Here is a 144179-nt window from a genome sequence, read left to right as displayed (position 1 = left end):
ATCGTTACTTTGATGTAGAATCTCAACTGTTATAGCTATAAATAATTCCTCCTATTATAGTTATTTAGTGCATTATCCTCTTAATGATACTTTCATAGTTAAGAAGGAATGCAATAGTCTTTATTTAAAAATACTTCTGGTAGGTTCATTGAACTACATGCTCGTTTCCATCATAAGCTGGACCTCATGAATTAGATCAGATAAAATAACAAAGGTAGATTTAGGGTGCTTGACGTGCTGATAGTATTGATTAGGAAGAGGAAACTTGAATTGGTGCAATGGATGGTAGAAGGCAGAGGCTGAGGACAAGAACAACTGTTGGGATTATATTGAAATAGTCCAGTCAAAACTGAGTTAAAAGGTATTCGGTGCCATATTGTCCTGATACCCGAGACCCTCCTACAAGAAGAGAAGATCAGAACAAACTGAGAGACAGAGAGAGACAGAGAAAAAGATGTGTGGGGCGGTGGTGGGGTGTGGGGTGCGGAGGCCAGAAAGGGAAGGGGGGGAGGGAAGGGCGGGGAAATAAGAGAAAAATAAGAAGAAATTGAGAAGTGTTAAAAAAAGAAAAAATTTTCAGATTCCCGAAAGAAGAAACTACTATGCAAGTCATAAAACTCAGAGTAACTCAAGGGTTATCTGATCTCTGGTCTAATAAGGACTTTAACCATGAGGGCTGCGTTCTTCAGGTCCTAAACAGTAAAGTAGGCATGGACCAAGACCTGAGACCCATGCAAAAAGCCAGCGTATGCTGGACTGAGTGCAGCCTCCTTGAACAAAGGACAAGAAAAAAAGAACTGCCAGCCCATAAAAGCAGGCTATTCATACTCATGGTTGCATGTAGAGAAAAATTCTTCTGTGGAACATAAAATCAAAGCTTTACATAGAAGTCATCTAAAATTATAGTATTGCTTGATGTCGCATCTGACACTGAATAAATAAACATCAAGAGTCGTTTTAAAGAGGTCATCCTGACCTACTTAGTAAGAAAAAGAAAAACATGCAGAGTGGCTCTGTAAGGACGCTTGAACCATACAGAGCAACCATGATGGTCGGAGACAAGGGGAAGCCCTTTGAAGGGGTATCGCTGTAAAAACTTTTGAACCACAGAAAGACACCATAAAGTAGATTCCACAAACATGGTACCCAAATAAGCACTCCAAGAATTTGAGCTAGTAGGACAATATAAAAGATATTTCTATAATTTATGACTATAGCTTTAAAAGAGATGCAAATGCACAAAATAAAACACAACATATCTAGATCAGGGCATCAAACTCGTGTTCACCGGGGGCCACATCAGCTCCATGGTCGCCTTCAAAGGGCCAAAGTAATTTTTGGTCTATATAAATGTGACCACTCCTTAACTGTGAAGGGGTTGAAATCACATTCGGCTCTTTGAAAGCGACCGCAAGGCTGATGTGGCCCCCGGTGAAAAAGTGTTCGACACCCACGGGCTAGATCGATCCAGAATAGGTTAAAGAAGGAAAACGTTAAAAGAAGAAATGATGAACAAAGGGTAAATGAATGAATGAATAAAATGTGAGAATAAGAAAATTTGTTCTTGAATGTGACTATGATTCTGAATACCTTAAATCGCTGACTAAAAAGAAGCAATGAAGTTAGAAGCTACCATTAAAGTAACTGTAGCAAAGCACTGTTGATCCACAGCACCTTACGTCCGTAGGTCCTGCAGGGCTGACAATGATTATAACTGAACAGAAAGACAAATGGGCCTTTTGCGCTGACTCTGATATTTACTTACTCAATATGTACAGTTCAAGAAATACACTTAACCTATATGAACCTCTGTTTCTAAAACACAAATATGAGATAACAAGAGCGCCTTCCCCTAGGGTTTAGAATAACGCTCAGACAAGTGAGAACTTTATGGCCTTCCACGTGGCTTCTGTGGCCTTATCTCCACCACTTTCCTTCCCTTTGGCCCCAAAAAACGTGTGCCTTTGCTCCCACAGCCTCGTCACTGTCCAACCAACGCATGTGGGCTTGGGGACTCCAGGGTCCCTCCAAGCCCCTGCTGAGGACGGGGAGCCTGGGGCAGCCTGTGAGGAGCGAGGCTGAGTGTTTTTCCAGATGGAGGTACCTAGGTCTGGAAATCTGGGGAATGTCTTCAACAGGGAACTCTGCCTATGCGGAAGATGGCAACATGCTGAGCTGTGCACGCACTTTCTCTGGGGTCTGAGTACAAAATGTTAAGAGAGGCGCACATGTTAGCAGAAATAGATAATGAGAAACAGAGATAAAGAAAAGGGAACGAACAGGTTCATAAAAGTAGAACGAGGAAAGAGTTTATTTTCTTTCACTTAACTAAAAGGGAAAAGTTGAGAGTTAATTGTACTCTCTTGCATCCTATTGGGAACAGATGTTTTAGAACTCTTGTTTGAAAAAAAGATGTTAGTGTAGATAGTATAAAAATATAATGAATGTAGTTGCCAGGCTAAATTGCTGTTCTTTGCCTTTTGAATTAATTTTCTTAAGGAGAAAATATGTGTAATTGGAAATTTTCTCAAGGTAGAGAAATTATTGAGAAATACTATTTATCTAAAAGCAAAACAACTGAAAAACTTTTTCACATTTACCAGTTAGATTCTCTTGTGTGTTATTACCAAAGTTTTGAGAATGTATTAATTTTCTAAACTGAGGTTTAACCACACTAATTTAATTTTTTCTTTGGTTTTTGCCTCAAACTCGATTCTCTCATTTCCCAGTAGAATAATGGAAACCTGGTTCTTCATACATATGACTTATAAATGAGAATTTGGGGAGGGGGGATGAAAACAATGGATGACAAGAAACACAAGTTGGTATTAAAAGCAAAATAAAAAACATTCTTTATTTAAGAGCAGGACCATGTATTTTGTTCCTAAGAGGAAATTAGACCTTCACATGAATCAAGTTATTCTTTGGGATTAGCAGCTGACACAAACAAAAACAAAACAAAGAATACCCACCCAAAAGCACCATATCAAGGTTAACTTAGCTAATATTTTATGATGTCTTTCACTTTGTTCATTATGCTAGAGCTTCTCTGAGTCAATGGTAGCGGCGGGTGGGGATACTGGGATGATGGTGCGAGCAGATTCCATTCCCATGGATATGAAAATAGAAAGCAAAGGAGGCAGGAAGCAGCACTGAAGGCATTAGTTAAAACACAGCTTGCCGTGGAGGGGAGAGGGGCCTGGGGGCGGGCGAGAAAGGATGGGTCGTGTAAACCATGAGCCAGGAAGTGAACTCTTTAAAGTGATGCTTTCCAGAAGCAAAATTCTTAGAAATGTGGGGTTTTTTCCCCCCTCCTTCCTACTGGAATGAGAAATACTTGGGGACCGGATGAGAAAAGGTCAGAAGTCACTGAACTGTAGTTTTATAAAGAATATAATGGCTCTACTTCAGTTTTAACGTTAAATGCTATAAGCCAAGGAAAGACAATTCTTCTTCTCATGAATCACTGTTTCCAACATTTCTAAAAGATTTATATCGTACGGGAAAGGAATCCATCCTCATGCTTTGGTTTTTATTTTTTAAATCTGCTATTAGTTTGGAGTTGCTGGGAGAGGTGGAGTGGGGGCAGGGCTGTGGAGTGGGGGGCAGAAGGAGGTTGCTGGTCAGGCACGCCTGCTGCTTGGTCTCAGCTAAAGGAACTGAGATGACTTTAGCTGAAGTCACTTCAGCTAAATGATCTGAAGAAGGTGGTCTGGTTTTTATCTCAGCGTCTAGGAGAAAAATAATTTTGGGCCAGCAGGCATAAAAATATCTCAATTATTAAAACCTAACCTATGCTAATCCAGAGTTAAAGTTAGCTTCAATGCATTATAGGCAAGATTTGAAAAGTTTATGTTTCTGCCATTGTGTATTGTATATATACACAAACAGATTATTGAATTATTTTCAGTAATGAAAATCACATGTCAGGAATATGGTTGCAACAGACAGGCTTCAGTGATAAGAATCAATGAGTGAAATGGACACTTTATTTCTAGCAGTATTTTTTTGCTACAGCCATCAGCCAGAAAATCACCAGCATGCAAGCCTAGACAGCTACCACCACTGACTGAGCTGCTTGAATTAGAATGATATGAGAAATATTTAAAACTGTGGAATCTTTTAAAACAAAAGGTGGAGGGTGAGGAGGAAAAATACCCTTTTTCTATTTTTCTCAATGATGCCTCACTGCATGCATTGTGGGTAGGAGAGAAGATGCAAGATTTCCAAAGTGGCACAGACTTTTAATGTGACTTCTATCGTACCTTCACTTTTAAATCCCTTTAGTGGGACTGAGTATACCCATTAGGTAAAACATGGTAAAATCTTAGGCGCTGGACAAACAACTCCTGTCAAATGTGTAGTGAACAAATGCCATTCTGTGAGTTTGAGAGGAGAAACACCTGCTCAAGGGATTATTGACACCCTCTTAAAAGAAAACGTTTGTTCTTTCCTTTGGAATTAAGGTTCTTAAAAACTCCTCTACAGAGATAGATAATAAAAGGGCATGAATGCTAGATAAGTAAAATTATTCAAGCTCCCAAAGGGCAGTTTGCTCTTTGCATGGTGTAGATGGGAAAAAGGGGGGCTGCACACTAACGGCGACACACTCAGGGGCGGCCTGCATGGTGGGCCCTACAGACTCAGAGACGGAAAGTCACCACACAGGGTGGTCTGGACATAAACATTCCAACAGGAAGTGAGTCATGGAGAGTTGTCACATCCCTAGGCCAGTACCTTCCTCAACAAAGGCCAATCTTCACTTTCAATGCTTGTGAGCTGTCTTTTTGCAACTAAGATGATGTGCCCTTGGAATGTCAGTCAGCCCCTTCTCCAGACCTCCAAGGTACACCCACCACACCAAAGCAAAGCCTTCAGAGTCCCCCATTGTTTCTTGTGCCCTGCATACCGTTCGCACATGCCGTGATGTACACTGCCAACCGTCCTGTACCCGTCTGTGTAAGAGAAGTATTCGTGCCTCCGTTTTACCTTTTATCCAGTCCCAGAGATTTTCTTGCTTTGCTTTCTCCCTCCTCCCTAATCCATCCCTAATGAAGTTCAGGTAACCCTCCTCAGGCCTCCTTCTTTGATTCTAACTGATGAATAAGCCACAAAGCTGCCATTCCCTGGAGCATTTTCTCAGTCCATTGAGATTTTGCTTCCTGGCAATTGTCATCAGTTTGGCTCAGATAAACTCATTCGACTTCTCTCCAGGTTTGGACATTTCTTTCATGGATGGTGGTTAGCGAAGGAGTCTATACTTTCCCATTCAGTGGGAAGACCTTTAAAGCAAAGGTCTCTCTCTGTTGCAAACACTAAATTGCTCAAGAATTTTAGGGGCTATTTTGAGTCATCCAAGACTCCAAGCTATGACACTTAATAAATTGCATTCCACCTGGGCTTTGGCTCAGACTGTCCAGAGAGATTCTAGAAATGAGGATACCCAAACAAAGTAAAGGAAAGATCTCCGGTAAAAGTATTTTCTTTTAAAAATAACTTTACTCAGTATCTTCAAAATATTGGCCACTAATTTATAATTTCAAAATGAACTTTATTAAAAGAACAATACATGGTCTTGAATTTCTTCAACTATAGAGTTCTACAGAAACAATGTTTACTCTGTATTTACTAACAGCATGTTCTCTCAATGTGACATCATGAGAAAAGAAAAAACTTTTTTCTTTCTTATCCTTCTAGGTTCTTGGCTGAGTTTTTGTAACAAAAGACAGATTAACCAGGAAAAAACAACATATTTTTAAATACAAGTTTTATGTGACACAGGAGCTTTCACAAGGGAATAAAGACCTGAACAAGTGGTTAGACCTGAACATCTTTATGCCAGGTTTTGATGACAAGTAGAAAGTTGGGGGAAATTGTGATATAAAACTATAAAGGTCAGAGCTCACTGTAGTAAACAGGGGTCACTTAGAATGGCTGGTTGGTTCAGACTCTTACTGGTGCCCCTCCATCTTTGGAGAAAAGGACACTTTTTTTCAGCTGGGTACAGTGGGGGTACTTCTCACATAAAGGTCTCATGACCTGCTTCAGGGAATAAGGTCGGGAGTCCTCCCAGCACCTGCCTTTTCCCAGTTTCCTTCAGCTTAAAATATTTTAGGTGCCACAGTGCTGTATTTTGGTGTAGAGTGTCCTGGACCCCATCAATGTTCCAGTGGAAACTCCCCGTTTGTGAATTCCAGAAAATAAAGGTTAACGAGACAACTAGTAACGTTGACCTCGTTAAAATATCTGGGTATTTGTCAGAGAAAGCGATACCTCAGTGAATTCATGAGAACACAAAACAGAGACAGCATCGCCTTGATTGGACCCAAGAACCGTGAAGGGCAAAGTTCAGTGCGTGGCCTCTGAGAAATCTGGAGGTTGGAAGAAAGGATTAGGCTTGGGCACTCTACCAAAAAGTCTAAAAGTTGTGAAAATTGGAAACAGGAATTATGCTATTAGAATATGTTAGTGAACATAACATAATACCCATGTGAGCGTATTTCCCCAGTATTCTCCGGGGTGTCTGTCTCACCCGAACCTCCCTCCAGCTGGTTTAAAAATAGTCTGTCGACGGTTGAAGCAAACTGAGGAATATCAGCCCCGACTTCTCTGGCTCGTTTTCCAAATTACCTCTGGGCACCGGGGAATGACGTTTGCTCTTAACTCAGCGGCTGTACGACAAACGTATTCCTCATGGAAAACATGTGCTGGGCTCATATTTCCTCACCTCAGCATGTGTCAGTCCTCTTGGAAAAACAGAAATAAATGAAAGCAATTATTTCACCTCAGTTAATTTGTGAGTATCCCCAATAAGGCTTGAATTTCAAATTATATTTGTGGAAAGAATAACTATACCAACATGTTGAAGGTTTGAGCCTGAAAAAGAGCAAGAGAGAGAGAGAGAGGAAACTCAGTCTACAGTATGGGAATCCTCATCTCTCAGTAAACAGCACAAATGGTCCCATGTTCGGTTTCAGGTAAATTTTAAAAACATATGATGAGCCATTTGAGAAAATAGCCTGCTTTGGGGAGCTGAACACATATTGGCCAGTTGAAAAAACTCTTACTGACTGAGAAGTTCATACTTAAGGTGCACTGCACCTGAAGCAAAGCCCTGCCCAGAATGTGAGATGTTCAGAGCTAGCTACTGAAGATATCCTACCGTGCTCTCATCTCTTTCCTAATCATCTGTGCTTCTATTTTTCTTTCTATGTTGTTTCACTTACTGAGTGACTACTACATGACAAACACCATGCTAAGCCTTATTTGATAAAGAATGCTAACATGGAGACCTTTGTCTAAAGAATGTACTCTGGGAAAATAAACACACTTGAAGGAAAAAACGAGTACTTACTGAGCACTCATTATATTTCAGTCGCATGTGCATACAAACTGTACAACTCGTGCATCATAAAAAGTCCTTTGATGTGCATGTTTGAGCACAAGGACAATAAAGTTCAAAGAAGCCCAAAGTCCTACTACTGATGAATGCCAGTCCGTGGATTTGAGCTAGAGGATTCTCTCTCCAAGCCACGGTTCTTTGTTGTATAACAAGCCCCTGACCTCTGCTACAATTTTCTCCACCTAATTTTTTTGCTACACTTCTCATTTATTTCTTCCCTTATAATGGATGGACTCAAGAATAGCAGAAGGATGCTTGTGATGTCCCCGGTGAGCACACAGGATAAGAGAGGCAGGTTTTCATACAAGCCCCAAAACAGACAGAAACAGGGTCCCTGGGGGTCAAGGTGAAGTTCAGAGGGCACTTCTCTCAAATAAATTGTAAAACCCACACAGGCAAAGCCCTTCTTCACTTTTAAGAGTTAGCTCAAGTAACCTTCCTTTGGATTATAATTACAGACAGGTGAAATGAGAGGTGGCCAAATACTCAAATTCTTAATGTGATGTATCAGTTTATTGCATGTTTATTTGGACAGCATAGTATGTAAGAATGTACTGACTGAAATGAATATTCAGTCAGCCACGAAGACCTTCCACATGACTGAGGCATCTTCTTGGATCGTTATAAAATTTTTATCATCTATGGTCTCTATTGGATATTAGGCTCACTGTAGTGGAATTCTTTGAACTTGAAGTCACAGGATGTCTGTTTACTTCTGGCTCTCCTTTTATCATAGGTGTGTGATTTTGGACAACATATTTTAATCACTGTAAATCTCCGTTTCAGTGAGTGGGATGGCAATATAAATCTTTCAAAGCTAACACAAATATTCAATCAGGGAAGGTCCATCAAAATGCCTCGTTGAGTCCCTTGTCCACAGAGTTAGTGTCAGGTGTTAGTGTTAGTGTAGAGTTAGTGTCTTTCAAAGCTAACACAAATATTCAATCAGGGAAGGTCCATCAAAATGCCTCGTTGAGTCCCTTGTCCACAGAGTTAGTGCCTGGTAGCTGTCTGCCCAATCTGAAGGCCTGGGGATTCATTCAGTCTGTCTGCCATCCTCACTACCACCGTTGGCAGAGGTTAGTCTGTGACCACTCAGTTTGATGTAGAGTGAGCTAAGTGAAATCAGCCAGAAGAAGGGAGACAGGGAGGAAGATGTATGAGCTGGCAATGTACTGCTTCAGATGACGTGGTGAGTGGTGACAAACAGCAGGAGCACAGGATGGTCCAGAGCAGATAAAAAAAGTATGTGGATAAGGCAAAGTCTGGATGATAACTACAAGCACATAGAGCAGACACGCAAAGGAAGGAACCGTCTGAGGATGGAGTCCGCACTTGGAGATCAGTTTCACTCTCCTTCTCAGTGATAATTCCCATCAGTTCATTCATTTATTTCAGTGCCTGTGCTGCTTGGCAACGTGCAGAGAACTGAGTGGTTCTGTCCTTCCCATTCATCTGTCGAAGCTCTGACCCACACAGTGATAGGTTATCCTCATTTTTAAAAAATTAAAGAAATGAAGTTTTGGCTATTAGACAAGCTTCAGGCTGAGATCTACTTTATATGCCATCAAGTAGGGGTTCTGTATATTTTGAGGTTTATTTGAGAAGAAACGTTTTCTTGGTGATCAAGGTGCCAGGTGTTCCCATTACTAATCAGCATTTCTCACGTCTTTTTTTACTGCTGTAGCTAAAACCATGCGAGCAAATTATGTGAAATTTAAACTATCATGCACTTCTCCATTTTAAATGTTGAAAGGTTACGAAAAGTGATTTCCATGACTCTACTTGTTATGCACCATTCAATATTTTATTACATCAATACTGATAATAAGGGTACTTTTTATATTTTCTATGTGGCAGCACACGTCTTAGAGGCAGTGATTATCACCAGCACTATGATGGTTTGAGGTGGACATTGTTCTCCCGTCACAGATGAGGAAACAGAGGCTGAGAGGCACTAAGTGTCTTGACTGAGCTATTGAGGCAACTAAACATGGAAGCCAGGGTGCTAACCAATGCCACTGCTTCCAGGACTCAGCCCTTCCAAGCAAAAGTGACTTCTAACGATTGTGTTTGCTTGTGTTGGTTCCAAAGGGTCCTCTTTTCCTGCTTGGGGTACTTTTCGGATATAGAACTTATTCTCAGAGAATTCCTAAAATCCATGGTGGCCACAGAAGAAAGAAAGTGAGGACAAGAGATAGGTGAGGTGCTAACATAGGAATACGATTATCTTACCATTTACAGAACATACCAAGTGTTTTGGTTATAAGAGTGACTTTTTCTTTCTACATTTGTCATTTAATTTGTCTGTGCTGAGGGGTAATATTTAAGCTAATATAGGTTGATACTTTCATTTTTGAAATATCAGTTACTTTCCTCTCCATGGAATATTACTTTGAACTTCTCTTTTGTTCATAGAGTTCCTTTTAAAGTGAGTTCAGTTAGATGTCTGGAAGTAGGTCCTGGCATCCCACACCCATCGGTTCTTTATTTTTTGGAAATGGGTGAGAAAATAGTAGAGTGACAAGTGTAAAATATATTTGGGGGAAACGTGTATACTTAAAAAGAAAATAAAAGCAATATTTCTATCTAGATCTATTTCTGGTAGTAACCAGACATGGTAACTGCAATCCAGACTCCATGAGAAGACATATCTTATATATTTGCAGTGACTCCAGTGCCTCATGCTGTTCCTCTCACAGGACAGAAGTTTGGGGGGGAAATTATACAAAGAAAAGTACTATGGAAAAAATGTAACACAAAAGGCTGTTAGACTTTTTTGGCTGGTATGGCTCAGTGGATTGAATACTGGCCTGCGAACCAAAGGGTTGCTGGTTGGATTTCCAGTCAGGGCACGTGCCTGGCTTGTGGGCCAGGTCCCCAGTTTGCAAGTGGGGGGGGGGGGCACATGAGAGGCAACCACACATTTTCCCTCTCTCCAAAAATAAATAAATAAAATCTTCTTTAAAAAGGGCAAAGAAAGAAGGATGGCATGCGCTTAGAAGAGCATTTGCATTTTGGCTAGAGAGTCAGGNGCGAACCAAAGGGTTGCTGGTTGGATTTCCAGTCAGGGCACGTGCCTGTCTTGTGGGCCAGGTCCCCAGTTTGCAAGTGGGGGGGGGGGGGCGGCACATGAGAGGCAACCACACATTTTCCCTCTCTCCAAAAATAAATAAATAAAATCTTCTTTAAAAAGGGCAAAGAAAGAAGGATGGCATGCGCTTAGAAGAGCATTTGCATTTTGGCTAGAGAGTCAGGGGAGCTGACTGCCAAAGATGGCATTGTCATCGAAAACTGAAGGAAGGGGGTAAGGAACATTCTAGACAGACAGGACAGCTGGCACAAAGGCAGGAGTGTGGTCAGTTCATTGGCAGAATAGAAAGGAAGTCGGTATGGTTAAGACAAAGTTAAAGGGGTCGTGGGTGGCCAGACTATTTACAGGTTTGTATACACAGAAGGACACAATATAACTGGACAAGGACTATGAGGGTTTCCCTGGCTGCTCTTTGAGAATATGGCATAAGGGCAGGAGCGGGACCAGGAATACATGATAAGGAGGTTACTGCAACAACTCATCAGAGAGACACCGGTGGCTTTGACCACCATGGTAGCAACGGAATTGGGGAGACTGGATTCTGGATGTAATCTGAAGGTCAAACCAACACGGATCGCTGAGGGACTGGACACGTGCCGTGAGAGAAAGGGAAGTGAACAATGATTTCGAGAATTTGCGCCCATGGCTCCGCAAGGACAGAGGTGCCTTTCGATGAAATTAGGAAGCCGTAAGAGAAGCCGGGTGAGTGGGTACAGATCAGGACTTTTGTCTGGGACACAGTGCATTCGAGAAGCCTGCCCGACAAACACAAGTACAGGCTGAGATGGCAGCTAACGATGCGCAGGGAGAGTCTGGGAGATGCGAATGTGAGCGTCGGCATTGAACGGAGGGCATTTGAATCCGTGGGATCTAGACGAGCTCTCCAAGGGAGACGGTGTAGATAGAGAAGAAAAGAAACTCAGAGACGGGGCTCCGGCACATTTCAACGTGAAGAGAGAAGGAGATTGGGAAAGTCAGTGGAGTATTCTGGGAAGTACCTGTCCACGTGTAGGAATAAAACCAGTAGAATGCGGTTTACTGGACTTCAGTGGAAAGCAATTTCAGGCTGCGTTCTTCATAACAGGCGAATAATGAATCATCCTGTAATGTGTGGATATTTAACTATGCCTTGTAGTCTGTGAAATAATATTTTCAGGTGACGTTACTTTCATCACCGGAGATTACCAGGCCAGAATTCAACATGAAATACTGGGAAGTGGCATCATTGGCTGAACTACTTATTGAAGAAACAGACAAAATCATGGGGCTATTCACGTGGCAAAAGCGCTGTAACTTCTTCGTCTTCTGACTTAGGAAGCAAGAGAAATATAGCAGTGCATTGTAGCATATAGAAAATGAATGGAGGGAAAATCCAATGTTTCACCATAATTAGCACAGACTTTTCTGAAAGTACCAGAATGTATTAGTGTGATGTATTCAAGCCACCTTGACTTTCAAATCTAAAAATCTTTATACACAAATCTAGAAACTAGGAATATTGACGTATTTTAATAAAAGGGTGCGTGTTGCGTCATGACAGGATTTGCCATAAACTCCTGAAAAGGATCCTCAAATGACCTGAAAGTGGCCCACAGGGACCTACTGGGGAGTCCGCCTGCCAAGGATGGGACCAAAACAAGGGCACATTACAATTTTCTTAGGAGAAGCGTGGCTCCCCAAAATACAACGCTCCCCGCAGTGCAGAAACGGGAGGCTGTGTCTAAAGCCCAGTCGGTGCGGTTTTGCTGACTCCATCACCAGGACACAAACAATGTCAGCCCTGGACGTCAGGAACCACAGCGATCTCTTAAAGATTGATCACAAAGATCACTAACTGCAGTGGGCCGCTTCCCTTTTCAGCACCGTATTTGGAGAACAAGCAGAGGCCTCCGTCTCTCCCGGGAAAGAGCCTGCCTGCCTGTCTGCCCGAAGTCCCCTCTCCCGGGAGCAGCGGTCCCTGCGCCCCTGCGCCCCTGCGCCCCTGCGCCGTCTCCCTCCAGTCCGCTGTGCGCCCTGCCCTAACGCAGGCTGTACTCGGGCTTGTGGCAGCCCAGCCTCCTGACTTCCTTTCTTCTCTCGCCCTCCAGGCCTTCGCCCTCCCGGCTTGTCTTTGTGAGTTGGTCCCTGCCGCACCATATGGCCCTGGAGAGAGGCAGCGATGACCAGGCTCTGAACAAAAGGGGCTGTGGTGGCCCAGCGCCCGTGCACGCGGGGGACGTGGCCCCATGCAGGGAGGACGGCAACCTCCGGAGGCAGGGGAGAACCCCAGAGCAGGCCTGTGGCGCCCCCAGAGAAGAGGGGGCTCCAGGACTCAGCCTGCAACCCTCTCTCTCTCCCCAGGCCCTCCCCCCTCTTCCCTTCCCCCCATGTTGTCTTTTCTTTCCTTTTCATTGTTTCCAGTTCGGCGCCCAGATCATATTAGCTTCTTCACGACGAAGCCAGAGTGTGTGGCAGAACGAGAAATGAGAGCAAGCTCTCTTATTTACACACTTTAAATATCTCTCAAGGGCACAGAAGGAGGTACACCAGTGCAGGATGGAACCGTGGGGAAACCAGATCCGTTTCAGCAGGGCCACTTCCCCTCCCCCTCTCTCCCCAAGAAGAATTCTGCACCCTCCCAGGAGTGAGGCAACTCGTGGAAGGAAAACATCTGGGTTCTGTAAGAGGATCCAGACTCTGTCAAGGGAATTCTCTCCGACTATACCGAGGTGACTGCAGTTTCTAAGAGGGCGCCTTTTATGGCATTATTATGTAAAATGCCATCTGAGAAAAGGGGCAAAGGCTCAACCTTTGCTTCTTCCCTGGTCCTTGCCCTCCTTCCTGTTGGAACCCCTCTCTCCCACGCCCGATTTTGCACGATGGCGTCAGTGGAGAAGTTCTGCACTGCGGACACAACTTTTTCATTAGCGAAGTTAACACCATGCTAGAGGAATTGTAAATTCAAGCTGTAAATCCACCAGCTTTCAGGAGACTCGTTTATTCTCCTCCATACGAAATAAAAATCTGCTGGAGGGGAAGAGCTGAATATGACCATATACATTTATGAAGGAACATTTTATGCTGTATTGCTGTAGGGTACTACTGGCTTTAGAAGCTGGTGTTGATTTTATTTGACTCAAAATAAGAGTATAATAAAAGCCCCCCCCCCCCAACACACACCTCTCTCAACCACTGCCCACCTACTCGCCACCCACTGAGATGTCCTGAATCACAAAATGCCAGGTCCCTGGGGTTATTTAAAGGAACCTGGGCAGGCTTCCAAAATCTGGTTTCTGACCTTATACAAGCAGGCAACAATAACAGTTCCTCGTGGAATAAGTCAATGGACATGTGTAGAGAACTTCAACAATGGCATGTATTTTTCCACCAGAATCTTTAAGAATAGAGTGAAGGTTATGTTGCTCATTTCAATGCATTGTTTACATTCATAACAGGGCCTCTTTGCAGAAATATTTTTACTGCAAACATAGTTTCCTTCTTGCTTTTAGCTACAGTGTCATTTAATACCTGTCAGTAAGAAAGACAACTTTTTAAAACTCATAGAGTGCTTTTTCTTTGGTCCCTGCAGTCGGAGACTGATGGTTATCTGTAGGTTGAAAAAAAAAGGAAAGGAAAGAAAAATTACAGCCTTTCATCAATTCTCTTTCATAATTACCATAAATGTTTGGTCTGACATGAAACCTTCATGAAAATAAACATCCATTAGGATACAGGGAGCGGAGAGCTGCGGCTGCCTGTCTGGCTCAGCACAGACCAGGTCTGTGTGCTTTCTATACCCATGAAGAGGTATGCACTGCATTATCTGCTAGCAGGACTTGTACAGAGAGGGCCCTCTGTGGTACAAACAGAAAGCCAGCCACAAAGCAGCTATTCAACCTTTTCTATTCACTCACTCACATCTGTTTACATGGCCTCTGCTCCATCTTGAAGGGTTTTGTCTTCCCACCTCCATTTCATTTCACGCAGCTCAGAGCGGCTGGTGGCTTGGAAAGGGCTTTCTTTTCCTTCCCCTCCCCCCCCCTTAAGAGCTAAAGATTCAAATCTGTTTTGTGAAACAGAAATCTGAAAAACAGGCTTACAGAGAGCAGTTGGTCCTTTTTTGTCTAACCAGTTGTTCTAATGAAGACTCACTATAAACTCCAGCTCTCTCATTAATTTTTAAAGTAAATTTAACATACAAGATAAGTTTCTTAAGGGGCTTGAAGACTCAATTAGTCCCCCAGTTCTGCTCATTACTAAATGTTGATTTGCCTTCTTTTGTTTCACACAAAAATTGTATTTAAAAAAATATAGAATTTTCTGGAAGTGAGATTATAAGAAATAAACCTGCGATCTGCAAGTAAAATACTATAGAAATCTTACTATGTGAATATTTTATACTAGCAGGTTACATTTTTAGGACATTGTACAAAGAGGTTTATCCCCCCCCCAAAAAAAAATAAGAAAGGCAAGCAGATAAGATTATGACTATTTTACAAAAGAAAAACCAGCGGTCACAGAAAGAACAGCTAATTCCCTCTATACCACAGACCCTATTTTGTAACCCTATTGACATAAAAGCCAAATTGCCTTCTATTGCATTGGATGCATTCAATGTCTTATGCACAATTTTATAAGAATGAGTAATAATCATCATAATCGCCAATCTTGCTTAGAGCCCTAAAATTCTATGGTTTAGAATCTGACCTCTGGTGAATGGGGTACAAAGGGGTCATATTGACAATGATTATGCTCATATAAGTGTTGTGAAAATGGAAATCTGAAGGATTTACATTTTAAATATACTTATAAAGGTAGACTGCAACAATATTTTTCCCCACCTTTCTGAGTTTTGACAGACGGTCTCAATGCAGTACAGAGTTGCAGAGACAGAGAAGCTCATGAGTAGATACCTAAATAAAATACTCAAAAATCAGATGTACTTGGTTCAATCCTGACTCTACCACTTTCCAGCTGGGAAATACTTGCCTGTGGGTATCAATGTGTCTGGACGTATGGACTCAGCTTTGACCAGGGGAAAGAATAATGCAAACAACGGTACACAGATTTAGTTACTGGCTATCTCTGGTGAGCAATTGGTAAGCGGCACAGCACTAGAGCCACGTTAGTGACTGCCGTGGGCTCCGTTGTCTCTGAATTGTTCAACTGTTGATTTCAAACATGCAAACAAGGGGGCGGGGATGGAGACAACTGTACTTGAACTACAACACAAAGATGTGATGAACAAGAAATGATTGGAAAATTAAATACTGAAGTCCTGTGGTAGTAGTTCGTAACGGGAGAAGTGTAGCTTGCAGAAGAGATTCTAATAGTCTGCCACTTGCCACCTGTTGGTTTGTGTAAAAGAGAGTAAATGAGGGAAGGGAAAAGTCCCTCATTGTGCAAAACACTACCACACACCATGGAAAGACTGTATAAAGATGCTCTATCACCATATTCCTCGTTCTATATTTTAGTCAATACATATTTTCTGATTAAATGAAGAGCTATGGTCCAGAACAAAATTGCCAAAAGTACAGGTAGGTCAGTCCCGTGGAAGTTTAGAAACATTAGCTAGGAAATTTTATCAAGACGGAGGATCGTACAGCGATCTTCCAAAGAAGAGCCGCAATTTGATATATTCTTTAAATCTAGCTATTTTCATTATTTATTAGAACTGCCATGTAAATAACTTATGGTACATTGATATTCAAGAAATAGCACATTGTATCTCATAAAAACAACTTGCAAAATTAAAAATGATGATCAGTCTCCAGCAGCCATCAAACTCATTTTAACAGAGAAGATATTTTCAGTCCTACTTAGAATAGGCTGGATTATATGAAGAAAAATACACAACTAAACTGAACTAAAATATCACTTTTTCATGCAGAAAAGGAGTCTTTGAGGAAACACCAAACATAACACTAAAAAAGGATAAAAGGCACAAAAAAAGTGGCATTGATGGGAATTGCTTGTAGTTGCCAAAATGGAATGCAAATCCATGTCTACATTTTTAGGAGTTAAAAGAAAAAAACAACAACAAAGATCATTGCTATTTCCTGAGCTTAAGGACCAGACTTAGCAAGACATATGGTTTCATTTTGGGGTCTCTCATTTCTTATGAAAATATTGCTGTTTCTGTAGGCACCTTCATTTAAGGGAATGGGAACAACAACGAATTAAAACCAGGGTTAGCTTTGCTGATTTAAATTTTATCTTTTAGTGTCCTCATGTTTAACTTAAAAATAATAAATCTTTTTTGGTACAAAGTTCTATTAAGTAGGGGAAAATAAAACATTTAGAAATCGTACTAACATACATCTCAAATACTGATAGTATGTGTTAAAAAGCTGTAAATCTCCTTCAATCTATCCCATTTGCTGCTGAGAAGTTTCATCCACTTTCTATTTTACACATTTTGTGTGGAGTAGAATGTGCTATTACCTGGCTAACAATTTACCACCAGTTATTTACATGTCAATTCTAATAAATAATAAAAATAATTGTCAAAGATTTATGGCATTATATAATCACTTCAGTGTTTGTTAGTGGCATCCAAACCACTAAGCAAAGTAAAACTTCAAAATTTTCAGGGAAGTTGTGTTTGGGGAGTAGTTTTTTAATTTTCTTTTGATTTGAAGTCTATGCCCAACCTTAATATGATTGTTTTTCATCAAGAGCCATCTCATCTCTTTTTTAAAGATTTTATTTACTTTATTATTTAGAGTGGGGAAAGAGAGGGAGAAAAACATCAATGTGTTGTTGCCTCTCATATGCCCCCCATTAGAGAACTGGTGGGCAACCCAGGCATGTGCCCTAGACTGGGAATCGAACCAACAACCTTTTGTTTCACAGGCCAGTACTCAGTCCACTGAGCCACACCAGCCAGGGCACATCTCATCTCTTAAATATCTAGACAGCATAAGTCATTATGCCAGACTCAATACACAACGTGTGTCTGGCACCACATCTTTTTATAACAATGGTCCGTTTAGTGTGATAGTTATATAAAATACACATTAACAATACTTAAACACATTGTATTTAATGCTAAGTAACAGAAGTACAAACAAGAGGAAATTAACTATGCCTTCTCAGTTCACAGCTTCAAAGGGTTAAACCATAGTTAGAGAGCAAATCAGAAGAGCTGTTTTGATCTCATTCAAGACTAATATGCTATATTGATTGCTTTTTACCACTATACATATGCTTTATACCTATACATAATATAGATATTTATATATAGTATCTCTGTTGACCCAGAAACTACCCGGTCAATGCCCATTTAATCTAAATGAATTGGCCTTGCTGGTAGAGTCAGAGTTGACTCTGCTTCTGCTTGCAAAGTCGAAGGGGGCCCTACACTCCCCCCTTTTACTTCCCAACCTAATTTACTAAGATTTACATTCTCCCAAATAACAAACTCTTTGCTATTACACACCCTGAGATTAATACTATAAAAAATTTATGAGTTTGTTACACATTCCTCTCCCAAAGATATTCTGGTTCCAAACTTGTTTCAGTTGGACATTGAACAAAAACTGCTTTTCCATTAACACCAGGATATTCCCATTATAGACAAGTACAGAAAGAGAAAACTCTTTGTACTTGAGAAAGTATATTAGAGAAAACTCTAATGAAATATACTCCAAGATGAGACTGACTAAAAGAGGAAATGACAAAATTCTTTGTAGTGGCTTCCATTACCCCAAGATTCTCTTTTTTTCTAAGACTCAGTAAATAAGGTCAAATTCATGGAATAGGCTGTTTGTTCAAATGAGGCCACACTGGAAAAAGCTGGGATAGTAATAACTGGGATAAAGCTGTTTAATTCAATTTGTTTCTTAAAATACATGCTTATCTTCTACAGAATAAAATTGATTTTAAAATGTTCTCTGTATTAAAGAGGAAAGAACAAAATCTACCCAAATATTTACAAAAGATTAAAGGCTAGGGCAGCCTCAAGCAGATGAACCATGGACTTCACTGACTGGAAGAAAGCTTGCTCATCTGATATCTTACAGTGCAATAACAAGGAAGCATTTTCCAAAAAAAAAGGACATATTTTTGGATATTCAAATGTATGAGTAGTTTTGTTTGAAATTTTTGATAAAGTTTTCAAAAACACAACTCTGCCTTGCTGCCAGTGTGCCGTTTCCTTATTTTTCTACTTGTAAAGTACTCCGCAGTCATCTAGCCTTGTAGAGAAGGACAAAATGCAGAACCCCTCCCACCAACATAATGCTCTCCAGCTGACTTAAAAGCAAACTTTGTGTTAATGTACCTTTTCTTTTTGCTTCTGTCTCATTCAGACATCTTTAATTGGGCACAATTGGTCTCCACCTAAAAAGTTTAAGTCAATATCTGCTGTGGCTACACGGAGTTTTATTTACCTTTGCAGCATTTGCTCCTTTGATCCTGAGATCCTCAGAAAAAGAAAAGAGCGTTCTGAAATCTGGCAGTGGAATGACATTTGCTTTTTTAGGTTGGCAGCCAGGACTAAGTCCAGCTTTGCTTCCTCTAGGCTATTTCTTACTAATTAGCTTTCCTTTGTCAGGTTTCTCTTCTACATAAAGCACTCACTACTCTTTGAAAAGCAAAGCACACACGTACAAATAGTTGTGAATTCAACATGCATCCAACTTGCCCATCAAGCCTATAAAAGCTTAAAAAATAACAGAGCTATTTGGATGAACCCTAAAGCCTTTATAAATAATAACCATCTCCTATGTTATAAAATATAAAAATGGATTTGCAATAATAAATCTGCAGGCCCATTAAACTGCTGCAAGGGATGAAACCACTAATAAAGAGAAAAGGGGCCAGGGTTTCAAAGAAAGGGGAGGGCTGTGGTATGTGGATTTCATGAAAAGCAGCTCTGGTCTGAAAACAAAGGGAAATAACAGGGGTCCAACGAGAAAGGATGGCCCACGGTCAGTGGGGGAAATCGAATTAATAGAGACATGATGAGAATACTATCATCTTAGGAATCATCACCTTCCCTGTGAATCCCTCCCTGAACTCCCATGAAAGCCTGATGCCTCTTCCTTCCTGATCCCACAGAATGCTCAAATCTGATAGAAACTTCTACTGTGACACATACCATAGTGTTTTGCCTCTTGGTTTTACTTTTTCATTCCTGTCAGGAGAACAGCATAGAACGTGAGCATAGCCCTGGCTGGTGTAGCTCAGTGGATTGAGCACAGCCTGTGAACCAAAGGGTCACCAGTTCAATTCCCAGTCAGGGCACGTGCCTGGGTTGTGGACCAGGTCCCAGTACAGGGCACTTGAAAAGCAACCATACATTGATGTTTCTCTCCTTTTCTTTCTCCCTCCCTTTCCCTCTTGCTAAAACTAAATAAATAAAATCTTAAAAAAAAAAAAAACCATGAGCATAGTCGGTCCTGAAAAATATCCTTAAGATAGGAAAATCAAGTTCATCTCTTTCGTTTGCTATAGTCACCAACCTACATGTGAGTTTTAGTCCTTAAATACCATCTCTCATAGAAAATTTATTGGAAGATAAATATTGAAAGCCAATTATGATTTAAAAAATGAGAATGCAAACCACAGGCTGGAAGAAAAGACTTGCACAAGACACATCTGATCGAGGCTGTTATCCAAAATACACAAAGCACTCAGAAAACTCAACAGTAAGAAAACAAACAACCTGATAAAAATGAGACAAAGCCTTTAAGAGACACCTCAACAAAGAGGATATTGTAAGGTGGAATGATTTGGGGTACTCAACGTGATCTATGCGATGTTACACGTAAGGTGACCTTCAGTTCACCCCCGGGCGGGGCGGGGGGGGGCCCCACATCCCATGAAAGCAACATCCTTGCACAGGGAAGTGCGCCTTCCAAGTTGTTTGTGGACTGGGACTATGGAGATCTAAACAAGCGTGTGCCCCATGGTCACAAGCCTTCCATGTTAGCACACGTCACTCGGTCGTAGATGGCAAGCCTGATCTCTTTTTGGTGTGAGGTTTTCCCTCTGGCCACTGCTTCTGTCCCTAAGTCCCCTTAATAAGCTGCTGGCGTAAGTCTGGAGTTCTCAGCCTCTCGTTCCTCTCTGGGGCACACCCTCCTTTGGAAATCGGTTTCAGCACACCTTGAGAAACGTTCCTAACAGATATGCAGATGTCTGCACATTTTTACAGATATAGAAAGATGTCCTTGACATTGCATGTCATCAGATAAATGTGACTTAAAGCCACAGTGAAATGCCACTGTATACCTTTGGAGTGGCCAACATCTAGAACACTGACCATACCCAATGCTAGTGACAATGTGGGGGAACATTCACTCACTGCTGACAGGAATCTAACACGGCACAACCATTCTGGGAGACAGCTTGGCGATTCCTTAGAAAACTAAATATATTCTTACTATATAATCCAGCAATTGCCCTCCTTGTTTTTCCCTCAAAGGAGGTCAAAACCTATCCACGCAAAAACCTGCACACTGTGTTTATAGCAATTGTGCTTGCTCGTAGTTGCCAAAACTTGGAGGCAACCAGCATGTTCCCCGGTAGTCGAATGGATAAACCATGGTACAACAGACAATTATTCAACGTTAGAAAGAAATGAGTCACCAAGGTATGAAAAGACATGGAGGAACCTTAAATGCATTATATTAAGTGAACTGAGCAGAGCCAATCTGAGAACACTACACAGTGTATGTGTTCACTATACGACATTCTGGAAAAGGCAAAACTATGGAGAGGGTGAAAGGTCAGCGGCTGCCGGAGGTTGAGCAAAGGAAAAGATGAACAGGTGGAGCACAGTGCACTGTTAGGGCAGTGAGAACACTCTGTATGATGCTCTAATGATGTGTGCACATCATTATACCTACGTCCAAGCCCACAGAATATGCAACATCCAGAATGAACAGCAATGTCAGCTGTGGACTTCGGGTGATTATGATGTGTCAATGCAGGTTCATAGATGGTAAAATGCACCACCTTGGTGGGGAATACTGATCATGGGGAGGCTGTATACATGCGGGAGCAGAGGCTATATGGCAAATCTCTGTATCTTCCCCTAAATTTCAATGTGAACCTAAATTGCTCAAAAAATCATCTTAACAAAAAATAAATTAAAAACTCAAATCTTTGTATAAATAACTGAGAGACATGGGGAGAAGTAAAGGACGTGACTTGAAGACTAGACTCTGTATGCTTCCCTTACGACAGAGCCAGAGGATACTAATAGCTGTGATGCTCAAGAAGCTTGTTGCTTGGGCCACATGAAAAATAGGTTAGAATTTTACACTGGGAACTAAGAGATTGAGCCGGGCCACAGGGTGTGTTGCCAAAAATTCTCTGAATCGATTCCTTCTGTTGATGGTTCACAGTTGGGAAAGCTTATTGAATAGAGACTAAGAGGACGAGATGTAACTGTGCCACCTGTACCGCTAGATGTCCTTGACACACACACAGGTGGGACAGGGAACCTGGTGGGTAGGTTTTGCAAACACATAATCAAAAAAAGTAGTATATCTAGCCCTCTACTACTCAGCATGGCTTTCGGGTTAACTTAATGGGGCTGACAAATTTTATTCAACAGCATACATGAATCCTACTCATGTGCACAACCAATAAAAATTGTTAGGGCTGTTTTCTAAGATGAAAGTAGGAGCTAAATAGAAGTAATTACAGGTCTACGAATAAGGAAAAGTGTATGTGTGCTGTAGTTGAACTGACATGGTGGTTTGGGTCAGCGGCATGTAGGCGCACAATAGAAATTTTGGCTTGGCACGTGCTCTTACAACAACAGTGTCCTTTTACGTGACGTTCTTGCTGTCGCCAGTGCTGAAGTTGCTGCCCTGGGGTGAACTGCGGGTCGGGTCCAAAAGTCGTCATCAAAAGCTCTGAAACTAACCTAACTGGTATCTTCATTGGCAGTATTTGCCTTTCAAGTGCCAAACTCCATAACATGTTCCATATAAAATAAACATGGAAAATTGTTTGTGAAACACAAAAATATTCAGAAAAAAATCTAGATCACTCCAGAATTTTAGTCCTCTCATTTTGGCTTCTTGCCCCATCACTTTTCATATCCTACAAGGTCCAAGAGAGCAACCATCAGCCTATGAGCCCTTCTTCCCTGTAGCCAACATTAGAAGTCAAGATCAGGAAGCACACTTTTGTTAGATTTGCTATAAAGTTTTAATTTAGAACACATCAATTCTCTCATTTAGAATATAGGCAGCTTGACCTTTAACTTGCCAGGAAAAAAATTACTATAACTACTTACCATCTGGGTCTAATGAACAATTTATATGTATTTTTTTAATATTTAAAGTCATTTTCAAGCAATCTGTAAAAGTTTTGAGTGAAAATTTTAACTTCTATTAAAAATTTATTCATAATATAGGCATAGCAAACTATTATTAACAATAGTATGAATGCTATTAACTAAATAGTAACTAAAGTATTAACAATAGCATGAATACACTATTGTTTCTAGTTAGTAAATTTGGACATGAAACATCACAACATATAAAATACATAGTCATACATCCTTTTAGCAGAATGGGATGGTCTAGGTTTTCGTCTGGTATTTCATCGTTACCAAACAGTTTAATTCTTTAGCTATAAAAACATTCTTCAAACTCACATATTTAAAGAGAGATAATTTAATCGCATATTAGGTTTGTTTGCTTATTTATATATTCCTGTATTTGTGTATTTATTTATTTACTCATTCCAGATTATATGTTCTGAAAAAGAATTCAAGATTTATGCTTTGAGGAAATGGGTGTTTCATTGGCTGATAAGGAGAAATGTGTCCTTCCTTTTGAAGGTCAGAGCAATGTCGTCTGGAGGGTTCTGTCTCCAGAGGGCTGCATGAGAGCAGTGAGGGCCCCGATCCCAGAGAGAGTCGATGCTTGGGAAAGGAGTACTAAACACAGAGGAATGCAATGTCACCAGCATAGACAAAAGGAACACTCATTCTTTAATGCTTCTTTGTTTTTTTCCTACCTTCAAGAATAAGGAGGAGGAGAAAGAGGAGGAAAGGGAGGTGGGAGAAAGAGAAGGAGAAATAGGAAGAAGAAGGAAAAGAGGAAGAGGAAGTGAAGAAGGAAAGAGAAGAGAAAGGTGGGAAGGAAGGAAAAAAGAATCATTTAAAAATATTCCAAACACGTCTGAAGAACTTCAAAGGGAAAATATAGATGTCATTCTGCACTGTCAGTCAGACCTGCGAAGCGATGTGCTTGCCAGTATCTTCTGACGTGTGGAGGGGTCAGTTGACAGACTGGGGACAAAGCCAGCAGCGAACCATGGACTTGGGTTTCCTTTACATAATATATTCATCTCGAGCAGTAGGGGGTAATTTTTCTAAATAGGTCACTAGGGATACTCACAAATCCCATTAGCTGGTAATAGGATTTGTGTGCATAAATTCTCTCGCCCCGAAAATTTCAATTTTGGAGTTTGCTTTTCCATATGACCTGCATATCCATTAGTGTAAATGAGAAGGGGCTTCTCTGGGAAACTTTATATAGCTGGGGTGTTTCTCCCCTTTGTTTATTCTTTTCTAAAAAGACAACTATTTCCAAAGGTTAATCTTTGAAAAATTCCCAAGTGTCTGAAAGCATCTGAGGAAGGATTATGTAGCAGAGACAATCTTGAAATGCAGCTATGCATGGTATTTTTCTAGCTTACTGGGAAAGGCTCCGAGGCAAAAAAAAAAAAAAAAGTAACCCATTTCTTTTACTATATTTTTAAGCAATTAGAACAAGCAACATTGTGGTCATATATTTTTAAAACACTCTAACATTTATTAATTTCCATACAAGTAACATAATTTTTACTTGCACAATGTGAATGTCCAAGGTAATCCCACCAGTTTGGAATTTTGTGCGGAGATGAGTCTGTGTTTGGGTCTGAAAGCTGATTGAGAACCATGAACTTCTCAAGGTAAGATGGTCAGGGAGTGCCACATTAACTTCTCAGCCATTCCTTGTAAACTTAAGAGAGAAATAAGGAGATAAAGCCCTAACTAGAAAAAAAAACCAAACTGGACAAGCTTCTTTGAGCATTGTTTTGAGTTTTCATGTTTGCTTGAAGCCAAAATCAGAGTAGAAACACCAGGTGGTTATCCTTTGAGGACGGATGTGTAGAACAGGGGCAAAAACCTGTCTGTTTCCTGGGCTCCTATGGCGAAGTTTCACACCGATCCTCATTACTTAGGATGCATTGGCTGAATGTATTACCACTTGTTCAAACAAATATAAGGAGGGTGGGTAAGAGTCCTATGGGACATATATCACTGTCCAGTTAGAAAGATGAAAAGGAGGCTATCTATAACTTGTGCCTGAAATCTGTTTTTCTCCTTTAGCCCTCGTAATAAACTTAGAAAATAGATACTATCTACCTTTTGGCCAAGGAAAAGATGCACGGAGAGCTTACTTGGCTTGCAGCGTACACGCTTGCTGCCTAGTTTCAGTAGCCTGGTTCCACCTAGTTCCAGATACTTCCATGCTCAGCCAAGAGTATGATTTAGTCACTCGTCACCCATCCTGCATCGTATCATCTCAAGAGGTGTGGCTGCTAATTCAGTGGCAAGTTTCAAGTCTGTTTTGTTCTGTTTTTTGTTTGAGTGGCTATATTTGGATAATTGTACACACTGCATATAAGCCTCATAGTCCAGGTGTCAAGGGACTGTGCAGCAGACTTGAATATTCCCACACATGGGTTTTCCATTCTTTATCTTAAAAATGACCTGGTATTTTTTTCCCCACTATTGTTTTTAAGTGAATTTCTTCATACCATGACTGAGAAAACGGACTCCGCAGATTGAGTANATCCTTTGAGGACGGATGTGTAGAACAGGGGCAAAAACCTGTCTGTTCCCTGGGCTCCTATGGCGAAGTTTCACACCGATCCTCGTTACTTAGGATGCATTGGCTGAATGTATTACCACTTGTTCAAACAAATATAAGGAGGGTGGGTAAGAGTCCTATGGGACATATATCACTGTCCAGTTAGAAAAATGAAAAGGAGGCTATCTATAACTCGTGCCTGAAATCTGTTTTTCTCCTTTAGCCCTCGTAATAAACTTAGAAAAATAGATACTATCTACCTTTTGGCCAAGGAAAAGATGCACGGAGAGCTTACTTGGCTTGCAGCATACACGCTTGCTGCCTAGTTTCAGTAGCCTGGTTCCACCTAGTTCCAGATACCTCCATGCTCAGCCAAGAGTATGATTTAGTCACTCGTCACCCATCCTGCATCGTATCATCTCAAGAGGTGTGGCTGCTAATTCAGTGGCAAGTTTCAAGTCTGTTTTGTTCTGTTTTTTGTTTGAGTGGCTATATTTGGATAATTGTACACACTGCATATAAGCCTCATAGTCCAGGTGTCAAGGGACTGTGCAGCAGACTTGAATATTCCCACACATGGGTTTTCCATTCTTTATCTTAAAAATGACCTGGTATTTTTTTCCCCACTATTGTTTTTAAGTGAATTTCTTCATACCATGACTGAGAAAACGGACTCCGCAGATTGAGTAGGGCAGCGGCTGTGATGCTGCAGGGTGGAGAGCGTAGAAGGCCCCAGGGGAAGGAGGCCTGGAGGGTTTGGTGCTGACCTCACCCCCATGGTGCCAGAAGTGATTAATTTTGGAAGGTCAGTGTGTCGGTTAACTCTCGTTCCACCAATCCTGCTTGACACACGGCCACATGAGAATTGAGTTAGCTCCTGTGGCTGTGGGACATCTTGGAGATGGTTAACCTAGATCGGGCTCACCCGGGGCAGCCCTTCTCCATGTCTGTCTTCTCCCTTGGATGAGCTGACTAATCCAAGGCAATTTTTTTTTCTCCTGGAAAGTGCAGAGGATTAGGAAAGCAACTTGAAACTTGCAAGGCCTCTTGAGGCATGAACGCAGACTTGGCGGTCATCACATCTGCTATAATCTATTTACCAAAACAAGTCACATGGCCAAGCCCAGAGTCAGAGGAAACAAAATGTACTCTATAAGAGGAACTACAATGTCGTGGGGCCAAGGGCAGACACACCAGAACAGGTGAAGCATTAGGCTTATGAATGTAATTTATTATATAGCCGGAATAATCTCTGGCTGGGGAGAAAAGACAGGAATTGTCTCACTCCTCAGTCCAGAAAGTTGAAAGATGTATTAGCTGGGTCTTAAACTCAACTTCCAGAGATCTGAGACATCTTCCGGCAACTGCAGCAGAGTTTGCAAGACTTGAAGGGGCGCCGAGGTGGAGGTGGTGCTGTTTAAAAACATCTACAGGTCTGTGGTATCTTGGGCAACTCGACACCCACACCTCGGACACTGCCCTCTCCTTTTTCCTCCTGGTGAATGAGGAAAGAAGTTTACAATGACTGAACTGTAGAATAATTAATATCCTATTAACTTAAACCTCTTCGGTGTCCCCAGTCCTTTCATTTAGTAAAGTAGCTATAATAACTTACAACTAAACCTTCATATTCAGCTGTGCTTGAATTTTTATGCAACGGTCTCATCTACTATGTCAGTTCATTCCAAATAATCCCATTCTGTGAGAAAACCTCAGATTAATCACACCAAATTACACTTAAACCGGCTTAATTAAGGTCACTTTGCCAGTTCTAGAATTGCTCAGGACCTTCCTCATTTGCCTCTTGACTGTCCTAATTTTTTCACACCTCTCCGTGACCCTGCATAATTGGATCACAGTGTTTCCGAGGGTTACTGCGCGCGGCCTGGTTATCTTCCTACTTGCACGTTCCTGTACAAGCACCTGGTGCTTCATTGTGCTTCACAGGTGGTGTGATTTTTTACAAACTAAAGGCAAGACCCTCCATCAGCAAAAAGACTGACTCACTTTTTTTGCCACAGTGGCTTTATGATGACGGTCTGGAGTGGAACCTGCAAGATCGTGGAGGTATGCCCTATTTGGGAGGGAGGGAGCAAGCAGGGGCTACAGTCAGAACAAGTGGGGATACTGAATGTACACAAGCGTGCTTTCATCGGGGCCAGGCTTTGCACCCCCTGGGCTGCTTTGACCACCAGCCTTATAGAAGAATTTAGCCAGGCCCTGGGTAAATTCTGACTCAAAGTTTTTCCTGGAGTAGCAAGAAAAAGTATGTGTGTGTGTTAGCAGTAGAATTATGGCTGTTTTTTTTTCTAAAAATAGGATATATAGAATAAAGGTGGGTGTCCCTGTTTGACTGATTTTTCTGCATCTTATATGTCAGACTGGTGTATCTGCTGCCTGGCCACCTTTACTCCCTAGTCCTAGGCAGTGTCTGCCTCACAGAATCGGCCAAAAAGAGGCTGTCTGGGTCTCTGTTTAGTAGCAAATACTCATATGACCTTTTAAAAACCCACCAGTGGCCAGGAAATTTCTGGTCCCTTGTTTGTATAGCTTTAGGGAATGTGGATATACGCTCTTAGAAATTATTGCTGATGTTGTTAGAGTTGTGTCTAAGATATGTGCATCGTTCTGTGTTGGAAGCAGCCATGGATCTAGCCTGTCAGAATTGGGGATCGTACCAATTATTTGCATGTGTCAGTCAGAGAGATCTGATAACTCAGGTCACCTGGAGACGTAGGGCGGAGCTACTGTAGGAGGAGTTTGCAGAGGCATCTGTGGGCAGCCTATGAGGGGATTGGCTGAGAAGCTGATCGCCTCCAGAGTCAATGGAAATAAAAAGAGGGATGGCTCTCTAGCTGTGAGCTAGCTCTCTCTCTGGGCTCTAGCTCCTGGGTTCTCAGGCTCTTAGACTCCTAGGTTCTTAGGGTCTTAGAGTCTTCTTCCTCAAGGTTGCCTGGATGGTCATGCTGCAGCTGCCTTCATGGTTATTCTGCAGCTGCCTGGTTATTCTTCTTTGAGTGTTCTAGAGGGGACAAGCGCTAAGGCAGAAGCCTGCCATTCTTCTAAAGTTGCGTAGCTTTTGTATATTATATTGTTTTTAGTTTGTAAACTAACCCTATAGAAACAATATAACTAAAAACTAACAGGGAAAAGATAAGAGAACTCAGTTGTTTGACGTAGCCTTAATTGATAGGCTTAAGTGACTAAAGGTGTGACTTGATAAGCCTTTAACTGCTTTTGAATGAAGACTCCTTTCCTTTATGGCGATTCCAGAAGCCTTTGCCTCTGGAATTTCTGCCTGGAGGGTGGTGCGGGCAACAGGACCCCAAAGGCTGTTCTATAACAGTGTCAGAACTCCTCAGAAAAGGTCTGCTTATTTTTTCGCATTTGTCAGAGAACAGAGAGAATAGTGTCTTATGTATCACAATCTTTGCAGGTGTTCTCCTGTGCTTAAAGAATTCTATTGCATTTCTGAGGGCTACAGTGTGAGCTCGCTTGAGAAATTACCAGAAAGAATTGCTCCCTTATCTTCCCCATCCATTAGTTGTATGAAAGGCCCTTAAATATCTGTCCATGCATATCTGGGACAAATGCCGAAAAGGTCACTCTGCATAATGTCATTAAATAGTTTGTCTCGTGCACATTTTTTTAAAGTATTGGTTATTATGAGGAATTCATAGAAAAAATGTCAGCAGATATTATAGGAATAGATTTGCTAGAGTTAAAGTATTTTTATTACTGGGGAATTCTACATTTTCTTTGATGTGCATTTTTGTGTGACCTTTAAAAAATGTACAACTTTACCATAATGCATGTATTTATTAAAGGTATAGATTGTTATCTTAATTTTCTAACTGTAGAAAGAAAGTACTTTTCTAATATCCTCTAATAACAATAGTGACAATGATTTAACCAACAGTTATGTGACGGGCACACTACTAACTCACAATTTCATAATTTTCATTATTTCCTTAACTCTTCAAAACATGCTAAAATGTAGACACTTTTATATTTGTTTCTACTTTACAAATGCATAAACTCCTATTTGGAAAGTTTGAGTCACTTTTCAAAAGTCTCCCGGTAGGAAGAAGAACCAGTTCCCCAAACCAGGGTCAGCCAATGACGTAGCCCGTTTTAAAAACCACTGTGGTGTATCAATCCCCAGAACTGGGTGTGGCACCTTGGAGCAATAGGAGGGTGGCTAGCGCATTTAAATGTTTTCTTTTCCCACCCTAGCATAAAAAACATAAAAGTGGGTTGATCCTGAGAGAGTTGTTTTCACAGAGCACAAAACAAATAAAACACTATCTTAAGTAAAAATGTGGGGGTGGGGGGAGTTTTTGTATTCCAACTACGTGAACAGGCTCCCATGTGTTCTCCACTTCTGTTAATACAGAGAGGCGGCATCAACTCTCGGACAAAAACTCTGTTGAGAGAATAATGTTATCCCCTCACTGTCATGGAAATCCATTACTCATCAAGTAGCGGTGCCCAGGAAGAAAGGCCACTCCGAGAGCAAGCTGTCTGATTGGCTGGGGGATTATAATAGCTTCTAATGTGACTAAGGACAATGCCTAAAAACAAAACAAAACCAAAAACATCACCCCACAGCCAAGGCTGGGCTGTCAGCTCCCGGAGATGGAGCCCACACTGGGGTTACTCATTCAGCAGTGCACGTGACGCATTTCAGCTCAAACCACAGGGGGCACATTGGAAAATGAGGCCTCCTGATCCTATTGTTTAGTCATGGGATTTGCGGGCCTCAAGTCTCGTGCATGGAAATCTCCATTTAAGTGACCAGTTTTCCATGGGACAGAGCACGTTGTTGAATTAAGAAACTGAGCAAAATAGTGAAAATGTTTTGGCAACTTTCATAGTTTCCCTTCTCGTGTATGATAAGAGATTTCTCAAAAGTGATACATTCACTGATTGGTAAACTTACGTTGTAGAGGATAAAATGATGGTAGGATACAAAGTGGATGTAAAACGTGCCAAATCACCTAGGTTTGGTGGGATTATGAAAGGAGCCAGCACAGCCCCTGGAGTGCAGGAAAGATTCCTCAAATGTGTCTTGAATCTTACGGGGAAAATTCCTTTAAAAAAAAACAAAAACAAAACCCTGGTTTTAATTATTAACCTGCTGCTGTCACACAGATGCTCTCTGGGTAGAACTGTATAATTTTGCTTCCCTGTTGTGATGCTGGAACCGGGGTATAACACATGTATGTTTTATTTCATTATTTTTGCCTGGGAATGGCTGGCTCATGCCTTGTTCATTTCATAACCAGGGGCTTCTTCATTTCCTTCCCTCTCTTTTGGAATGTGGAGCAAGGTTTTCCTTCGGAGGCATGCATTCCGAGAGGCCATTTGCTCACATTCAGTTGACTTTTTGCCAGGTGTCGTGCTAGACGCGCAGTCCCTGCTGGGGATTCTGTGGGCGTTGCTGAGAATGACCGGGAAGGAAAAACAGTATGTTGGCTCAGAAAAGGATACGAAGCTGGCAGTGCAGGGGCGGGGGAGAGCGCTTTGCCACATGCGGCTGGGTCTGGGATTCTTTCTGCCTCGTTTCCAACCAAAACACCCCTGCTCGGAGCTTTGTCACTTAAAGTAACAACATTGAGGCCAAGACTTCTTAAGTCAGAATCTTCGTTTAGACATCTTTAAAAAGTTGCTCCTACCTAATCCAGTAAGTTTTAACACTGTTTAGAGACTCTTCTAAAAAAATGTGACAAATCGATGGAGCAACGATCGAGGAAGATAAAATCTTGGTAAGAAAATTTTAAAATAATGAAAAGAACTTCAGCCAATAATGAAAACAGAAGCTCCTCTTCCTGTTTTCTCTACCAGTTTCTTTCTCTCCCCACCCCCACCACTTAGTATATGTCCTGCGTCTCTCAACTGGACATAAAGGGACCATCTGTTCTTTAGTTGTTCCTTCACATCAGTGATTTTAAAATCCTTTCTTTTAGTCCCTCTCTCCCACCCTCAGGTCTGGGTTCTTAATCCAACCAACCGAACAGAATCTGCCACTTGGACTGTATAACTACAACTCATTTTATTTTTAATAAATTTTATAAATGTATAAATATATATGCACCTAATACACTTTTATAAATTTATAATTGTTAAAGTTTCAAAGACGAGTACATAATATATGCCTTTTATAATGAAAAGTGCGGTGACCAACCATTCTTATCAGTCTGAAGTTGCCCGATTTTAGTACGGAAAGCCCGGCACCATAAAGAAACCCAAGAATCCCAGGCAACCCAGGTCAACTGGTCACCCTTAGAAGATAACAATAGCTCTAAACACACTGGTAGCCAAGGCAAAGATGAAGAGTTGTATTTATCATAGAACATTATCATGAGGAACAAAATATGTCAGTTCTCCTGTGGAAGCTGGTGTGTGTGTGTGCCTCCTAACTACTAAATTTAAAGAAAAGGTAGTTAAGCGTTATTTAGAAGACACTGAGTAATGTGCAGGGTTCTACGTCAGTTGCTCAAAAAAAAAATACAGAAATAGAATCTGAAGGACTCGAATGCACATTGATTTTTAGAAAAGGAAAGATCGAACCCTGTACTGTGTTAATTCAAAGTAGTTTTCTGTCTGTCGAAAGAGCTGATGCAACTTTCTGGGTGACTGTCATATATATATTACATGTATCTATGAAATAATAAAGGAGTGAGTAGCTAATATGATTCCTTAAGAACTTATCCTAAAAAAATTCCTCTTCACCCATCATTAACTGGCACATGGACAGCAGAATTGAAGGATACTGGTTTGATCAAGGGCCTGCTTGCTGTGGTGTTCCAACCTGCCCACCAGGCCCCATTAGAGAATGTGACAGTTTTAGTAATCTGAAGTAGCCGGTCTAAAGTCCTAGACCGCCCCGGCTTTGCCACCACCGAAGCTGTTCCAGTGTTTTAATGGCACAAATTCCATGCTTTTCCCAAGCACATGTACATATTTTCCACACATTCTCTGAGCCTTGTTGCTTCCCAGGATGAGTGTGACCTCTTACAATGAAATATTCATTCATTCTTTCTTTAATTTTTTCATTCCTCACATACTTGCTGAGCACTCGGTCTGTGCCAATCACGGTTCTGGGTACCAAAGATGTAACAGTGGACCCAACAGACACCATTCCCTGCCGTCTGCAGCCTGTATGTATGTAGTCCACGGGGAAATAGAGACAATAAACAAACAACAATAGCAAAATAATTACTGATCCAGTCCTTGGAGAAAGGGAGATCAGAAGAATTAAGAGAGTGTTTTCTTTTTAAATAATAAAGTGACATTGGGTCAAGGCCTCGAAGAGACAAGAGAGCACACCCTGGAGATAAAAGGAGAAGACGATCTGTTAACTGGTACATCTCTCTGGTTTTTTATAGTGCTTTTCTTTGTATTGCTTTGCTCTAAATATGCATTGCTTGGTGTAATATAAATGGAATATTCACAAAGCCTCGTTTGGAAATTAGTACAATTAAAACAATAAATTAGGCACATGATTGGAAATGTACATCTTTCTTATACTGAATTCGGAAAACAGTTTTCATGGTAATAAATTTATTCATAATAACCTCACGGCAAAAACAGGTCACCTTATAAAAAACACTACTAAATTAGGGATCCAGCAGCCTAGGCTCTGATTCCGGCGGCACTTTTAATTAGCTATGACGGTGTACATCCCACGGTCTGATTCTGTATTTTTTAACTTTTTATTTTATTTTTATTTTCTAATGAGAGGAAATGTCCAGACTCAACCTATAGCAACTTCTAGTTCTGGGATGATAGAGTCTAAGAGTCTGAATTAAATTGTGTCCATTCAAATCATCACTCTGTGGTAGAGAACATGATCCCCTCACTTCCAGCTTCAGGGATCTACTCTCCCGATAAACCACTGTGATGGGGGGGCGGGTGAGAACCAGCTGGAAAGGCTGTGCCCAGCTACCACCTACGAGGCAGGCAGTTCCCAGTAAAGCAGGATCTGTTTCTCCACAATTACAACAGGCAGGATTCTAGGAGAATACCCCGATGGCACATGGGCTTATGCAACCTCTCCTTGCGTGTGGGCAGGGCCTGTGAACAAAATGGGCTCTTACTCCCAAGACTATGTTACTTCATTTGGAGAGATTAAAGGATGAAATTAAGGATTCTCATGAGCAAAGTTTCAGTTAATAAAAAGATCGATTATCCTGGGTGGGTCTGACCTAATCAGGTAAACTGCTTAAAAGCAGAATTAGATTTTTCCTGAATTTCCAGAAGCCTTGAAGAAGCATTACCCGAAAAGCCCCCATTACTTTTACATCTGCAAGAAAATGAATTATGTCAACAGTCTGCTGAGCTGGCAAGCAAATCCTTCCCTAGTCAAGCCTCCAGATGAGATCCCAACCCTGGCTGAACCCTGGACGGTGGCCTTATGAGACCCCGAGCAGAGGACCCAATTAGGCTGTGCCCAAGATTCCCAACTCAGGAAAACTCTAAGATAATAAGTGGCTTGTTTTCAAAGCCATTAAGTTTGCGGTAGCTTGCTCTGTGGTAATAGGAAACTAATACATCAGAAGAAATGGAGTTGCTAGTAATGATGCCATCCCATTAAGAAAAGTAACGTACCTTGCAAACCAAAAGTCTCATTTACTCTCACAACATAGATGAGACACTGTTAACAGTTCAGTGAATTTTCTTCTAGTATATTTTTAAGCATAGTTGGTTTTTGAAATACCAAGCACCAACATGCCAACCATACTGCCCCCTAATGGCATTTGTCACAGCTGCAGAGGGAGGGGCAGCTGGGGAATTTCCTTGGCAGTCGGACTACGCCTCCCTGTCAATACTCGCACTTAGGTCAATGGTCAGGCTCTGCCCTCTTTCCTACAGCATCTTAACTTAGGTAAATGCAACAAATTTCTGACTCTCAGAACCAAAACTGAGGCAGCAAAACTGAAACCTAATGACAACGCACCTACATCCCAATTTTCACCCTCTTAGGCCTTTCAGGGAATTTTTCTAAGCTTCCAAATCCTTGTTTTAAATCTCTGCTTAAATTACCTAGGGTACGAAGTAAGCCAGGTGTTAAAAGACAAATACCGTATGATCTCACCTATAAGTGGAGCCTAATTAACAAAACAAGCAAGCAAGCAAAGCAGAACCAGAGACGCTGAAATGAAGAACAAGCTGACAGTAACCAGAGGGGAGGGAGGGGGGAAATAACATAGGAAAGAAGGGGAAGGGCCATACACGGACACGAATGAGGGACCCATGGACAAGGCCAAATGGGGGTGGGATTGAAAGGTGGGGGTGGGGAGGGCAGGGGAAAATGGAGACAACTGTATTTGGATATTAATGAGAAAATAACAAAAACAAACCAAAAAATTTACCTAAGGTAACTTCTGTTTTCCTNCCTATAAGTGGAGCCTAATTAACAAAACAAGCAAGCAAGCAAAGCAGAACCAGAGATGCTGAAATGAAGAACAAGCTGACAGTAACCAGAGGGGAGGGAGGGGGGAAATAATATAGGAAAGAAGGGGAAGGGCCATACACGGACACGAATGAGGAACCCATGGACAAGGCCAAATGGGGGTGGGATTGAAAGGTGGGAGGTGGGGGTGGGGAGGGCAGGGGAAAATGGAGACAACTGTATTTGGATATTAATGAGAAAATAACAAAAACAAACCAAAAAATTTACCTAAGGTAACTTCTGTTTTCCTTAATGATACTGAGTGACACATAATAATACATACTCACTGATACATAACAATGATCTAATTAATACCATGTTAATTAGCTTGATAATTAATTACTGTTATTTTATTGTAATTGATAGTCATAAGTAAGAGCCTGCAGTGAAAAATTGTTAATAAGTTCTTAACCTGTATTAATGACTCCGTGGCTGTGCAGTAGACTGAAGTCTCAAAGGCTGCTGTGTCTTCTGTGCTCCTTTCTAAATGGCAGAAATCGTCGGTGAGGGATAAGGGGATTTACTAGATCCTGGGATGTGTTTAAATAGAGTTAGAGTAGCTCCATTTGGAAGTTTTGTCTCAACTTCTCACTTCCCATATTACCCATCACTTCTGATATTTGGTCTAGATACTATTGCCGTGACCATAAAGCTAGTTTAGTGCTGATGATATATTATTCTGTTATCATTATTTTTTTCTGAATGGGTTGTCCCGTTTTACAAATAAAGCATGACTAAACATGAAATATAAGACATATACAAGTGAATAAAGTGCTTTTATCGTGGGATAAAGAGATTCAGAAATGTATCTTTTCCTCAACCCCTAAAATCCTATTACGCAAGTACCTGACTTCTATCCTGCCAGACTTTCACGTCTAACAGAGCTTTTATGTAACTAGTGCCATGACAATAATTCAAACATTTGCCCTCAAAACAGTAACAAGTAGTCAACACACTCTTCCAATTGGCACTTCTACCTGGACTGAAAGGTGTTGGTGTGTGTATTAATAAACTTAGGCCCTGACTGGAGTGGCTCAGTTTGTTGGGCATTGTCCTACAAACTGAAAGGTCACTGGTTCAATTCTTGCTCAAGGCATATGCCTGGGTTGCACGTTTGGTCCCTGGTAGAGGTACAGGAGGCAACAATTGATGTTTCTTTCTCTCTCTTTCTCCTTCCCTTTCCTTCTCTCTAAAAACAAATATGTAAAAGAAGTCTTCAAAAAAATAATCTTAGAATGGCTGTGGCCTAGGGACAGGCCTGTGAGAGCAAAGGATTGTGGGATAGGCCTTGCACCAACAGCCCCAGCCTCGGCCCCAGTGGCTCCGAAGCCGGTGGCCTGAGACCCTTCACGAGGAGGGACGGGGGAAGAGGTGGGGGATGAGTGGCCTGATGGCAGCAGCTACTGAGCCAGCTTTATGCACGTGGCTGCACATTCTATGACGTGGGGATCCCTCTCACGCACTCTAAAAGGTCACAATAGTCACCAGGAGCAACCAGACGGCAGTTGAGCTGAGGCTGGCACAGTAGCTGGATCCCCTGATACCTCTGGACAGTCCCTGCGATGAGCAGGGAGGTGTGTAGGGAGGGGAGCTGGGGGGCAGGGTAGGGGAATGGTAAGGGACACTGGCTTAAGTACCCCTTCCATAGCGAGACCCCCCCAGGCTGTAAAGCTCCCGCATGGCCTGTCGCCCTTGCCTGGGGAGGCAGGGGAGGGGTGGCCCATTGGCGGCAGTTGCTGCGCCAGAGCATCAGCTGGTAGCTCCAGTGGCTCGCGTGGCTCCGGCTCACGCATTTAAAAGTGACAATTTTCACCAGGAGCGCAGAAGAGGTTAAGCTGAGGTCGGCTTAAGAGCTGGATCCCCGGATCCCTCTGGGCCACTCTGGTGATGCGCAAGGTGTGCTCCAGGGGCAGTACAGCCGCGGCGGAGGAGGGGGGGGCGTCACTGGCCTAAGCACCCCTGTCGCAGCAAGAGAGCCTTGGGTTCCAAAGGTCCTGGCCTGTGGCCCTGCTGGGGAGGGGAGGGGGCCGCGGTGGCAGAAGAGGCAGTTGCTATATTAACGTCATCTAGGCATGACTTGGGCACGACTTGGGCACCAGTGGCTCCAGGCTGGGTGGCCTGTGGTCCTTCACCTGAGGGCAGGGGAGGGGTGGCCTGTTGGTGGCAGTCGATGAGCCAGCTTAATGGTCTGCTGCTCCACACTGTATGACGTGGGGACCCCTCTCGTCCATTCTAAAAGGACGCAGTGGTTACCAGGAGCCACCAGAAGGCAGTCAAGCTGAGGCTGCAAGGGAGCCGGCTCTCCTGATCACTCCAGGCCTCCTGAAGCTGGGTCCCCGCCCCTCCACGAGGATTTCCCGTGATGCTCAATGAGGTGTGTGCCTGGGGTGGTGCGGGGCTGGGGGATGGGCGGTCACTGGCGTAAGTACCTCCCGCAGTAGCAGGAAACCTTCAGGCTCGAGGTGCGGCCTCCACTGACTGGCCTTTGTCTTTGGACCAACCCCACTCCCCTCATTGGAAGGAGACCATTGGCCACCATGCGGTGAGAGACAGGAACAGCGTCCTAGGCTGCTGCCCATAGCTCTGAAGAGCCCCCCACCCCTTCCCCTACAGTATGCCCATGCTTCAGGATCAGTCAGGGGAGAAGACTGGAGTAGAAACCGAAAGAAGAGAATACTTAAAATGTGGACGTCTGTAAATAGTCTCGTCCGTGATACTGTTGGGGCAGAGTTTGATTTCAGTAGGTAAGACCTGAGTTTTTAGAATACTGCGCCAAGCTCTGTGCTTCCAGAGGATGGGGAACAGTGTGGGGAGGGTGGCCCCCAATCTAGGGGGCCTGTTATGTTATATTTTTCCGTTTCAATAACATTATCTGTAGACCCTGAGAAAGAAAAGACTCTTCAAGTTAGCAAGTGTCGCCGATACGGGCACCAGTGGCTCCAAAGCTCAGGCGGTGGTCCTTGCCTCTGGGGTGGGGGAGGGGTGGCCTGTTTGGGGCAGTTGCTGAGCCAGCTCCTCATTCTATGACGTGGGGACGCATGCGGCTCACACACTCAAAGGAGACAGTCTTCCCCAGGAGCCCAAAAGAGGTGAAGTGGAGGCCAGCATAAGAGCTGGATCTAATCCCACGATCTCTCTGGGCATGGTGAAGCTGGATCCCCTCCCCCATGCACGTGGATTTCCCCGTGATGCTCAACGAGGTACTGCCTGGGCTCCAGGGGAGGGGCCGGCAAAGGGAAAGAGGGGAGGTAGGGGGTGGGGAAAGGTCACTGGCATAAGCACCCCTGATGCAGCAAAAACCCCTCAGGCCCCAGAGCTCTTGGCCTGCGCACTTGCCTGGGGGTGGGGAGACGGGTGACCTGTTGGCAACGGGCAGTTGCTTGAGCCAGATTCAGCCTGTGGCTGCCGTGCTAGCTCACAAGTTCAAGAGACAATTTCTACCAGGAGCCCAGAAGAGGTCAAGCTGAGGACAGGATAAGAGCGTGATGCCCGGATCCCTCCACACCACTCCTTGTGATGTGCAATGAGGTGCGCACCTGGGGCTGGCAGGGTAGGGGGTGGGGTCACTGACACAAGCACCCCAAGAGACCCTCAGGTCCAAAGCTCGGGCCTGTGGTTCCTGCCTGGACTGGGGAGAGGCCTCTTTGGGGTGGTAGGTTGTTGCTGAGCCAACTTCATGGGCTGTGGCCACTAAGGTTCTAGGAAGTAGGGACCAGGCTCATGCATGCCGAGAGAAAATAATCTCACCGAGGACCAGCAGAAGTGGTCAAGCTGAGGCAGGTGCGCAAGGGCCGGATTTCTCAGGGCAAAGCATAACTACTTAGCTATTTCTTTTTAGCTTCGTTTGGCCCCACAAAATACTGTTGTTTCCCTGGCTGGTGTGGCTCAGTGTATTGAATGCCAGCTTGTGAACCAAAGGGGTGGTTGATTCAATTCCCAGTCAGGACACATGCCTGGGTTGCAGGCTAAGTCCCGAGTAGGGGGTCTGCGAGAGGCAACCACACATTGATGTTTCTCTTGCTCTTTCTACCTCCTTTCCCCTCTCTCTAAAAATAAATAAATAAAGTCTCTTTAAAAAGATTATTCTTTAGCCTTAGAGTTCCATTCACATTAATATAAAATGGATCTACCTAAAGCTTGCTTAAATACATACAACACAGAAACATGAAGTTTGTATCACTGTAGGAGTATACTGAAATGGTCAAACAATATATGTCTGGCAAAAACGATCACATTTCATAGAGATATCTTATTTGTCACGTCTCTAAAGTGTAATTCAGAAGAAAATTGAAAACTTTACATTAACACTTCTGGAGAAAAAATAATAAGGTTTGCAATAACAGATGAAGAAAAATTTTATGTTTATGTGTCTTCACATTTAATTAAATATAACCCTTGTTGAAAAGGACACTTAAAAATATACAGTTGAATTTTACCACTTAATTCAAATTATTTTTAAGGATTATTATTAAGGATTATTAAAGATGCATCACATTTTAGTATTTCTTAGCCAATATTTTGTTCTCGAAAAACTAGTGCAGTGAAAGAAAGCGTTGTGATGAACAGTTCACATTTTACTGCCTCGTACAGAGAAGTCTTAGCCCCCACTCAAGACATAGAAACTTGGCTCTTCTTTAAAAAAAAAAAAAACCTGTTAAAAGATAGAATTAAGGTTGGGGACACTGGTAGATATTGAGCAGATATTATGATGTAGCTCTGATTGGTTTTCCTAAAGAAAATATGAGCCACAAAATCTCTTAGGAAGACCAGTTGGGAAGCTGATAGGGCTGGGCCATTCTGTTTCCTGTGCTCTCTAGTTCGGTTTCTAGTTCTGGTTCTGTGTCTCTAAATATCCATGTGGTTATAATTTACTGATGGCAGTAATAGAATACTTGGTTTTTTAACCTATATGGAAATGTAAAAGTAATTCAGTTCATTTTACTTTTTTTGTAATATCAACATAATTCAGCAATGATAAAAAATGCAAAGACATATATATATATACATAAATATTAAATACATGCACACAAAGAGAGAGAATTCTTGAGCATCCTATAGTTGAAATCAGCACCCGAGGACCAAAAGGCATATTTGCTAATTATCAGAAAGGCAAAAATTGGAGCCAGGCCTACTGATTGCTATATTATTAATGCTATATTTATATATCAGTTTAGATGCAAAATTTTGCTCAATGTGACAAAAGTTAATAAAAATTAACTATTTCTCTAAAGAACAGAGATTTATACTGCAAGGAAACTACATTTAAAAAGCCTAATTTCAACTTTTTGCAGATGTGCATAGATTCCACTAAGTTATTACAGGACACAACCATTACTGTTTTCCAGTACATGGTTTGAAAACCATTAGTGGGTTGTGAGATCAATAAAGTAAATTATGAGGAGGATTTTTTATGAAATGTAATAGGCTAGACAAAAAATAACAGTATATTACTCATGGTAAGGACAAGTAAGTTTAATAAGACAATTGTTTAACTATAAGTTATGAACAACTTTATTTTATCTAAATATAACAATGTGTATGTGGTTACAATGTAAAACATATTCTTTAGTCACAGTAAAAAAAAGGTTTTCATGGCCTTGGTTATGGAAATTACCTAAGAAATTCATGTGGTCAACCACGATCTGAAAATATGAAATGAAAATTCTCAAAAATAAGCTATTCATCCTTTTTAATTTTATTTTTTAAATTGCATTTTCCCCATTATCATTTCTCTCTCTTATACCTGCTTCCACCCCACCCCTGGCCCCACAATCACCACACTGTTGTCTGTGCCCATGAGCTCTTTTTCTTCTTCTTCTTCTTTTTTTCTTTTTTGCTTGATCATAAGTTTTGAGTTGGAGCAGCAGGATGAGGTCTCGCACCGTCCTATTCCTTCTCAGGACACGGGTCACCCCTCACCCAGCATCTCCACGCTGCACACTCTCCCTGCCCATGAGTCACTCAGTAGCCGGCTGGGTGATCACAGTGCTTGTATTGTGTCTGGTGACACAGTGCCTGTGTTCAAGTCACCCTTGTTTTACTTAGTAATGACCCTAACGTGCAAGATACTGGCAATTCAGATGCGCCAAAAACCCCCAAAAGCTGTAAAGTGCTTCCTTTAAGTGGAAAGGTAGGTTTAGTCCAATGAGATATTTTCAGAGGCAGAGAGAGTGATAGGCCTTATCCACATAACTTTTACTACAGCCCATTTTAATTGATCTATGTTATTATTGTTTTTCATCTCTTTCTTTCAATTACAAAGTAAACTTCATCATAGATGTGTATATATGGGAAAAACATAATTGGTACAGGGTTCGGTACTATCCACAGTTTCAGGCATCCACTGAGGGTCTTCAGCTGTATCCCTTACAGATAAGGGCAGGTACTACTACTGTGTCAAAATGAGAGAAGGGTTTGGGCATTTCCTCGTGCTGGTGTTCAAGAGAGAAGTTGCGTGTCATGCAGTTCGCAGTACCAAGCCCTGCACCACACACTCGTGAACAGCTCCTTCATATGCACCACAGGTGAAATGCACCTACACTGAAATCCAGATAGGTACTGGCTGCATTCCTTGTTGCAAATGCAAGGCTTTCCTCAGCCTCCTGATAATTCTCTTTTCCTTCTGCACACCAGGGACTGTGGGATTAAAGGTAAATGCACGCACCAATGCAGCCACTCCACAAAGGGGTAGCTGATGATGATGTGAGTCTGAATGATCACAATGATGGTTAACTCTTCAGGTAGCCACTAGCATACAAAGGGTTAAAAACATCAAAATATGGGCACAAAAGTTTTAATAATAACATAGGAACAGCAGAACTAACGCAAAGTAATATTGTATGCACGGATGATGAAGTAAAATTTATCCATACAAAAAGTATGGCCTTCCACGAGGTCTGATTAAGTTGTTTTCAGCTAAGTCATGCTTAAGTCTGAGCAGAATTTGAGGCAGTCCACCTCTTTCAGTCAATCCCAGATTCATTTAGGTGTTAAGGTTGCAAACTGTAAATCCTAACCACTACTTCTCGGAACAAACATCTAAATTTAAATTTCAAGTTCTGAGCTAGTGTACGTTCTCTTCTGAATGAGAAAAGCAGTATTGGTCAAGAGACCTTCCAGATTTAGTCTCCCAGTTCTAGCCACTGAATACATTTTGACTTGGGGACAGGAGAAATTATAACATGAGTATTGCTTTGGATTTTGACCACATAAAAAATGAGTTAATTTCAGAGACATACTTTTAGTGCATAAGACATAGGAAATGAAACCTCTTTCTGAAAATAGCCTCAAGATTTATCTGTGGTCACTTTTCTGAGTGCCATTTCTGTATTGAAATTCAACTTCCTAATTTTCTTCTCTGTAGGGGAAAAATGGTGTGTCAAGTTTTATGGTGCCATTAACAGACTTTTTGATTGCTGGAGTTGCAACAACATAAATTGCCATGTCTGCAACGATCAAGACTGACCCTTGGAGATTTTATATTTCTAAGTGTGGCATTACCTACACATACGGAATGAAAATAGAATTGAGACATGCAATGCGATATATCAGTCTAAAGAACATGTTCACTAATTAAACCAAAGGAATGTGTTTCAATTTTGAAATTTCTCATTTTATTTTTAACTGGAGCCTCTGTGTATTAGTCCCAAACATGGCTTCTTTAATGTGGTATTTTTCCTTAAAGCTCAACAGGAAGTATCTAGGGTCTGACAATCATTCAATAACTTAATCATTGCCACTCATTGCAGCAATTTCTGTGAATCAAAAAGTGGTTGCTATAATCTACAGAAACGTGGTGATCTAAATAACACCTGAAGGATCACAAGGAGGAACGATAATACTGATGCACAAAACAACAAGAGTAGTTTGTTAAAAGAGTTCATTTACTTATTTTTCAGGAGGGGGGAAGGGAAAAAGAGAGGGAGAGAAACATCAGTTGCCTCTTCTAGAGGGACCGAACTTGACCCTCAGCCCAGGCCTGTGCCCTGACTAGAAACCAAACCTGTGCCTTTTCTCTGTGGGATGATGCCCAGCTAACTTGAGCCACTCCAGCCAAGGCAACGAGGGTAGATTTTAAAGCCTTCTACTCAGTGAAGAAAGCCAAACTTAAAAGAGTATCTAAGGCATGGTTGCCTTTATTCATGAAATCCTAAAAGACAGCTATAGTGACAGGAAGCAGATCCAAATTGGCCAGGATCTGGGCTCCGGGGAGGGGTGATTACAGGTGTCATGAGGGACTGCTTCAAGGTGATGCAGGTGTCCTAAACCTGCTGCCGTGGAGGGTACACTACTGCGTGTGTTTGTCGAGGGTCATCCCCAAAATTACTTTCGATGTTACTGAATGAAAAGTCTATCCGAACAGAGTGGATGTTTGAAAATTTAAAAAATAATAATCACCTGTGGTAATGTCATACACCTTTGGATTTTTTACAGGAAGAACTGAGGTTGTGGTGAGTGACCAGCATAAGGACTCTCGGTGACCAGGGCATTTCCCCGTGTGGCCCCCAGGGTGGGAAGTCTGCATGACCAGGTAGGAACTTGCACGGTACCCCCGTTACATCACTGGTGTCTGTTGCTGCATCTTCTACAGACGAGGTAAGATGCACAATATGTATTGGCAATACGTTTAAACACCAGCATCTGGAAGGCCAAGTTCTGCCCACCACAAAGTGGTCTGCACTTGGGATCTCCATTTCATTAGGAGACTCTCACCTGGAAACCAGAACTTCATGGAATGGTGAAGATGGATGTAAATATATTAAATCTCTCTACACTACTAAGCTATGAGGTATAAACTTTCATTTTCAAATCAGAAGTCATTTTATCCTGGGCAATTAGAAGCTTGAATAATTCTTGTTGGTGCTGAAACTTTAGTGTTCCTATATGCATAGAATTCCTTTCCTTTCTTGATGCAATCCTGGGTAACAATGATGGCAATTGCTATAGGTGTGTATTTCTTTAAGAGGTTATCTTTGGGTGTTTCCTGTCCAAAGTCCCATCCAATGGGTTTCACCTGGGATTTTCCGCCCCCCGAGAGTCGAACAGATAATCATTGCTTCTCCACGAGCTCTAGCCTTGGTATGTCTAGTCACCGCTCTGTTCGCGAATGGCCTTGCATCCACCACAACTCTCTGAGCATGCACAGTTTTTGATATTTTCGATCTGATGATTCACAGACCACAGTCTCTCCTTGCATCCGAAGCACCCATGTTTATCAGAATCTCTTACAAACAATCCAAGTGGGGTAATCAAAACACACTGCACTTGCCTAAACTTCCTCTGCCACGTGGGGGATAATCACCTCTGAGGAAAGAAACAAGAGAAGAAAGAAAGAAACAAGAAAGAGAAACAAGCTGGAGGTCTCCCTGCCTCTGTGGCTCTCCTCCCCTCCCCCACTTCCCTGTCCCCAGTCCCCTTCCCTCTTCCCTTTCCCTCCCTCCTTTCCTTTCCTCATCTCCCTCCATCCCTCTCTTCTCTTTCTTCTTTTCTCTCCCTCTGTTCTGATGTGTCCTCTCTTCTTTTTCATCTCCCTCTCCTCCCCTCTCTCCACTCTTCTCTCTCTCTATGTCTCTCCTCTGTTCTCTCCCTTTCCTCTGGCCTATCTCTCTCTTCTCTGTCTTTCTCTTTCCTGTCTTCTCTCTTTCTCTGTATCTCTGTCTCTCTCTGTCTCTGTCTCCGTCTCCCTTCAACTCTCCTTCTCTCCCCTTCCTGATTACCCTTCCAGCCCTGTCCTTCCTTCTGGCCCTTTCCCCTACCCTTCCCACTTTCTACCCTTCCCTCCTGCACTTCATTCACCACACACCCCTCATCCTTTACCCTCAGCCTTTCGGCAGATGTCCTACCCCCAGCCTTCTCTCCTCCTCCCTCTTCACTTCTTTGCATCCCCCCTCCCTGTCCACGCCCTTCTTCTCATCTCCCCCTCCCCCTTCCCCTCTCTCCTCTCCCTTCCCCTGCTTCCCCTGCTTCCCCTCAACCACACTCTTTCCCTTCTTCTTCCTTGTCACCCGCTCCTCTCTGTCCCCTTCCCCTCTTCACACTCCCAGTCTCCCATTACTCTTCTCTCTCTCCCTTTCTCCCCATCACCCTCTTTCCCTCCTCCTTCCCCTTCCTTCCTCTTTTTCCCTTCTTCCTCCCTTTTACCCTTTCTTCTCCTCTCTGTCCTTCTTGAACCCTTACCCCCACCCCTCTCCATTCCCACACTCCCATCCCTTGTTCTCTACCCCTACTTTTTTCCCTCTTTCCCGACACTTCCCCCACCCTACTTTCCATCCCCCTCTAATCCCCTTCCCCCAGCCCCCCCTTTCCCCATACCCACATTCCTCCAGATCCCTCTCCTAGACCCACCCCTCCCTACCCCACTTATCATCCCTTATCATCTGTCTTCCCCTATCATCTCCCTCTTCACAGAACTGCAAAACAGCCCAAACTCTTCGCTCCCTTACTAGGTAAACTCCACACATTGGAAAATAAGGGCCACTTCAGACGGAACTTTCTCTCTAGCATTCCTTGTTTTAGCCTCAGTAACTAAAATGTGGTAAATGTATAAAAATATATGTGCAATGAACAAATGACTTGACACCCCATGGCAGAAGAACCTGGCCTTAGTGTCCTAAGAGTCAGGACCAGAGACAATTTTAGTGAAATCATCTCATTTACATCATCCTTCCCCTCTGATCCCAGACTGTGCTGTCTCCTTCCTTCCTCTCTGTGATCTGGAGGTACAAAGCACCCAAGGGCATTTGCTCCAGAAGCTAGCGGGATGTTCTGGCCCTTGCCCCACTACTTGTCATGTATTCCCCAACCCAATAAGCAACTGTAGGAGACACAGAACAATGGTCCCCATTCTAAAATGCTTACTACTACACAGGTACATACAAAAATGAGAACCCCTCATCGACAGGCCACAGTAACTGTTCTCCCAACTACATAACAGGTACTTAATAAAGATGCTTAAATATGTTTTCCTTTCTGTTGGAGCCAAAATGCAGCCCCAAAGGGGGAAATCTCCAAAGGTCGTTCCATCTGAGGGGTCCCTACGCTGATGAGGTGATGATGACGTCATTGAGCAGAGTCGTTACCCACTCAGTAGACATAGGCATGCGGGGACAGGTCGGGAACAGAGGAGCGTCCAACGCATCGGTCCTCAGTAACATGACGAGTACCAACAGAAAATGCCTCGCACACAGTAGCCGAATAAACCTTCATGGTATAAATGAATAATCTCACTCCCTTTTCTCTTGGGATACAGTTGAAAGCCTGGAGCTTACTGCATATAGAGGCTGGAAGCTCATAATGATTTTTCTCACAAGATCCAAAGTCCTGTTTTAATTTTATATCATTTTCTACTTAATCAACATCTTCCTCCCCCAACTTTCTCTTCATTTGCTACTCTGACATCGCAGCAGTCTGGGTCCTTTTCCCGTCTTTGGGTTTCTCTGTGTGATTCCTACTGTCCGCCCACCGGCCCGCACGCCCAGGTTCCTAGGTGACTGTGTTACCGATGGCCCTTTCAGTTTTACTGCCTCAGAGACTTCACACATCTTCATGGCTCCACGTGTCCCCTCCACGCTGATGGCTCGAACAGCATTTTTCAGTTCTCACTGTTCAGTGGAGCTCCAAGTCCCAGATTTAGAAATTTTGCTGTCAGACTTTTTGGAATCAGAAATTTGTTTTCAAGGTTTCACAGTGATTCTGCTCTGCCCCCAAAGCCACATTTAGGGAATGGCACTTACAAGTCCATTTAGGGATCGGCACCACGGCCACCGGATGGGCCGTGACTTCTGCCTTCTCCACACCCCCATCTATGTCCTCACACAGCTGTTCTCTCTGTTTAGAGTGTCTCTCACTTTTCGTTAAATATCCGTATCCAGTAAAACGTAATCCAAGGAATAATTTCGTGGTCCAGTCAGGGACAAAGAAAAGATGAAAATCATCAAAATATGGGACATAGAAAATGAGGGTTGGACTTGCTTCTAACTGGGTGACCCCAGGAAAGAATGTCTGCCTCGGCCTCACGTTCAGTGATATGGGTTGCTTGGGTGGGACTCTTAACTCTGCCTTAACTCTGCAATCCTGTAATGTTTCATCAGCTTTTTCATCTGAATATAAATAGTTGCTTAAAATAATTTGCAATTTTCTCCAAAAATCTCCACAGACAGTGTTCTTATTTTCCAAGCCTAGCCAGTCCAGTGTCAGACACAGCTTTTGCTAGTGGAGATGGAAATACAGTAACAGTACACTTAGGGCATTCTTCCATGTGAAAGCTTACCTTCAACAAATTAAAAAAGAAAATTTATATGTTGCCAAAAGGAAAAAAAATAGGCACTGTTGAAACCGGACATTTTATATTCATCCTATGGAAAAAACTAAAATGGGTTATTTAATAATTATAGGAACAATATAACTTAAAGCATAATAGAAGTGAGTATTTTCTTTTAGAAACAGTCTTAAAAATGTCAAAATGGTATGTATTATTTCACCTTGTAATCCAAGTCGAGCGTTTGAGGAAAGTTCGGCCTACGTGTCCCTAGCCACCCGCCACTTTGGTCGTCTCCGGAGGACTTCTAGAGACATCGACTGATCGGGGTGTGACCACCCTTCCACTGCCAGACTCCATTCCTGAATTTAACCAGTCAGTGTATAGCGTCTTAAAGATTTTGGTTGTTTACGGAAGTGTCTAAGGTTGGACTGATACACGGTTTTATGAAACTGGGTCCACATAGAGCAACTCCCCTTCTCAGTGAGAACACAGTGACTGCCAGTCTGCTGGGGAAGGTACATTTTCCCAGAAGCCACCTCAGGCCTACTGTGTGCGGGGGACTCTTGCTGTGTGTATTACCCGACCCGAGGCACAGTCAGGACCCTGTCGCTATGGAGCAGAGCTGCGATTGCAACTTCGCGCCTGTGTGAGATGAGAGGGAGAGAGAGAGAGACAGACTTCGTGCGCAGGCGCCCTGGCGCACCGTGCAGATGCACATGGAAATAGAAATAAATGTGTGGGTGGTAGTCTTTGTAGAGTGTGAGGTCATGACTGCCAAGGAGCTCGAGAGCTTTGACAATCTTGAATGTAGCAGTGAGAAAGGTGGTGCGTTTATGTGTAAAAGACAATATCCATAGTTTTCCCCCACTTCAGAAAATATCCAGATAGAAATGCATTACCACTATTGAACAGGGAAGTCACTGATTTCAACGTCAATAACAGAAAACACAAAAATGAGATTCCATAATAAGAGTCTAAATCACTCATTTCAAACTTGACCTGTCATGAATTCTAGGGTTCCTTAGTCATCTTGGGAACCCTAGATGACTAAGTTGTAAATAGAAAAGTGTTTCATTGTTTACAGCAACTGCCCCTGTCTACACAACATTGGAATTCCTGGTACTAGCCATATTTCTTAATAATTCTTTGGCGCAATCATATTATTTTTAGCTATTTTGCATTTTTCAGTCTTTTCTTGGTCTATATGACTCATCTTTCTTCCTTGTAAGACTTTATTTGATATATAAATCATACTTTCCTCCATTTAGGCAGGAGCTAAAGTTGTCCTGGCTATCAGATGGGGTGGGGTTGATGGGGCTCTTGTAGCCCCTCCCATTTCCTTTTCTCATTGCCAGAGCCTCAGGTTTTGGACAGAAGAGGCAGAGGCAAGAAACCAAGGCCCGTTCTTCCCTACCTGACAGCCACACATTCCCCCCTCCCTTCCCAGCCTGTGCCCACTCTCCTGGCCTCCTTGTCCAAAGGCTCAGTGGGATAAGATGGGGGCTCCCTTCTCAGCTGTGCCTGTAAGGCCCTGGCCATCCCTTGAGAGCTGACCTGTGCGCTCAAGCAGCAGTCCTCTTTACAGCAGTCTGGACAAAACTGCAGACCGCAGCTGCATCTCTCTGAGGGTTTCCATGGGCACCTACAGGGCCCGTCTCCCATCCTGCTTGGGCAGTGGGCGCTCCTGGAGGCCGAGTGTGGTTGGCCTGGGCCCTGGCCCCTGTGCTAGGCCTTCTTCAGCATGCTGTCCACAGTTTGCTTCCCTGTTCTCGGAACGCAAAGCATGGCGACCCCAGATTTCCAAGAATGCAATACCAGTTTTACCTTCCTGTGACTTCCCATAATTGCTCAGCTTGGGGAAAAGAAAGCAGCCCTCAGTTTCCGGAAGAATAATGGCATTATATCTTTGTATTGACAGCATTGCAGGAATTGAGAAATTTTTCCTTTCACTCAGACAGACATTGTAAGACTGACTAAAATGTCTTTTTTTCTTCTTTATTTTATTCTATGAAGTTCCCGTGACTTTATATAAGACAATTTGTAGCCTTCTGCATCTTAGCATTTTTACAGCCAAGAAAGGCTGAGCTATGCACTCTGGCAAGAAGATGACTTGAAGCTCAGCAGGCACGTGATTTTATAATAATGGCCGAGGACCCGACAACTCTAACTTTTAACCCTTCCTGATTGGAGTGATGATCCCGGGCGGTGGTACTATTTGATGTTTCAATGACTCTTTTACAAGTTCAGTCTTGAGGTTGGATTCCGAAGGGAGAAAAAATACTGCGTGTGTCTTGAAGCAGGATGGCATCAGAATTCTTCCTTCCTTCTCCTTGTCTGGTTTAGCTGTTGACACTCCGAGCTGCTGGGAACTGCCCCGGCCGTACTGGGAGGCGCGCTCTTGGGTTTCATCCCCAGCTTCACGTGAAGCATCTGCAAATAATCGCAGAAAGACAGAGTGGCAGCAGCCCCTGGGCTCTGATTTCACTGCACCTTCCCGTGAGCCACAGTTCTTTGTTTGCATACATTCCTGCTCTGAAGGCCAACTTCCTGCCATAGAGCGGCATACCAAATCTGAGTATTTAGAAAACTGTGGTTCTGACTCTGGAAACAGACTTCCAGTAATTAGGATTTTTCAAGGCTCTGTCATAAAATACAGCACTTCACCCTAACTTTCATGATTCGGATTCTTTTCCTGTAATTACACACACGCTCACACCCAGAGACACATTCACACACACACACACACACACAGAAAGGGAAATTAGTGCTATTGTTCGCCAAAGATATCTGTCAGTGTAGACCTTGTTTGGAGACTCCAAAGTGACATCGCGCAGTGAAAAAGAAAGCAACTTATTTTCAAAAAGTGACAAATCCTGGGAGAAGACCCAGGGTGACCAATCCTATATGGCACGAATTGGAACAAGTATCTCAGATGATTCAGGTGTCCTGTCCCTTTGGCTCCTTCAGTCATTTTCTACTATTTATATCTACATGTTTCTTCTTTTTTGAACTGTTACTTAATAGACCTTTTTCTCCTCTGTCTTGGTATTTTGTTCTCCCTCCCAACAAAGATTAGTTGGCTTTCCCAGGTGAACCTGTTTTTAGCAAACACTCAGGACGCACAGTTAACAGACCTCATTTTCTATCCTACTACTATCCACATTATAAATCATGGCATTCAGTTTCAAGCATACACTATATCTAATTAAGACTTAAGTAAGTCAGGCATCTACCACCCGGAAATCATTCTTTCCATGCTCACCAACGACTTCCTTATTAGTAAATCGAAAAGCAATGGACGTTTTTTTAAAAAAGCAATGGCTAGGGCCAGCTTTCATTGTGCATTTATTATCCTTTCCCTAGAATTTCCTTCTCTTGACGGCACCGTCCTTGAAACTTCATCCTCCCTTGGTTTTTGTGACACTATGGGTTCTGTGTTAATCACCATTTTAGGCCGCCTTCATCCCCGCATAAAGCCATGGGTGTTTCTAGGGTACCACTTTTCGATGTAGTGTTTTCTAATCCATGTGTGCTGTCCATCGCTCTTTCGTGACATCAGATGATTCCCAAACCAATGTACCGGCCTGTGATTCTCCCTCACTTACTGCATCCTTTCCGTGAGCAATCCCTAGCAATCCTGCCTACGGATCTCACTTGAATCTACACTATATCTCCATCCTCAGTCTTAAAAATGCTATGATGTAGAGGGCTACAGACTCAGACACCCTGCGCATGAATCCTGACCCTGCCTCTCTCTAGCAGTCTGTCTTCGGGCAAGTTATCAAAGCCCCCTCTACCGCAGCTTCCACAGCAGGGTCTCCTGATGTCATTCCTACCAACGTTATAGTCCGATTCATCATCATTCTTTAAAATGTCAGTAGCTGTAATCATCACCTAACAAGTTTCCCTCCGTTTTGGCTCTCTCAAAATTAATCCTCCAAACACGCTGCTTTTTCTAAAGCATTTGCACCTTTACAGTGCATACTTTTCCAGGATGGCTTTCTTTCCTTTCCACTGTAATTCTGACGAGCCTCACGCTGAATGACGTGATTCCTTTCAACTTTTCATGCCAGACCCATTGGCACACCGAGTGGAGCTAGGTGCCACGTAGCCAGCCTCTCAGGGACAAAACTGTTTTCCTTTTGGCAAAAGTTTCTACTTGTGTATTTCTTAAGCAGTATTCTAACAAACAGAAACAGGCCAGTTGGGAACGCGGTTCCATCATTCCTGTGGGTACAGGCAAGTCATAGACTCAGGCAGCAAATCCACAATACAAACATCATTACACAACTTCTGTGTGTGGCCGCCTACCATTTATGTTCTATGTTTGTCTAACCCTGTGATTCCCAACTGGTGTGCCACAAGAATGTCCAAAACATGCAGTACCTGACTATTTACTTAGGGTCACTGACCTCTTTTCCCTTAGATTGTCAAATTAAAAAAAAAAGTAATGACAACAGTCCACACAGCAATAGTCATCTGGTGCGAAGAAATCAAAATTACACCTTTTTGTTTTGGTCAGATCAGCAGAAGATCTATTTTTTGGTGTGCCACGAAAGGTTAGTCATTAGTTTGAGTGTCCTGTGAGATAAAGAAGGTTGAAAATGGCTGCTCCGACCTCCTTTACATTTTTTTGCTAGCATTTCTTTTCTGTCACACTTCGCAGTCCCGAAAGCAGTATCCACTGACGTATAAATAAATTGATCGTGTTCGAGAGAGACAGCGTAGATGGTGGAAGTAATTAAGTACAGAAGTAAATCTTTCTACAAAACCAAAATTGACTTCTTTTCTGTGCTCCTGAAACTGAAGCACTCCCCTCTGAAAAATGATACTTGGATAACAACAATCACGAAAGGAACAGCCCAGGATGCATCACACTAGTGTGACTTCTAAAAATTGGGCAGTGAGGGCAATTACGGATTAACGCCCTGCGAGTCATTGGCAGAGTGGGGGGAAATTAATCAAATTACAACAGTCTTGGGGGATGTTGCAAGATGCACGTGTACCATACCACACAGTTTCAGAATATTTTAGAGGACACGGAAATAACATTTTTCCCTGCTCATTCTGGATAACTTTTACAGTGTATTTTTTTACTTAAAGTAACATGATTGAAGTTCAAAATAGGGTTGTCTATTCTCATCACTTTATATGTAATAAATACAGAAAGGCACCATTACCTGAAGGGGTAAAACACACCAAAACCAACTCCTACATTCCTTTGTTTTAAATGACTGATTTCATCCTTGTTAGTGGAATTGACATGAAATGCTTGGGGCAGTTTTACCAACTAAAATAATATTTAAGGGATCATTCTAGAATTCCCAGTCCAATTTTTAAGATTAATTAGAATAAAAAGAGTCTGGCGAGTATCAGTATTTTTAGGTATTGAAAAATACATAAAAGATTTACTGCATCGTTAATTATTTGTTATTAGTTCACTTTTAAATGTTACTTAAAGTGCCTTCTCAGTGAATCACGATTTCTGAGGTGATAGTATCACGCATTTATTTTCTAGGACGAGTATGAACCCAGTAGTAACAAATTTGTACAGTACTGTGTTTTGAGATTTGGGGGAACTATTTCATTTAAACTTTCTCAAATTATTTAAATACTATTACATTAATAAATAATATTTTGTATATGTATTACATATGAACACCCAGACATATGTGAGAGGCCACTCACCAAAGAGATAAACTGGAAAAAAGGAGACCCCCAACCTTCTTCCTTTGTTCACAAGTGCTCTTAGAGCAGAGGTACTCTATCTTCTCGCATTTGAGAGTGTCCATTCAGCCTCACGGCAGGGGACAGGAGCCTCAAAGCGCCAGCAGTTTGCTGGACATGGTACCGCTGCGCTAGCCCCTCAGACTCAAAGCTGGGAACTGTCAGCAGAATTGCTCTTGAACTTGCCTTGTGGAAGGCAGATAAGTGGTCCCTCAGGTAAGGAGGACTCAGACGATAAAGCTTCACAGATCACAAGGAACACCTTAATTGCATCTGCATGGGAACAGGAGTGGATGCCATCCTCTGCGGCAAAGCGAAGCGCAGGTTCCTAAGTACGCATGTGCCTTTTCTTCTGTCCCCTTAGAACACTCAGAATAGAGGCCAACATCATATTAATATTTGATCATCTTTAATATTTCAAAAGGCTTAATTTGAAACAATCAACATGCATGTGGCGTATACTATCTTCCTAAGTATTTGTTATAGTTTTAGGCTACAACTAGGTTTTTGCTTACCCAGATTTAATGAAAAATACATTGTACATAAGGGGAATGGCTCCATATTAGAATATTTTTCTCACTTTATCACCTACCACCCAAGTCCATCCTTTGCTGAATATTCCGCTGGTTTACAGGATGGCACTCACTAGTCAGTAAGATTTACTTTTGTTTAAAGATCTTTCTTACCAATTAGACTGTAAGCTCTTTGAAGTCAGGGTCTGTGCCTGCCTGGGTTTATTACTAAATAATCAGAAACCAGTTCAGTCTCTGGAATTATAGGTGCCTGACAACTACCAGCAGAGTAAATTAATGCTCTTTTAATGTTGTTTGCAAAGGCACGGAGGAGAAGAAATGCCTTTTGATTAAATCCGAGAGCATGCCATACTGTGATGAAATGTACCAAATGCATATTTACTTTTAATATACAAATAATATTAAACCAAGGATTCCGTTATAAAACCTCTCACATTCTTATAATGAAGAACAACAAAAACCAAAGCTATGTTGTACCACATACATTGGTAGGAAAAAGGTAACATTAAACTATTTATAGTTAGAATTTCAAATACCACCAATATTTTTCCAGAATCTGTCCTCATATCCTTGGTAAACAGAAATGGTAAACACTTGGTAAACACTTCCCTGGTCTCTGTTGTAACAAATAGCGTGGGCTTGTTAAATGACTAGCTGGGGAAAGGGACACAATTCGTGTGTGTAGAGTGTAGGAAAATTAGCCAACGTCCACAGGCATTAAATGCACGGCTTCACTGTGTAGCTCGAGGCTTATCCAAAGGAGCAGAGCAGCTGGGGTCTGGGGCCTGTCTCCTTCCTCTCACAACATCCTTTACGGCTCATCACAGGGCTCTGCCTTTTCCTAGCATCGCAGCTTGGAATCCCCACAGCTTTCTGGCTGTACAGCTCATGTAAACTCCAAATCAAAATCAACTCCTTACTATAAGCATATGCTGGAAACCATTTTCTAATACGGAAAGATTGGCTTTCTCTTTTGATTACATCTGCAACTCGGTTATTTTCCTTTGGTCCACTCTGGCACTTCATTTTAATGTAAAGAGCTCTCAACTGTTCGTAGAGGAATATAAATGAAAAGCAATTCTTTCTTCATTGATAAATCGGTTGCTGCTCTTACTCCTGCCTCTTCTGCCTTCACTTCTAATTCTTCTTTGGCTGAAACCAATACGCTTGATTTCGGAGTGTTCCTTTTTCATATGTGTGTGCGTGTGTGTGTATATATATTCTTGCAAGTGTTTCATTAAAGAGCAATTTACTCAACTCATCCACATGCTTTTTTGGTAACATTCAGCATCTAAAATAATACTTCCATGTAGTCGTTGCCTAATAATTATTCTGTAACTATCTGTTGAAAAAATCATAAAAGTTCAATTCACTTTATGAAAAAGTACATTTATATTTACATACAGATGTAAATATAAATACTCATGCATATAAGTATGTGTGTAATTATATATATGTGCATATGTATTACTATAAAATATGATATGTCACTGTGTCATTCAAAATCACCATAGCAGATGTGCTGTGGAAGGGTATGCATGTGACAGTTTGTTTAGAGATGGTACCTTTGAGAGTAAAGCTATCTCCTACTTCAGAGAAGTCCTACTGAATCTAGAAGATATAAATGAAATGTACTGAATTGATATTAAATAATATTGCAAAAATAATGTATGTCATGAGCCAGGAATTGCCACAATGTATTTGGAAAATGGTCAAAAGATAACATTAAGCTTCAACTTCAGTGCAAGAAAACTCCCGGGTTATTGACAGCCACTCACTCCATACTGTGACACAAACCATTAGGAGATCGTCACTGAAAGTGATCTTAACCACACACTTTGGTGCCACGCGCATACGCTGACCTCATACTTAGTTGTCAGAGTAAAGCATAGAGAAAGGGAACAGAGAATAGGATACTAATATTTACTTTGAAAAACAAAATATTTCAAATGTTTTAAAAACAAAAATTATAGACTGCCCCCTCAAAAGGAAAATAAAGTCTGAGCTTTTAGTACAACACAAATCTCTGACTCTTCCTCCCCATAAAATACCTATTTATTCTCAGGGAGGAAAACACTCCCTCTTTTATTTCCTATCATAAATTTAAATAACTTTCGGATATCAGAATTTTATTTCGATGAGGTAAGAGGACATGAGACTCTTTTCAAATTGCTGGTTGTGTTGTAAGTTAGGATATGTCTTAGCTCTAAATATCAAGGGCCCAAGAAAGTCTAACTTTATAAGAGAAAGTCAATAATTATGTGTCTGTTTACAAAGCTCTACCGGTCTCCTTCAGATCAGCATCAGCCTCATGACATATCAGGACTCTCAGTTTGTGACGGCAATTTCTCATCCTCAGACTCTCACACATCTTGCTTTCGCTGGTAACTGCTTCTCTGAGATGCCACACTAAAAATGGCTGAAGATGGACTTCGAGCTGTGCTGGAGGAGGCTGCTCTTCCTAATGCTCTTGTCCGTTGTGTGAATGGTTGTTGTTTTAATTTGCTCGGCTCCAATAAAAGCTACTATCCTGCCCAGTTTCTTTGTATTCCTTTACTCTTTGAGAAATTGAAGAAAATTCATGATGCTTTATGAAATCGAGGAAACCCCCCACCTTAAGTTTGGGGTGAGCTTGCTTCTGTCCATCTTCCAAGGGCCTGTGATTTCCTCTCCCCGATTCTCTCCGAAGCCATTTCACGTCGCAGAGCGAAATGCTAGCCCTGTTATACCACAGACCCTGCAGTGACCGCACCCCTCCATTTCTTCCCAGTACTTAAGACCGTTACTAAGTCCTGGCAGTTTAATCCATTTTCTTGCTACACGCATTATGTTTCTCAGTCAACGGCAACAAACAATGGCTTTGCTCTGGGAAGGCAGAACCATGGGATCTACTTTTCTGTCCCAGGCTGGCAATGGCTACAGAAGGCACCATTTAACCTGAATTAGCTTTTTTTTTTAGGGTTTGTTCTCCATGATACAAGGCAAGATGTCTCCATGTGAGTACGTTGTGCCTCCTTTCTATAAAATGTTGATAGGTGATGCTGTGTAGAAAAGGAAATATTTTAATTAAAAATGTTTTTTGGAAGAATGGGTTAAAATAATTAAACAAGTGTCTTCAGTGCTGATCTTGAAGTCTTTAATATGTTAATGTTGTGCAGTCAGTTTACTAAATGTATTGAACTTGATGGGAAGTTCAAGGTTCACTCAAGCTCCTTGAGCTACGAGCCAGATTTGAAGACAACTGTCTGCACCCTAAAGGAGAGCTGTACGGATTCAACCCCATTATCTACGAGTAACATTTTCAAAGAAAAAGAGTGCACATGGCCAGAATCCTTATTCTCTCTTTTCCTCTTCCTGGAGTCTTTAAGGGCTCCTACCAAGTGCTTACCTTTGCACAGTAAATCTGAATCTTGCCTGTTTCCAACCTGAAAGGGCACAGGCTCGGCAGCTCCAAAAACCGGAACCAGAAAAGGGCTTTCCTCTCTGTCTCTAGGCTGAGCAAGGATCAACCCTCGTGCTTGGTTCTAGACTCCAGGTGGCCCAAAGTAGCTTAATTTTTCAACAGGGTTTCAGAAAAACCCAAACTGTTCTTCTGGCTCCCTCCTGCAAGTATTCCTCTTACAGACCCTGTAAGTGAAGTCGTTTAGGCTGAGGATGGAATCGAAGTGCTGTGGGTGCTACTAGCCAAAATCACCTTAACATTATTTGAAATCACACCTTAAATATATCTTCTCTGCGATATTTCTTTAATGCATAACTAGCCAAAATCACCTTAACATTATTTGAAATCACACCTTAAATATATCTTCTCTGCGATATTTCTTTAATGCATAATGTTTCTAAATGTATGTAATGAGATAGTCTTTGATTTTTAATTTGAACCTATGGAATAGTTGCAAATGTAGTAGAGTTTAAAGGTAGACTCCACCACTTACTAATGAGATGGTCTCCATTTAGTTTCTTAATTGCTTTGAGCCCCAGTGTCCTAGCATACAAATGGAATTATTAATACCCACCTCATAATGTTGCACATAATAACTTAATGATATATGTGTAGTCATTAGACATAGTACATGGCATGCCATAAGCACCAGATAAACTTTTATAGCTACAAATATGTCCTCTTGTAATTTCCTCACTGTGCAGAACCAGAGCCAATCACCTTTGGAATAGATTCCAAACTTCCTTAATAGGGGGGGGTCATGCAGTCACCCCATCCTGCCTAACAGACCCCCTTTCTTTTATTTATTACTTTTTATATTCCTATGGTCCCACCAATCTTTTATCTATCCCTTTAATATACTAAGAATGCTCTACTTATTTGTATTTTCTCTGTTTAGTTTCTAGAATTCTCATCTGTAAAATTTTTATTTGGTTGCCTTTTCCCTGCCACTTAGGTTCTTAATCCAAATGTCACCATTTCTGCACATATACAGTAGACTATTGTTTTATTTTTAATGATATTTCCCTCTGGTTGAAATTCTCTGACATGGTTCTTTGTTTGCTTTTACTTATCTTCACCATTAGAATGGTATAGGAACCTTTTCTGTTCTGTTTACCTATATTCAAAGTGCTTTGATAGTACAGGAAACAGGTCAATGCTCAATCAATTTGTGTTTGATGAAAATGGAGCAGACTATGGCCATTGTAAGTGATTCTGTTGTGGGTTTGGCTAGCACCAGAAATTGTGGATATTCTTGCATCTGGCAACACAGGGAGGTGCCTGGGGGGAAGCTGGGAGAGCTGGGTATTTAATCAGCAAGCAATCTTAGTCCTTCATTCTAATCATTCTTGCTTTCATAATCCATGTGATAGTTCAGAAAAGAAAGAGGACAACATTGGGACATTATATATTTGATGCATCAATATATATTCATAACTGGCACTGTCAAGGAATCATAAAGCCACCATTATCCCTTGTGTACTTATATCCTATATTTTGCTCAGAGGTGGAAACATCCATCAGGGGGACAATTTTTGTACTTAATCAAAGATATATGCGGGAGAATAGTCCCAAGAGATTTTCTCTATGGGATAGACTTAGATACCAACATTACCCAGGGCACCCAGCACTCAGCTCTTGGTTTCTGGCATCATTGTTTAATAAAAGAAACTAGGTCACATCTGGGAACAGTGACTGAGTTGAGGGCTAGGCCAGGGAAGATACACAATGACCTCTTAGAGCACCTCCCAGTGCCCGGAAGTAAAGTCCTCCAAAACAACTCACAATGATGGGGATGTAGCAAAGGTATACAGGTGCCACCCAGAAGAGTTCTCACCTGCCAAAGAAGAGTTTGATCAAAGAAAGGAGTGAAGTAATATTGCATTATAGCCCAAAGTATAAAATGAATGTCCATGAGTCTATACTAAGATAAAGAAATAATTCAATAAATTAGTGAATGAGGGAAAGGACACAAACCTCCCTTGCAGAAGAATTCCAAGGAAATTACGTGGATCCTCTGCAGTCAGGCATGCAGTGTTAACCACCACCTCTTCCTCCATATATAGAGAGAATGGAAAGGAGAAAATAACGGGGAGAATACTGACAAATACTTTAGTCAGGTGATCAAGATTAATAGCAATACTAATAAATCACTGTATTTAGCCTTGATAAGATGCAGTGAAAATGGCATTTGGCTCTGTGATCTTCCTTCACCAAAGCCATCAGCTCAGTGTCATCAGAAGAAACATCAGGCAAATCCCAACTGGTGAACATTCTACGCCACCTGACTGATACTCCTCAGAAATATCAAGGGACTCAAAAACCAAGAGAAGTCTGAGAAACTGTCCAAATCAAGCGGACCCTGAAGAAACATGGTCCCTAAAGGTATACTGGTACCCAGGATGGGATGCTGGGACAGAGAAAGGACAGTGGGTAAAACTAAATAAATGGAAACAAAGTGTGGACTTTAGCTAATAGTTTATCAATATGGGTTTATTCGTTGTTATAAATGTACCACACTAACATAACTTGTTAACAGTAGGGGAAACAGGGGAGTCAGTCTATAGGAAGTCGATGCATTACCTTTGAAATCTCTCTCTAAATCTAAAAGTATTCTAAAGTAAATTTAAAAAAAAAATTCAGGGTAACTACCTATGCTTCACTTTATGGAAGCCAGTGATGAGCACGCTGAGAGAACCAGGGCAAATGTACTTCAAAAGCATATTGAATACTCTACAGTTGTTAATAAATCAACTTGCATTTATGTTTTACATGTAGAAAAATGTTTTCTGTACAAATGAATTAATGAAATAAGCAATATTTTTATTTTTGCTAATTTTTCTACAAAAAATTACATATTTTATGATTTTGAGAGAAAAATAAACAAATAAAAAGTTAGGCTTATCAAGTTTAAATCAAGCAGAGGAAGAAATCCTTAGGTAATTATTTTAGTTGAATTTAAAACAAAATAATAGCATACTTTTATTTATTTTTTTCCATCATACCAATCAAAAGCCTTTTAGGGACATTATCTCATTTCTTCCAACATCATTGTGCAGGTTATAGGTATTTTTAAAAAGCACATTTTTAATATTAAAAATAGTTCTTTAAAAATTCAGACTGTGACAAACATTGTTCAATTTAGTAATTTTTAAGCCTGAATCTACCAACTTTCATTGGAGTGCATCACTGTTTCTAGTCTAGGGAAGATAGTTACATAAAATTCCTTAAGGAAAGTTAGCTGCTCTTGGCTGTGTTCTAAGAATCCTGATTAAAAAAAAAAAAAACACAAAAACCAAATCAAAGAGCAGGAACTTATTGCATATAGAGCTTATCATATTTAAACAAAGACACTATTTTTTAAATTGGCAAAGCTTCAAAAAATGACAGTGGTATATTGGTTTCCTCCTATAAAACTGATGATAACAATGATTGATTTCTTTTTTGGAAAACAATGAGAAAGTCTCTCTAATTTCACTTCACAAGTTATCTCATAGCTTAAAATGCATCATAATGAAGAAAGACAAAATATTCAAAGACAGTAAAAAAAAAAACCTCCTCAATGCCAGAAAATGAGATTTAATATAGTCTGCATTTTGCAATTAAAAAAATGAAACAATTTAAAATGCACAAGAATAAGGACCTGGATAAGAAAATATTAAATTATTGGAGAGATTAATGTGGTCATTAGAACACTTGCAAAAAATGTGATACAATTTAATGCCTTTATAAAAGGCCAGTATAAATAATGGATACTCTTAAAAACATTAGCTTAATACCAATTACTCTAAAGTTTCCATAAAGCTTTTGACAACTATTTTTCAAAGTTCAATTGATCCCTATCTTATGTAAAGCAGATCATTGGTTTTACTTACAGACTTCATATTGTAACCAATTCAATTTGGTGGGAGCATGGAAAGAAATGTTACCCAAACTGACTATTCCCGAAAACCATGTTAAGGCTTTTCTGGGTTGTAGTGGTTACCTAATAACGTGACATCAGAATTTTCCCAGGCCAAAACCCGGAAACCGTCATGCACCACTGAGTAAAATCTGAGCAACTCTAGTGACTTTCATATGTCAAATTGGATGAAAAAAATTTTCAAAATTCTTGATAAAGGAACTCCGCCTCTGCTTTTAGTTATTCTCTTAGTTCCAGACTTGTGGAGGAGAGCAGATGAAGCTGCTTGGTTTTTCATGAAGGTTTACAAACTCATTTACCCATCTGGTTCCCAAAGCATCTGTTCTACCACTAGACTGACAATACATGGTTAGAGTGGCAGGCAGGACTTTGGTCCCTGTGATCCTCACACCCAGCTGTTGTACCTCTGAGTGTGTTATCTTTGATGACAAAGGGGATTTGCAGGTAGAATTACTCACCCTGGGCTATCAGTGGGACCCGCGTAATCACATGTGCTTTTATAATGGAAGGATGCTCACATAGATTTTTTTTTCTCTTGTGCCAGTCATTTAAAGGGGGTAAGACTGTGTGCTAGATACCTCCCATTTGTTCCTTCATACTTGCTTTCCACCCTTCTCCAGGTTGAAAAAAAATGGTGGGAGAGGAAGGGAGCTGAGACAATGAGAGTGATGTAGCAGAAAAAGAGGCAGGAGAGTGGAGGCAGAAGAAAGACCACTGATGTCTGAAGATGGGGCTATGAACAAAGGAATGTGTGGCAACCTCTAGAAGCTGAGAACAGGCCACACGGACAGGCACAGAGCTGGATTCCAATAACCGGGCAGAAGCTGAAGACAGATTCTCACCTAGAGCCACAGAAGGGGATATGGCCCTGCTGACACCTGGACTGTGGCCTTGTAAGACTAAGCGGAGGAATTAGCTCAGCCCACCTCCCTTCTGCTATCAGCCAAGGAATGTTTGGGGTCATAAGAAGTCAGAAAAATATACTGATTATATAATCCCCCATATCCTCTTCTCCATTCATATCCAAGAAGCAGCAGCAGCTTCTGTAGTGCAGGAAGAGGAAGAAGGGGAATTAAGGGGGGAGAATGAGAAGAAATAGGAATATACAAAAAAGGGAAGGCCAAGGAGCTCATACTTAGTTTTAAGCCATAGCTTCATTTCCAAGTCAGGAGTTTTGACTTGAGCTACTGAGTCCCTGTGAAAGGAACGATCCCTTTTCTGTTTACACAATTATTGAAGAGCTCTAAAGCACAGAGAGTAAACGGCTTGCGTCTGCACTTTACCGTCTTAACACTGTTTCAGTACAAGGAACAGAAAAGACCACTCCTTTCAGTTAGCAGGAGAAGAACTGTATCTGCGATTCACGTCACTCCCTTTGCATTTAAAGGACTGGAACACGGATTCGTCTATGGAGAAAAACACTGGTATGAAGTTTGCTATGGCTTAAACTAGCCTTTAATTCTGCTCTTAGACTTAATTAGAAGCATAATTATCCCATCTCCTCCTCTTTTCCTCAGAAGTATCTTCATTATTAAGATAACACCAGACCTGCAGGGCCACCCTTAATGCAGACCCTGCCAACCTCGAAAATCCTGGGTTGAGTTAAAGAGCAGTTTCATGTTAAAAAGTAACAATCCATCCTGGCACTGGCTCAGGGGCAAGTTAATTCCTGCTAATTATTTTTTTATTCTAGAGAAAAGGCCCTGTAAAAGCTTCCCTGCTGTGGCTTTTTTTTTTTTCCAAGTTGAGTTGGCCTGAAGAAATTTCCTAGAGTAAGAAGTTTTTTGCACTAGGGAAATGTTCAAACATAGCCATTGATTCTGCTTCAGAATTCTTAATTGAGATCAAAGCTGCAAAAAAAAAAAAAGTACCTCTTCTAGGAGATTAAAAATACCACATTCAATTTTTGTATACTGGGGGTTATTAATACCAAATATGAGTCTGAGCGTCTGTGCCCACGTCTGCCCTCTCTCCTTCCAGACCTCCACATTTCCTCCCATGCACGTGATTGTTTTAGGTGTACTGAAGGGGCCTTATTCCTGCAGTAAGTAGTCTGAGGAGAACAGGGTGGGTTCCTGATGTGGAAAGGAAGCCAGAGCTGCGAATGCAGCACAGGCAAGATGCAAATGCACAGCCTCAGAGAAAGACTAGAAAAATAATCCCGGTGGAAGTTCTCTCACACACGGAGCTGTCAAAGCTCTTACCAGCTTCAAAGAAGGCTCTTCTACCCTCTGGAACTCTGAGAATCTTACAGTGAAGCTTGGCTAGCTAAGTTTCTACCACCCAAACCCACTAGCCTGGAATAGAGAATATTTTGACCTGAATGTCCCATTCACAGTGTACACCCAAAACAGACTTGTGGTGACTTGGGTGAAACTGCAATTTTAACAAAGTAGATGGATACCATTAACATGCATGTGCAGTGTGAGAGAGGAAGTACGAAATGTTTCATTTGCTTTCTGAATTTCTACTTCCCGCTGTTCTTTATGGTTCATTTTTAAATCCTTCTCAGACACACACATACAGAGAGAGGAAGAGAGAAAAATCCCTGCTCTGTGAGTTTTCTGTAAAATGTTAAAGTATTTTATAATAACACCACCTCTGCTATACCACTGCGGACACTTTATCTTGTACAAATAACTATTTGATTTGGCCAGTGGGAGCATGATGAGTTAGTCAGGAGGAGGGGACGGAGATCCCAAACCACATGCAGTGGACAGACAGTGCCCTAACTCTCATGTAGGAAGTCTCTTACCAAAGAAAGAAATACCTCTCACCAAAGGAAGTAATTGTTTTTCAGAATATAAATGTAAATATCCTCTGCGTTGTAGTAAAATGCAGTAACAGCACAGAGCTGTTGGGAGGCTGGGGCATGGCATCCTCACCCTGAATGAGTAGGACTTTGCCCTCCTGCTTGGGACAAGGGACAACATGCAGCCAACTTTGTCCCCTGCTCCCTGCCCCTGCCCCTGCCCTCTAGATACACAACTGCAGCTCTTCCAAAAGTTGTGTGTGGGTTGTTTGGTTTTTACCCCTTTAGGATATAAGTAGAGGAAGGCTCAGTTTGAGATATGTTAGGAATAGGAAAGAGAAAACTTTGTGACAAGGAATGTAGATGAGACTAGTGATGAGGAAAAAGAGAAAAACGATATCTTTCCTGACAATCTTGGCTACCCTATTAAGATGCGTATTGATCACATTGAGAGACTTCTAAGCATGAGCAGATTTGAAAATAGCAATAACAAATGTGTAAGGCCCCCCATCTATCAAGGCTTGACATCTGTATAATAAGCCATTCATTTATATTTGACAGTTATTTATGATTTCAAGTGAAGCACAGTTGTTTGTTTGGATTTTGATTTATAATTTCAAATAATCTTCCCAGAAGAATATTAAATACTGTGCTTGACACATGAGTTGAAGTGGAGTCATCATCTATTACTGAAATACACCAATATGAAATATTAGATGCTTTTCTATCAACCTGAAATATTTCGGAGAGTGAATTTTAAATAGGTCGTTAGTGCTCCCACTCCTTCAGCGTGATTCTGTCGGTGACTGAGGAGCCTGCGCAGCTCCCAGGGCTGCACTGAGCTTTGTGGGTCACAGAGTCATAGAGCTGGAGGAATCCCAGCTGCTCTTCGGGGTTAGGACAGCTGAGAGTTCCAAGAGGTGAAGTGATCGCTAATAACCTACAATGTAAAACTTGTATTCAGTGATATCCCCTTTTAGTTACGAAGACTAAACAAAAATTCAGTATGTTAGTGAAATGTGCAGAGAACATTTCCAGCCTTGTGAATGGCACTGTGCCTGATCCTTCTTAACAAATTAGCACTCTAGATATCGAAGACGTTGGAGACGTACGTGCCATCAGAATGCGGAATATCGCGCAGCTAGGTTGTTGAAACCCCTTTAAATAGACTTTGCAGAAACAGGTTAGTGTCGCTGAGACAACTAATCTTCTGTTCTGTTAATAATGAAAAGGTCAGTGAAATATTCTAATAAAATTGAGGTAGTAAGACTTCGATCAATATTCTTCATCCAGTTTAGCAAAGTTTTATACCAAAAGTAAGCATACTAATATGTTCTATGGGGCTGGTTGAAGCTGTGCAAATGAACAAAGCCCTAACCACACACGTGGGGATCTACTTGTCTTACAGCAGTTCATTTCCACTTCCTGGCCTCCAAATTAATAGCAACTAAAAAAATTCTGGAAAGACGGCCTGATTATTACATTTCTCCCTTTCCAGACTGTGCAAACTAATAAATCATAATTAACATTAGGGACACTTTAAATAGTATCTATCCAGCACTATTTCTATAAAATATAATTGCAGCTACAAATTTAGGCCCTTTGAATACCTACTTAAACACTTGTTTAAAGAGTAAATACTTGTGAGACAGGGGGATTGTGGGGCTTCTAGGTAAACATACTCTCTGTTCTTACTTGCAATGGTTTGTTTTTAAATTTGGTAGACATTCCCCTTTCAGTGCAGCACAGTATTTGTCCTTTACTTATCCATTATGTCATTTAGTGAATCAGAAGATGCATCTTATTGCTATTTTTCCACTAACTTAAAGAGTTGATGCTTATTTATAAACTGAATAAATTGCTACATCCCCTCTTAAAAAATTGAGGTACACTCCGTTGAGATATCTATTAGATACTGAATCTCAGTGGTAGTGAATACCTCCTTAATCATGCTAGCTCTATTACTGCAGATCATACGAATGGACCTTGAGCCTACTGGCTCAGAAAAAAAGACTTTAGAATTCAAATTAACCGAGGCAGCTGTAGTACTAAAAGCCTACTTTTAACTTCAAGTCAAAAAATGTGGGAAAAGCATGACTTTCAACTTCAGATTGCTATTAAAACGGTCGATTCTGCATGTGTACTTGTTCTCTCGAGTTCCCATGGTGTGTTTTGGAGACAACCTGGGATTTGGTACAGGTCACTGCAGTCAGGAACGCCCAGTCACATTAGTCTCACTCCTCTGGCATGAGAGTTAGCGGCCCGGGCTTGCTGGATTCAGTTTCTAAATGATTATCTTAAGAATCAATGTTTCTCAAAAATCTCTATCCAAACAAAACGAATTTTAAGAAACTTTCGTTTTATTGTAATGTAAATTTTTAAAACATTTCTGTTCTACCAGCTTCGACTCTTGGTCTTGTTTGAACTGCTTTACCCATATATTTAACCGTAAGTAGAAGGTTTAAGTTAGCGGAAACAAATGTATGCAAGGACTATAGTATTTCTCAATATTTTATACAAATTCACTTTTTAAAAAATTCATGGACTTAAACAAAAAAGCTGCACACTTGTGCATATGGCCACACCGTAGGAAGGGCAATTGGAACCAGCTGTTACACTTTGTAGTTTCTGGGAGCCGGCATCCTGCCTTCTAGCTGCATGGTCTTTGTGCAGGCCTTAATCAAGGAAATTAAAGAACGTGCGAGCCGGAATGACTTCCACATCCGTCTTCAGAGGAGCTTTAATTCAGACCAGACACCAGAGGCAGAGCGTTCCACTGCTGCTTGTCTGTAACCTATAGGAAGACGAAATGATGATTTTTTACCGTCAGGAGCTAGTGATTTGCAAACTTTAACCATTCTTCTTGCTTCGTTTATCTGTGCCTATTTATTGTAAAGGATCATGCCATGGTATATAGTCAAGGATTTGTAAACACACACATGCACCAGTACCAGTGATTTCTAGCATCTCACACCTCTTATCTTTGCTTAAAATATTTTCTGGTGTAATATATGATAGAATAAAGTAGCATACTTTAATCCATATCAACCTTTTTATATAAGAGAAGCGTGATAGAACTGTGATATTCCAGACTCTCTTCTTCCAACATTTCCATCTAGCATTGGTGTTCGTTTATGGTGAGAAAACTATAACAGTTCAGGAGAAGATTTTGGGAACAATGGTGGCAACATCTTTTTTCCCCCAAATATTTTATTTATTTATCTTTAGAGGGGAATGGGAGGAGAGAAGGAGAGAAATATCAGTGTATGGTTGCCTCTCATGAGTCCCCTGCTGGGAACTGGCCTGCAACCCAGGCATGTGCCCTGACTGGGAAACGAACCGCAATTGTGTGGGTCGCAGGCCTGCGTTCAATCCACTGAGCTACACCAGCCAGGGCGCAACATCTTTTTTTTTTAAATCTTGCTGGATATGCCCCTTGTCATATAAAGAATAGGAGTGGCTCTCAAAGACATCTGTGTCCTAATCCCCAGAATCTGTGAATAGGCTATTGTATGTGTCAAAAAGGATCTTGCAGGTGTTTAAATGGCAGATTCTGCAATGGGAGATCATCCCGGATTGCCCAGTGGGCCCAGTGTAATCATAAGGGAGAGGGACAGGAACATCAGTGCCAGGCATACGAAGGTGCCACAATGACTGTTTTGAAGATGGAGAGAGAGAGGCCCGAGCCCAGGAATGAGGGCAGCCCCTGGCAGTTGGCAAAGGAGAGGACCTGAATTCTCCCCTAGGACTCCCAGGAGGAACACAGCCCTGCCGTCAGCACAGCCAGCTGGACCTCGGACCTCCAGACATCGAAGGGAACAAATTTGTGTCATTCAAAGCCACCAAGTTTGTTGAAATTTGTCACAGTAGCAATAGGAAATGAATACACCTATACAAAGGAGGCGCAAACCACACAGCAAAATCAAAATCACGTGGGCAACGTTTACAACAAAATTAAGTGGTGAGGTATTCTGATGAGCACCGTAATCTTAGATGCATGCAGACAAAAACCTACATAATTGGCATGTCTGTTTAAGAAAAAAGGGAAGCAACAGGGTAGTGTCTGATGCGCCTGAAAGCACGAGGACATCAGCTCAGTGGGAAGCAGGGCTACAACTAGCATGGGGTCAGGGGGGCCCTTGAACAGCAAGTAAGTGCCAGGGGCTGGTGGTAAGAAGGACTGAAGAGCCTAGAAGAGTTGGGTCTTCACAAGCCTTAAAAATGAACCTATTGGGATTCCTTTCAAAGGGCGTAGGCAGTGAGTGAAATAAAAAACTGATCAAGGCACTAATATCTCAAATGAAAGAAAAGAAAGTTTTACTGAAGCATTGGAATAGAGCCAGGAAATCATAGAAGACAAGCTACCATATATTTTTGTATCACTACCCAAAAAGGGTGTGTGGGCGTGGAGGGGAGAGAAAATAGGAGCTCTGTGAAGTTCAAGTGCCACCTACTTTTAAACATCCAGGAAAACAAATTTCATATAAATATAAGTAATAGAAAATATGGGTCATATCTTGTATAAAATTACAGTAAGATGAAAGAGAATAATAACTTCTCTAAAGATAAAAAACATATTCTAAAGATGCACTCAAAAACAGAACCAAAGATATTAAGAAAATAATGAAAGCTGGCCAACCTAAGGACAGAGGCAGTCCCCTCCTGGAACACTAAATCAGCCCAATCACAAAAACCATAACTCAAGCAAACGTCCCTGAAATAAAAGATTTTAATTTACATGCTGATGAAGCATGCTGTGTGCCAACATCAAGACATTCTAATATATGCATTGGTCTTTCAGAAAAATTAAAAAACAAATATGAAAATCCTTCTTTGGACATGAAAAAACTCCATAATTTTTCATTAGACCTTTGGACAGTAAACATGTTTTGCCAGAAGGATGTCAGGAAGACCAAGGAAGGAAATGTGAGCCAAGGATTTTACATCCCAAAACACTGACTTTCAAGCATAGAGAACACAAAAAGACCATGAGTGTGCAGGGTGGAGAACACTGTACCTTGAATACGTCCTCAAATGTAGACTAGGAAGCATGCTGTCTAGATCACCAGAAGGACCAGAGAGATATCAGTGCAGGGACTAGTGCTGAGCTCAAGAGAAAACTAACTGGAGTTTAGGAAATGAGCATAGTATGTGGTGGTTACGTGCTCTGATGACACAGGTATAGTACTACCACTTAGAAAAGGAGGGGAGAGCCAGGAGGGTATATGCAAAAAAAAATTAAAGTTTCATGATGACATTCAGGGTAGTATGATTGCTATCATCGCGTCACTCCTGTGTGTGATTTGGGGATCGAACAAGTGAGCATTTGTGTGTGCTCTTGAGAACGAGGATTCTTGGTTTAGAAGGAAAGACACAAATGTCATTAAGAAGCAGAACAAAGCCTCCCTAGTTTTCTAATTAAATTTATTGGGGTGGCATTTGTTAATAAGATCATATAGGTTCCAAGTGTACATTTCTATGACACATGATCTGTGTCCTGCACTGTGTGCCCACCACCCACAGTCTCACCATCTTCCATCAGCACATATATGGCCCCCTTTACCAATTGCAAACCTGCCACCCCCTTCCCTCTGGTAACCACCATACTGGTGTCTGTGAGTTTTTGATTGTTTGTTTATTACTTTCAGTTTTATATCCCACATATGAGTAAAATCATATGGTTCTAAACCTTTTTGACTGACTTTTTTTGCTTAGCATGATATTCCCAAGGTCCATCCATGTTGTTGCAAATGGCAGTGTTTCAGCTCTTCTTAAGGCTGAGGAGTTTTCCATTGTGCGTATATACCGTATCTTCTGTATCAAGTCATCTACTGAAAGACACTTTGGTGATTTCCATATTTTGGCCACGGTGAATAATGTTACAATGAACATAGGGTTGCATTTCTCTTTGTGAAGAAATGTTTTCAAAATATTAGGGTAGATACTCAGAAGAGGAGTTGCTGGCTCCTGTGGTAACTCTATTCTTAATATTTTGAGGAACCTCCACACGGTTTACCGCATAGTGGCTGGACCAGTTCCTATTCTCAACAGCGGTGAATGAGGGTTCCTTTTTCTCCACAACCTCCCCAACACTTGTTATCACTTGTCTTGTTAATAATAACCATTTAGGTCTTTGACCCATTTTGAATTAATTTTTGTACATGGGGACAAACTATAATCTAGTTTCTTTCTTTTGCATGCAGTTTTCCAGTTTTCCCAGCACCATTTGTTGAAGATGCTTTCTTTTTTCCACCGTGTGCTTTTGGCTCCTCCATCAAAAATTACTTGTGTATACACGTGTGGATTTTTTTTTCTGGGCTCTCAGTTCTGTTCCATTGGTTTGTATGTCTGGTTTTTTGGGTTTTGCCAACACTATGCTGTTTTGATTATTGTTGCTTTGCAGTATAATTGGAAGTCAGATTGGGTGATACCTTCATCTTTGCCCCTTTCCTTAGTTTTGATTTTCGAATTGGAAATATAAAAGTAATTTATCTTTGCATGTATATGTATATGTATATGTATATGTATATGTATGTATGTCTATGTTTCCTTGCTTGGCCCACTGACAAGACCTAGACACAAGGACCAATGCAGTAACAACAAATGGCCCTAGCACCTAGTTCAGATATCTTAAAATAGCATTTCTCACTAAAATAACAGTTTCCTGGAAAAATGCCTAATTTCAGGTCTAGGCAGGACACATTCTATATGAGCCACATCTTAACACACCAGCTAGCAAAATCTTACTAGAGTTTGCCCAGAGGGACTTAGGACTCAACTTGGAAAAGCTTCCATTGGCTAACAATGAGACAATTGAGCTTCAATGATGATAATAATTGCAAAGGACTTAAACTCATGAAATATGTGTAAATCCATAGGCTTGTCATTTTAGCTAAAAAAGAACATCTTTAGAGGATGATGGGAACCTATTCATAAAACTTAAAAAAAAACCAACCATTTATACTACTTTTCCCACATGCACTGTGCCATGGGGGTCACTAAATGACGACACATGTCTCTCTATGATGGCACCCCAGTAAGAAATAGACATAGAAGTGCTGGAGTGAGAACACCATCATTTTTCAACCCTCACTGAATTAACAGATGGGGGCATTAGCATCCCTGGGTACTAACATCACAGAACAGGCGACTGCCAGATACTATACGCTTTCCATCGCTCTTGCCAAATGTCAGGAATAATCACACCAAAGGTATCCAAATCTCTGGGTCTAGTTCAGAGATTCAGGTCTAGTATGGTGGTTACCAGAGGGAAGGGGGTGGCAGGTTTGCAATTGGTAAAGGGGGCCATATATGTGCTGATGGAAGATGGTGAGACTGTGGGTGGTGGGCACACAGTGCAGGACACAGATCATTTTCAGGGAGTACGGAGAAAAGGGCCACACTGAACTAGACCATGAGCATGAGATCGACAAGTCCAGCTTCTGCAACAGATAAACCATAAGCGAAGGGAAAGGCTGGAGTATTACTTACTACCTAAGAGATATTGGTTAGAATCTTACAGACTAAGAAGCATTGTTAAATTGAAGTACTACAAAGTTCATTCCTATTACATAGTTGATGCTGTGCTAAACATTTATAGTATTTTTCTCTTTAATCTTCACAACAATCCTACGAGTTAGGCATTTAAAATATGTTTCCCAGTTTATAGAGAAGAAAATTGACATTTGTTAAGTTTAAACATTTGTTCCAGTTAAAAATCCTACAAGTTATGATTCTAAGATTCGAATCTAGGCCAACTGGAATAAAAGCCTACAATTTCAATACTAGAGTATATTTAGTACTGTATTATATATTATAGAATTATAGTGAATTATTTTCTTTAAGGAACTGGAAACATTGGATAGGTAAAGGTTTTAAAAAAGAATACCATATAATAAAAAGTTCTTACACTCAGAGTAAAGCGCCTTGTATCCCATAAACATGTCAGAGTTAAGGCCTGGAATCACTTTTGCAAAAGCAGCAGAGACGGCACTAATGAGACCATTTGATTCACAGATGAGATGAGTAACATAAAACTTCAAGAACGACGAGGAATTCATTAGATGGCTGGGTGCGGGTGGAAGTAAGGGAGTTCCAGGCAGCACACACAGCGTGTACCAGGCACAGAAGCACAGTTTGCTCTGGAAACACATTCATTTGGAAGAATAAGAACAAAGGGTGTTTCAGCAAGGGAGCTATATTGTATAAGAATGAAGTCATATCGTATAGAACCTTGTACTTCAGGAAAGTGGTTAATGCTTTTGAGTCAGAGAATGGCATACTCCAAATTATAATGTGGGAAATGAACTCTGGTTACTATCTGCAGGAAAGGAATTCTTAATTGGCTCTCAGATACTAAGAAGACTCACAGGCAGACCTTGGAGGTTCTGAAAACTTGTGAAATTGTGAGACTTTGAGTTGAATGTTTGTGCATCTTTCCTGGGAGAAGTTCTATAGCATTTGACTGATCATCAGAGCATTCTGTATAGAACCATGGTGTTAGAAATAAGTTATGGATGCCACTTAGGACATTTACTGGGTTCCTACGGATGCTCTAAGTACCACAAACGGAGTGTCTTCAAAGAAGAGAAATGTATTCTCTCACATTTCTAGAGGCTAGAAGTCTGAAATCGAGGTGTCAGCAGGACTATGAAGTGTCCTTCCTGCCTCTTCCAGCTTCTGGTGGCCCCTGGGCTTCCTCGGCTTACCCAGGGTAACACTGAACTTTGCCTCTGTCTTCGTATGATTCTTCTCTGTGGGTTGCTCTGTGCTCTCTTCTCTTCCAAGATGAACACCAGTCATTGATTTGCGGGCCCACCCTAAGTTCAGGATGAGTTCATCATGAGATCCTTAGCTAATGACATCTGCAGACTCTATTTCTAAATAAAGTCACATTCTGAGGTTCCAGGTGGACATGAATTTGGGAGGGTAACTATTCAACCCACTACAAGAAGCTGTTGTTTTAATCCAGGAGAGTTATGATTCAATGGAGGGAGAGGAAAATAAAAGGAAGAGGGGTTAGAACACCAAATTTTTGTGTATGGCCGGGTTTAACAATTAGGAGAAAGAGAGAATTGAAGATGAATCCCAGGTCTCTAGTGTGGGAGATGGAGAGATTGTTTCCCTGTTGGCTGAGATAAGAAAGAAAAGATGTGGGTTTGAGAGTGGACCTGTATGGTACGTTTGGTTTGGACATCCTGAATTAGATATGCTGTCTAGAAAGAAATGTCTCAGAAACAATGGGGAATGGAAATGTCAACCTGAGTCGAAAGAGGAGTTTTGATAGAGGGGCAGACTTGAAGAAGTAAAGAGGAAATTCAGAAAGTGGCAGTTCTCTGTGAGTATCTTTGAAAAGGAAGCAGCTCTGTGTGCTGAGCTGTTTTGCTGAAGATTTCAGGGGAAAATTCAGACTGCAGGGCAATCAAAATCCAATGGGAGAAAGGAAGGCACTGCAGAAAATGTTGACGAACTTTCCAGAACCATAAGCAGAAAGAGAGCAGAGGAGATGACAAGACCAAGGGAAGAGCTTGCTTCTGTGAACAGGTGCGGAACTATAGGAAGAAAAGCCATGAAAAGTAAAGTGATGAAGACCATTGCAATAGAAAGGCAGTAATTTGATCGGCAAGTTATAAGAGAATAGAAATGAATGGACTCTTTAGGACACGGGGAAGTTTTAGCCACCGTTGAAACCTCTCTGGTATGCATGCAAGGTCCTAAATTGGCTGTATGTAAAAATGTCGAGAGACAACGGCAAGAAGTGAAATGAGGTCACCCTGAGTATTGTTAAAAGTAGGTGTCCCTTGTCGGGGGTGAGGTCACTAAGGGCTTCGGAAGTGTGCTGACAATGCAGAGAAGCCTGCAGAGCAGGCACCACCAGCGGAACCAAGGGGTGAGGCTGAGCCCTTCCGTACACTGTGGTCCAGATACTGGGCACCTCCCGGAAAGTTGACATTTCTTACTGTAATTCTGGAATGGTGCTGAAAGACTCAGAAATTATTTACCACCAAGCTGATGGAAGNAAATGAGGTCACCCTGAGTATTGTTAAAAGTAGGTGTCCCTTGTCGGGGGTGAGGTCACTAAGGGCTTCGGAAGTGTGCTGACAATGCGGAGAAGCCTGCAGAGCAGGCACCACCAGCGGAACCAAGGGGTGCGGCTGAGCCCTTCCGTACACTGTGGTCCAGATACTGGGCACCTCCCGGAAAGTTGACATTTCTTACTGTAATTCTGGAATGGTGCTGAAAGACTCAGAAATTATTTACCACCAAGCTGATGGAAGGTGTGGCCTACAAACCAATGAGGAGTGAAGCATGTAGTTCATTATTTTCTAAAAGGATGTTGGGAATGTATTCAGCACATTGGCTTCCACAGATTGTATTTACGTCCTGCTGACATCGAGCAATTTATGAAACTGAATTGGAAGATCAGTCTTGGGAACAGGGTCATAATATTTCCCTGTGGCTCTCACCTAAGTAGAGTGAAATGAATTCACTCATTATGAAGAAGCTTCATACATTGAAGCTTTATTCTTTATTCACAATCTTTATTCTTTCTCATCACACACCAGGCCTGGAAGTGAACTCAGAAAACTCACTAACTACTTCTGAGATTCAAGCAATCTCCTGGAAGAGCAGAGGGCTCTAAATTGAATCTGTAACAAAAGAAGTGAGTGGCATTTCATTCATCAAGGCACCATTCAGAATAAACTATTCCACCAGAGAACTCCACCAGGAGCCCGGGCTGGACTTCACTCTTTCTGACTTCTGTGACCTTATGTCACTTTCTTGACCTCTCTGGACCTCAGTTCTGACCTATGTAAAGTGAAGGTAGGAAGAGAAACAAGCTCACAACTTAGTATAAAAATTAAATAAGTTAATATTTATAAACATATAGGTAGTACCTAGAAGATAATGTTATAACTTTAAAGCATCCCATTAACTGTAAAGTTTTAAAGATCATTGAGATTCCACAGAATAAGTTTACCCACATGCACACGTGTATATACACTCACACAGAGACACATATACATACACACACTCACACACTCTGTTGTTTTTCTTATTGTTGGACACTTGGGGATAAAAAATATCTTTTTAAAACCATAGCTTAATCCTGTTATAAAATAACATGAATCAGGTTAGCAAGTTATTTTTTTGGTGAATAGGTAGGACCATATGGACATCAAACGAAGATGTTTCAGCACAGGGCGTCAAAATGACAGGTGGCTGGGAGGTACCACACCGTGGCACTTCATCAGAGTCCTCCAGAAATTTAGCAACACCCTTGGGACAATGGAGCTCCAGGGTGCCTGAGGTTGAATTCCTCACCATAGTGGGAGCTCAAGTAAGAAACTCAGGAAAGGAACTTCTATCGGTTTTTTGTACCGAGTTGGTAGTATGAGATTTATAGCTGCTGCTGTTTATAACACTAGTAAGGAGGGACAAGGCTGTCCAACCCACAGCCCACAGGCCACATACCACCCAGGATGGCTATGAATGCGGCCCCACACAAAATTGTAAATTTACTTGAAATCTTTATTCTGCTCATCAGCTTTCATTAGCATTTGTATATTTAATGTGTGGCCCAGAGACACCAGGTTGGACACCCCTGGAGGGTTAATAGATGTAATAAAAGTCTGGAAGACAGGGCGCTGAGAAAAGAAAGGAATACTAAAGTCTATCTAAGACAAGAAGTAGAGAGAGGATAAGAGGTTATTCGGGAAAGAGCACCAGGCTTGGGCCAATCAGGGGATGATGGCAGCCTGATGGAAACCCATGTGAACAGAGGCGGAGCAGGCGGCAGAGACTGAAGGGTGTTTAGAAGGTATAATCGATGGAATTAGGTTTCTCCTTGAACCCCAAGGAGAGGGTGTGCATGCTGGAGGTATTGAGGTGAGCGCCTAGAAAGAATGTATGAAGAGAAGCTGAGGTCATAGGAGAGACATTTGCTAGTCTCCTTAGGACAAACTAAAATTTCCAAACGCTTTGGAAGAATCTGTTCAGGTGAGGGTCGTCTGTCTCAGAGCCAAGTTTGTGAACTGATGGCCGTGAGGCCAAAGGCCACCCTCAGCCCGAGTTGCTCACATCGTTGGGTCAGCAGTGCTTTTAAGAACATCAAAATTCTTTACAAGGGAAAATAATAGTATGTCAACATTTTAAAAATCATACAATGTCTTTATAATAAACCAGAAGTCTGAGTTCTCAGGTTGTCACACCCACCCAGCAGCAACAAAAACCTGAGCTGGGACTGAGTAGTAGAAGCTTCCTTTAGAAGAAGCACATGGTCTCCAGTTCCCCACGATTGCACCCTGAGACTGTCCCCTCTGAGTCCCATCACTATAGAAGACAGACTCTCAGCGATATCATAGAACAACAGGTGCCTCCAAAACAGAGAATGAAGGGTGTGCAGTATGGAAATGGAAGTTCGCCGGAAGCCCTTGCTTTGCATGCCATTCCATGCAAGCAGTGTTTCATGAAAACAGCAAGACTAGCTGCGCAAGATTCATAAGAAAGTAAAAAGAAACGTGAAATCAGAAAATATGCACTCAGAAGGGAAGCGATAAGCTAAATACTATAATTGAGACAAAGAGTCAAGTAGGCTTCCTACATCTGGTAGAATTTTCAATTCTTTCTTTCTTTCTCAATATAGCGTGGTCTGAAGTATTGTTTTTTGTTAAATTTATTGGGATGATGCTAGTTAATCAGATCACTGAAGTTTCCAGGGTACCTTTCTGTGATACAGTGATCTGTATATTACACTGTGTGCCCACCCCCCAAAGTCAGGTCATCTCCCATCGCCATGTGTTTGGCTTCCTTTACCCTTACCTACCCCTCACCCCCTTCCTCCTGGTAACCACTGTACTGTTGTCGGTGTCTATGAGTGTTAGTTCTCTATCCCCCATATGACTGAATTCACATGGTTCTTAGCTTTTTCTGTCTGACTTTTTTTGCTTAGCACGATATTCTCCAGGTCCATCCATGTTGTTGCCAATGGCAGCGTTTCATCCTTCCTCGTGGCTGGGTAGGATTCCGTCGGCTGTGTGCACCACATCTTCTTTATCCGGTCATCATCTACGGAAAGATTCTTTCCAGTTCCCATGAAGCAGGCTTCCTAATTCTGGCCCCAGCATATGAACTTTAAAATAATTGTTCATTGCTGTTATCAGTTAGGCCCGGCTCTCTCCAAGAAAACTTCTCCAACGTCATCTCCAAATCATCATATGACGTTCACCCCCTGGGAAGCTTTTCCATCTCTACCTGCCATCTTTGCCCCAACTTTGCTTATGTAAAAGCTCTTCTCTTGTGCTGATTTCCCCCCGGACTAGGAACAAAAGTGCTGAAGAACAAGTCCATTTTATCACAGAAAGTTCACTGCGGCTCCGAAAATGCTAAACCATTTTGGCCCCAGCCTGACCCCTCTGCTGCGGCTCCTCTGCTCGCGCCCCCTAATTTGTTTGCATTTGGCTTATGTGCCTCACTCTCTGGAGTGCTGATAGTCATACCTGTCTGGAAGGCTTAGAGGCTATAAAAAATCTGGGCCTCCTCACATTTCAGCACAAGTAGACAGGACTCCGGCTCCAACTTGGAACTGCCCAGACAGAAACGGGGCATGTGAGCCCAAAGTCATCAAGAGCAGTCTGCCGTTTGAACACTCCTCTCCAAAGCCACTCACCGTATGTTTGGCTACAAATTGTGGGCCAAAGAGGCCAAGATGTTACACAGGATTCCAATGGGCCTCTGTTAACATATGTGGTCGGCATGGGGCAGGTGTAGTGTTGATAGTTAGAATCTCATAATCCCAGTGTCAATGTAACTGGGATATTTCTCTCCTCTTGGAAACACCTTAACAATCTAATTTTAAAAAAACAACAACATAAAATGATCACAGAGTGCTTTCAATAGAAAGAAAAGTGAGAAAAATAAAATTTTACAATGAAGTTTGTTTCTAGGAGATGTAAGTAAGTAACAGTGTTAGATATGTTTAAATGATTGTGATCATATTAGCTGGCAAAATTATTTAAGGTAATAGAAATACTCAAATATATCAGGAAAATTAAAACTTACCACTTACAACAGCTAATAATAAATTTAGTACTGGGGTTGACTACATGGAGTGATTTAAAACCAAGCTCTCCCTAGATTGAAAATATAAATTAAAAACCTAAAATGTAATCTAAGTTTATGTTAAAATATTTACAAGTTTAAGCTGCCAACCCATGGGATTAGGGACTTGGGAATCTGTTATAAAACATTTAAACTTGTTTTTTTCTGTTCCACACCATCAACAAGGCACCAAAGAAGTCCCTAGAAGTGGCTTCATTATCAACATTAAAGTTATTTCTGTTCAGTTTTGGGGGAACTAGTCATATTGGTAACAGATACTTACCTTAAATGGTCATCCTTGATTAAAGATAAAAGCTTTAAAAAAATCACCAAGAATTTGAGACGTTAGAAAATTTTTCTAAATGGAGACTTCTCATTACCTCTTTGAATTTGTGATGAACTGACTAAATAATTAGCAGATTATTTCTCCCTATTTGCCAGCCCCCTACTGTGAATGAAACTGCTACCTTGTATTTCAGAAATGTCAACTGTTTAAAGAGCTATCACATTTAATGTTTTAAAGTGGTGGTTTTTTTCTAAAAATAATTCACCTAAGAGTTGTTAATTATCATTAAACTGAATACAGACATTTTTAGAGTGTTTCTCAAAATCAATTCATGATTCCCAGGAAAAGGGGGAGTTAAAGCTACGTCAAGCATGAAACATGGATTTTGAAAAGTGACTTGAATCACAGGACGACGACTTCACAGGGGAGTTTAAAGGGCTTTTGATTTAGTCTTAGCACTTAATGAGATAAAGTCCATGGGTTTGAAATGTGGCTTCCGTGGAAAATCGCGTTGGGAGACTGTGTAGGAATTCATACAAACAAACACACACTGCAGAGAGCTTTGCAGCATGGCTGAAATGGACAGAAATCCAGATGTTCTCTTTTTATATTCTTGGACCGCAACCAAGAGCCAAAATAGCATCAAGCCGTGCTGACCCCTATCACTTGAAGAGGAAGTACTAGCCCGGAGACAGCAGGAATTATTTAACATTCTTCCACAGGGGACGGGAGGTCCTCGCAACTTGAATCCACCATTTGCACATCTAAGTCCTTGTTATATTTTCTGTAGTGGAAACATTCAGTTCGCTGTATGCCATCTATGATCTACACATACTCCAATCAGCCAATTTACAAATTTTATTTGAGCTTCAGCTTTTAAAACAGACACCAAAGAGATAAAAGCTCTGACTTTTCTAAACCAAAAAACAAAACAAAACCAGAATATAAGATAAGCTCACTTGAAAAGCCAAATGTTCACCGATCAAGAGTATGGCGATCTGCCAGTGTGAAAGTTTGAACACAATTTCTAATCTTTCCATTCATGGCTTTTTCTGTGGGTACTTTCTGACAAGAGTCCCATCCTATGGGGTTGTGATTTCTATTTTCCTATTATTTTTTTATAAGTAGAATTAAATGAAGCCCTAATTAAAAGGAAAAAATGTATTAGTAATGGTTGAGACCGACTTAAACAAGAAAAATGTGTTTTACTCATTGAGTGAGTGTGTATGTGTGTGTATGCCCGCTTCTGTGTGAGTGTGTTAGCCATACATAATTTTCTGGGGTCTTTCAGAGCAAACACAGAACAAGTCTGAACTGTGCTGGGAGTTGGGGAGCAGAAATGGAAGATTACAAAAATACAAAGTGTGGGAAGAAAATAAACAGAGTCTCAAAGCTATGGGAAATGAGCTACCTCTTTCTATACAGAGTAATGAAGTGTCTAGGGGAAGATAAAGAGCAAAAAACTAAAGAGATTTCCAGTCAGGATGGCAGCACAGGCAGACACGGCTTGCCTCTTTGCACAACGACATCAAAATTACAACTAAAATATAGAACAACTATTGCTTAGAATAATCAGAAATGGAGTTGAATGGAATTCTCACAACTACAGGATTAAAGAAACCAAAGGCCTCCAGCCTGGTAGGAGGGGCTTAGGTGCTGAATGGGCTGGTCCCTTACCCTCATGTGGCCAATGAAAATTCAGGAGGGATGTCTGAGGAGTGAGAAGTCCCAGACTCCCCTCCACCCCCCACCCCCCGGGGTCAGGGTTCCAGTGCAGCAGGAAGAAAAGTCCCCACAACTTATGGCTGCAAAAACCAGCAGAGGTTGAGTTGGTGGAGGGGGCTGCTAGAGTCCCATAGGTTCCTCTTAAAGAACCCACACATGGTCTCACCTACTCAGATTCATTGTCTCTGAACCCCAGCACTGGGGGTAGCAGCTTGAAAGGCACCACTGGTATACAGCGAGAGAATGAGGTGTCTGGCATCAAGGTGACCAGAGGCTATTGTCCCTTTTCTAAACCCTCCCCTCACAGAGCCAGCAAGTTGGTGCCATATCTGAGACTCCACTACCCTGGCTAACACTGTATGACCCACCTTGACGCTCCGCAGAGACTCCGCCCCACCTAACTTTCAGGCCCACCCAAGCTCCTTCTCCATATAAATGGCTAGTCTTGGTTCATGCTTCACCACTTCCCAAATCCTCTCAAACAAGCAACAGTCTTACCATCTCTATCAACAGTTGAATCTGAAAAACAAACCAAGCGAACAGGAAGAACAGAGACAGCATCGTGGATAAGGAGAGTGTTCTTTTGGTTGCCAGAGGGGAGCGGGCTGTGGGGAAGGACTGAAGGGGTGAGGGGATTAAGAAGTGCAAACAGGTGGTTATAGAACAGCCGTGGGGATGTCAACTGCGGTCTAGGAAATAGAGTGGCCCCCAAAATCATATGCACAGCCCTTGGACACACACATTGGTGGGGGGACTGCCTGAAGGAATGGGGGGTACTGGGTGGAGGGGGAGCAAAGGGGTAAAATCAGGACAACTATAATAGCATAATCAATAAAATCTAATTTTAAAAAACCTAAACTATTCCCAGAGTAAAAATAAAATGGAAATTAAAGGGAGCAGTAAAATTTAAGTCAGTGACAAGGCAAATCTTTGAGAATCGTGAATACAAGTGACCAAAAAAATTCAAACTTAAATGAAAAGGACATCTTCCTTATGCTATATTTTACATCAAAGTGTAAAAATATTTATGAAGCATAAAGTTCCATAATAAAATTTAGATTTTTAATTTTATCCACATATTCCAAAAGGTATGATAAGATCAAAAGCAAGATTTTGCCATTTTTCGTGATACTCCTTTCATTTAAAATGCATATTCACTATATATATATATTATTTTTTAAAGTCATATATATAAAGAAATGAAAGCATATTTAGAAAATAGAATACTGCTGGTTTTGTTTAAGACAATTTGTTATGTAGATATTTATTTTAACAAGGAATATCATTGTCTCAATAGCTTATTATTTCTTAGTTTTCCTAAAAATCACTCCACTTCTGCACTATGTAGAGACTGCTATGGGCTAATGTCATGTGATTTTCTTTTTTTAACTTTGAAATAATAAACTAAGTTGACAACTCTAGGAAAATAAGTGACAGTTTTTGAATACATTTAAAAAGTAATCTCATTTCTGGATGTATCACTAATACAGTTTGAATACAAAAGGAATGAATCAAATGGAATGCAATTCATCATAATCCATAAAGAGAATTTTTAATAGGAGGCAGTCCCTTTCGAGTTAATGACTTGTCTGACTCTCAGGAAGGTGACTTCCATCTGCACCTGCCTTTGGGAGGTTGAGAGGCAGGCATTTAGCCAGGTCTCTAAAACTTGATTCTGTCACCTAATGACAAAAACAACTCGATGGTAGGCAATTATCTCAATCAATCAACAAGGATTTTGAGTACACATCATTTTCTTATCACTGCACTAGATGCAAGGGAAATGTGTAAAAGATAAAGCAATTGTAAAACATAGACCCAAACTTAAGAAGTATGCAAATCTGCCCGAAGAGGTAAAAACAAGGCACATGAAATAATTAGCAAAGTTAACAGCAAATCCTTAAAGGGCAATTTATTTTAAAGGGCCAAAAACACTCTTAGATGTCAGAAATGCTAAGGTAAATAAATATCGGGGTAATCAGAGGCAATTTCAATGGAACAAAATTTGGAAGGGAGTCAGAGTTAGATAAATAAAAGGGAAGGAATGCTTTTCCCCTAACTGAACGACCGGCATAGCATAAACGTGGGGGACAAAGGGAGTAAGTCCAAATTTGAGCTGAGAATGTTAGATGAAGGACTTGATTGATGCAAGTGGATGTGCTGGAGAGCAAAACCAGATACAGACTGACAGCATGTGGGATGGACATAGGGCGCCTTGAAATCCAGGCAGGATGTGGGTTTGCTGTGATGAGAAACTAAGAGTTAGTAGTAATTTTAATGCATGGCGGATCAGATGCAAAGGTAAACCCAACAGAATGTAGAGGAAATGTAGAGAAGAGGAAAGGCAATTAAAGTGAAGACAGAATGTAAATTAGTGTTATTCAAAAACTTCTAAGTAAACCTGGTTTTCAGCAATCAACCCCACCACAGTGTAAGAATAAGAAGTCCGTTAACTGCACACTTCTCAGAGACCAGTTGTGTGCTCGTTTGCAGTGTTATTAGGTGGTGTCCTCAGGGCTCTGAAGATAGTGATAAAAAGTCAGTCCAAAAAACCACTGATATGGGGAAAAACTAGCAATATGAGGCCACACCCTTACTCAGACCGCAGATAATTTCACTTCTGCCTTGAAGTAAGTTCTTTTATATATTGTTTGCTTTTGTTTTGTAAACTGTCTTCCAATGCCAAAGGCAAGAGAATAGTTAGTTTTCTCCATCTGCCCAATATATTCTTCCACGTTTAGGTAAACGTGGTTCTATAAAAATACAGCAAAGTTTTTTAAATTATTTAAATAAAGATAGGTTTGTAATTATTTCAATCAATTGTATTAGATTTTTTACCAGGGCCCATATGAATTAAGGTATGACACTATTTAAAAAACTTACTTGGTAGAATATTCAGGTTTGTTGTGGCTTTGACTACTTCGGCCCTTCCCTCCCTTTCAAGGTCCCTGCCCAGTGAAGACACTAAGAAATGGCCACTGAGGAGAAATTCTCTGTGCACAGAATTCCGTCTGTGTCCACTGATACCAAAGGGTCAAATGAAAATAAATGTTTGTGAGTGTAACTGATTGTTCTTTTATAGTGCCCACATTTATGACCGCCTTGAGAACCAATTTCACTGCATCATATGTTCATAAAATCTTAAAAGCTTTCAGAAGGCCAAAATGACAGTAATCTGATGAAAGTCCATTAGCCACGTTTTACAGCTTGTCATGTAAACTTAATGAGAAAAGAATGATCAGTTTGACTCTTTTTCCCCCAATAGATGAAATGGGAAATTAGACATCCAAATGATCAACTCTTATGAAAACTTATTAATATAAATTAATAGTAATTATTTTCATGGTATATGTTATAATTATATGTTAATATAGGCTTATTTATTCTGCCCAAACAAAGATGAATATTTGAGGCAGGAGACAATAAACAAACAGACTTTATATCAAACTTAAAATCCTTTTAAATAATCAAGAAAAAGTAGTCAAGTTTCTTATAGATATGGGATCCCAAATAACTTGAATAAAAGAAGACTTAAATAGAAAGGGTCTTACCTATTAATGTAGAAAGATTATGTGAAAAGATTATACAATGTTTTGCCAATAAGTTCTTTATTCTTAGATATAATTTAGAATCACCAAAAGTAAGAATATATATACAGCACCTACTGTAGAATATATACTAGGAAAGTATAATTTACCAATCTTATTAAGAGAGTTTATTCCATATAAAACCCTTAAATTATATAAAGTAAATGCAACACAAGTAAAGGTAAAACCAATTAACTTTCCTAAACCCTTCAAAGCTATGTAAACTATGCAAAGAAATAAGAGAGAAAATACAAGAACTTTTGAGGGAAGATATAGAAAAAGGGAGATCTCATCATTGTAATAGCCCATAGGACCCGTCCTTAAACCAAAGGCCCAATACAGATTGACTACAGATTACAGGAACCTTAACATATTCTCACCAAAAATGGGTGAAATCTTGCCAGATACTGAGGCAGTTATTAACAGACAAACATCCAGGAACTCAAAATACTTCATTAGTACTGACATGTCAGATATGTTCTTTGCTATTCCCATAACACCACGGTCTAGAGAACATACTACATTCAGTGGGGAAGGCCCACGGTACTAATCAAAAGTCTGCCGTCAGGACACCACAGTGGTCCAGTCAGAGCTCACACACTGCTGACCTCCCCAGTACATAGGACAAAGTCTGGGTCATTAACCACATCCTATATAGATGGTATCATCATGATGCATGGTGACCCAGCACTCCTTAAAGAGGGAAAGTGATGTTAATTGAGAAACTTAGGGCCAAGGGATGAACTATTAACAAGGAAAACAACCCATGGCCATCAGCAGCATCAGCAACATTTGGGGAACAAAATGGTCATCTGAAGAAAGAACAGGTCCAGACTCAGCAATAGATAAAATACAGGCATTAAAGGAACCTACTAACAAGAGTGAAGCACTGCATTTAATTGGACTTTTTGGCTATTGGAGACAACACAGTCATTTTAGGGGTCACATACTCAGACTAATGTATGGTGTCACCAGGAAAGCCTTTGACTTTGAATGGAGTGAACCCCAATGCAGGTTTTCATGTCACTAAAGGGATAGATATAGATATAGATATAGATATAGATATAGATATAGATATAGATATAGATGTAGATGTAGATTTACACACACACATTCCAACAAAAGCTATCCTAGAAAAAGTAACCAAGTTACATTGGACCTGACATATTCTGGTGATTATGGCACTTGGGCCTTAGGGACCAAGTGTAGCTGCAATAAATTATATAAACCAGCTGGTTTCTGGACCAGACATTTTCCATGTGCCTCAAGCAACTATCCCAATTTGGAAACACTGCCATGGCTTCTTTCCGAAGCCCTGAAAGCAGCCGAGCCTCTCACTGGTAATGCTCACCGGTAACCACCAGATCTCAGACCCCAGCGCTGGCCTGGGCAGACTCAGTCCTGAAGAAGTGGCAGGAGTGACGCTGAGCCAGAAGGTCCTGCACGGAAGCGCTGCATCCAGAGTAGGGGTGTGACCGCTCAAGGACAACCAAGTTTCCTCAAAGAGGAAATTCTCCAAGCAGAGAAAGGCTTGCCGGACATGTGTCCGAGGGAGGAGCCAATCCATGCCCCCGAAGGGGAAATGGGGCCCCTCCTGGTCTGACTCTCTGTCTGATTCCTGGCTTACAGACGGCTCCGTGACCACTGAAAGTGGACGCACCAAGTGGGCAGCTGCAGCTTCCAAGCCCCAGGACGACGAAACTCTGAGACTAATTGGTGAGTCTGCGTCAGCACACCATGCTGAACGCACAGCAGTAGTGTTGGCAGTGAGACACTCGTTAAAAGAAAGCAAGAAGAACTATTTATATCTTTACAGATTCATGGGCAGTTAAGACACTGGTATAACTATGTGGTCTCAAAAATGGGCCAAAACAAATTTCAAAATTCATGGAAAGGATGTCTGCTCCAGGGACTACTGGGAAGAATTATATGAATCCAGTAAGAAAATGTGTATGTAACACATCTCTGTTCATCAAAAAAGATGACCCAGAAGAGACAGTCTTCAATAATACAGCAGGTAAACTAATAAGGGGAGAACTACTTGAAAAGGCACTTCCCCAAAGACAGACAAAATTACCTGGTAAATTTAAAGAATATGAAATTTATCCAGCCAAAGCACCGCCCATTATTATAACGAAAAAGAAGGGCAAACATTCTGTTAAAACAGAGATGACCTGTGGAGAGATGCTGCCAGGAGTAAGCCTGGATCTGCACAAGGCATTAGGACACTCAGGAATGCAGGCATGACACAGCCCAGATGAGAAAGGGGATCTGAAGGTTCCTTGGCAGAAAATGAGAAAAGCCTTACAAAATTGGGAGGAGTGCAAACCATTTAGTGAGCAATAGAGAAAGAAATTGCCATCAGATACACATAGACCTGATGCCTTTAACTTTATACACCAAATCAGCCTCACTGCAAGAGGACTGCAAGTATGCCTGCATCACAGTAGGTGTACACGCAGATGCCTGCACCACAGTAGGTATACACACAGATGCCTGCACCACAGTAGGTGTACACGCAGATGCCTGCACCACAGTAGGTGTACATGCAGATGCCTGCACCACAGTACGTGTACATGCGGGCACAGGTGGGCCTGTGCTAACCCAGGTGCCAAGGCGACAGTCTGAACCTTAGCCAAGGGTACTGCCATTACGACGCACCTAGAATCATAGAACGTGATCCAGGAACACATTTTACAGCCAGTGGGCTCCAAAAATTAGTACAAAACCTAGATATACAGTGGAATTTTCATCTGGCTCATAACCCCTCGGCAACAGGAAACAGAGATTCCATGGGTTGATAAAGAGAGAATTAAAAACAATAGATAAAAGGACCATGCTTCAGGCAACCTTACATTGGACAGCATTTAATTTGATCTGGGAGAAAGGCCAGGCAGACGACACTGCATGAAGTCCTGATAGAACCCCTTACTCAAATTTACGTAGAAAAAAACGGGAGGGGAGAACAGAGTCCCATCTAAGGTCACTTTAAGACATTCACAGGGGAAATGATCTCGACAGGAAATAATTGCTGATAGAGAAGGAAATGTGACTGGACCACTGGAGGGTGAGGAAAACTCCAGCTTCAGGAGACAACCAAATCTCACCCCGACGGAGAGTTTTCTTGGCTGGGAAATATATACTCTTGTCAGCACGCCTGTTCTCATAGCTGTAGCTTGCTTGCTTCCAGGAATGCTAGACATACCAGTGCAGATCCAACTCATCGCAGCATCGGTGGCAGCCATAGCTGGTCTGGTGGGAGCAGCTACAGGATGTGTACTGTCAGCCAAACCTGACAGTGGAAAAAGACCCAAATCCATTTGTGTCTTTGTGGTTCGCACCTGGGAAGGTCCTCCATCACATGATGGGGACAACATGGTCTAAGGTAATACTAAAACTAGGTCCTAGGCGTTGTGGCCACAAATGTTGTGCTTCCGCTGATGTAAATGACTTTTATAGGTTGAAATACGTACCACACCCCTACTTTTCACTTGAATGTATTCCAGGACTCTGCTCTATGAAGCAAACTGTTATAAGGTACACTGCGCATTCCTCTCACAGAAACAGGATTAAAATTAGGAGCTGATGCCAAAGAGTTGGTATGAAGTAAATTATCACTATAAAAATGTAGGTACTGAAAGAAAAAAACAGATGCCTATAAACTGAAGGTGATGAAATTACGTCCTAGGTCCCAGATCACTGGCATCAGTGTGTCCCTTTGTAAGGAAGTTCAGCTTCCAGGAAGGAGAGGGAATACAAGGGTATGCTAGAGGCTCCAGGGGGCTGTGTTGTCCAGAGAGCAACACCCATGCAACAGACACGGTGTGGCTTTGGGGCGGAAAGAGTAGACTCTTTCCTCAATGATGAGTACTCTCCCTAAAGGTCTGTAGTGTTTTAAACATAGAAAAAAAAATCTTGTAAAGAAACTACATAGCCAAGGGTAAAATTATTTTTCCAGAATCTAGAACAATAATCAGAATGATTACTTTTACCTTGCCATTGGCCTTAAAAAATCAGAACCTTACCAGGGAAGCCCATTTTAAATGCCCTGCCCTAGTATACAAAATATGTTTGTTTAACATTAAAAAAAAATTATTTCCAGTTGGCTGCTGCAGGCTATTTGGAGCATCTTATGCAAACTAAGGCTCCAACCAAGAAAAACTGTGAAAGCTAGATTTTTTTTTTAAAGAGGTGTGTGAAAAACAACCAGGTATCCAGAAAAGGAAGGCGAGAGGGACCGGGATCCCCTAGAAAAAGGATTCAGGGAGAAGCTAGTGTAGCGTTCTGCCTACTGGTTTCCCCGTGGGCTTGGACAGAGGTTGGGTTTGTGGGAGACAGGGCGGGACAGCGAACAGGAAGCACTTACTAAGAGGCTAAAAAAATCGAAACTCTGTTTTTCAAAATCTTCTCCTGGGGACACAACACCTAGAATTCAGGGCTCAAAGTCAAGCAGGGGTCCTTGTGAGCGTCACCAGGTCTCAGTTCTCACAGTTGGAATGTCTGTGGCTCAGGCAGAGACCTTTTGGGAAGAGGCCTGTTGAAAATACTTCCTATGTTTCGTTTCCTACGTCTGTGTGGCCGTGGATCCCTGGACCACTAGCAGCCCTCTGCAGGTGACACTTAATGTCATGCCTAGCACGCAGGCACTCAGCAAATACAGGATAATACTTCCTGGAAGTATGAGTGTTTGAGTCACTGAACTAGAATAATGAATAGAATGGTAACTTCATCTTATCTTTCAAATATAATATATTCTGAAAATGTCAATCTATCAATGGAGACAATGTTCAGTTCTTTTTAATGCAGATAGTTTTATTTTTTAAAAAAGGTAGTGGTTATTCCTAGAACCACAAAGACCAGATCCATGCTAAAATGAGTTCTTCCTCAGGGGATATAAACCTTTTTAATTCCAGGACTAGACTCTAGTAGACATAAAGCAATTTTGAGCTTATTGTCCACTTGCACAAATGCTTATTAAATATAACGCACCAAGAATATGGTTGGCATTATGGGTATAAAAAATATATAAATAATAGCGACCTTCTTCCAGAATCATTGAGTCCTATAAAAGTAGTTTCCAAATGATCTCAGAGAGTTTTAAAGGCTATGATAAAACAGTCACAACAAGAAGCTATTTCAAAAATGAAAACTTTTATTGAGTATTATTTCTTATTAAAAGCTAGGCATTATACTATGTTGTTTAACTTTAATTCAAACAATTATAAGATAGATATCTTCCAATTTAAAAACAGATGCCAATTTAAAAAAGTGTGGAACCTGCGACATTATATGTAAGTAATTTTTGAAAAGTTCACAGAGCCATTTGGCTGGGACATTCCTAGCCATTACACTGGAACTTGAAAAATAAAAGTGGTGAAACAAAATCATGATTTTATAAGGCCAGATATTTCTACTGGCTGCCTGCATATCTAACATATGCTAGATCATTCCAACCTCCACCTCCACAATCAACCACATTCAGTCAACTCAGGTTACAAAAATCTTAGAATAGATCTGATCATCTTGATAAAGCACAAACCATCCAGGCTGTCCCTCCGGCTGCCACCAGGTACTTGGATGTACTGAGAAATGTACTTGTTAAATCAAAGAAAGAAAAAAACCCTCCCTCTGAATAAGAATAATCCAGTAACATGTGAGATTCTATTGTAATTCACGGCAAACACATACCCCATTGTGAAATCAAGTTCACAATCAAGTTGAACTTGAAACTCCAAGTTCACATGTTTAATCAGAGATTTTTTTAATCCCGTGACCCAACAAAAACCATGTAAAATAAGCTTCACTGCATTATTATACCAAGTCACAATGCAGAGTCGTAATGTAGTATTGTATGAGAACATCCTTTCTTTTAAAATTCTTAAGCCCTAAAGCTCCCTCCTTAAGAATGAGAAGCCGAGTGTTCATGACTAAGCTACATAACACAATCATAGCTTAGTATTGTACTGTTTTGTACTGTTGTATTGTACTGTTTATTGACATAAGTAAAAACATTGATTCATTGGGTGATGACTCCAATCTAAAAATGTTCTCTAAACTATAGAGAGAAAGCCAAAAACAAGTCGGTTATATTGCTTTTTACATCTCTTGTTAGACTCCTCAAGTAAGGTTTTCAAACTGTTTAGTAGTGATTTTTTCCATTGCTGTCTCCATCTGAAAAAAACCCTCCAATTGTTATTGAACATATAAAAGTGGTAGACATGTATGAAATGAAATGAGATACTTCAAATGAAGAATTGGGAACCAGATGAATTTTTTCAGGCCCCTGACTAAACAGGTCTTGACAGATAGGAAGTTCACAATACTTGACATTCAAACAAACAGTCAATATTTAAAGAGAAGAGTCTCCTTCTCCTTGTTTTTGAAACATTGATTTGGGGAGAAAATAAGTTGTTAGGAGGAACCCCAGCTACTTGATGTTCAAGTCTGTGCGCATTTCAAGGCTATCTCAACACAGCTATCAATCACCCCTGCACATGTAAAAGGCATGAATGCATTAGAAATGAGAAGTTATCTTGAACCTGAAGTCCAATATAAACATGGAAAAACTTCATTGATACAGATTACTCTCAGAAGGTGACTAATGCCAGTGTTCTTATGGTTGTAGAAATATCTAGCTGTGAGCAAAAAAAAAAAGCCCAAAGCATTGATTTTTTTCCTCATTAATAAATTAAACATTACCTTTCGTGCATTCTTCAATACTTATGTATAAATATATATTATGTATAGATGTTTTTCTCAGTTAAAAATATATTTTTGTCCAGAATACATAAACAACAACATTGTCTAATTTGTGCTTCAATATTCAGGCTCAAAATTCATATGATGCTCAAGACATAGCCAAAAGACTCAGTAAGAATAATTCAAAGAAGAAATATTTTTTTCTCAACTTCTCGAGTAAATTTCTCCTGAGCTTCTACACTATTCCAAATGATTAAAGTAATGACAACCTAATCTCTGAGAATTCTGTGCACTTTTAAAATCACACATATTTCACAGTGTGGTTGCTACACCTGCAAGCAATCAGAAGTTTTTCTGTTTCCTTTTTAGACGTTCTTTTCACCTTTCCTCAAATATGCAAGTTCACCAGGTGTTAGGGATGTTACTTTGGTAGCAGAGTTATGAAATCTTAATGGAGCCCCCCCACCCCATCACTTTGAACTAACTTCTTCATCTGCACTGTAACAGACGTGTGGAGCACACATTTGTTATGTTTGCAGTAAACTAAAATACCTTCCATTTATTTCAAACCTTTCTGTCTTGTCTTTGAGGGAAAAAACATGACAAGAAATAATTGTCCTTCAGCCAGATGGCTTTAATTTTCCTTTTCTTTAAAACTGTAGTCTGTTTTGTTGCATTTTTTTTTCAATCCCACCTTTGGCTTCCCCTGATTTTCCTCTATAAAATTCAACAGGGGGTTATAAAAAGTATTTTAAGAAGCAACAGAGAAAAACTTGTTGAGAAATTTATCAAGTCTATAATCCAAATTTGGAATACAATTTTGAAAGTGGTCCTGAAAAGGAAAGTAGAGTCATCTATGAGAAATGGCCTGTTAAAAAGATACCAACCTTCCCTATGTCTCTTAACCAACCAGCTAGAAATTTCAATTAAAGATGATGAACTAAGCAATAATAAAGAACCTAATCTACACATATCTGATCCAGTAATAGGAAAGAGAGAGAGGACACAAAAGGTGACTCAGTGATACCTAAACATTCATCTGATTAAAATATAAAAACATCTGTGGCCAAGTTAAAAGTAACAGAATTCAGTAAGAGCATGAGACCACTTGTTCCATGCTAGGTTGTCTCTATTTAATGCGTAGCTTTGAATATTTATATTTTTCTTTTATAAACCTATATTATAAATAATGCCGAGTATAAACTGTAATTGAGAAGCAAAATTTTAAGTGCTTATTAAAATAAATAGATATACATTAAAGAGAACACACAGATGGCCAATATAGACATGTGAAAAGATGCTCAGCGTCACTAATCATCAGAGAAATGCAACACAGTGTGATGTCATCTCACACGTGTCAGAATGGCTACAATAAATCAACAAACAACAGGTGCTGGTGAGGACGCGGAGCAGCGGTGTCAAACTCCCTTTCACCGGGGGACACCTCAGTCTCACAGTTGCCTTCAAAGGGCCGAATGGAATTTAGGACTGTGTACATGTGACTACTCCTGAACAGTTAAGCAAGAGCTCAGTGCTGCCGCCGGGTAGAAACAAGGTGCTGGGCCGGATAAAACAAGAAGAAGGGCCAGATTCAGCCCATGGGCCTTGTGTTTGCCACCTATTCTATAGAGAAAGGGGCAACCTTTTGCACTGTTGGTGGGAAGGCACACTGGTGCAGCCACCGTGGAAAGCAGTATGGAGATACCTCAAAAAAATTTAAAATGCATCTGCCTTTTCATCCAGCAATCCTACTTCTGGGACTATATCTGAAGGAACCCAAAACACTAACTCAAAAGAACATAAGCACCCCTATGTTCATTGCTGGGTTATTTACTACTGCCAAGATATGGAAGCAGCCCAAGTGACCATCAGTACATGAGTGGATAAAACAACTATGGGATATTTACACAATGGAATTCCACTTGGTTGTAAAAAAGAAGAAAATGTTACCCTTTGCAACAGTATGGATGGACCTGGAAAACATTATGCTAAATGAAATAAGCCAGTCAAAGACAAATACCATACAATATTACTCATATGTGGAATCTAACGAACAAAATGAACTAACAAACAAAACAGTCAGACTCATAGATGGAGAACAGATGACAAATAGTGGTGGGGGGGATTAGGGAGAAAAGGAATTGAGCAAAAAAAGAAAAAAGAATCATGGACTCAGACAACAGGGTGGTAATTGCAGGAGGGGAGAGGAGTATCAGGGGACCAAATGATAATGAAAAAAAGATAAAATAAAGATTATACATTAAAAAATTGAGTTACACAGTGAAGTAAGTTGCCCAGGTACAATAGGGAGATTGTATTCTTTTTTTTTTTTTAAGATTTTACTTATTTATCTTTAGAGGGGAAGGGGAGGAGAGAAATATCAATGTATGGTTGCCTCTCGTGAGTTCCCTGCTGGGAACTGGCCTACAAACCAGGCATGTGCCCTGACTGGGAATCGAACTGCGATCGTATGGTTCGCAGGCCCGTGCTCAATCCACTGAGCTACACTAGCCAGGGCGGGAGATTATATTCTTTTAAGTTATGTATAATTAAAAGAATAAAGATAGAGGCTGTATGGACATACAGGGAAGGGTGAAGACCTGGAATAGCCAGGTGGCTGTGTTCATACCTTGGGTAGCAATGTTGCTAGTCCTAGAAGAGACAGAAACTGTAGAAACCAGGTCTGAATTGTGCCACTGGGACTCCATTCACCCTTTGATCAAGGTTTGTCCTGGGGACATGGGGAGCTTGAAAATCTAGAGAAGAAGCATCTGCTTCACGTGGGAAGCTTTGAGGGTGGTTCGGGTTGTCCACAGCCCAGATTAATTCTCTCAACCCAAGGATTAGGGTGGATTCTCAGCCACACCTGATCCAGCACCACCTCACAAAAACACTCTCCCAAGAGGCCTCAATGCACATACTCTGTCCGACAGCATCCTGTCTTTCAGAACAGAGAAATAAAGCACAAATTTACAGACTATAAACTCACAAAAACAAGCTCTGAAGCCACAATTGGCTTTGGACACACAAAATCACAGGATGTTCCAGAAAATTACTATCTTGAAAAGCCCCAGAACTTGAAAGTACTTCCGCCTGGCCTATTTCATCCAAATCCTACCTACTCCTGCCCCAACTCTCCAGGACTCATGCCCCAAATCACTCACATTGCAGCCTCAGCCTAATTTATCTCTATGAGAAACAACAACAAAACACAAGGCAAAACAAAACTTTTGTAGTTTCCTATATCACATGTTGTTTGGAAATCTGTCCCTAACAGTGGTTTTCTTGGCCAGGCAGCAATATAAATGAATCTGGGCTTGTCCAGGCTTTTCTGCTATTGGGTGAGGAGTGAATGGGACCATTTCCTGTGTACGCACTCTCTCTCTCTTCAGAGATACATTCTATTGCTTAAATTTACATCTTTCACATATGACTAATACTTTATGCCCCTTGTATTTTTATAACTTGATGTCTCTTTATGCTCTTTGTTTACTTGCCAGTTGGATTCATAATGATTTTTTATTCCATTGTTCAAATTCTTTCATTTCCTCTGATGTATTTGTCTCAAGCACACTCTTAGTTTATTGTTTACTTTTAAACCTTTTCCTTATTATCTAAAATCAGAAATGATTTATTTAATTTACTTTTGTTCCATCCACCAATGTTCATCTTTGTGGCTTTGTTATTCTCTAAATTTTTTTCTAAAATTTAGAAAGCTTTCTTTTCTTAGTTTTGACACACACATATATAGTTTACTATAGGTCTTACAATTCTACCAGTTTCTAATCAAACTTTTATTTTTGATTTAGAAAAACTGTATAATACCTAAATGCATTCTTAGATCAGACAATAGATGAGTAGAGATCATTATCTTGAATTTCCCAGGATCATTATCTTGAATGTTTCTCATGCACTACCATTTGCAGGGTCTACCACAACCAAAAGTTTGCTCTTTCTTCTTTTCTAACATGAAATAAAATACATAGTGATTTTTTTAAAGTTTGTTTTATTTAGCATAAATGAACATATTTCTTATACACATACACTGTTCTTTTGCTTTCTTTCCAATATACTTTGGAGTGCATTCCAAGTCGGTCCATGGAGATCAGCCATACCCTATTACTGTATGGGTGCACTGTCATTTATGGAAGCACGTACTGAAAATGAATATACAGTTCCTATACAATTATTTTCACATGTGTCCAGAATTAGGATTTTGCTATATAAATTTTTATATAGAAAACAGAAATATTATGGGACACTTAGTAATGAAATTGCTAAGTTAGTGTATTTGAACATGTTAAACTTACTAGATATTTCCAAAATTTTCACTAAAATAGCTATTCCAAATATAATATTTATTAACAAGGTAGTGGTGTATTTACATCCTGAAATTGATATTTTAATATCTCAGGGGGAAAAATCGGCATTTCAGTGTTTCTTTATTTAAATTTCCCTTAATAATTGTGTTCTGTTATACTTTTATAAATGTGTCGAACTGTGTTATATTTTATTCTGAGAGTCAGCTCTCTATCTTTTTGTAATTTTTTTATTAATTTGTAGAAGGCTTTTGAAGATTGAATATAATAGCACTTACAATAGAGAATTATTTATGTATCCATATTAATGATCTTTTCTGTGATTTCTGGGTTTAGTGTTTATTTATAAAGCCTTCACCACAAAATATTTTTATAAATTATATTCCTCTGCACAAATATGTTTGTTTACATGCTCTTAATATTTATATATTTATGTATATTAAACCACACAACAATTCTAAGTGAATTGAAATTTAGGCTTTAATCCATCTAGACTTTTCTAGATGGTTTGAATAACTAGAAGAACATTTACTGAATAATGGTTTTCCTTCTGGTTTGTAATCTTACCTTCACTTTAGGCAAATTTTCAATATAGACAAGTCAATTTGTAGAATTCTTTTCTAGCCTCCCTTGTTTGTTTAATGTAATTACTCTTTTAATTCCTGTCATTTCACAGTAAACTTGGATCCTTGGAAAATACACCTACTTCACTGTTTAATTTTTTACAAAACTATTTAGGATATATATGTTTCTTCTTCAGATACAATTATTTTCATACAAATTCCTGTTGCCATATTGTTCAGAAGCACACTATAATATGGATCTATTTGGGTAAATCAGCATCTTTAGAATTTTTAGGTTTTTTTGTCCAGGGTTTTGGCATGTTTTTTTCATCTGAAATGCTATTTTCATTTGAACTTACAAATATGTAAAGTAATAAATCAAATTTTTCTGCTATCAGCATATATATTGCTAGAATAAATATTAATATTATTTTAAATATTGAAACATAAGGAAAAAATGCCCTATGGGTATCCCTGAATTAGGAAGTGGTTATCCATCTGTTAAGATAGCTTTTAAGCTGCCATTTCATTTACCAATTTTTGTATAGAAGTCACATTTGATTAAGTAATTTTGGGTTGACACTATTTACACTGTGTAGAAAAGTAGCATATTCTTTTTTTTTTTAATTTTAGAGAGAGAGGAAGGGAAGGAGAAAGAGAGAGAGAAACATCAATGTGTGGTTGCCTCTCACACGGCCCCCACTGGGGACCTGGCCTGCAACCCAGGCATGTGCCCCGACCGGATATCAAACCGGGGACCCTTTGGTTCTCAGCTCACACTCCATCCACTGAGTTACATCAGCCAAGGCAAAAAGTAGCATATTCTTGAAAAGAGAATATTGAAGAGCACACTGTACTCAATGGCACAATTTTTAGTGCTGTCACCAAGCAAAATTTTGTCGATAATTCTACCCAAGGAAAAATCAATAGTCACCTTTACCTAGAAATGTATTAAAGAGAGAAATGTATGTAGGAAGGCACTAAATAGGGATTAAACAAATACGGGAAATTGGCAGGTCAAGTTACCGAATTCTTCTGAAGTTGAGACCATGATATTACAGATGCCATAAGCTGTCCCATGGTTTATCATCAGATCCCTAGACTCGCAAAAAAACTATCAGTCTTATCTTCCTATCAGAGAGAAAGCAAATATTACATTTGGCACCAACATCTTAAAAAGCAATATCTGTCTTTTGGATATTTATAATTCAGCACAAGGGTGCAGTACAATGTCTGACAATGGTGTTGCTCTGTTTTCATATTTATACGATCCCTGACTTGGGAGCACGTTTATTATGCTTGTCTGAGAAATGTGCTTCATCTCTGCCATGTCTCACATCTAGATGTTCTTCCTATCTCCAAATCAATAAACCTTAAAAGTGGCTTGTAATAGTTACAGTATGTTTCTCCAGGGAGAAATTGTTGTGTTGGGGTTTTGATGGGTTTTGACACTATACCAATTTCATTTGACAACGAATTGGAAGTTGAACAGTGCACTGAGCCGTGCTGGTGATTTAATACTACCCTTGGCATCTTGTCCTTCGATCTCAGACTGGAAGGCGTTATTTGTGAAAAATGGCCTAAGTTCATTCTCATAGCATTCACATCATCAGTTCATTTCCTTCTTGAGAGAGAAATTAAGAAGGAATAACTTACTGTAAACACGTTAGGGTCTTATTATGGTTAACATGATCATTTTTTGAGACTGAATTTCTAAGACAACAAAGTAGATAATAATTCTTCATTAACAACCTTTGCAATACTTCTACCTCTCCCACAATTCCTTCAATTTTCTGATATTAAAAATAGCCAGGAAACAGTCTCAAACCTCAGTTCTTCCCCTTCTGTTGGGAGGGCCATAATAGTTAATAGTTCACTTCAGTGATCTGCTGATCTGCAACGTAGTCCCTTCAACTGCAAGATGAAATAATGGCAAAACTATTTTTCTCTCGAACTTACATTGCTACACAAATGCCATTGCCTTGATTTTGTTGCCCAGTCTGTAAAAACCCTGTACTGTAGTGTCTCCCAAGGACAAAATTCTTGCTGGAGTATTTGCTGACCTTTCAAGTTTCCATTTCTAATAGACAACATCTCTGTAGCAGGCCATTCTATATAGTAAACCCATAACAAGACAAGTTTGAAGTCAATATAATGCTTTCCTAAGATCCTCTAATTGGAAGAGATGATGAAAAATATCTAACTCCTAAAATTAAATCTGTCACAATATTATGGAAATAAGAAGAACTAGTATGAAAAGCCAGGGATGCCAGGAACCCTTCCAGAACTGAGCAATACTCTAGGGAGCATGAAAATGTAAACTGGCAGGAGTAGAAAAAACAACCTACAGGGACTCCTTTCTCAGGAGCTCTGCTGACGAGGCAAGAATGCAGGAAACTTAATGCATCTCTGAGGATGCTTTACACTTGAGAATGCTCTTCCTGCACAATTCACCGCTGAGAACTCATCTGTCTATAAAGATATGAGATGTCAAAACTAAGTAAAATTTAAAACTGTCATAGTGGATATGTACTGTATACTAGGGGTGATTTAGGAAAATAATAGTTTGGATAGAACTCCCACCACCAATGTTATGTTATGTTGGGAGATTCCCCCAAAATAAATAGTATGAAGTCTGGATCTGGTGTCCTGCACAGAAACGTGTATATTTTCTTCAATTTATCAATCTTAGAATAATACAGTAATAAATCACAAACCAAACAAGCAAGAGACCAACATGCAAAGCAAATGTTGCTCTCAGTAACCTTGGAAGTTTATTGTCACCTTTGTGTGATAGAGTTTTGGTTCACAAAGGCAACGATTAAATAATAAGTTTGGACATCTTTGCTCACTGTTACAAATATTTTTTTAAAAATTTAAAATCCAAAATATAAGAAAAAAAGAGTTAAAATAATTATTTCACCTGGTTAAAAATCTGAGAGGAGAAATAAAGGATCGAATAATTTTTCTTATTTTCAACAGATAAAAATATATCATGTTTACAGTCTTAAAGTTATGGGAAGAAATATCAGGCGTGAAAATACTTGCTTACTGTGAAAAAATTATGATGGAATAAAGAATAGGAAAGTATTTAAAATAAGCAAGTACTTCATGAACTACCTTAAGATTAGAGGCCTCATTTAGAAAATTGTCAATTTCTAAATATAGTCGGGCAGAAAATTGTTAGTCTTCCAAAGGGAGTGGTTAAGCAGCCCTGGTCTGTCATTTTAATGAGGCCAGAGTGGAAAGCAGACTAGCTAACTTCCTTACGTAAGGAAAATCCTATCGGAAAGGGTGCATACACACACACAAACACACACACTTGTTTTTAAGGGAGTTTAAAATATCTGTTCATTATTTTGATTCTGCTGGGGAAATAAGAGGGATCAGCCTTCCAGGGGAAAAGAGGTGAAAGTGTTTAGATCTAGAGAGACAAAGGCTTCTCTACTTCCAGAATTCATTTTTCAAAGTACCTGAAAATTCTGCCATCTCAAATGATGTACAAAGCAAAATGAATAAAAACCCTCCCAAGAATTTTGTATAGGTGTACAATCATTAACTTGTTCAAAACAATCACTATAATATATAGAATCCTTATGGGGATGTTTAATGTTTCCAAATAGAATGTCAAATAAAGTTCATAGATTTGGGAAGATGAGAAAGGATGTCTGAGAAGTTCTCTGTTTAGATCCAGGGTGTATGTATGACTGGTAGATATTGGCATCATTTACGGGCTGAATTCTTCTTCTTCAAAGTTCCTATGTACAAGTCTTGACCTCTAGTACCCCAGAGTGTGACCATATTTGGAAGGCCTCTAAAGAGATAGTTCCGTTAAAATGAGGCCATTAGAGTGGGCTTTGATTCCGATGTGACTGGCGCTACATGAGAAGAGAGGATACAGACAGAGAGATGACCAGAGGGAAGTCCAGTAGATACAAGATTATTGGTAATAGGTTGCCATGCTTTTTTATTTCTATTTTTATTTTTTTAATTAATTTATTTTTTAAATTTATTTATTTTTCAAGTAGTTTTCTGTCTATGACTCCCATCCCATCCCACCCCCCCCGTGCTCCCCCCCTCCCATTTCCACCCTTCTTAGTTGTTGTCCATGTATCCTTTATATATGTTCCTCTAAATCCCTCCCCTTTTTCCTCTGAAATTCCCTCCCCTCTCCCTTCTGGTCACTGTCAGCCTGTTCTCTACTTCAATGTCTTTGGTTATATTTTAAATTGCTGAGTAGTATCAACGTTTTCTTGGCCATGATCTAACCCTAAATCCATTCAGTTTGATCTCGTCATTACCAGAACAGAGAATATATATGTGAACCCAAGAAATCTTTAAAGCATTCCTTCTTATGTAGGTAATTCAATCATGAAAGCTAGCAAGAAAAACTAATGAAAACCCAAGGAAAGAGCTGGCAGGAATGAGAGAGTGGATGGGAGAACACAGACGTGAAACCAGAAGCAAGTGCTTCAAATGAAATCGTCTTTTGCCAAAATTGTTCCCAGCATAAGTGTATAATCCTGAAAATAACTGAATTGTGTGGCCCACACCAGACATCGGAAGCAGGTGTCTGGCTTTAGGAGAGATGAAAATGCTTTCTCTTCTCTCTGCTTTCAAGCTGGGGAAGTCATAATAGGGATACATATGAACCCAAGGAGAGCACCATGCCAGCTCTGCTGCCGGGCAGGTGGAATTGTGCAAAGCATCCCAAATAATTTAGAATGGCGAATAGGCAAGGCATGGATGCACGGGGCACAATAGAAGAAACAAACTCTGAGCTTTCCTCTTGGATGTCCATTCCATTTTCACAGATCCTGAGACCAGAAAGTGACTATGTCGGCAATGCTAATGACCACTAAAGTAAAATGCACAGGGAATGAAGATTTGGTATGAATACTCTTGGATTCGATACACTTGAACGATAATTTCATACATGATGTTGCCTCTGTCACGTGATGGAGATAAGAAAGAATCTGGAGACCGTGTCTAACATGATTCAGAGAAACATGAGTCAGCTTACAGTCACACCTGAAAGTTTGCTATTTTCAAAAACTTTCTGAGTTTTAAAAAGATACTAAAAATTAAACACATTCATGCAATATATCACTATCTCTTTACAGATTTGTAATAAAAGGCATTGAAATAACTATTTAAATTCATCATTGATGTCAGGATAGCCAAAACCCAACATTAATACAGAGCACAAGATCTAAGAAATAATGTTAGATGATATTTTCCCAGGACATTAATTTCAATCTATTGAACAAAGATAAAACAAGTACTTATTTTTAGCAAGGACTCCAAAAGGCATTTAAATAGTTTTCTCCCAGGCTTGACCCAGTTTTGGAGTTCTGACCAGAGGCCAGTCAATCCCCCTTCTTGAAGAGTGGATGAATCTTCCCCACAACTACTCCCCTGGTCAGGGTCTCAACCTGGGGGCCACCCTACAGCTGCCCTAGACCAGGTACCCCAAAACTAGAGACAGCTGCCCTTCCCCAGAGCCTCCAAACTTATTCAAATTAGCCAATATACATAGGGAGCCCTCCAAGCCTAACTATCCCATCCCTCTTGCTACATCTAAGCGTCTAGGTGGCCGCCACTCGGTGCTGGGGTGCAGGAGCCTGTGTGGTGCTGCGTGGAAGCCTTCTTTGGTTTGGAGACGTGTAACCAAGGAGTTCTCCCCTTCACCTGCCTGAGGGTCGCTGTGTTGTGTCCACCATCAAAAGAACCTTTAAATCTTATCGATCAGGCATCATGGATACAAAGGGGGATGAAATTTCATCGTGGATGAACAATTCATGTCTTTAGGCTTCTCCTAGTCTACCTGGAAACCAAATGATGAGGAATCTGACCATAATGAGTAGCTACTATTTATTAAACACTATTATATGCAAGGAAGGTTACATGGATCATCTTTCTTCCTTAAAATAAACTTGAAATCTTGACACTTCTATCCCATTTCATAGACCAATTCGGTGTCCACTGTAATTGTTCAGAGGGAGAGAGAAAAAGGTGGAGACCAAAGATACAAGAAAATCTGAATTTCTGAGTCAGCATTGCAGGAGGTTTACCAACCAGGAATACCTGTTTTTGACTGGGATGAGAGTGAAAAATAAATTATATTGAATGAAGTCATTATGTTTGAGGGTTTTATCAATTATGGCAGCTAATTTATAGAGCGACATCCTGACTAAGATAAATGATTTCTGGTAGTTCAGCTCAAAGGTACAGGGGATGTAGTTAGTCCAAGTGGGAAGAAAGCAGTCAGATTTCTATTATAATGAAATAATCCATTCCATTCATTTAGAGATAACCACCTCAGGGGAAAGTAGCCATTGTACTTGTATACAATTGCGCACTGTACACATTAGAATTTTAAATCTGAACCATGGGACATTGCACTTTGGTCAGAGATTGGAAATATGCATACTTCCCTGAAACAAAGCCAGATGGTACATTTATATCCTACCCATATAGCTGTCTAGGTGGCCCAAGGGGAAACCTTTCCTTTAAATGTGCTGTCCTAGGTTGATACTCAGAGCAAATATGTTTTTAATTATATAAAACACAACATACTCAAACAAAGTCACTCTGGTAGGAATTTCATGGCAAATTCATCAGAGGATCTTTACTTTTTAAACTATTATGGTTTCGTAAAACTAACAATGTGTCACACCTCACAATGATACTTAAAATGGAAAGTGACTTCAGGAAAATAATGACCAACAAATGTAATTGTTAAATGTTAATGAATCCACAACATTTATAGAAAGAATTTATCTTAATGCCCCAATTAACCAATGGGAAATCTTGGTGATTTACTACATGTTTATTGCATCATTCATTCATCTAGACCAGCGATTTTCAACCCTTTGCATCCCATGGCACGTACTTTATTGCTGGAGAACATACATACATGCTTACATAGTGCCTGACACCTAGTAAGAGTTTGCCAAATATCTGTTCAGTATATGACAAATTTTAAAAAGACCACTGTGTGTTTTTGTATCCCAGCATCCAGTTCTTACTGACCTTAATGAACCTTAAGCTGCTGCTTCTTCCTGTTGACATCCAGAATTCTCTGCAATACTACTGCATTCTGAAGCAAAAATATTGGAGGACCATGTCCTAGCTCACTTTGATTTCCAAATGTGCTTTATTAGCCAAAGCTAGTATAATTCAGGCCATTTCTCCTAGTAGGAATTTAGAAGTGATACAATGTCACCCAGTTTTAGGAAGAAAATGGGCAGCCTAAAAAAATTGAAACTCTTCAAAAGGAAAAGGCAGGAGCACTTAAAAAAAGAATTAGGATTTCTTTTTCAAAAAGTTTTAAACACCTTGGCTTAAAATGTGCTGGAAATGGCAAGCCATAAAAACTGGATTAGTTTTGTTTTCAAATACCTGGGGAAGAAGACATGGGGATCGGCACGCAATTGCTAATCCTTCCCAGTTTGTATTCTGGTGGCCAAAAAAGACACAGCAACAATGAAACAGAGAGGCCGACCTAACACATATTCCTCGACACTAACACACATCCCTGTCTCAAACACTGAACAGCCAGCATGTGAATAATGTCTGATTGCAGTGGCGTTTGAATAACATTGAGTTAGTGCGTCTCCTAAATGTAAGGTAACAAAGAAGAATGTGCTCCTAAAAACTGAAGCATTTTTGTCCCCATCCTACCCAGCGTCTCTGTGCGTGCCCTGCTTGGGCAATGTAGTTCTGGCAGTGATGTCATGCTCCCAGTAACTGACATTGCAGTGACCTAACTTGATTTTCTAAAACTTGTTCCAGGAAGGCTGATGACTAAGAATATGTATATGAGATACACAAATCCACAAAGTCCCCCCAATATTATTTGCAGACCATTTTAGTCATCATTCAAATCAAACATTTTTCTTTTTTTTCCCTCATAATCACCACCTCCTGTACAAGTTACCCTATCTAATGAGAAAGCCTTATTTTGAAGAGACATAAAAAAGAAAACCTTCATAGAGAATGAATCAAATCATGGCTGCCCTGATCTTCAAACAAAAATTGATTCAGAACATCACAGACATTGACAGTTAAAAAAAAAAAGCCATACTATTTGAGATACATAAAGAACCTCAGTAAAGAGAAACATGTGAGGGAAATAAGTTCTCGTTCAAAGAATTTCATTTCCCAGACATGAAAGCCCCTTTAATTTTCTCCCAAATGAATGCCAGTTCTAGCATATTTTATGAGCACCTTCATTACTATTAGATCCTGAAATATAATAAAATGACCGTAATGTGGGATTCCCCCAAAACATTTACTGGGCTCTCCAGGAACCAGTATCAGCACAAACTTGGGGATATTTCAAGACCGTTGCTCATGAACTCTCTGGGAAGATTTACTGGAAAAAAATTTCATCTGAATAAGTAAACCATCTCACATTTTAAAATTATTTTTTCTTTATCTTCAGTGTTTACATTATGACAGATGCCCCTCTGCCCCTCCCCCTTGGCTCACCTCCTCCCCACACCTCTCCTGTGCCCTCCTTCCCTCTGGCCATGAGCACACCTCTCTTCATTTTTAATGATTATTTCAAATAGAATTCTTTCATGTCAATGTTTTCTTCTCTTGAACCCATGTTACTCATTCTCTGAAGATAGATTAGGTTCTAGCAACTTCTCAGAACACTTGGGAGTAGTAAGCCTTGGCTCCTTGCCATTGTTACAGATACATTTATCTCTGTCCACCTAATTAATGGCTCCTTAACCAGAGAGCCCAGAGTGATGTTAGGTGTTAAGTGACTGTGGACCACCCTGTGTGAAAAAATGTCTATGATAATCACCATGGGGCACAGCATGCAAGTACAACAACAAGAAAAATGTGTCACCCAAGAAGCTGTCAGGTTAAATTAATATAATGTGAAATGGCAGAGCACAGATGTTTTCATGTTTTTTTTCGAATAATTAAGCCTATGAACGTAACACTGGGTCCTGGCATTCATGTTGTGGAAGTGACTTCGGCTCAGCAGGGAGAGAGTGCTTCTTACTCTCAGAAGAAGTAGCTATCACTGTTCTCTCTGTAACTATGAAGAACCGTTCGAGCCTTGATTGTGGATCCATTTACTACCCCTCCCAGGGACAGAAAGGTTCACTTACCCCCCAGAACTGGCATAGGGCATTCGGCTAACCTTCTGACCCTTCTCCTGCTCCCATCTCTTTTGGTGGGAACAAAACCACAAGTGAAAGAACAAAGGAGAACTTGTTTCCACCAGACGGCAGGAGAAAGGATATTTAGAATAGGATTGATTATTCCCCAGTAGGTTAGTTAGGTCTGGACTGCATTCAGAGCTAACACATTGAAAGCTGCTCCTCAGTGGCCCTTGCCAATTTCTACCTGTTGAATTCCATCCTCTATAAATTTCACCCATATATGCTTGAATGGGGACCATTATGAATGTCTTCAGCAGACTTTTCTCCAGAGTGGGAGAGTACTACCTGCTGTCCTATGTAAACAATCACATGTTCAATCTTAGAGTTCCTGGGTTCTCCTTCCTTGTCACTGGATTTCACTGAGACTCAATTCCCCAGTGATGCTTTGACTTGGGCCACTTTGTTTTGAGCGTGCTGACCTTCCCACCTTTCCAGGATACTATCAGCACAAAGGTGAGAGGCATCCTCCTGCAGCTATTAAGATTCACCTCCCAGATCTCCTACTATGAGGAGCATAATTAATGCAGGCCCCCAGCTTCCAACTGACCCTGGCACTAAATTCACACAAAGGCCACACTTCCTGGCCTAGGTGCTCTGGGCTGAAGACTCCAGCACGGAGTTCGAAATCCCTTGCTCCTCAGGGGAAACCTCTGCAGCTGAGGAATCCCTCTGGGAGCTCAGCTGCTGCCCACAGGAGCAGGGCCAGCCCCTTGCACATCCCACCCCTCCTACCAGTCTTGTGGCTTCTTCTGTGCATCCTTAGTTATAAGACTTCTATTAAGCTGACCGTCAGTTGGTATGCAGGTCGATGGTTCTATATTGTACTTATAATTCCAGTTTGGTCCTGGGAGGGGGTGAGAGTAACATCTACCTAGTCTGCCACCATCTTAAATGTTGAGTCACATCATTAACAGTGATTTACTTTAGGCCTCAGAGATTATTGGGGTTTTCATCTTATATTTTATAAGATTCTTTATTATTAGAATGTTTTGGTAATAAGCATAAATCATTTTCATAATCAGGAAAGCAAAACCATTATTTTTCAAGTCATTATAATTATGTAATGTATTTTTACAATTATGATTTTTATATACATTTATACTTTTATAATTATGAGTATACTTATATACTTATACTTCCATGTATAGTTTGGGGCCCATTCTGTAAGCTAAGCATCTTATTTATATTTTAATAATTATTCTGTTGTTGAGCAGAAAATATACTTGAATAATAAAACTCATAAAAAATGCAATGCACAATCCCATGATGCTGTGCTTGGCTGATACACACACACACATGCAATATTGTATATATGCTTGCATGTGGCACATACGTGTGTATGTATGTGATACAATGTCTTCAACTCTTTGTTTTTAAGACAGGAGGTTTCTTATGGACACAATAATATTCTAAAAATTACTGCTGCATGCTTTTATGTCTTTGTAAGGAATGCTTTGTCATGATGAGTTAAAAAATCACTACTACTCTGTCTGAAGTTCAGCCAGCCTAGGAGCACAGATTCATAGAGTCAAGGGATCTGTTGAAGTATTCATTCCTTAGGATCAAATGTCAATCTTTGCTTCTTCCCTTTTAACAATTAAGACAATTTCATTGCCACCTATACTTCCAACTCACACAGAGATGCCTCAGAAAACCTCAAGGGCCCTGCTGACCATCACCCAACGTGCAGGCAGAGATAAACAGTCCATTGTATTTTATTGGAGAGTTCTAATGCGGAAGCCAACAGGATGTAGGAGCTGCTGAGCTGCTGGGTCGTGTCACAGAGAAAGTACTGTACTCATTCATTCATCTCCTTTTTCCCTCGACAAAAAATGATGATTCATACATAACTGAAGCAATGTCATTTCAGCACTATGGCTACAATTTTGGAAATCCCAAGCAGCTTGTACTTTGCCATTGGGCAATAATTCTTTCTTTAAGGTTTGCGGGTGGGTGGGAGGCATGAGTGTTTGGTTTTTCCCTGCCGAGTGCTCTGGAACAGAACGGCTCCCCGCCTTCCACACCAGCGGGGGGAGCAGCAGCATACTGACATCAGGGGCCAAGAGAAAAGAATGTTGTCAGTCGTTCCAAAACAGCGGCCTATTGGGAGAACCCCTAGAGAAAATGGAGCCAGGATATTTATAAGTTGTTTTTATCAAGTTGATAAGAAGAAAGGCATATCTTTAAGGACACAAGAAATGAGATTTGGTTACCATTATAAGGAACTATACAAACTGAACTATGTCCCTTTCATAATTATAGAACCTAGACAAAAAGTGTATGCATTTGAAAATCCCTGTGCTGACACTGAATTCATTTTTGCCATACTCCCCAGCAACGAAAAAAACAATGAGTTTTTTCCACAAGGAATAAAATAAGGTGTTGCTAGTGGTACAAGGGAAGTGGTTTGCATTATATATTGTGATAAAAATGTTTGCCTTTATTTTGCAATCAACCTCTTGCAAAAGAATAATATAGTTTTCATCCCTGGCCAATAAGATATTCCCAAATAATCATCTCTAGCATTTATCATGAGCAGTGGTAACATACACAACTTCCATTGTTGGTTAATGTACCTATAAGTAAAATGAGAAAATAATGAGTATTAACACAGGAAAAAAGAAACCAGTAAAGGTAATAGTCAAAATTCTCATTTTGAGAAAGAGCTATATGAAATTCAGAAAAGCTGAGAAATGTACCCAAGTTCAGAGAGTTAATAAATAATATCTCCAGGACTTCAATCTATAACTTGGATTCTAATGCCTATGTTTATAACCATGGCACTTTGCCTTTCCTGTTGTTAAAATTTGTTTTCTTCTGAAACATTGCAAAAGGGCTTAACACTGTATAAGAGAGAAACTACATCATCACCATGTCCTTTTATATTTTTGGACATTTTAAAATTGGTTCCTCAAGTGTTGCTTTAAAATATTTACTTATTTACCTTCTACTTTATAATAAAAAAGATTAGATTAACTTAGAGAGTGACAAAAATTAAAACAAGTTCTGACTTCAGTGAGTTTCACTTTTACTTCCTTATGAAGTTTACACCAAGGTAATAAAGAAGTCAGGAGCTCATTTACAGACTCATGTTTCAATGACTGCTGGTCTCGCTATGCATTAAATGAAGAAAATAACAAATGTAAACTCATCACCTGAATAAACTGATCATAATTAAATGTTGCCAAAAAAGAAGATATGTTTCCCAGTCCTATAAGAGATGCTGCATTTCCTAGCTGATTTGCTCATATCTTTTATTTATTTTTATGGATTCCTACTCTTACTCCCGCATCATAATTTATTTGAATTCTTCTTTATAATTTAGGTTTCTCAATTACTTGTTCTAGTCATTACAACCATACTTTTCTTTACATCATGAGCATAGTTAAATAGCTACCTTAAGGGTTTTCTCTATGAATTCAAAATCTTGAATCTTCACAGTGATTTCATTTGAAGATCAAGTTCTGTATTGTCTTGCAAACTTGAATATTATGTTGCAATAATTGTGGATTCTACTGTGTTCTGAAAAGTATTGTTTTTTTTAATTTTAAAGATTTTATTTATTTATCTTTAGAGGGGAAGGAGAAAGGGAGAGAAACATCAAAGTATGGTTGCCTTTCATGCATCCCCTGCTGGGAACTGGCCTTCAGGGAACCTGGAGGTCTGTACTCAATCCACTGAGCTACACCAGCCAAGGCAAAAGTATTGGGTTTTTTACTGTTCTTTTAGTGATCAATTAATTTGGTTGGAATCAAATTGCAAACTCTCTTGGATGGCAGCTCAGATCTCACTTCAGTGCTTTGATTCTTACCCAGCTGCCTGAGGTCGACCCCACAAATGGGTGGTTCAGGAGACAGCCAGAGATTCTAGCATAGTTTATATACGGAACGTAAGGCACCCTGTCTCTGACTTCATCTTTCCCGGGATTTCCCCCCAATTTCCAGAAATGGTGACTGCCTAAAATTAGAAAGATTGTGGGTTTTTCAACAGAGATTTAGTCACTCTATATGGCATACCCTGGAAACCCTCTAATTATGAACAAAAACTGCAAAGTTAAGAAATTCTCTCTATGTCTTCACTTCATCCAAGGGTTAATTTCCTTCCTGAATCTCCTTGCTTTTTGTTAACTTCCAGTGTCTTTCTTTCTTTCTTTCTTTTTTTTTAGCCTATCTAGAGACTAATTTGTGTAATTTTAACACTACAGTATATATATCACTTCTCTGGTATACTGACATGATTTGGGGGTTACAACTAATAAATATAACTCAGTGTATCTTAAACAAAACAGGGAGGTGAATGGACCAAAGTACTGAAATATTCAGGGTGAATTTCAAACACTATAGCAGGAATTTGTTTATCTTGAAGTTTTGGGATCTTGGCTCTGATTCTGTTCATACGCTTTGTTCAGAAGAACCTTCTCTCCACCCAGTTTTCAAAGCTCCAGGCTTATGTGTGACCAGGTCAAATGACCTCAGTAGAGATGGAAGACCTGAAACTCACTGGTTCCAGGGAGTCTTAGAACTGACTTCTGTGTTTTGGGCTGTTTGACCCATTTCCAAACTAATCCCCATAACTAAATGTACGTTATGTGTTTGGTCCCCGGGACTAGCTGTGACTTCAGTCCCATCCAAACCACCTAACCTGAGAGCAGAGAAGAGTGGGTCCCTAAGGGAAAATCAGGTCATAACACTAGATGGAAGAGAGAGGGCCAGATTGGTCAAACAGAATGCGCTCTATTGGCCCAGACAGGGGAAGGAAAACATGTCAGGTTGAGAGAAGGGAAGTAACCACTAACAGATGGCAACAAACGTGGGCTTCATGTTCATTGTCAGATTTCTCCTAAGTCCGCTTAAGAGCCCAGTCCCAGGCCCCTCTGAGCACGTGTTCATTCTTTGACTCTTTTCGTGAGAGTTCTGATCTCTCTTCCCTTTGCCAACAGAAGCAGGGATTTAGTTCACTCTCATTTTACCAACACAGTCAAACTATTTTCCCTAGGAACACACCAGAGCTAGGAACACACATTCAACAAAAACTTCTCCCCTTTTAAAAGACTAAGTAGGCACAGCGCCTTTATTCATGGTAACTGTAATATACCAACTAACCAAATCAAAGTCTCCATGTCAAAACAAGCAGTGAATACAAGTATTAGTAAACAAGAATAGTCTTTAAAAAGACTAATTTGGGGTTTACAAATTGTGTTTGAGATGAGTCATGCACATATGTGAACAAAACATGTAATTTTACTTGCTTGGGATAAAAATAAATTCACATGTATTTCAATTTGTGTATTACAATGGCCCTCAGTCCCCAAGTTGTCATCAGCATGGCTGCCGTTCTGCTCAGATTAATCTTCCCCAGGTATTGTGCCTTCCTAAGTCATCACTGCAATTCCAGCAAGCCTCACCAGTGAGCTCCCTCCTAATACTACCATTGCTGCTCCTCTCTCTGCTAATTGTCTCCATGGGGAGAGACCTTTTAACTGTTTTTACTGATTGTTTTCTTTCTCTTTTATGTGGAGAGAGCCACTTCTCCTTCCTAGGCTGGCTTCCAGCAGCCTGTGCAGTGCCTCAGCCTTCTAACCCCCTCTCTCACCTGTGCTGTGTGCAGAGGCCCACTGTGGGAGGCAGAGGACCCACTGTGGGAGGCAGAAGTTCTGGATCTTATTTTTCTACTCTAAGAGGCATCTGTTAAACAGATGATTCCCCTGAGATTTTATATTAGAAAAACTAGGTGTCTTTTTTTCTACTTCTAGATGCTGCCTCTGTCAACAGAGGCAAAAATCTCAAAGCGCCAATTGGGACGGCAATCTGCTGTCTCACTCAGACGCCGTGTGCTGGTCATGCTGTCCATGCACCTCACACACGGCATCATCCCACCAAAACTACTTGTGTTCCCCAGGCCAGCTGGCCTCTACCATCTCCACAGGTCACCAAGTGGGAAAAAGAACTTACATTATGACTGAACTAAACAGATAAAGCCAAAGTATACATTCATTTTCAAAAGGTGGGCTACTCTAGCTATTCACAAGAAGAAATAAATTATATTGAGTGTCCCCCGACCCTTGTCCATGTGTCACCACACAAGAACGAGCAGAGCCCTGCCTAATAGGTGGCACATGTATATATGTACGTGTGTGTTTCCACTCACCCATACACTCACGTAGATACATGCTTACATAATATATATATCACGTTACTGGCTTCCCAGTAGCAGCATTTACAAAGCCTTAACTCAGTAATTTATCCATCTACCCTGGGAGAAGTATTAATTGCTCTATTATGCTAATTATACTAATGGCTTTATATAGTCCAGCCTTCAAATGAGCTTCATTTAAAATTGGCAATGTTAACTTACACCTGCAAAAAGGTATTTTTCTCCTCGCTTGGGAATAGAGGAGGCTGTTTTTCACACAAAACAGCCTCTTCTCTCTGGTTTTGACCTAAAGACTAATATTTTTGTTTGCTTTGATTATTTTGCAGAACCACAGGCAGACTTTTGTATTTAAAAGTTTACTCAAGGACTATGGGAAAAAAATCATGGCTCTCACAAAGTAACCACATGCTAGAGGGAATTTTATTTAAAACATTTGTTTGAATACCTATCAGGCAGAATAAATAGGAATACTGAGTTCTCCTGCTTCTAAATTCATCATTCCATTATTTAGATAACATTTACCAACTCGAAAAATATAATTCTTATCTTCATTAAGATATGTTATTAATAGGGAATATATTTTCTTGCTTTGTATAACTTGATAAACAGCTATTTGTGGGTAATCTCATTTTCTCAATTAGCTGTTGTGAAGGGTGTACAGTAAGTCCTCAGAGCATGTGGGGCAATCTCGCTCTAGCGCGCACAGGGTGACGGTTACAGGATTAACTCGTAGCAGTCGCCACGGTTCCATGATGAAGCAATGTTAAATGCTTTGGATGCTTCGACCTACCTCTTCACTTAAAATGGGACAATTTTATTTTCCACCTCAACACCAAGGTCATCTTAAAGCTCTCCACCAGAACATAAGGCAGGGCTTTGTCCATCTTGTTCCTGTCTATGTCCAAAGGGAGTTAGGGCCTCTCCTGGTTCAATACACATAGATTCGAGTATTTATCCAGAATTTCAAAGTATGTGTGTCTGTGACCGAGTGTGATGTCGGTGGGGGAGAGAAAGAAAGAGGGAGAGGGAGAAGGAAGTATATACCGAGACCCCATTTTTGACATTGAAAGTTATTCTGACCTCAGAGTTCTGTGAAATCTGAGCTTTTCATGAGAATTATGGAGATGATAATTTGGAATGATAAATCTGATAGCATTTCTTCATCAAATAGCTGTATCTTTCCAGAGTTCATATCTACAGAGTATTTATTAAACATCTGCTGTGTGCCTACAGGTACTCCAAGAGGAACTGGGAACAGAAGGAGAAGAAGCTTATGTGTTTATGTTATTATGTTCATAGTATGATAAATAGCTGCTTCAGCAACTAGTAATGTTTTAAGAGCATTTCCTAAAGAGTTTTGTGGGGGGGGTTTAAGTAGAATGTGTGGCACTACTAAAAGATTTGGTTCTTTTAGAATAGTTTAATTTTCTTTTCAAGGTCTCTAAACATTTAATGAAATAACAGATGAGATAGAGAACGGTTGGCATCTTGACGTTATTATCCCCACCCTTTGTGTGTGAATGCTATCGGTCATTCAGTGTTACTGTCCACATAAACCTGGGCACATAAAAAGCACCCCCTTTCTGTATATAAACCCAACAAATGCCACGAATAAAATGGGAACATTTAGGAAAAGACACCAAGATAGATTTATCCTTTATTAGGAAGATAACTGCAAGGTAGCAGAAATCCCTGAGAAACAATGCAGTGGTTTTTTAAAATCAATTTGCCTAGATAAGTAAGGGCTCAAACTCAGAGTGCAGAAAATGGATGTGTACATCATAAATCGATGCCTGGAAACAGCCCGCAAACTTCTGCCAGCAACAGCTCATTTGTAGCACCAGGGACTCGGTGCCAATGACAGTTCCTGTGGGTGTCAGGGAGGCGAGCACAGAGAGGATGAAGAGCATGGGCCCTGCCAGTGGATGGTGGCAGAGTGTTGTCCACCCACCAACTACCAGGGCTCATCAGCAAATTTAATACTATTAGCACAGACATTGCCTTCAGAGACATGAGCCAGGATACAGCCACATGGGCCGCAGAGAATGGTGGTTCAGCAGGTGGGTGGGGCAGACACTTGAAAAAGTTAGGGCAGATGGGAAGTGGGGCTGGCAAGGGGCCAGCTACAAGGAGAATGGCCCAGAGGTAAGTTCACAGCAAATGTGAGTATAGAATATCTAGTAGTATTTCTCTAATCACAAAAGTTATACATGTGGAATGCAAGAAGAGAAATGCTAACTGCCAAAACTATTATGGAGACCTTCTACTAACTTATCATTTTACCTCTATAATAGCTACTTTAAGTATAGTTGCCTATGTGTATGTATTTGTGGAAATTAATGAGACTATAAACGAGTTCTAATGACTTTATATTACATTACATTTCCCTCCTTCAAAATACTGGTGAACTGGTGTTACACACCATAAGAAAACCCTTCCATTGTTCATTAAATAGTCTCACTCCTGCTACCTTTAGGGTACAAATCAATTTATTCAGAGGACATGCAGTGAGGTTGAGCTAGGCTAATCGAATGATGTATTGACCACTCTGGATACTTTGGGGACTCAGAGAAGGCACTGTTCAGATAATCCCCGGGATAACAAGCCTAAATTGAGACTGTCTTATGAGACCCACATTCATCCTAGGTTAAGACTATCTGGGAAAACCAGATTTTATTCTAAATGCGTTGTCTCCTCTTGGACCCTGGTGATTAGGAAGAAATGGTCTTAGCGGAAGTCTTTGTCCTAGAATGCAAAGTCCTCTCCCCTCTCCTCTAGGGGCACAGCGGATTTATTCAAAGGTTCCCCTTTGACCTGTCCTGTCTCGGTGAAGGAGGTCTGGTTTTAATCCCCACGAAGCACTAAGTGCTGGTCTCTGCCTGGCAGGATTGCTGGGAGAAAACACTACTGCTTCTCGAGGATGTTGATGATGTTGGATGCATCTCGTAACTGGACTCTGTTGGGCTTAGGTCTCCTCTGGCTCCTGGTGGCTACAAGGCAGAAGGCCTCGGGGAAACCCAGCCCCAGTCCCAGAGCGTAGGGCCAGGGACGTTTGGATGTCGGCACACATTATTATTCTCTACTTCAGCCTACACTAAGTTATTCAGAGCAGACACCAAGTTCTTAACTTCAGAGACTACCTGCCTTTTTTCTAGACATTCCATTTGCTACTTTTCTCAATCTTTTACTGTTTTTCCTAATGGGCTTTATTTTCATTATAGCTTATATTTCTTCTTTCATATCTTTGATCATTTTAAAACATACAGTTTATAGTCCCTTCAGGCTATTCTACCATCTCAAGTTCCTGGAGTGGATGCCAATTCTTCTATTTATTTTGTCTGCCCACTCACATTTCTTTTTAGAGTGAATGGATCTCTGTTTTTTCTTTTAGCTCATTAGCAGCTGGTTTTTGTATGAATGTGTGTTTGAGAAGTAAGGGAGCTTATGGGTCCTGAAAGGGATTAGTTGTTTTGTTTTATTTCTCTATGGGATTCACAGAAAACCTGAGATGAGGAAATTTTTTTTGCAAAGCAGTGCATGTGTGTCTATAGGGTGTCTGAGAGGCTTGATCTTTCTTCTTGGCGTTGGTAATCTTTTAGGTCTGGGATTCCCTCAAGGTACTCCAAATTCTTGACACACAATGTCATGTACTTCAGGCTTCCGTTTTTTGTTTTGTCAGCAGCCCCAGAACAGAGACACACTTTTCTGCCACTGCCCTGAGTCAGAGGACAGCGTTTCTCTAGATTTTAGTTCCCCACTCGCTCTCTGGGTACTGCTGCCAGGGTGCTGGGACTCAGTGAGGGTTTCGCTGTTAGCTCTCGCATTTCATGGGCCTGTGACCAGTTTTCCCATCCTTGAAGAGGACTCGAAGCCCTGGCTCCGTCTGTGAAGGCTCGCATCTGGTCCATCTTTCCCCCACCCTGGGTTCCTGCGCTGTCTTCTCTGCCTGTGGCTTCCCTCTTAATTTAAGCACCAGGAAATTCCTTTATATTATATATACAGCCTTATGTTTACTTATTTTGTGATATTTGGAAGATACACATAAACTTATATACATATATTTGTACTGAGAAACTAGTAACTAACTTAGTCTCCCATCTCCCAGCTCCATAGAACTGGACTGTCCTGGACATTTTTTCCCCATTTTTAATTTTATTTCTCTATTTGGATGTGGGTAGGAAAATTCCTTTGTTTAAATATTTTAAACTTAATATAAGCCTGCCTTTCTTTTTCAATGTTTTTCTTACACATTTTTGGGTTCCCCTGATTTACTAATATTGTTCTACTGATTTCTAAACCACTGAAGAGTGTTTCTACATTCAAGTGTTTTCAAGATAATATTTTCGAACAAAGTAAATATTTCCACTGTGGAAAATGGCGATATAATAGTCTCATTATTTGATAATTATATGAACTTTGAACACTCAATAAATCCCTATGTGAAACCTAATTAGAAAACTTATTTTCCAAATTCTCAACAAATACACTTTGTTTTTGCAATTGCATTTCATTAGATGTCTTAGGAAATGAACTATTATTTAAGACTACTCAGAATCTTTGGAAAATGTTAAATCAGGGAGAGTCTTACAGGGAAAATTATTGTATTATTAAGTATAATGAAAAAATGCTTAATCTCTATTCCTTAATTATGTCAATTCAATTTACTAATTACATTAATATTAGCAAGCTGTGTCAGAATATATGTAATACAAAATAATGTTAAATCTTATCAAAACTAAATGGTAAAGATACAAAGCTTCATCACAAAGATAATTATCAGTATAATAGACATCATGAGAATTATATGCTTTGGTATATTTTAATTCCCATCAATAACCAAGTTGTTCAAGTCATATTTGATTTTTAAAGAAACAATATATTTAGATATTTAACTTACCAATTGGAATGGATTTCAAGAACATATGACATACTTTCTATATTTGAACACTTTAAGAAGTTTCCTAAATCTGAACCATGCCTGAGCTTTAAACAAAAAAGTTCTCTAGTAAGATCATTGTCAGAAATCACTATGATAAAGTAAAAAAGGAAAAAAAAAGAGATATTGCAAACCAGAACATATAAGGAAATAGTATAGCATGGAGAAAAAAATAAAATAGTACTTTAAAACTTCTTTCACTATGACATAAAATTTAAAGTGGAGCCTATAATCTATAATTTCAAATAAAGCACATGTGACAAATGAAATATTGTGCAATCAATCAAGAAGGTACTCTAATTTGAGAATAATATGGTGTGTGTAGATCTCTTATAAGGGGTGTCCATGGTCCTTATTGACGATAAGTATCAACACCATTATTTTCTCACTACGGGTGTCATAGCCATTGCGCTCACCATTGACAGAAGGTCAGGAACACGGAGTAGACGTGGCACGGCCCTCCAATCCCAAGATCCCATTTCAACTCCTGGCTCCTCTGCTCCTTAACTACATGGTACTGGGTTAGGTCCACACATTCTCTGCACTGCTTGCTTTTGAAAAATAGTGACAATAATAACGCCAGCCTTACTAAACTCAGCATTATTAGAATCAATTTTTAAATGGATCGGAAAATACTTCGAAAGAAAGTTATCTTTTTTTGCATTTAATTATATTTTATTGGTTATACTATTCCATTTGTCCCAATTCCTCCCTTTTCGCCCTGCACCTAGTATCCCTCACTCCCTCAGGCAATCCCCCACCATTGTTCATGTCCCTGGGTCACGTGTATAAGTTCTTTGGTGACTGCATTTCCTACACTGTACTTAACATCCCCATGGCTATTCTAGAACTACCTATTCATACTTACCAATCCCCTCACCTCTTCACCCATTGCCCCACACCCCCTCCCATATGATAACCATCAAAATGCCCTCTGTATTCATGATCCTGTCTCTGTTCTACTTGCTTGCTTGGTTTTTTTTTAGATTCTGTTGTTAATAGATATGATTTATTGTCATTTTAATGTTCATAGTTTTGATCTTTTTCTTAAATAAGTTGCTTTAACATTTAATAAGGGCTTGGTGATGATGAACTCCTTGAATTTGATCTGATCTGACAAGCACTTTATCTGTCCTTCCATTCTAAATAAAAACTTTGCTGGATAAAGCAATCTTGGATGTAGGTCTTTGGATTTCATGACTTGGAATACTTCTTTCCAGCCCCTTCTTGCCTGTAAGGTCTCTTTTGAGAAATCCACTGACAGTCTGATGGAAACTCCTTTGTAGGTAACTGTCCCCTTATCCCTTGCTGCTTCTAGGATTCTCTCCTTCATTTTAATCTTGGCTAATGTAATTAGGATGTGCCTTGGTGTGTTCCTTCTTGGGTCCAACTTCTTTGGCACTCTCTGAGCTTCCTGGATTTCCTGTAAGTCTATTTCCTTTGTCAGACTGGGGAATTTCTCCTTTATTATTTGTTCAAATATGTTTTCCACTCATGGCTGTTTCTTTTCCCCTTGTGGTACCCCTATAATTCGGATGTTGGAACGTTTAAAGATGTCCTGGAGGTTCCTAAGCCTCTCCTCATTTTTTTTAATTCTTGTTTCTTTATTCTTTTCTGGTTGGATGTTTTGTTCTACCTTCTGGTCCACTCCATTGATTTGAGTCCCAGTATCCTTTCCATCACTATTGGTTTCCTGTGCATTCCCCTTCATTTCAACTAGTTGAGCCTTCATATGTTCCTCTAATTGGTGACTATAATCAACCAGTTTTGTGAGCATCCTAATCACCAGTCTTTTGAATTGTGCATCTGATAGGTTGGCTATTTCCTGGTCACTTAGAATTATAGGCTCTGGGGCTTTGAGTTCTTCTTGAGCCATATTTTGGACTGTTTGTGCCTGTTACGTATGAGGAGCAGAGCCTTAGGTGTTCACCAGGGCAGGGCAACTCAGTGACTGGGTTGTGACACTGTATGTGGGGGCAGAGTCAAAAGAAATCAATGCAGTCCCCTCTGCCTCCTCCCACCACCAGGGCCGCCTGGTCTTGCGCGAATGTGCAACCTCGACCAGCCTGCCCTGCACCCTCACTCTGTCCGAAATGCTACCCCGGCTACCTGCATGCCTGGGTCTCGGGATCCTTCCTGCCCGACCCTGCTCCCCTGCTGGCTCCACCCCTTACCGGTCCCAGTTGAAAGGTTAATTGTTGTCGGACTTCCATATAGTTCAGTTTTCTGTTCTTTGCTTGTGTCTTTGTTTACTAAACCTTTGTTGTATTCAAACTTGGTTGTGGGAGAAGGCACAATGTTTCCACCTACGCCTCCATCTTGGCAGAAGTCTCAGAAGGTTATCTTTTTGTTATACTAAAAAATTAATGGGAATGGTGTTCCCTTCATATTCCTAGGAGTTTTATGCTGGAACTTGACAAAATCAGCTGCCTTCATTTTGTCCAATACCATGTATCTAAAATACGACACAGCTTCAAACTCTTACAATCTTGTTTTCTTCTGGTTATAAATATAAAGCTAGCTCATTCGGTATACCCATTATTTCATCACTATATATAAAACCATTGTTGCGTCGCTGCTTGCTTCATTAGTAGCAGTAAATTCTTGGTATCTTTGCTTATTTGGCTGATTTGTCTCCCAGCTGAGGTATCCATTGTGCACATTTTTCAGGAAAATTTTATGGATAGCATGATTTCTAAGTCTTTGCAAATGCAGAACCTGATTTCTGTTGACATTGTACATGATGTGTGATACTTGTGTAAATAGTATGTATTCACTGAAGGAATGAATGACCAGAAATGATGAAACAGAGGGGGGTTACTTCTGCTTACTTGCAGTATTGGTCACTTTGGGTTGGATTTTTGCTGCTTCCATCCCTCTTTTCCAATGCAAGGAACTCTCTAGGACTGCACTGACAAATATGTGTCCAGTTAAATTAAAATTAATTGGATTTAGTTAACACTACAAATTTAGTTCCCAGTCACACAAACCACATTTCAAGTGCTCAGTAGGCACATAGGGCTACAATATTAGGTAGCATAGATGTAGAATATTTCCAACATGACCAAAAATCTCCATAGGATAGTATTACTCTAAGGATCTGGCTTCGTCCAAAGATCTCTCCTAATAGGAGACTTGAGAGTTGGAAAATTTGAGTTTAAGGCAAATAGTTATAAGCCTAGTAAGTGATGCACATGTTAAAGCTAGTGTTTCAGAAACTACATATAGGCCCATCCTGGCTCCTGGGTAAAACAGCCAACCTCCTGGGGCACTGCTAAAGACCAACATCAGGGGAACAAGTGGAGGTATCTGGGCGTTTGTGTTCCAGGGACAGACAGAGGACCAACCGTCCCTGGGAACAGCTAACTGCCCAGGACACAAATGCTGCAGTTACTTTCACCTAATTCTCCCCAAATTTCAAAACCCCTCACCACATCTTGTTTATTCTCTGTTATAAAAACATTGGCCTGGAAAGAAAACACGAGATGGTGTTTTCAGGATGCGAACCTGCCCTCTTCTCAGATCACCAGCCATCTGAATAGAGTGCCCATAGAGATTCAATCTCTGTTTCTTCTTACTGGGTCTGGCACGTTGACAGGTGGCAGGAACTCCGGAGTCTTTTCCAGTTTCACTCCCAGGCACAAATTCAGAACTTGACCCAAGGCACTGGACTTCACTTTAACAAAATTTAGACCATTTATCTTTTCTAGGCATCCTTTTAAGACTCTGTAATGAATTGAGTGTCTTTCCCCACATTAAGTGCACACTAGTGACCCAGTGACTTTTTGTTTCTCTAGTTGTTCTCATTCATAATTTATTCATCACCATTCAAATTTTCACCAAACACTTGCCTTGGAATTAAAGGCAGTCAGTGGGAAAAATGTAAGTTGCTTGGGGATTTTCAAGATAATGAAGATAGAGGATACACAATTTTTTTTAAAGATTTTATTTATTTATCTTTAGAGGGGAAGGGAAGGAGAGAAGGAGAGAAGTATCAATGTATGGTTGCCTCTCATGAGTCCCCTGCCGGGAACTGGCCTGCAACCCAGGCATGTGCCCTGACTGGGAATCAAACTGCGATTGTGTGGTTCGCAGGCCCGCGCTCAATCCACCGAGCTATACCAGCCAGGGCCACAATTTTTAAGCAATGTAAAACTCTATGAGATAAATTCTAAATGTGTAGGTTCTGAGAGGCCAAGTTCCAAATCCATTATATTATAAAACTGTACTGCTTCGCCACTGTGATCACATATATGGTGTCTTTATCTTGTAGGGTGTTTTTAAGTAATAAAATTTAGATTTCTTTATTCCTGATTTTTTAGAGTTATCTGTGTTTACAAAGTATACTTTCAAGTGAAGTTCATTAAATTTAAATTTCCTGATATGTATAGGATCATGGCCAAGATCAATGATGTACTTTTTCCCCTACAAAAACCAAAGAGCACGTATTGTGATACTTTGAGTAAAGAATGATTTTCAACACAATTCCAGAAAACTGTAATATAAAAGCAAAAGCATTTTCAACCACAGATGTATAACTGAATTCCTGCAAAGCCAAGAAACAGAATAAATATAAAAGTTTTGTGTAGCCAGTTATTTGGCATAACACCATCCAGACAGAGAAAAAACAATGTTGGCTTTGTTGAACTCCAGCAGAATTTGCATGAAAGCAGAATTTACTCCTGCTTAATTCTTAAATAAAATGAGAGCATTGGGAAGCTGTCACTTCATTAATTTCACACATTACTACATAGAGAAACTGGGATTTATGAAGGTTTGGTAAATGCCAAATTATAGTTGTACTGATCAGAGGGGAAAAAAAAGATCAAGCAAGGATGTTGAGGCCTAACCACAAATGTCAATGGAATTAATTGGACCAAGAAGACAGATGAGAACTAGATTTTTGAACTAATGAAGAAGAAACCAAAGGAAATTAAAAATTCTATGTAATGTTAGATCAGTGGTCCTGCTATTTCAGAAAATAATTGTAAACAGTAATAGGAAAGAAGCAAATGTTTCTGTCTTCCTACTTCCATGCTGTCCTTCGTATGTTTAGAATTGTAGAGAAAGGTGGGAATGGGTCAGTTGCCCCTGAGCAGTCTGCATATTCCCAGGAGGCTGTGAACTCCAGGCCTCACGGGGTAAAAGCACGAGTTGTGAGCCCTACATGGAAGTGCTACCTCCAGAGGTGGTAGGTTCCCACAGGTAATAGTACAGAGAGTTATGTTAAGGTAATAGTAATAGAGAATTATATTAAGTGAATCACCAAGATCAAGAATTTGGAAGTATGGGAGAATGCCTATAAGTGTTATAATTTTTTTATTTAATGTTTCTATTTATTAATTTCTGGCAATAAAACCTGTTTTTAATTACATAAAATAACCATGGTATAAAGATGCACATTTTATACATAGGGGAAAATGCTCTTGGATTTTAATGTAATAGATATTCCTGAGGTTGCTTCAAAAAAGGAATCTTTATCTAAATTATATTTTGGATCTCTGTAGATGATAATACATCATTGAAAAACAAGAAGAAGAAAAAGTTAGTCTGTTTCTCAACAGACATGCAGTTGGCATTGAGGCCACCACATCTCGGCCATGTGTGGGATTGTCCCACACACGGCAGGACATTTGACATCCCATTGCCAAACAGCAACAGTGCCCTGCAGTCATCAGTGATGGAAACACCCTTTCTCAGCACATACACTGTGTTTCCAAACGCCCCTTAGGGCAGGTGGCAGGTTTCACCTCCATTAAAGCAAACTCAAAAGAATTTCAGGAGGAGAGGGGAGCTCTAAGTACCCGAGGGTGTGAGGGTATTGAGAGGTGTAGAACAGAAAGAGAACCACAGAAATGGAGATCACATGGAGCGTTAGCAACAGAGAAGTGGGAGGAGGAGAGAGGGGAAAAACATACAGAGAATAAGTAGCATAGATGGTAGGTAGGAAATAGGGGGAGGGCAAGAATAGTATGGGGAATGTAAAAGCTAAAGAACTTAAGACACATGGACATGAACTAAAGAGGGGGAATGTGGGTGGGGGGTTTGCAGGATGGAGGGGAATGAGGGGGGAAATGGGACAACTGTAATAGCATAATCAATAACATATATTTTTAAAAATACAAAGTCAAACAAAAACTACAACAGCAAAAAAAGAGGTGTGAGAAAGGGAGCTGAAAGATATTGATAAAAAATTAATGAAAAATATAACTATTTTAGATGAGTATTCTTAAAGTCATTTCTCCTCTGTGATTTCTTTATTCACTTGATGTTCCCAATGATTGCTTTTATAGTTTTATTTGTCTGTCTATCTGTCTGTCAGTCACCTATCATCTCAGTTATTTAGTTACAAAAACACATTGCACAAAAAGAGGGAGAAATACAATATCATGGAGGTGTATACAGTAACACTGCCAGACCCCCTCACCTTTGCTACTTCTCAGAAACATTTTCTTTATGTGATTTTAAATAACCATTCTAAGAATTATGAGTTTGTACTTCAAACTCATTTCAAGCTTCACTTCTCTGTGCAAGGCCAAATCTATCTACATGGCAGGTTCAAAGGATGCTGTCGCTTTGGAAGCTGAATTAGCCCGGTTCCGCAGCTAGGTGGGCAAAATAACATTTCAAGGGGCTGATGATACCGTTTGTTATGATAGCACCTTTTCCTCTCCCCGGGGCCCGCTAACTTCAGGCCTGACTTCTTCCGGTTGGGGAAACTCCGCTGTGTCCATACAGTCCCATCCAATAGAACCAGCATTTTCTGAATCCCCTAGGTCTTGTGGTACTCACCTGCAAGATGTTGCAAGGGAGTAAGTGGCAGCTCTCAAAATGCTGAATGGACTAACGGCAATACGATGTGACAAGTGCTGTAACTGTGATTGCTCCTGTCGCCCCCGACTCCTAATCAGTCCTGGATTAGCCAGTGTGTCATCTTGTCAGGGCTCGGTGGCTCCGTCAAGTAATGTGATGGAAATGATGGAAGCTAACAGCTCAGAGGACTCTCAGAGATCACACTTTCCAAGTATGGCACTTCATAATTAGAGAAGATGTGCTCCCCAGGGGTGGTCACCTGCACACAGGGGCTCAAGCGCTAACCCATGATGAATGTTGATGAAAGAGGCTTATCGGGCATGTGAGCAACGTATGTGCATTGTGCAGTGACTTTCTGAAGGTTGTGTGTTCAACCTGTTTTTCTTTTTGCTTTTCTTTCTTTTCTGGAAGGATGATCAGTGGTGATGAGATAAGGAGAAAATGCAATGGAGAATTACTTGGCATGAAAGTGAATGGAAACAATGATTGGCCTAAGGAGATAATTCAAAGAGGACTTCTTTATTCATGTTGCGCAAGCATTTCATCTTTGTGTGGCCTCAGTTTATCTAACTCATTCTTTTCCCCCTAAGGTCTTCAGTCTCAAAATGATCATTTTTGTCAAACATTTTGCAAAAATCTGTATGTCTAGGAACTATATTTTAAAGCTGTGTACCTGACATACTCACTTCATCAAAAAAGATCATCTGCGTGTTGTCATTGAGGATGGTGACTGTTGATCTACAAAAAAAAATAAGGCCATGCCTACATGTATTAACTAATTGATTATATAGATGACTAACTCTCCTACAAGTGGATAGGATTGTTTCATTTATTTCCTTACAAAGAAAATGAGATGCTATGTAGAATAGTGTGCTTTCATTAAAATAAGTCACTTTCTGCTAAAAGGCTTCTCTAGTAGAAAACCGAGACATGACTTGTCTTTGTTCCTTTTCATTTTAAAACAAACATTACCAGTAGAAAAAATGGGTAAAGGCCTATTTTCACTGAAACAAATATTACTTAGCAAAATCTTGACGCTCCGTAGGGTCTTCTGCTCCATGTAACTTTGGCATCCTAACCAGCTATGCTGAGAATGGGATACCTGGAAATCATTCCCTATACCCTCAGGCATCTATTCTCTTCTTGTTAATGCAGTGTCTCAGAGGCTCTCAGATAGGATTAAACAGTTATATGCCTCACTGTTTGGGGGGTGTATAGTAATAGAAGCATTGCATCTCCTGATGGCACTTAGGGCTTATTAAATACAAGTTCGTAACGGTGATTGATACAGGCTGCAGGAGAGATTGAGCTCTATCGTTGTTATATTACCTGCCTATACACACCATGGAAGGTGTTTATGTGCTGTAGGTATGCCAGAAATAGGAGCAAAGGTTGATTTACATGGTACACAAAATGTACGACAATTTAAAACATTTCTATGGTGACCATAATTTAACATGGTTGTACCATCAGCATGCTAATATTTTAACCCCGAGATGAAAACCGTAGAGTTAAGTAAGTAGAGGCAATATGTCAGGACTTAGATCTGAGCGGAAAGTTGTTAATGGTTAGCGATGTGTATTTCAGGGATCATAGATCTTCATTTTTCATTGCTGGCATATGCTAAAGTGATACTGAGAAATGCATTTTGATTCAGTTGCTTTTTTTTCTCTTCTAAACATTGTCCAATTCTCAGGTTCAAGATAGTAACTCCAATATACTCTTCACCCCATAACTTTGCTTCTATTTTAATGCTGTTATAAAAAGAATCAAACACAAACTTGCTCATTTACACCATTAAATCTCCCAGCTCGTCTGCATTTATACTTGTACATGCTCAGCCCCCGGCCCCTCCCAACTGTCAGCTCACCTGCTCTGGGTGCCATCTGCTGCTCCTTCTCCAGGCAACTCACTCCTTGATTAACTCCTGTTTCTTGCAAGTTTGGTCTCTGTCTCCTCTCTACCAGTTCAGTTAACATAGGAACGTGCATTAAATCTCTGCTTGAAAAAAAAGTGTGAAATATCCTTCAATCTCACTTTTCCTATCCCCTGCTATGTTTCTCTGATCCTTTCCGTGGTAAAAACCACGTGAAAAAATTTGTCTTTGAACACATCTTCCCTTTACCTTGCATTTTTCTCCTAAAATCATTCCAAAATGGCCGCTTTGTCTGTTTCAAGTATTTTTTTCCTCTAAGTAACTTATCAATAGCAATGACTTAAAATAATATCTATATAATCTGAAAATCTATTTCTCTATGACTAAAGTCTGCAGACTCATTTCCAAGTGGTTCATTCAGTTTTCTTCTTTGGGTCAGAAATATGCATTTTAATTTTAACAGAAACAAAAAACCAAACAAACAAAAAACAAAATTAAAAAAGTAAATCTTTTTTGTTACTCCAAAACCTTCTTCTGCTTCCTTCTCCATTTATGAAGAGATACCACTATTACCTACCTAGTTGCTCAAGCCAACACCAAAGAATCCTTCTTGATTCTCTTCTTCTTACCATAACATCCTACCAACTTGCAAATCTCACAACAGAATTTCCAAAATGTATTCTGAAACTATAGTTTTCCTTCACTCAATTCTCTGCCGAACAGGCAGAGTGTTCTTTGAAAAAGTTAAACCAGATCATATATTTATAAACACCCTCCAGTGTAGATGTGATAGTCCAGTGACTTCTTACCATCACATAGAATCTTGACCTCATACTTAGAGTCTTCACATCTACTTAGGATGAACTTCTGATTCTCGCTTGTAACGTCCTCCTCCTCGTCTGGTACCATTACTTCCTCGTGCACACCTCCCTTTCCCCTCAGCCTCAGCCACATGACACTCCTCTTTCTTAGTTGTGTCCTAGCACATTATAAGAGCTGTATCCTTTGCATTGAATACAATTCCCTCTCCCAGTTATACTCTTCTCCTTCTTCATCTTAGAATATCTGAGTCTTTCTTATAATTAAAGCCCAGAGCTCTAGTGGCAGTTATAAAGGCCATCCACAGTGGCCACCATTCAGTTTTAGCTCCTAGTTAGTCCACGAGGAGAGGCCTTTTCATCACTGACTAAAACAAAGCCAAACAGAATGACAGCACAACTCAGAGTAATCCGTGGAATTGGGGGAGGGAGAAATATAGGTGAATGTCTTCAAACTGTTATCTTCACTTGGCATTCTCTGCTGCTATTTTGAAAAATTTTTTATGTCATCATTGATTTGTATCTATCTCTCACAGAAAATTAACTCTACTAAATCACAGAAATTGACAGTTGTGTGAACTACTCTAGTTTCAGCCAGACAAATAAGAAGTAAATGAAGACATATTGTTGATCAGTAAAAAGTGAATCAATTAAGTAGAAGAACATGTGATTTGAAATTGGAGGATTTGAGTTCAAGACCTAGGTCCTTTGGACACTGCAAATTTGAGCATATCTACTATCCTCTCTAAGCCTTGGTTTCTTTGTCTTTAAAACTGTGACAATAATTAAACTAACAAACTCTCAGCTGTAGAGAGGTATTTGCAGTAAATAGTCTTCCATGCAATATAAAGGGCTTCATACAAGCAAATGGCATTGTTAGGTAAAACTTAATCTTGCTCATGGAACATGAGGCCACTGACAGTTTTAGTGTTACAAAGAAAGCAGACAGAAACTACTATATACATAAATCGGGGGGAAATGAATAATGGGATCCTAAATAAAACTTTACTACCAAAGTGCTATGTATGTATAATCACTGATGATCAACAGTAGTGAGAGAGAATGAGAAGAGAATGAGAGAATAGGAATAGCTTTGGCATTAAGTTTGGAGACCAGCAGGTCATCTAATGCAAAAGCATGAAAAGAGACATGATATAGCTCTTATTTTTTGAGTAGGAATATCAAGCACAGTGGATAATACTTCCAGGTATGAATAGCAAACACATCCTACCAAAATAACAGTAAGCCACTTTCGTTTCAGTCATAAAACCACAAGATGGAAAGAGGATGGAAGAAATGATGGGGTGATAGGATTTTTTAAGTTTTAAAAAAGATATAGCAAACACCTTAAAGGACACGGGAAAATAAATTTTAAGCCATGAGCGGGAAAAACCAAGAGTTAATCTGATAAATACTTCAGAATTCCCCAAAGGCTCAAAAAATGGTAGCGTCGTTACTTTAGAAAAGCATTCTGGAGAAAAGGAAACACTTATAATACCAGGTAAGCTTGAAAGTCTGTAATAATTAATGATGTTCTCACATCCCCTTCCAACAACAAATGCGCTTCTACCAGTGAAAAACAGACTGGCCGCCGGTCAAACTCCTTGACTCGAGGACACCTCGCTTATTCGAGAGTAGAATCCGGTGCCGAGGTCACTTCCTTCTGGTGGCTCCACCAGTTCCATTGTTTAGCCTCCAAGGTTCAGGGTCAAGTGGGCAAAAGGTCAAGGCACAGTGGGAAGTCCAGAAGGGCTTTACGGGTCAGCCCCAACAGAACAAGTGTTTCTCCTCTGATCCTCTTGTCACTGGCCTCACATCACACCTTGGTACTGTTGTGAGTCCAAGAAGCCCAGGGCACATGGTTGATCACAGGGACACTTGAGGTCCCGACCTTCAAGTGTCTGAGGGGATGGATGTGGGTCAGGTGCAGTGCCATGTGCAGAGTGAGCTCCTGTTGTACCGTCAGGACAGGGCTGGGTGACACTAAACTATGTCCCAGCAGCCCTGTTTTTTGTGCCCACATGGTGCTTAGGGACACCTGGTCATCCCCGGCACCATTACTCTGACACTACTCTTGGGTACAGAAAAGGAAAAGAAAGGGAATGGAGGGGTAGGGAAAAGAGGAGAAAGAACAAAGAAGAAAGGGGCATGCCCTGGTGGTGTCGCTCAGTGGATCAAGCGTGGGCCTGCGAAACAAATGATCTTGGTTCGATTCCCAGTCAGGGCACATGCCTGGGTTGCAGGCCAGTCCCCAGCAGGGGACACATGAGAGTCAAGTATATGTTGATATTTCTCTCCCTCTCTCCTTCCCTTCCCCTCTAAAGATAAATAAATAAAATCTTAAAAAGGGGGGGGGCATGAAGAAAGGTAGGGAGTGAGGGAAGGAAAGAGAGTCTGGTGTGTTTGAAGGAGGAGATTTATACTTATGTAGAAGTTGGGGGAATGATTTGATTACAGAAAACAAATAAATGAGGTAATTATTAAATTCAGGGAAATCAATATGTTGTAAAGGAAAGAAAATACAGACATAATAAACCATTCAACACAGCTGGGCCTTAAAGTGCATTATGACAATATTTGTGAAGTCATAAAGCAAACGACTGCTGATTGAACTAAGGACTATGACGTAGCCGTCCGGGTAGAGGAGGGTGTTCAGGTCCAGTGGGCGCAGGGGGCTCACAGACACTCTCTTTTAGACAGGCTCCTTCGAGCCCTTCTCCAGTAGGCCTCTTTCTAGCCCTGGCTTCGACCCGCCTAGCCCAAATTCCGGCAAGAATCCTGCTCAATCACTTAATAAGAGCTCCTCTTGATATCTGATGGCACGCCTCAGCCTCGCTCTTGATATCTCGTCACCGTGGCCTGTCTTCAGGAAAAAGTTAGTTGGCGTAGCAAGGCTTCCCCGACCCTTGATGCGTCCTCCTGGTAATTTCCCATCCGGTGACCCTTCGCCCTGCTCCTGGGCTACAAACCCGCTCCTGTCTTCACTGTGTTCAGAGATGAGGATGATACCTTCCACATGGTGATAGTCTGGACATCTATCATAACAGTCCTGAATGAAGTCTTCCTTCCCATTTTCACAGGTGCACGTGGAGGCATAAATCTTATTCTCCCACAGGGAAAGCATTATGCCAAAGTGAAAGGCATCGACACAGAGCAGCATTAGCGTGTTTTTAGACACAACGAGGTGGATATCAAATGAGCCACCTAGTTTTAAATGGCTGCATCTGGAGGTGAGGAGAGTGGAGAGAGTTGGGAATTACTATGGGATGGGGAAGAAAAGATACTGTTTCTTTTTTTTTTCAACCCTGTAAAGTCATTTGAAATTAGGTGCATATATGACTTTTATAATTTATTTTTAATGCCCAGAGCACTGAATTGGAAAAGAAAACTATAGCATGTGTTTATATATACACACACATGTATTCCATACATATATGTTAAAATCCACGGATTTTTTTAATGCTTGGTTAGATCAAATCAAAATCATTTATTTTCACATATTATTAATTTAATTATTTTTAAAGATTTTATTTATTTATTTATTTATCTTTCGAGGGGAAAGGAGAGAGGGAGAGAAACATCAATGTATGGTTGCCTTTGGTGCATCCCCTGCTGGGAGTTGGCCTGCAGGGAACTGGCCTGCAACCCAGGCATGTGCCCTGACTGGGAACCGAACCTCAATCCTCTGGTTCGCAGGCCTGTGCTCAATCCACTGAGCTACACCAGCCAGGGCTATTAATTTAATTATTAATTACTAAATAATTAAGATGAGCTTTGGAGTAAGGGCTGTTTTGCAGTTAGCTACGTGCTTTCAGTTTGGTCCAGGAGGCCTGAAGCTGACATGGGACGGTGAATTGATCCTGCATTTCTGTCTGAGGCACTTCATGTGTCCATTTTCCTGGGCCATAGGAAAGGGTTTTTGTGGAGGGGATCTCCTCCCCACAAACAGCACAGGGAATCCCAGCTGGTCCCTCTCACCCTCAGCCCACTGCCGGGTGGTCCTGAGTTTCTCTCCTCTTTCATCTCTACTCTTTCCACCCACCCACAAATGCAAAAGAGCAAATTCAGTCACCTGTGGCTAGGAACTACCCCCACTTGAAATATATCACTGAGACTCACTCAGCCTAAGGTGGTCTTCATCTCTCGGAGAAAACATTTTAGAACCGGGTTAGGGGGGACTAGGTAGAGTATGTGTCAATTAACCCCAATAATCTCTCTACAGGCTTGTTCCCCCTTTTCTCCTAAGTCTAATTGGAAGCTGTGACTATCCCCCACCCCACTGTGTCTCAGAAGCCTCATTAGAAGCCAGCTTGGTTCTGAATTAGAAAAAGTGCAATATTTGCCAGTGACGTCTGTGTTTGCAGGTGTCACTGCCAAGTGCCGATGCCATCCAGTATTTGCTCACCACTGCCCACGTGGGACCAAACCCACACTTAATAAGACAGGGACTGCATTGTCATGACATATGTGCAATAATATTCCCTGCGTTTAAGCCCCAGAAGCATGGTTATTTTGCTAACATCGTCTTCTGCTATAATCATAGTAGTTTTTCTTCCAGCAGTAAAAGTCTCACCAACCACAGTTCGGCATTTTCCGCTTTCCAATTACTTGCGGATGCTATGCCAAGTGCGGAGGAATATTTTCATGTGTCATTAAACAAATGCAGTTGTGCTCCCCAAACAGGTTTCCGTCGGGCCTAAACTACATCCATTAAAGCTTTCACAAATGGTATACCCCTCGGCTTGCAGTTTCTTTTCACTCATAAATATTTAAGCTGCACAGATAATACCTCGACTTCCCAGCAAGTGCCGCATTAGCTAGGCGGTCTGGAAAGCGGAAAACTGAAGCACGAGAAAACCAGGAAAAGGGAAGGAAGCTGTACAGTGGACAAATATATATACATGCCAGAATCCTCATTTCCTTATTTCTAAGAAATAATCTACTTCTCTTTCCTGTATGTACAAAAGTAATCATACATGCTAAAAATGGTAGGTATATTTTGATAGTAGATTTAAATAGTGGACACCTTATACTGAAAGACTGACAATGCCTTTTTGTTTGAACACTTACAAAAAGTGAAAAATGAAACCCGAGTCCCAGGATGTCAATGTAGTGACAATAGCAAAGAGGAGTCTAATGCCGTATTTCGGTCAGACAGTGTGAGGGGAGTCGAGGAATGTTTTATCCCATGGGTAAACTGTCTTGGTGAAGTTAGTCAGGGATTATCTGACGGCTAAATAAGGACCCAAACCATGCCAGCTCTCCTAAGTGAAGGGAGACGCCTGTAAAGAAGGCAAGCTCCCAGAACCCAACCCAGGCAGTCAGGAGGCAGCCAGCCAGTCTGTCCCCAGCCTGGAGCCCCAGGCAGCCTGGCTCTGCTCACCTGTTCCTCCAGTCTCTCTAGAAAACCTTTGTCTGTGAGGTTCCCACTTTCAGTTTCCTCGTCAGTGTAGTTCACCAGAGGACCTGGGTAAACACCGGACCAACTCTACCCACCACTTAATCTAATCCTATGATTCTGGGGACATTGAAAAATGCTTTGTGTAACCCAACCCGAATTCTTGAGGGAAAGATGCTGGAGTCAGCCTGGATCCTGGGCCCAACTCAGTTCAGTGTCTGCATACAAACCCTGATTTCTAGGTTTTCTTCATAAGACACTAGAACAATTTAAGAAACAATGTGAATGAGAAAGAGTGTCAACAAATATCTACTAAATAGTCTTCAAGGAAACTTAAATGGAGGTTGAGATTTTAGAAGAAAAAGGAAATCTTTTCAAAACAATTATGTATTTCACACAGGAATCTACAGATTGCACTCACATGCATAAACTTGGTTTTTAAATAATGGAGGACTCCAAAGAGTTCCTCTCACATGAATTATTGCTATCTTACTGAACTAGTGATTATATTAGGCATTTGAACACATGAATACGCATCCCCAACAGAGCAGTGATGTTATCACATAATATGTAGTTTCTGAAAAATTCCACTAAGCACTACTGAGAGAATGAAAATTACAAAGGCATCTGATGCTTAAAATTATTATGAAAATGACTTTATTTCTGCAGAGCCACTGAAAAGGTCTCAGAGACATCCAGGGTTGGGTGATTTGAGGGCTGCTTGTGTCCTTGTCATCACTATTTACTAAATTGTTGAGACAAGAAAGCCAAGAGAAAACCTACCTTTATCATTCCACCTCAAACTCATGTCCAATTCAATGATACATAGCCAAAAGGCAGGTATAAAAATGCTCATTTGTTTTAGTTAGCTTCAATGCGAGTTAAGCTACCTTATCCCACACCTCCCTCCAACACTGTTTCCACCCAGTATAAGTGTATTCACACCTTATCAACAAGTTTCTCTTCTTTCTGTCTATTCTCCTCTTTCTATCACTTCCAAGAGGAGAGTCGTCACCTTTAGGAAGGCTAACACGCCCCCACCCGCACTGCCTGCTCCCTCTGGTTCCCTGTCTTCCTGCCTGAGACACCCAAGTGTTAGAACATGAAAAAGATCCCAGGTCTCTTCAGGATCTTCGTCACAACTGCCTTGTGCCCACTGCACTGGGATTCACTGGGATTCACCGGGATTCACTGGGTTCGTGCCCAAACCTCCCTTCCAAGTTTCCAGTGTCTCTGGATGCTCCCTCTGGTCTCATGGGCAGAGTCTGTGTTCTTTGTCTTTCTGACCTTTCATAATAGACTTTCCCTCATTGATCTGTCACCCCAAATTCTTCGGTTCTGGACTTCCTTAGAAGTAAGTGACGGATACTTCAGTCCTGCCACCAGCCTCTGAAACCCAGCCACGTACATGGACAAGCAAGCTTCACCAAATTATAGCCCTAACTGCAGGCATCTTCGCCTTCAGTTCACCTTCATTACTCCCCATCTTCTGCTCACTGACATATATGCTAAAAACACACATCTCTCATTCTTTTCCCTTTACTTTCTTTTCCTTTTACTTTCTTTTCCCTTTATTTAATTCTTAGTATTATCTGATAAAGTACTTTTTTATGAAAAGTAGTAGTTTTCTTAAGTTTGATGTTTTAGAAGGAAGCATTTAACATTATCTTCTAGAATGTAAAGTTTATAGATAGCCAGCAGATTTTAAATACTATCCAAGGTCTGCTAGCAACATATGGTTTTATTTAGAAAGTCTGTTCATGTTGAAAGAGTTTTTTGCATATCCTTTACCCATCCAACCCAAATTTTCCAATACAATTTCTTAATTATTTAACTGAACCCAAACAACAAGTTCTGTCCTAACTCCAAGGATCCATTAAATTGAAAGAATCTCATCAACATGTTCAACAAGAAATGACTCAAGGTCGAAGTCAGCCCCCAAAAATACATTTAAAAAATAATCTATAAAGGTTCTTCCCTAGCTATGGGAGTAGTTGGCAGATTCAGACATGCAGTATAAAAGGAAAAAAATAACAATTTGTAAAAGATGGTACACTTCATTGGTAAGGCCTTATTCCTGATCAGAGGAGACATCCTCCTGGTTACTAGGGAGAATCGAGAGTCAGTGTGTTCCAAACTTAGGCAGAATCACAGAGAGCAAACTTCTAAAACTTGAAGTTGGTATTTTTGCTTCTCTGATAGCATAACACTATTCTGTTAATTTATAAGACTATTTTATCATAAGAATCTATCATACTCCATTCATCTGACAAACTGGGCTAGATAATTAGAATCTCTTTATTTTTCTCCATTTCACTGCTGTCCAGATTTCATTTATTTGTTTTTCCCAACCACTGAGTGGTTCAATACCTTACTTTCTAGAATCTAATGTTGAACATAATTATATCCTCTAGGATATAACCATTGTATACTTGAGGATGTAGAGTAATCCGAACATTCAAATACTTGTTATGTACTTTGAAATTTTATATGAAAATAGTTTTTACTTGATAAGCATTAATATTTATCAAATGAAAACTACATTATCTCCATCCAGACTCCTATGGATGGAAGCATGATATGTGATTCTGATTTAAATTCATTTAATTCATAGTTTTAGTTAATGTATATTTCTAATATTCTACTCAGGACATCAATAAGAAGGCAGGTCTAAGGACCTGGCTTCTTTAGAGAAGGCAAAAATGTCACTGAGTGGTGATAAGGAAAAACCTGGCCTGACCTGTAATCCAAACGTGACATCAGTTTCCATGTGGTTTGGCCCTATGAAGTACAGTGTACAAATTATTACAATGAAATTAAGATCATTATGCTGAACAACTCCAAGAACTCTTGTAGGTATTACTCCATAAAAGATATAAAGTTATGAGAGTGTCAGAACACCTTGCTGCAAGTCAATGCCCGTGATAAAATTAAGTTTTGTTATACAGACCCTCTCGATTGGTCTTTGCCTTCTCTAGACTGTCCACAAGGAACCAGTTAAGATTTAAAAAATCAAGTTTAGTGGGGACATAACATGTGAATGAATAACAGTCTGATTCCATCTGCCAGCTTCTCTTTTCAAAACGGCCCTACACTTAAACCATACCTAGATGATAATGTAAATACTATCTGATAATTATAAATTATTTCAAGCTATTCTTCATGATCACTTAATCCATCATTTATAATTACCAACAACAACCATCCCAAAATCAACCACCAAGGTTCCTGATGACTTCCCCCTAAAACCCAGATTAGAGATCATGATTTTAAAGTTCCTGGGACATCTCTCAAGTATTTAAAAATAACATGTACCATTTACGGGGGTGGGGGCTCTTGACATGTATGCTAAGCACTTTTCATATGTTGTCTGTTCTACGTGTAGCAGCCATGGGGAGAAATGCTGTTATCCCCCCGTTTACAGACGTGGTAGAGATGAGTGAAGTTACTTGACCCACTAACATGGGTTTTGACCACTGCCACGCAGAGCCCATTGGCTACATTGAACATTATGGAGTTCGTGTGTCATGAGAGTTTCGGTACAGCAAGACTTGCAGTGTTAATTGTCAGAGACTCAGATTGCTCAAATTTACACATTTATGCCATTACATAGAATCGTGGGCATACTAAGCAATCCAAATGACGCTAACATAATGTAAGATGTTTGTAGAAAAAAGAATGAGTAAATAAAGGAATGATATGATTCAGTAGCAGTCGCTATTTTCTGAGTCATAAGTGAAACGGTTCCAAGTATAGTAAAGCTTCAAGAAAAATGCTGAGACAAAATGCTTATTCCTTAATATTAGAGAAGCACAATGATTTGCTGTAAAAACGTATAAATCACTAGGTATTTTACATGCAAATTTATCATACTGAGATGTCAGCATCTGATTAGTTTATAATTTTAAAATAGTACCCATTATTTGCCGGTAAAGATAATTATCTCCTTTTTTAAAATGTTTGTCTTTATTTTTATTGTCAACACCATTGCAGATGTCCCCATTTCCTCCTGCTCTACCTGCCTCCTCTCAGCCCCCCCACCTTCCCTCTGGCTATCACCACACTTGTCTGAGTCTATGAGTTTTATATATATATAAAAGAGAAGGAGAATCGAGAGTCAGTGTGTTCCAAATACATATATATATATGTATTGTATTATATATAATGTTCTTTGGCTAATTCCTTTATCTTCTTTCAAGAATAATTCTTTTGAACAATAAAGGTTATTATTTCTTCAAAGAAGCTTTATTCTGAAATTGGTAAATGTCAAAGATAAATAATGTTTATGATGGATAATTAACTGCATCCTCTTAATGTGTATATAATTATAAGTCATTGCAGACAGAAAAGATATACTAGTTAAAACAAATTTTTCAAACACTTTCTTTCAAATGTAGATTCTGATACCTTGAAGGAAAGTAGTTCTAGTTCATTAGTTAAATAAAGCATTATGTAAGTCTTCACGCTTGCTTAGCAAAGTATCTCATTTTTTCTATTTACTTTGCTTTCATAGTAAATCTCAGACTTCTCCCTTAAAATTGATTTTTTTCTTAAGGTTTTAGAAAAAATAACACCTGATTTTTTTCTTGAAATAAAAAATTGAAACAGCAAAACATGTTTAACTCACTATATTGCATCTAGGCGGATGACAATACACTGGTGTGATTTATACCCTATTTAAATTATCATTCCAGTGTACTGGTTAAAAAAATTAAATAAAGCATCTTTGGTTACCTGCCTGTGTCTCAGTTAAAATGACCTTTGTAGAACTGCGAAGCGAAGCCAGACACCAGCACATGGGGACTACCACCACGGCGGTCCATGAGCACGCGAGTTGCGTTTGCCCCCTGTGGCATGGCTTTGGCGGCTGAGTGGTGGCCCCAGAGTGGTATGCGTTCCCCAGCCACCCAAATGTGCAGGCACCCTCAACTGCAATGACTGTTTGACTTGTCCAGACTGTTACCAGTCACATTTTACATCGCTAATAAAAATGGTAATTTAACGTATTTATTCAGCTCATTGGTCCCAAGGTTGACTGACAAAAGATTGCAGAGATTTTATTTACCTTAAATCCATATTTCAAGATGTGGTCCAAATTTTAAAGAAGCTATACAGCATGCATACAGGCATCTTATGATTCCTTGGGGCCTACTTGTGGGAAACGTCTAAATTCTAAGATGAAATTGAACATCCATAAATCACTAAGCAGCAGTGTGGGGGCTTGCGCATTTTCCCCTGGAGAGAGGCTTGACCTGCAAGATGAGAAAGTGCATCTATCCTCATTATCCCTGAGGCAGGCATAGCCACGTGGCTGAGAGCACCCACTCTGCAGGTGGACAGTGGGGCTCACCCTCTACCTGCCCCCCACTCTGTGAGCCTGGGGGGCTCTTCAGTCTCAGTGCCTCAATTTCCTCACCTATAGTGCAGATAAAAACAATGCTGACTCCAAGGGCTTGAAGGGCCTGTTGCAAGGACTGAATTAATGCACATAAAGTGTTTTGACTGGAATTGAATAGCATACATTACATTAAGTGTTAGCTATTGTTAAATACATGGGTACTTATGCCTTGGGACAGACAGAAAATAAAGGAATGTTCTGCCACGGGAGCTGTCTGGGTTGAATGCAGTCCTCAGGGTAATGCTATTTGGGAGGGCTGCAATTACCCATTTTACAGGTCTCCTGGGCCTGAATACAAGCAGTACTTCCTCCAGGAAGTCATTTAACCACTGTGTGTCTCAGTTTGTTCTTCAGTAAAGTAGGAAAAATACCTACATCTCAAGATTTCTGGGCAGACTACATGGATTTCCACCTATGAAGGGGTTAGGACATTAGCTAGCACAGAGCAAGTAGCCTGTGAATGTTGACCATTCTTACTCAGAGAGAGGGAAAGGCAGAGATCATTTCCATGGCACTAAATGGCAAGGAGTAGAGAGAAGTGAGGAACAGTAACAAGTGTGCTCAGTGGGCCAGAGAAGCCTAGGTGATGGCAGAGAGAAGGACAAGATCGAATTAGGGTGGTCAGGAGTCTCAATTATTTTTTAATTATAAAAGATTTTATTTATTTTATTTTTAGAGAGGGGAAATGGAAGGAGACAGGGCAAGAAATATCAATGTGTGGTTGCCTCTTGCACGACCCCTACTGGAGACCTGGCCTGCAACCCAGGCATATGCCCTAATGGGAATCGAACCTGTGACCCTGAGCTTTGCAGGGCGGTGCTCAATCCACTGAGCTATACCAGCCAGGGCAGGAGTCTCAATTTAAAAATTTCAGTGGGTAGTGAGTCCTAATATTGATTAACAAGCCTGTTTGTTTTTCCCTTTTAACAAAGTAGCTCTAGACTTGAAGTTTAAGACGTAGTTCAGTTATTATCCTAATTTTTAACCATGTGATATGTTTAACCATGTTTCATATTTTTATCACCACCCACTCATACAGTTGCAGATACTTCCAACATGTTTTATGTCCTTTGATATTTGAGGATCTGTCATACTTAAAAGAATAAAAAAGATTTGTAGTAAGACCAAGGCTCATCACAGACTGAGATCGGTCCCCCCAGAGTGGCGCAGTCACAGCACAGCCTCAGTGCTGAGATTGGAGGGGGCTCTTCAGATGGAGCGAGTTCGAGTAAGGCCAAGTCCTACCAAGCTCCATGACGCTCACACTCACACAAACTACTGCCTTCCTCTTTAGACGTTAGTCCCACCAAACATACTGTATTTTCTGTTTTGGAAGCATTTTGAAATCCTGAACACTTGTGGGGGGGCGGGGAGTGAATGATCATTATTCAACAGGAGAACTTAAAACCAAGTACTTACCAAGGACAACATCAACAGTAACGATGGTGTCAGGTGACCAGAGACCAAAAGGCTCCTTCAATGTTTATCACAGTCTACAGAACACACCTGGCATTTATCTAAGCAGTATCTGCCTCATAAATTCTTCATTATGTTAATAATAATCACACACTTGGGTAGTTAACGACATTCATTGGGGTCCTTGCTACTCAAAGCGTGGTTTATAAACCTGCAGTATTGAAAGCACTGAGAAACTTGTTAGAAATGTAGGCTCCATTTCTGAGTTAGGATCTGTAGTCTTATGAAATCCACAGATGATTTTTACATGCACGTAGTTTTACATGAACATAGTTTCTCAATACATGCTTCATATCAGAATCATCTAAGGTATATAAAAAATAGTTATGCCCAAGGTTTACCAATAGGGATTTTACTTAATTAGTCTTGAGCGAGACACTAGCATCAGTGTTGCTTTTAAATTTCTCAGATGATTCTATTGTGTAGCCAATGTTAAAAACAACCGATGTAATTTTATTTAAAAGATGGGTAACTTTTAAGAAACTCAAAAATGCATTTAAAATAAGTAAAATCTTTCTTATAAGAATCAAACTTATCACAATGAGATATTGACCTTTCAACAAAATTAAGGAAGATCTATTTTATCATACAGAGCCAACCTCCATCTTGTTGCTAAGGCCAAAATTTGGTATGAGGGGAATGGATACACAAAGAAAGTATCCCAATAAGAACCACCAAAGCAAGACTTAGTGCACAAAGACACACAGATAAAGCTGTGTTTTCATATGCCAATGATCAAAGTGTATAGAAATGGAATCTTGAACTATCTAAGCCTTTTAGAGCTAGGGAATGTGTCGCTGCTCTAGTCTGGAATAAACAAAATTAAAACCAGTTAAGAGAGCCAAAGAAAAAAAATACCAAAAATGGAAGGCAGTTAGCCAAAAAAGAAAAATGGTTGGGAACCAAAATATTTTATCAGTGAGGTCTAGATTTTCTGTTTAAACTTCTAGTCTTGACAATACATTTTTATCGCTATATTTTGAGCTATTTTGCCATCTAGTTCCTTCATTTGCAGAGACAAATTCCAGCTGTAAACGTCTGAGACCCACAGAGTCGTAGAAGTAAACTGCACCAATTTGGAGCACAGAGAGTAGTCTGAGAACCCCGAGCGCAGTCACCTAGTGGTGTTCTGCCTTTCGTTCACCGACTGCACCCTGGGTGTTCTGCCTTCTGAGTTTATTACAGAGCATTCGTAACGTTCATCGCTGTAACGCTAGACATTGTATATACATGATATCCATGTTAAGTGAGGTATAAATGGTGGAAATGAATACTTTAGATAAATATTGCCCAACTGGCTAGACAGATGTAATTTTATAAATTCTGGAGCGCTGTGGTAATGACTTGCACATGTGCAGGAGGAGAGATACGTCTTCATTGTTGCTCTGACTATTGACAGCTTTACTAAAGCCTTTGTTAAATTTTCATTGAGTCACATATTTACAAAGCGGTAATTAAAAGCAAATAAAAACTAACAATTAAATAATCTAATGCAGGCTAAAGAACCCACATAATTCATAAATGAATTCTCAGCAACATAGGAGGCAATGAATCTTTCATAGGCTGTCTTTTAAAAAAAATCAAAATTTCCTTTTGGTATTGTTTTTATGCCAATAAGAACTTTTCATGTGTTCGTGAGGATCACATATATGAGAAAAAGATTAGGAGTGGCAAAAAGCCTTCTTTCATTAATAAATGCCAAGTTCAGGATTATAACATCTAAATATTCAGAAAAATTCAGGAATATCAAAGGCTTCTTAGGTAATCCATTTTGAATGAGTCACCGAAAAAGCTACTGTTTTCTGGAAGCTGGCTCAACACTTAGTGGTGAGTAAATTAAACTTACAAATTTTAGAGTTTGAAAATATTTTAACTTATCTTTTTATCTATTTTAAGAATCACAATATTAGCAGAACTAAAAAATTTGAAAATCACTTCAGTGTCTGGAGTTCTTAACAAAACTCTTAAGCAGCCTAGGCAATTACAGTTAAACTTCTTTTTGGAATCTAATTCTATAGGATCATTTTACAGAATAGAAAACATTGAATTTGTAGGGTCTTTTTAATAATAAAAATGCTATCTCTGGAAAGTATGCATGACTGTAAAAAAGATATTTCTCAATCTGATAAAACTTGACTCTTTTCAGTAATAAATATACAATCTCTCCCTCCCTCCCTCTCTGTCTCCCTCTCTCATTTTACATGAAAACAAACTCCTTTCTGCCCTGCCTTTTCATTCTCCACTTTCTTCTTCTGATCCTTAAACATGTTGAAGTGAAATGTACTTTTAAATGAAATTAGCACGGGGACGTTTTCTGTCAGTCACATGGGAATTTCAAAAGTCTGTTCATTTGGTTGTACAAGTAAGACCTCTGGGATTTTTTTTTTTTTTTTTTTTGGCTCCCTTCCAAGGAAAGTTTGAGGTTGGAATACAAATGCTCTCAATCCTTACAGGGAATGCCATGATTGTGGTGGGCCTTGTAACACTCTATTATTCTAATGAAACACTTCTAAATTAATTTCAGAATCTGGAAGGCCCTGGCACATTCAGTAAACTCTGTAACTTATGTTGGTCTGTAGCTATGACAGATTTATTTAAAATACCAACAATAATCCAAACCCCAAAAAAAGAGATTAATAATGAAAGAGAGAAACAAAGTCAAAGTCCTAGAGAAAACCAAAAGTTACAACCATCAGGCAAAGGTTACGTAGTTCAAAACCAAGCAACAAATTTAAAAGGACGTTACTGAATTGAAAAAAAGGAGAAATGGAGGGAAATGGAGGTGATGGGGTGAGGCTGTTGGGTGATGTGAACGTAATCACTGGAGCGGGTGGCAGGAGAAAGCCTGTGTTTTGTTTTGCTCCAGGAGAAGCTGAGGCTTATCCCCTACCGTGTTTCCTCTTATGAACCTAATGGCCTATCCACCAAAAATCACACCTCCTCATTTCAGTTATAAATCTGTTATTTTAGTACTTTTTGATGTAACAAGTAGAAGTTGTCCAAGACTTACACATTTTTCAAGTAGGTCTATTACATGAGTCCGAATCACTTTTCGTCTCAAAATTCTAATAATATACTAACCGCTAATTGGTATTTTTCAAGAGTATCATGTTATTACCCTGAAGTGAAACAGCTTTTACTTTTTATATTTTTTATCTGGACATTTTGGAGGTTTTAATAACATGGCATTCTTCCTATTTCACAGTGAAGACAAAGTCCCTGCTAAGCCCAGCCCCAGCTGCAGATCTGTGAGCCCAAACAACAAATCATTATCTTTGTAAGTCACCATGTCTTGGGAAAGTTTGTAACGTACATAGTCAGTACTTATAGATTTGGTTACCTGGAAAGTGCAGGGGTGGGGTGGGAGATGCAAGGGTGGGGGTTGGGGGAGGGGGGAGCACTCCATACGAAACGCAACATATGGTACTGGTTTGGGGCCGGGCGGTAGGTGGAAGCCAGAACAGCCTTGAGATGCGTGTTAGTAAAAATAATCCAAAGACCCCTGAGGAGGTTGTTGCTGAGGGCTGAAAGGAAAATCAAGGGCCTATTATTGGGAGCTGGAAGAAAGGGGGCTCTCATTCTATGGTGGGGGACAGGTGGGCAGCCTGGGCCCCGCAGTCATTGTGGAACAGGAACTAAATGAATTCCACCATCCAGGAGATACTGAACATCCCACTTCGCTGCTGCTTGCCAGCTATGATAAAAATGCAGGAGGAGACAGGGTGCTACGTATGAAGGAGCCAGAAGTTGCTAAGTTCAGGAATAAAATACTTTCTCTTTTCAGGCCTTTCTTTGTGACAAAAAAAATTCTCAAAATAATACATTCTCTGGTACCCCAAATCTAATTCTGTGTGGGACTGTAAGGTTGTTTTTACCATCTCAGAAAGAGAGAATGGTGGTAACCCAGGAATTCTTTCAGACAGGCAGAGAGGCTCATGAAAACCGGAAGGGCATGTCTGGCAAATCCTCTCCTATGCACAGTGGGGCTTCTAAAAGCCTTTTTCTTTATTGTAAACACCATTACATATGTACCCCCATTCTCCATCCCTTTGCCCCCTCCAGCCAGCCCTGGCCCCCCGCCTGCACCAACTGTTGGCTGTGTCCATTAGCTATGTATGCACACAGGGATGCATGTTCCATGGCTAATCTCGTCCAGTCCCCCACCCCCATCGTCTGAGATCTCTCAGTCTGTTCCACGCATCCACGCCTCTGCTTTTATTCTGGTCATCAGTTCCTTTTGTTCATTAGGTCCCACATATGAGTGAGATCATAGGGTATCTATCTTTCTCTGACTGGCTTATTTTGCTTATTATAATCTCCAGGTCCATCCACGGTGTTGCAAAAAGTAAGAGTTCTGCCTTTTTTTTCTTTCTTTACAGCCATGTAGTATTCCATTGTGTGAATGTACCACAGCTTTTTTATCCACTCCTGTACTGATGGACACTTGGGCTGCTTCCAGATCTTGACTGTGGTAAATAACGCTGCTATGAACATAGGGGTGCATATATGCTTTCTGACTGATGTTTTGGGATTCTTAGGGTGTAATCCCAGAAGCAGGATTACTGGGTCACAAGGCAGTTTCATTTTTTAGTTTTTTGAGGAAACTCCATCCCGCTTTCCACAGTGGCTGCACCAGTCAGCATTCCCACCAACAGTCCAAAGAGATTCCCCTTTCCCCACATCCTCTCCAGCGCTCATGTATTGATTTACTGATGGTAGCCATTCTGCCAGGTGTGAGGTGATGCCTCATCGGAGTTCTCGTTTGCAGCTCTGCGATGATCAGTGACCGTGAGCATTTTTTTCATGTCTACAAAGCTGTTGTCTCACAGAAGCTCTGCTGGGAGTCCCTTCCAAAGGAACACAGGGTTGTAGCTTCTGCCTGCTAGAGATAACCCTAGTTCCACTTATGGAAAACCCACTCAGTTTCTAAGGTCATTGTTGTGGTGCAATAACTGTAGCTTAGAAAACAATGGAAAGAGGTCTTTGCACCCTTTGCTTTTATGGGCAGGAAGGATTCAGAGGGCTGAACCGTGAGCCCAGAGGGCAGGGACAATGACCAGAGAGTAACTCCTGATAAGCAGCACTGAGTCCTAACCATCAAAGCCTAGAGAACAGAAAGAGGCCTGCTGGAGTCCCCAGCGGTGACATGCCAGCGGCTGCTGTGTGCCCCCGTTATGCCCTTTTCAATGAGAACATCACTGGCACTTACATGACACCTGTCCCCTTGTGCTTTGCACGCGTGCTGTGGGGAAGACTGCTTACTGTCCTGTCCCGGGGCCTCCAGATCAGCAGGACCACACTCAAGGAGCTGTCTCCAAGGAGCCAGCCCCAAGGACCCTCTCCCAGACCTGGACCTGTTTAGCGAATGACACTCTGGGCTTTAAGCCCTCCAGAGACCCCTTCTGTAAGGGGGTAAGGTGTTGTAGGGCTTTTGAAGAGGGCAAGCATAGTTCCATGTGGCCAGAGGGCATACAGTAGCAGGTCAAAATCAGGGCTGCAAAATGCTTTGACATTTATCCCCTTGAGAAGGAGGCATATGTTGTTTCTCCTTAAATTCAGACTCTTTGACATCTTCACCAATAGCATACAGCTGAAGTGATTCTATACTAGTTTCTGGACCCAGGGCTTCCAGTGCGGTGAATTCCATTTCCTGAATTTTGTGATTGCCCCTGGAACATGGCCACCACGCCGTGGGAGGGGCCGCCCAGGGCAGCCAGCCGCTGGAGAGGCCCCTGCAGGAGAAGGCCAACCCCTCCGCCATCAGCGGGCACTAACTTGCCAGGCTGGTGAGGAGCTGCTTAGGAAGGAGAGGCTGCCACCCAGTGTGGAGCAATGAAGAACCGGCCTCCCTGAGTCCTGCTCGAACTGCATATGAGTGAGTAAAATAACCACTTCATGTTGTCCCTGAGTTCTGGGCTGCCTTGTTATGCTGGGTTACAAAACAACAATCTCCTGGGTAAGTCTGAAGATCTACTTGGCTTTATTAGGTGATTTTAAAATCTCCCAGTAGCGAGCAGAAGTGTGCTCCAGGGTGCAAATTAGAAGGTTTTTATAAGAAGAAGACAAGGCAGGTGAGGCGAGGGGCCTACTAACAAAAGGAAAGGAGGATTATTTTGGGACCAGGACATATTCCCCTCGGGGGAAGGGTTTTCATCTTGTAGCTTGCTTCTTCTTTCTGTGGGACGTGGAGAAGATTCACGTGATAAATTGATGTATTGGTTGATTAAGACTGTTTCTGGGAGGAGTCGAAACTGCGATTAGATCTGGTATGGAGGCCAGGTTTGGAACCATGGGCTTTTAGCACAAGCGTTGCCATTTTGGGCCTGTGGTTTTCGTTTTAAGAGCTGTGGTAGATAACGGATACAAATGCGCTATTGTGAACAAAATGACATGATCCTTCACATCTATAAATTTATATTGCTGTGTCTTTCATTATTCTTAAACCCCAGTGCTATCTAAAGATTTCTCTGCTAATTTCCCCTGCTAATTGACAGGTTGTACCAATACAATCTATTGCAATACATTATTTCTATCACTTCCTTATAATAGCTTAGGAGAGGGCTCTATTATTTGCCAGCAGGATAGACAAAATTTACACAAGTTAAGCTTCCGTGGGGGTGAGTATTAATCAGGGTTCAGATGTGTGTCTCTCTTGCCCTCTGTTCATTATAAGGAAGCGTCCTGTTCTTATAGCCACTGTTAGACTAAAATCTACAGGGCCTATATTCTTTCCAGTTGGTGTTTTAGGTTTCTTGGGATATATTCCCAGAAGTGGGATTGCTGGGTCAAAAGGCAGATGCATTTTTAATTTCTCGAGGAAACTTCCCATTGTTTTCCACCGGGGATGCACCAGTCTGCACTCCCACCAGCAATGCATGAGGGTTCCATTCTCCACATCCTTGCCAGCACATGTTGCTTATTGATTTATTGATGATAGCCATTCTCAAAGTTATTGGTGGAAATGAAAAATGTGTCTTTTGTTTTAGAAAAATACTAAGCAGACTTTTTGGCCAACCCAATAACATCTCAGTTTAAGTCTGAAGGTCTGCACGTTGCTGTAGAATAAGAAACAGGTGATGTCCACATTCAAAGGCTGTCAAGGCCAGAGAATTCTCGGAGGGAGAATCAACCTTTTGTTCTACTCATTCTTTCAATTATAGGGCCAATTGCTTGACTCAGGCCCCTAATACAATACGCATGTTAATCTTATCTAAATGCACCTTCATACAAACACCCAGAATACTGTTTGATCAAACATCTGGGCACCTCGTGGCCCATTTACATTGACACGTAAAATTAATCATCATAGACGTGAGTACTTAGAACAAATATTTTACAAAATATAGTGGAGACAGAGATCCCCCTTCCACCCCAAACAGTCTCCTCTAGGATTCTGTCATTGTTCAATTATTTATTTTTCTACCTCCAATCATGAAAAACTAA

Source organism: Sturnira hondurensis, unplaced genomic scaffold (assembly GCF_014824575.4).
Source record: "Sturnira hondurensis isolate 20B ecotype Veracruz unplaced genomic scaffold, ASM1482457v3 Scaffold0010128, whole genome shotgun sequence".
In the NCBI taxonomy this organism is placed as follows: domain Eukaryota; kingdom Metazoa; phylum Chordata; class Mammalia; order Chiroptera; family Phyllostomidae; genus Sturnira; species Sturnira hondurensis.
Note: the sequence above shows the minus strand (reverse complement) of the source record.